Source organism: Sturnus vulgaris, chromosome 2, assembly GCF_052056855.1.
Source record: "Sturnus vulgaris isolate bStuVul1 chromosome 2, bStuVul1.hap1, whole genome shotgun sequence".
Lineage (NCBI taxonomy): Eukaryota > Metazoa > Chordata > Aves > Passeriformes > Sturnidae > Sturnus > Sturnus vulgaris.
In genome coordinates, this window is record NC_142244.1 from 63,355,254 (window position 1) to 63,499,432 (window position 144,179).

General features: G+C 36.2%; 1 long non-coding RNA gene across 2 annotated transcripts; it reads right to left on the reverse strand.

Moving 5' to 3' along the window:
- Window positions 1–26,602: 26,602 nt before the first annotated feature.
- Window positions 26,603–101,591, reverse strand: LOC148224826 (uncharacterized). Of its 2 annotated transcripts, none has more exons than XR_015801517.1 (8): window positions 101,411–101,591; window positions 98,186–98,250; window positions 93,712–93,786; window positions 55,594–60,263; window positions 54,094–54,212; window positions 45,182–45,381; window positions 40,967–41,134; window positions 26,603–30,184 (listed from the first exon to the last, which is right to left on the reverse strand). It is a non-coding gene; the product is annotated as an uncharacterized LOC148224826 (long non-coding RNA). The 2 variants fall into 2 exon arrangements; XR_015801516.1 differs by lacking the exon at window positions 26,603–30,184 and adding an exon at window positions 36,556–36,662.
- Between the last annotated feature and the right edge of the window lie 42,588 nt (window positions 101,592–144,179).

Here is a 144,179-nt window from a genome sequence, read left to right on the forward strand (position 1 = left end):
AAAGTCTTCAAAGGATGGAAATGTTGTAATCTTCTCTGTGGAGTACAAATGCTAAAGTAACTTCAAATCAACTCACAACTGAAGGTAATGCAGCACTGAATAAATGAGAGAAATGGTACAGCACCTGATCACTGAGCCTTCACCTAACAAGAATAACAGGAGACTGGTTTATCCCTGTCACAAGTCTCTGCAAAACAGAAAAGTATCTGACACATACTTATTAGATTTTTACAGCAAACCAGAGGAGAATTGGAAGTAAGGGCCCTAATCCAAGTGCCAAATGTAATCTTACATTACACTGTAACTCAAATCCCCATTCTACATCTATTGTACAAGACTGTCTGCTGGAAAAACAGCTTGTGTAGCAGGAGGAAAAGACAGTGACAGGATACTTAGACAATGTTATTTAGCATAATCTCACTGTTTGTCTAGCATTACTTAAGGTCCACAAAGAAGTGATTTTAAACTTAACCTATCTGTTTCTGCTAATTTAATTTTAACAGCAAAACTCAGGATCATTTTTAATTTATTTAGAAAAATATACTTTGACTGACACTTATGAAGAAAATGGAGTCTGAAGCACATATCCTTGGATCTCTTTTTCTTCACTTGAGAGCAAGAATATTGACAAAGTTTCTCCACAAAGCCAGGCAATTTTCAGACCTAGTATTTCAATGAGCACTTCTTTTTTTGTCATGCTGGACAAGCTTGCTTGACCATGTTGAGAATTTTTCCCTGTTATTGTGTATTTTTCACAGCACTTCAAAGGAATTCGTTAATTTTCTCTATTTTTTCTCATTTAGAGATGACTCTGGACAGCTAATTACAATATGTCACACTATGTCAATGATCCTCGGACTCCTAATTTAGAGTAGAATAAAAGATGACTGGTATATCACAAAGGACCTGTAGATAACACAATCAAGACCTCCTTTAAGAATTTTCTATTTCAACAGATTGTACTTCTCTGTCCTGAAGTAATGAAACAAAAAAGGGTTGTGAGGGGGAAGGTTGAAGTTTTCTGTTGGGGTTTGTTGTTGTTTTTTGGTTTGTTTTGTTTTTAATTTTATTATAAATGGCAAAGTCTGATCCACAAATGGATAAGAGTTAAACTAGCTGAACTTCTAGAAATGAGATATAATTCTTGGTTTTGGTGAGTCATAATTTTCAAGGGAATAGGGTGTTTGTAGCTGAAATGGACTAGCTCTTGAACTTATCCCATAGGCCATTTAAATTACGGCTTTCATCCCTTTTACAAACCTGAGGAAAAGTGATCTGACCTCTAAAAAGCACATTTTCAGAACATCCCCTAAGACAGCAGGAAGGAATGCAGATTATGAATGCAGTTCCAGCACCTTGCTCTTTAAAATGCTTTTAAAGCCTGTCTTATTCATTCATCTTTCAACAAAGATGAATGCACATGACAAGTTTTATCCTAGTTGGCCTAGTAAGGCAAAAATAATGTTAAGTGAATGCCAAAGTGATAAGTGATTAGACCAGGATCAAAGTTCTGATCAGCCCACAACGGATTACTCTGTCTTAAATATTACAAAGAAATTATTTTTAAAAAATTGTTAGAAAAAATATAAATATGTCCCTGAAGCAGCTAAGACATCTCACTGCTACCATTAACTAAATTTTACTCACCAATGAAATCATACTTGGAGAGAAAAAAGCTAAACATAAACTTAGTGGCGGGCATGATCACTGGGGATTTAGAATTAAAATAGAATTAGAGTTCTTGAATATAAAACAGTGCCCAAAGGGTTCGGACACCCATGAGAAAGACAATTAGGAGGGTGGAGGGAGGGGAGAGAAACAAGCAATCTAATGAATACGGTTAGTATTAATTGCCAACCTTTAAAGTCCCCTCGGTGTCTTACACTTGCTATAAAGTATTAGTGGAAATAACACAAAGATCTTCAGCAATTTCTTCAGGCTTTAAATCTCACCTTGATTTCAATTGTCTTTCAACATCTTACAGTAGCTGGGCAACCATGCCCAGTGGATATTTCATGTCCATTTGAGAAAAGAGACAAGTAAGATTTTCCGAGAAAATGTGTATTTTCCATTAACTTTGTCACTAATAGTTCATGCACAAGGATTCCTTCTTCCTGCCTTGTTTGAGGAAGTCAGTACACGAGACACAGATGGCTTTTTATGTATATGTAACCTCAACTGAATGCATAGGTTCTCTGTGAGCATGGAAATGCCTTCACATTTTTAAAATATTCTAAGTGCTTGTTAGTAATTTGTCACCTCCTCCAGTGAAGGAGTCACTCCCCAACAGAGAGCAGAGCTGGTCTTCATATCCCATATCCTGAAGCTAATGAAGCTACTGAAATGCATGGAGACAAGGGAGTTACCAGGTTGAAATTGCCCTTTGCATCAGCAGAACCGCCGTCCTCCAGTACTCAGAACGAGTGTGTTAGCATATACAAATATTTATATACTTGTGTAAGTGCAGATATATATCCTCTGACTGACCTCCTTTGTCACTCTATTCTCTCCTCCTGAGATCTTGAATTTCATGAATCATAGAACAGAATTGCTTAGGTTGGAAAAGATCTCTGACATCATTGAGTCCAACCTTAAAACTAACACTGTCAAGTCTATCACAAAGCCATGTCCCCTAAATCTACGTGTCTTTTAAATAAATATCTCCAGTGCTTGACAACTCTTCTGGGTAACAAATTTTTCCTTATAAAATCTAAATCTTCTCTGGAGCAACTTGTGGCCATTTCCTCTTGTCCTGTAGCTGTTACCTGGGAGAAGATACCAACTCCCCCCTCATACAGGTTTTCTTTTCCTTTTAGAACACCTTGCATGTGTTCTTCTTTCACTAATAAGCATAGAAGTTCCACTGCAACCAGCAATCTGTCCAAGACTAATTGGCAAAAGAAGGCCACATAGTTTGAAAAATTATAGACAGTGTTGTAGAACATCTCCTGGTAGTGGGGGACTATATTTTATCAATATTTTGTTTTGTTTGGTTTTGGTTTTGTTTGGTTTTTTTTGGGTTTTTTTGTTTTTTTTGTTTAATAAGAGCCTGGCAAAATTCTAGAGTGGCATTCTGCTATCACTCTACCAAATAAATCCTGAGTATGGATTGACATTTAACGTGTTCTGAGGACTGCTCCCAGCAGATATGCTGCATTCATTCTCCCTCCTATAAGTTAAGAATGGTGGTGCCATTTCTTACCAGCTGATCTCAGTGCCCAGGAAAGTTTCCCATTATGTTCAGCTTGTATTGATATGGCCAGTACATCCTAGAGCTGTTGCACATGCAGTGCTTGTTGCCGTTACATTAATTTTCAATGGTAGGAAAATCAACTGATTTTTCCAAACTGACTTGGGATATAATCAGAATATTGAAACACTTCCAGTCTACTTTGAAGTAAGACTTATGTGGGTTTTAAATGGTATTGTTTCAAAACTGTGTTAATCATTGGCAGAGTCAAAAAGAAAACTTAGATTCAGTTGCCCACTGTACCCACCAACTACAGGCCTTATTTTTGTACGTTATATCAACAGGAGAATAATGAATAATCATATTCCTTGCACCATTTACCTGAATAAGGCTTGTATAAATTCTGACACTGAAGGTCATTGTCAAGTATCAGAGATTCTCACATTTTTTAGATTTTTCAGTACAGATACTAAGGAATATTAAACACCCAAACCCTTCAACTGCAATTACCTTTATTAAATAAAATGCTTATCAGCTGTATTGTTATTGCAAAAGAAATTACAAACACCAAGACATATTCATTGCAGTACCTGATTTCTGCATAAGAGTATTAATCAAGAAGTTTTAACTTTATCAACTGCACAAATGAAAAAGCATTTTCCATTACATATTAAACAAAGCTCAGTGGGGTAAAGAATAACAAATCTTAAGCCTCCAGAGTTATGTTAATGTATTATTTCTCCAACTTCACAATACTTTTGAAATACCTTACATTTCAAATCAAAGAACATACATTTTAAAGGTGATTTACACAATAGAACTAACATCCCTCTGAATTTTTCATATCAATATGGTTTGTCTTAAAGTATAAATTGGTACACTTATGAAAGAAGTTCATTTTTAGGTGATGGTTATAGTGCTGTTGGAATCTATTAAATCAAATTATTTTTACAAGGAAAATGTGAGCACTTATTGTGGTAGGACCAATGACCAATATTTAATTAAAATTATGTAGAGTGCAGTTAACAATTTGATTAATTTTTATAAAAGCAGAAATTAACAGGAAAAGGATACACTTACATGTGAGAAGATTTCAGCCTTACAGGTGAAACAAAAAAAAATTAAGCCAAGTATCTGAGCTGATCTTAATTTCACATGATTTCTACCAGACTAAAGAACTTCATAAACATTAAATTTGTGACTCCTGCTTTCAGAGCATTTCTAAAGGCAAATTATAGCAATGAATGTTTTTCAACCAAAATTTAAAATAAGACTTCTAAAGCACACTACCATTCTGAAAGGTTTATGCCCGACTGTTGTCTTACCTATTATGAGTATTTTATTTTATTTGCATGACATGCACATAATATGGCAAAAGGCAAGTTATAAAATTACTTTCAATATCTCTGAATATTTAACAAAGTACCTTGACATTACTAGATGGTGATGCAGCAAAATCCATATTCCATGCCACATCTAGAGTAAAGGAGTGTAAATTAGTTCTCACTAGTGTGCATATCATACTTCTTCTTGGTATTTTGTAGTTCTACCCCATGTTTTGAACAAGCATTTTATTCTTGAAAATAGTTTTTGCATTTTATATTTAAACATAGAAGCAGGACAAAGAATACATGTGCTCAGAAATTTGAGGTTCCACCAATGATAAATGATTATTCACTAGTAAGGAAAAAAAATTCCCATTGCTCTTCTTATAATCTTCTAAAACTTCCCAATAGGTATGGATCTTCAGCAAAGTAAAAGAAAAAAACCTTTTGTAAAACATTACTACTCACAAATATTTTCTATAGCTTTAACACTGACATGTGTAAAGCTGCCTGGAGACAGACATCAGTGATGGAGCCCTGGCTAATCTTCTGTGATGCCTCTGGTTTCATGGCCAATTTGGAAAAGAGTAAATGTCCTTTAAAATTTCCGTCAGAAATTATGTTGGTATTTATCCCACTACCACAGGAGAGAAGAAGATAAAATTTTCCCACTATTCATTACATAGTAAGTAATCTCTTGTCTATCCAGAGAAGGAATTGGTAGCTGCAAAATCAGTGTGCTAAAATAAATTGGAAATTTATTTTAGTAGTGTAATGCAGGTTATTCCTGAAAAAGATACATTGCCAAAGGTGCTAACCTCAAGCCTCAGAAATGGGCAATTTTTGTGCCTCAGGCATTGGAGCCAAACCAATTGACAGCAGAGCATGGGTGGTTTTGAGTAAGCACAGCATTCCTAAACCCAGGAAAAAAGGTAAAGAAAATAAAGCCAGAAAGAGATTCCATTCATTCTGGAAAGGATCTCACTAAGCAGTACAAAAAAAAAAAAATATTTAATGTGTCTCATACAGCTAAGCTTTAAGAGTTTCTTATGATGACAAAGAACAGTAGAGAAAAAAATCCTTACATTACCTGGAGAAGTGGACAAAATGTCATGACAAGTGTGTCCATGGTAACTTCTCACAGGGACAAAAATAAACACTCACTTAAAAAAGTGAAATCATGGGATCTGTGACTTCTCCTAAGACAGTTTTAACCTTGATTTCATAAGTCACTGCAAAAATAATCATTTACCTCCAGTTTTACTAGCTCTTCTGGCTTGTTTTACATAGGTTAATAATGCTTTCCACATGGCACTGGGTTTCTGATAGCACAGATTTAATACGAATTACTATCCAAGAAAAGAAGTTACTTTAGGACTTTACTTAGAGGTGCTGTCTCTAAACCATGAAAGAATTCCAGAGTCCAAATACCCCTTTACAGTTTGATGCTAACCTACTTCCTTCATCTCCTGAGCCATCATTAGAAGAATGAGATTGAGTATAATGTCCTGTGCCATACTGCTTAGCTGGTGACTACAAAAATGTAGTCAGTCTTTTATTCCAGCCCTAGATGTTGCTTTCAGGTTGGGTAGAATGGAACTTGATGGTCTCCAAGGTCCCTTCCAACCCAAGCCATTTTATCATTCTGTGAATGAAGAGTAAGAAGTACAATTATTCATGGAAACTCATTGTAAGATTACTCCCACTTCAGCTCTGTCCATTCTGTTCTCTCTTCCTGATTCTTTTTTTGTGTGTTCTTCCATTTTCTTCTACCTGTTTTCCATCCAGACTTAGTTTTATCAATAACATCAACCCACCCTATTGTTTAATGTTTCTTTTTTCCCTACAGAATAATGAGTGTTTATTATGATTCCCAATAAGGCAGAAGAGAATCCATGATTTTGTCTCTGCTAGGAAGGATTTCTTCCCAAAGCTTCATCTGCTGGAAAATTAAATAGCTGTTTCCAGGGAAGAAGTGTTGAGCATTCAGATTTCTTTTTTTTTTTTTTTTTTCATATTCAGGAAGTAAAACAGTTGAAAAATATTACATGTACATCTTTATCTATATCTATATATATTTACTTTATATATTTATAATAATTTGTCCAAGGGATTGCTCTGCATTCATAATAAAACCATGAGTGTTTGGCCACAAGATGCTGTGATGATCTTGTGACATTCAAGTCACAGATCTAAGACACAGCAGATTGGGAAAAGCAGTCAGAAATAAGAACTTCTTATTTAAAAAAAAATAAACTCTCATTCAGTAAAAATTTTTGAGATTCTGAAATAAAGTCATAGCCAAAATGAGGACAAAACATTGAAATATCTTGGGAGTTAGTGGGTCAAATATATTTATTTATTTTAAACTTTCATTTCAATTCTATCCTTAATTCTCTTTAGGTAAAGTGAAGTCTCTACATTATGAAAAAATATAAGCTGACATCATTTTTTGCCCAACAATTGACCTTCAAAGTGACTCTTTTTATCCACGAGCTCTGCTGGAATTTCCAGTTATATTGCACTGTTTTGTTACCAACCCATAGCTGCTCACTTTTTTGATACTCTTCTCAGTTTTTCTGCTTCAGAAAATTCCATGCAAAAGCACTCACTGGCACTAGAGGTTGCTAACTCAGAAGAAGTGTTTATTTTTGGGGGTCTTTTCCCCAGTCATAATTCATAATGTTCTCAAGGTGGGATTTATTGATATATGACATAGCCAGAAAAAAAAATGAAATAAAAATAAAGTCAGTTTTAGAAAAATAATTATTTGTCTTTGAAATAGAATTCTTAATTTAATTAAAATTAAGAACTTTGACACCTTAATTAAATTCTTTCAAAAATCAGAATGTGTTCACATGAATTGTTGATTTTTTCAATTGAGTAATTCAAGAAACACACTGAATCAAGGCTTTTTTATTCTACCTTGGGCAAAGACGTCTGCAGGTAATCATAGAATCATAGAATGACTTGGGTTAGAAGGAATTTTAATGATCACCTATTTCCAACAGCCAGAGACACCCTCTACTAGACCAGGTTACTGAAAACCACATCCAGCCTGGCCTTGAACACAGGGATGGGGCATCCACAGCTTCTCTGGGCAACCTGTTCCAGTGCCTCATCACCCTCACTGTAAAATGTTTCTTCCTAATTTCTAATCTAAACCTTAAATCTCTTTCACTTTAAAGCCATTCCCCCTTGTCTTAGCAGTATGCCACCTTGTCAAAAGTCTGCTCACTTTGTAGCCTCTTTAGATACCGGAAGGTGCTGCAAAGTCTCCTCGGAGTCTTCTTCAGGCTGAATAACCCCAATTCTCTCAGCCTATCTTCATAGAAGAGATGCTCCAACCCTGTGATCACCAATAACAAAAATCCTGGACATTTTTGCTTGATAAAATTGAAAAATTAGAAAGAGAATTTATTGATTTCAAAGGTTAATTATAAACATCATCAGCTTGCACAGATACAACACTATTAAAAATATAAAAGGAAAAATATAAGAGTTTTGTAAAAAATTTTGTTTGCAAGATGAAATAGTTATATCATTTCCCTAGTATAACAATAGAACTTCTCCTGAGGTCTGGAGGAAGGCCTCCTTATGCACCTAGGAGTCTACAAAAGTCAAGAAAAGTTCCTTATCAAAGGAGCTTGAAAATGAAAGCATAAAGACATGTGTCAAGCTGCAGCTCCCCAAATTCTGCAGCTTCTATACTGTAGGACACACTGCACAGAAACACTGGCCTGCAGCCAGGGATCATTCATGGCCTGAGGTCTCCAAAGAAGCCATGAAGTTAAATCTTCCAATGGAAATGTGACTATTTTGGTGGTGAAAGGTAATATAAAAGAGTTTTAGTAAATATTCCAGATTTGGTGGACTGCCCAGTCCTAATAAAAAATCCATATAAAGGAAAGACTGCTGGCTAGCTCACCAAACTCTGTCAATTAACCACCTCAAGGTCAGAATCAGTCATGACTTGGCTTACTTAGAAATAGATGGAAATGAGCAAGCAGCACAGCTGAAGGCTTTTGTTAGACCTAGTGTACTAGTCACAGATTAATAATTTAATTTCCTTCTGGCTTTCTGTCTCCAAGGAGCTGATGAGCTTTGACATTACTCCTTTACCAGAACTGCAAAACTCCGAGCCTTAGGAGAAGGAAGAGTCAAGAGCTCCTTAAGTTCTCATTCACTTGAACAGTTTCTTACCCATAATGTATTTTTCAGCAGGAAGATATAAAGTTACTGTCATCTAATGCTATTAAGTCATTTACACGATTAAAAAGTAATTATGAACGAGTATTGTTGGATTAGATGAAAATACCCTGTATCACTTGTCATGCATAATACACAGTACGCTTGTTACATACGGAGTTTTGAAAGGTGAAATAAAATGCAATCATTTATGTAATTAAATGTAGACAGGAACACAAAACCAGAGTGGAGGTGCCTACCGTTTGTGATAGGCAGTTTGTATGTCAGCAGATAGAATGAATTTAAGTTGAGTTTAATTACCAATTTTTGGAAATTCTCAATTACTTTTCATAGAAATTATTAGTACATCATATCCTACTAAATCGTATTTATTAATGTAATTTAAAAAGCTACTGTATTAAATATAATTTAAACATCCATCGTAAAACTCAGCTATTAACTGACTACACACTGGGAACTAGGAAAAAAAAAGAATAGAAAAAGAAAGGTTTTCACATTAATTGCAGCACTTTGATTAAGAGTATTTAGAATTAAGGTAGTTGTTCTTGTTCAGTTTCCATGCACAGAAGCCTTTGAATTTAAAAAATCCTATAATGATTCGACTCCTTGCCTTCTCTGAAACAGCTAAAATGCCAAGATTGACAGCTCCAGCTGGAGTTTCCAGAGGAAACATCTAGAGCTAAAGAGCAGAAGGAAAGCACAAAGAATGCATGCAACCATGCATCAAGCCAATATTTTGGGTGGGAACACAGAGGGACAATGGGGTGGAAAAGCAATTTGGAAAATCACCTACTTGGAAGTTGATGCATCAAAACCTGCATGAAAGGGAATTTTTTTAAAACCAGGTAGTCAAAATTCTGCCTTGGAGTTCATGATGTATCACATTGCTCTTTTGGCTTGCATCAGGCAGCTCACACATGAGAGAGGCTGCTAATCTCAGAAGCATGTCCCTTTTCAGTTCTGGAATCTCACTTGTGTCCTCCCAGGTTGACCCAAGGTCAGGTTTCTGGGATCTGCAAGTTTTCAGCTGGGATGTGGATGGATTGCAGGAGCCTGTCAAACAGCATAATGGTTTACTGATGTGATCTGCAGAGTGTTTCTATGCTGCAGTGTGACCACTGTTCTAACAAAACTCATTTTAAACAACATAGACTACAGAAAATTCTGCAGGATGTGTAGCTCCAGCAAGGACAGTGCTGTGCCTAAAATAGGAAGTACAGTGAAGTAGACTGATTAGATCCATCAGTTCCATCAATTCTTCCTTCTTCACTAAGCCCTACAGGTACTAATGATACCAGCCGCTGCCCTCTAGTCACCCAGACTACTTCAGGAAGCCAACTAAGCCAAGCTAAGGCTGGTTTCATCCTATACTGAATGTCTACTGCATGAGGAGCCACAGACTCTCAAGGCAAAAATGATCTCATTCTCAAAAGAGCTAGCATTAACACTTAAATTAAAGAATTACTTATTCATTTATGTGAAATTTATTACATTGTATTTGAGATATAAGCACTAAATTTACTTAACTAATGTTTTATTAATTTTAAAAAATTACTTGAAAGAGTAACAAATTCTACTTGCTACTTAAATAATTTAATTCCTTAACTGAGTAATTGTTTTACTTTACATTTCAAAAAGTATAAGAAACTCAGTTGTTTCATGCTGTGAAATAGCTTTTAACTTTTTTTAAAACCACCCGTGTTCAGAAATGTTTAAATGTTAAATCTTAGCTGTCATGAAGTCCTCAAAGCAGAGTGATAATATATATATAAAAATACATATTACTCCATAAACCTCAAATTTTAATCATTTTTCAAGTATCAAATATTATTCTCTATAGTATCCTAAATTAAAATTTACAGATGGTAAAAACTAACACGGAGATGTCAAGTTATATCCTTACTTTGGAAAAACAGAGAGTGGAACTCTTAACTTTGTATGCAGTCCAACTCTTTATTTTGAGGTTTGAACTCAATGATCTCAGAGGTCTTTTCCAAGCTAATTGATTCTCTGATTCTGTGAAGTGAGAATAAGTGAGAACATCAGCCCTAAGAACACCCAGGACTGAAGGTTGTCTACTGGCAAGAAAAAGTAAAAAGCTAGAAACTTTATCTTCTTTCCATGGGAAACCTTGGTGCCTCGAAAGTCCTTTGGAGAGCATGCTGGCTCCAGCCCCCATTCAGCCACCCTCTCCATGAACACTGCCAAGCCCCCACTGCAAAGGCAGGGTCCTGGGAAACTTACAGGGAAAGGAAACAAGGGTGATAAATGTCATCCTCTTTCTTCCTGGGCCAAAATGAAGTAAATGGGTTTTTTCATCTTGGAAGACAGATTTATTGACAGGGATATAAATGTTAATGAGGGATACAATCATGGATGTCACTGAGGATGTGAATACTGAAGGGATGGGGAGAGCTGCAGGGATCTCTATGAGAAGCACAGTTTGGGCTGTCCCATGCTGGGCACAGCTGTTTCCAGCTGTCTCCAACTGACCCACATCAGGGTCCCACAGCCAAGGGCTGGAGCTTTGGGTTAAACATAAAATGGTGAATACTGCTGCACAGTGAGAGAGAGAAGTTAGAGAGTAAGTCCTATGAATAAGCTGAGGGAGCAGGAGGCTCAGGGACCTCAAAGGAGGTTGTAGCATGGTGAAAGTTGGTCTTCTTCCAGACAACAAGTAACAGGACAAATAGACACAGTCTTAAGTTATGCCAAGGGAGGTTTAGGTTGGACATTAAGAGGAATTCCTTCACAGCAAGTGTGATTAGACATTGGAATAGGTTACTCAGGGAGGTGATGGAGTCCCTGGAGGTGTTTAACATGGCAGATGGTACCGTGGTCTAGTTGATAGGGTAGTGTCATAGGCTGGGCTCAGTGACCTCAGAGGTCTTTGCCAACCTAAGTGATCCTGCCATTCTTGGAAGTGAGAATATGTGAGAGCTTCAGCCCTGCAGACACCCAGGCTGGTGGAAAAGAAGAAGGAGAAGGTGTTCCAGATGCCAGAGCAGAGATTCCTCTGCAGCCTGAGGTGCAGACCTTGGTGAGGCAGAGATCCCTCTGCAGCCCATGGAGGAGCACACACCACCACCTATGAGCTCTTTCATCCTATTTTTCTCCTCTGCCTTATTGAAGAAGGGGAAGAGAGAAGGCAACTGGGCAGGTGCCTGGCTGCTGGCCAAAGTGAAGCCACCAAACTCTCCTGAAGATTTTGACATGTTCTGACAGGTAGAACTCATTTGCTCAAGAAGTAAATTCTACACTGGTAAAAGAAAAAAATACAGCACTGAAGAGCGGGTCAAATAAAGCCAAATAATATAAAGTTTGATTGGTAGAGGTAGTTCAAGATGGCAATATCATGCATACTTTCCAATCTGTTCTTTGAACTTACGGTGCAGCTCCCCTTGAATGCAAGAAAGGACTTCAGTAAGGTCTAACTTACCAAGAAAGTACACATCATCTAAGGAACTATACTGCAGAGAATATGTGTTATCTAATTTCCAGGAAAAAGAAATTAACCCCAATATTGTATAAAATACAAAAACTAGATGGATTCTATCTTCCAGATATTACAAAGAAAATCTTTTCATTCTGTAACATGATAGGAAGTCAAAGGATTAATGCTAATACCATAACAACAGATAGGCATGAAAAATGTGTGCATTATCACTCTGCCCATTCCCTTCAATAAACTACTAAAACAACAGTCAGGAAAGCACCAGCTTGAAAAAACAAATGGCATATATACCGTGTTTCTGGTTGATAGCACACAATGTTCAGGTAGCGAGACAGTGACAAATTCCAGCACATGCTGCTGAGAAAGAATTATGCATGTTGAAGCCAATTAGGGTTTGAGTTCCAGCATTTTCTAGTAATCTTCAGATCTTGTGTATGCCAGTTTTAACTGTGGATGCCTTTTGCCAGGAGTTCAAACCAAATGAATATGTGATATCACTTAGCCCTCATCCCCTCAATAAATGTAACTCATCATGATTCCAAAATCAAACAGCATGTTGAATTTTAAGTCAATTATATTCAACTAAAATCCAATTGCCTTTTCCGTATACATTTTCTAGTATAGTTTGGTGAAGTATATAAAATTTAAAGAGCTCCAGGAAAAAAAATTAAGGAGCAGTGAAGAGAAGTGTGTTTTATGCTAAAGTGATTCCTATGAACACCTGTTAAACTGTTGAGTTTAATTGGGCTACATCTGCTCCTGATTTTGCAAGTTCTGACAGATTATCTGTCCTTATATTTTATTGAGTTGTCTCTTCCTTTTTCTTTTCTGTCTTTTGGGGTGCAGTTACATAGGATGATACACTTGAGAAATGAGTAATCTAAAAATTTGCAAGCTGTGTGGGATTTGGTAGTTCTCAAAGACAGACATTCAAAAAGCAGACAGATTAACAGGCTTAGTTATATGGCTTCAAAAAGACTCACTCTGGCAATGATGTGGCTTATACTGACCTCACAGAGACCAATAGATATGGAGAATCAACAGTAGAAATAGAAGGAGAAATTATAGTTTCCAGGTGGAATGTTTCTTCCACAGAGTGCAAAAACAAGACTGTAGCTGCTTTCTTCAGAGGAATTCCATGCACCATCACAAGAGACAGTACAAGGCCATATCATGTCCTGGAATGCACTTTATATCTGCTCATTTTATGCAACATGGGTTATACTGATTCATTGTGGCAAAATTCCTACTGACTTCCTGGATTAGACTCTTAGTGCATCTTTATGAGTCAGAGTAGCAGTAAATCACTATTATCTCAATGGATTTAGAAGCATAGGTAAAGAGGAAAGAGAATATCACAAGGTGGAACATAAGCAAGACTGTGGTAAATACAAGATTTCAGTTCAACATCCCTATTCTGCTACTGCAGAATGTTAAATTAAAAGTACTTCAGTTTGAATGAAAAGCTAACTGAACTCATGGTTTTGCTTCTGCTCATCTCAGAACTGCCCCTTTCTGCCCTTCAGTCCCATTAAAAATGTTTAATTCCTAATAGAGAACAAACCCAATCTAAATTCCCACAATACGCAAATATTTGGAGAAACAGCTCATGAAATACTGCCAATGTTATTTAAAGAGAAAGAACAAGTTGTATCTACATTTTCTTTTCGAGCCTAGTAGATGGAACACTGTAGTAGGTGGAAAATAAAAGTTCATTATCTTGATCAGCATTAGGCAATTCAAAGTAATGTAATTGGATGCAACCAGGATCTATACAGAGTGTTCTGATCAACAGGAGAAGAGCTATACTAGGTATTTTATCTTACATTCTTCTTGAAGCCATGTTACAGACAGACATATGAGAATTATGTTATTAATTTAAACTCTAATAATTGATCTCCCCAGAGCAAGAACAGAAGAATCTGTGGAACTTAGGAAAAATTAAAAATTATATAATAATAAAAAGCAGAGGTTCATATTTATAATGAAGTTTGTTAGAATCTCTGTCCAGTGAAATTGAAGAGAGTTTGACCACTGATATTTGATGCAGCACTGAATTGTTTTTAAAAATAATTTTAACTATCATATCTATTTATTTGAGGAACAGTGATAGCAAGCCGTCAGGAGATAAAAAAATACAGACTTTATACAAGATTTTAAAAGGCATGTAGGAAATAAGTGGCAAAAAAATTTTGTTCTTTTAAAATGACAGCAGACCTGCAGACTGGAGAGAGCTCAATTTTCTCCTGTCAGGAGTTTGAGATTTAAGTAAAAATTAGTGCTTAAATATAAAAATATTTTCTTATCCATTTTTTTGCCATACATGAATGGCTTAAGTTTATCTGGAATACAGGAAAGCAAAAGCAGTGTACTTTTTCTCTGGAAACATTATTGAAAATATTATTGTCCTTCAGAAAATTTCTGATCTGTCAACAAAAGCTATCTGTAGGTCTCTCTTCTTTATTTTTGAGAAAAATTTAATCAAAATTTGATCTTAGAAAAACTCTAGCTAACTATATGTGATCCATAGCTGTTAAGATCAGCAACAAAGCTTCGAGAAGAAATTTCCAGAGCAGGCAGGATAGAGGTAGAAATCTGTAATGAATCTGAGGAAGAAAAAGGGTTCTTTTACTTCATAACAACCCTTTTGTTTTAATAATTTTAAAATACTATTAGAGTATTCTGTTGTTTTTTAGTTCTAACTTCATTGATATGATTAAAAATCTGGGGGGAAAACCTTCATTATAGTCGAGAAAACAGTGGACTGAAACGATTTTTAAGAAATTCAAGCATGTAAAAATACCCATGGCTGCGATGAGGATTTTTTTTACTCTAGAAGTTATTCACCCATCTCTTCCAAATAATTCAGATGCCTTCATTATATCCTCCAGACCCCTTTCTGATTTTATATTTTATTCACCAAATTGAATCAAACTTCTTTTTCAATTTTTTCTTCTTGCTACAAACCTCAAAAGCTAACCTGCCAGAGTTCAGGACATTCACTTGAAAATCTAGCTATTTAAAACTTCATGGACCCTATAATGACTAGATATAGGTAATGCAATATCTCCTGTTTCTGTCTGTGGACAATGACATAAAAAATGTTTATCCCTCTTCTCTTCATTGTATGCTTTACATTAACATATTTGTCATAACAACAGATTTACCACAATACAGAGAAAAGAAAGCACAACTGCCCATAACTGGAAATTTTTCAAGTTAAATGTGATTTGTTCTCAAATTTTAAAATAGAATTTGGCATTTTATCATTAAGAATATAAAGATATTCAATTTAATAAAACATTAATATTTAGGGGGGGATACATTTTTAAAAGTCAGGAAGATTACCTTTTTTTTGAGTCATATACAGGCAAGATGCTGAAAACCCTAATTAGTCATAAATGCAGATCAATTTGCTGTCTTAATGCCTCAGAGGCAAAAGGCTGTTAAATGTTGTTATTATTTGTGTAATAGTAGAGATAAATACAAGTTTCCATTTCAGGCTCCCCTTGTGCTAGAAATTGCAGCTTATATAATAATTTAAAAATCTCACCCCAAATAATCTTATATTATAAAATTCGATTTCAATAAATCACATTAAGAAAGCAGTGAAAGGGACACTACTCAGAGCAAAGCTAAAGTGTTTTAGAGCATTTTTCCTGAAAACTGTTGTTCATGTAAACATTGAACCAACCTGTGTCTCCAGCCAGAACAGTGGTTAGGTTAGTTAGTCAAAGGTCCAGTGGCTTTCTTTTGTTCAAACATTTTCAATATTCCAGAAAGTCAAATCTTAAGCAAACATAAGCAGCATGCTGACTAATTGCAACCTGTCATAAAAAATGACTGGATCCACTCAAATTCAACAGCTCATGTAAAGGAAGCACTCCCAGCTGAATTGTGCAGATGAAAGAAAAGTCAGTTTTATTTATTTAGTATTCTGTTATTCAGCTGAGTCCCTTATTGCAGCCTAGGTTATCATCATAGAAGTCATACCTTCTGGGGATATATTTTTAGAGCTGCTAGTAAAGAATAACCCTTCTGCTTGAAAAGTTTCCAACAAATAAGGAATCCTGACAAATTTGACAATCTGCAGGAGACAAAGCTGTGTGGTGGAAAACAATACCAAACTGAAAGAAAAAGAAAAATAGCAAATGTGAGAAAAAGATTGTACCATTTTCCTACAGCTCTGCACAGTAAAGCTTTTGATGAAATAAGAATTTTATTCTTTACAACAAAAATACTAATTCGATGGTATTATGAACCTAAATAAATGGCTTTTAACTAGCACATAGACTGTTAAATAAAAGGAATTAAGAAAAGGAGTAGCATTTGAGATTGGAATGGGCCTTTGACTGATTCAGTATTATATATGCTACCTTCTAAAATTATTTTAGATAAGTGAGAATGTACAATCTACTAGAACTGTTTGGAGATTTTCTAAGAACAAAAAGGTGTAGTGAAATGTGCTGCCACCCTCCCAGTTAATAGGTTTTTCTTAAGGCTTTTTTTAAGTACACCTTTCCCTAAATAGCTTTTTCAAAATAAGCCTGAGCCACCTTCAAAGCATCTGGACACCAGTCTTCCTCACTCTCCCAAATGTATATGTACAGGAGAGTTAAACATGAACAAGGTGTGCTTCATTGCATTGTATTTTGAAGCATCAACCAAGCCATCAAAAGGAACCACAAGATTACATCCTGCCCAGCCTACCCACATGAATTATAATCCTGAAGCACCAATAGCCATTCAAATCATCAGCTCTACCCACCTGAGCAATTAAATATGTACATTCAATTTTTCCATTTTAACTTCTTTCTGTTTTAACTTTTCCTCTGGAAGTTATTAATCCATCTCTCCCAAAGTAGGATTTCAGAGAAAGAGGAGGAAGAGAACACATTGTCTCCATCAGGTTTTTTCTGTTCCTTTTTTCCCTTTTTGAAGTAAAAGCAATTTATGTCTACCTTCCATTTTCCAAAGTTACATCTCAAAAGCTCAGAAAGAAAGGGAAATCTTGACTACTCTTCCCATCAAGGTGTGGAAGCAACCAAGAAGTACTGGAGTTACCTAAAAATAGTGAATTCTGACAGTGAACTGCTCTTTGGAACTTTAGAATGACTTCTATACGGAGAATTTCCTCTAGCAATACAAGAAATGCCCTTCAAAATATCACCATAAAAACTTTCTGTCAAGTGAGGAATCAGATTTTAGAAGTCCCAGGTACAACGTTACACAGACAATGTAGTTAATCTTTGATTAACTAAACTATCTTCTCTGGCCTTTGTCTGGAGATCTTTGAGCAAGGCTTCCTCTGATGATTCCCACAATCATCAGCCTTGCTAAGTGCCAGGACCCCTTCACTTCCTTGCCACTTGAAAAACTTTGCCATATCTTTTGGGGTCTCCACCCCTGGCTTTCCAGCACTGAGTGACCAGCACTGTTGTTTCAGCTTTCACTCCTTTTCTTCTAATTAAGCTCTGAATGTTTCTGCTGCTCTCCTACCCCTAACTCCTTTCCTATCCTTAAGCTCCTACCACATATCATGAGAAGTGTGCTGTTTGCCCAGCTTTCACTCTCTCTATCTCTGCATCATCTATAGGTAAGTGCCTCTGCTCATATTTTCAGTTCTGCCCAGAAATCTTGCTGTATCCTTTGTCTTAGCAGGGATTTCCCTCCAGGCCTCACTGGGCTCCATGGGCAAACAGTTTATTCAGTGCAGTGAAGGTATTTCACAGCTAAAAAGGTAAAATAACAGAACTGGTGGTGGAAAAAGAAATTATAACCTCAGTAAAATAGCCTGGGTTTTAGTGTGGACCTGCATTGGGCTTCAGAAAATAAAATAATTTGATTATTATATCTTAACTGAAAAGCCAATTAGTTTAATAATAAATAATAGTTACAGCCAGGTATTCTGGTAAAAAGAATAAATTAGAGCAGAAGGTAATGGTCATCATAAAAGTTGAAGAGGAATTTTATTTTCAAGATGTAAGAAAAAAATGTGGTAAACATGTGTTTTGCATATATTTACTTCTGTTTTGTAGCATTTTCTGCTAACTCATGAATAATTAGATATTAAATATTGAAACATTGTTGCATGTCATCTATAGGATTATTATTGCCTCCTTTTATGTACATCATCTATGCTACTGTAGTAGTTTACTATGTCAAAATGTTGCCACATTTATCCTTAGAAATTATTTTTTGAATATTGAATAGAGGCTCAATGACTCAGTTAAAAGTGGAAATTGGCAAATCTTGTGTGAGCCCAGAAAGTGTGGAAATTAAGGCAGGCAAAATTATTTGCAGTTTTACTCAAATTTTTCTAATAATTTACACAAATCTACCATGATAAAAAGGTGATCTGGTATATCTTGCAAATACTTTTTGTCATTCTATTTTTGTAAGGTTGTGTTAAATCACTTTGGAATAGAAAAGAGTTGAACCTGATAATTACTGTTGGAGAAGTCACCTCTTTGCTGTGTCACCACAGGAAAAGTGCACTAGCTAGGGAAAAACCCAGGAATCCATACTGTTGTTTCTCCTTTCTGAATCTGGACCTTTTTTGTCTTAGTTTCCACAAAAAAGGAACCAAAAAAAAAATCTATAAGTTTACATGGGACATTTTCCATAGTCTGAAATAATTTTCTGGAGATAAGCCTTGAAGTAGGCTTCTCTTGCTATGATACTTGAATGACAGGAAAATCCTTCGTCTTCAATTCTGCTGAGACATTTATCATTATTTTCTGCCCCATAAACAATAAAATTTCCCTCTTTTGATTTTAAACTCCTCAGGATGGGAATTATACCTTCTTGTACACTAGAAAATCCATCACACAATAGAGTGGAAATATTCATGGGGTTCCTGGGAAACTACTGTTCTAAAAACAGTATTAGGGAATTTTCATAATATTTTTCAAGACATGGGAACCTACCACATGTGCTGGCTTGCATATTCCCGTTCTGAATTGTGGCTAGAACCACTATCTTAAAACTAGTAGCAAAAATAATATCGAAAAATTTCTTTTATGTACAAAACTACCATAAGCACAAATAAATGTTTATACCAAATATGCATATGAAATATGGTAGATATTTTGACGCAGAGAAATAGAATAGAGGACTGGAGCTCAGTTGTGGCAGTTGTTTTTACTACTCATTATTTTAAATTAAGAGGCATCTCATATAAAATAAAGAAAAATCCTAATAGAAACAATCATCCAAATACCTCCACAACAGGTAAATATTATTAATATTGCCAAATTTTATTTATAGACACATTACTTTCATCTGATCTGGCACACTAGCTAATAGTGACTAAAAATAATTATAGGTTGAGACGCTTGCAGATAGACAGTGACCTCATTAATTGCTGTGGTGGAAATGCTGGTAGCTCCCTGCAGTGAGCCATTATAGAAGTGCATCAAATAACAAACAATGACAGCTAGCTCCTAGTGAGTGAAGTCTGACAGATGGTCGATAAATTCAAAACTGACACATTTTTGTAACTAAAAGGTAGGTTTGAAGTCTTTTGGGGTTCTAACAGTGCTTCTCCTGAGCACCAAATCTGGGTTATAAAAGTTAATATCCAGTTCAAGCCCTTCAAATATAAAGGAAAGAAGAAAAACCCAAATCCTCTTGTGAGTAATCAAACTGCAGTAGGCTCAAGTTTCTAAATACCAGTGACATTCCTCGTTCACTACCACTAGGAATGCTGCATCATTTCTAGTCTGCCACTGCACCATGCTGTGCACCACCACAATGCATTTTATGCTAATGTGATGAGATGTCACGCAGCTTGATATGATGTGGAACAACACAGTGGTGAAAACTTATGGACCAACGTAATTACTTTCAGATAAGAATTATTAACTCAGCTGGCAGAACTCAGATCTAAATGTGCATGATCTGAGGATAAATAAATAGATTAGATAGATTTACTACGAACAATTTGCAAGAATGGATATTCTGTTCTGTCTGACTCTGCAAACAGTTCTATTTAAAGTGCTTCTCTCTATACAATAGGAGACACATGTATTCATCTCCCTTTTGCCCTTTTCAAGACTGGCATCTTTTATTAATATTTACTTGTTTTCTGAGTTTTTCGCTTTATAATTAATTAAAACAAACATTTTTTGGGGTGTTGGTTATTTTTTTAAATAGCTGAATTGGCTAACACTGTTTTAATGAAATAACTCTCTTTGGTAGGAGCATCATTAAAGGAGTAATCACAAAACTGGTAATTAAAAATAGATGCCTAGATCCTCAGCAGGAATAAAGCACTTTTCAACTTTGGAGCAGAGCCAGTTTCCTTCTCCACAGTACTGTCCCTGGAGTCCTCATGACCTGTTTATTGAGGGAGTTACACTGGACCAGGGACACACAGCAAAAGAAAACTTGCAAATCATGTTTGCAAATAACAGCACTTTGACAGTTGATTTTGCTTGTAGTTGCTGGGCTTGTTCTTGGAAGCACTGAAGAGGGTAAGATTTTATTCAAGACTTTAAAAAACCCAAAAATGTAGACAAGATTTGTGCAGGCACAATTCTGCATATGAAAATAGGAACTGTGCTTTCAAAAACTGAGGAAAGGGAAAGGGAAAAGAAAGGGAAAGGCTCCTATCTAAGAAAAGAAGGACTAAGTAAACATTGACCAGCAGTAGTAGAAGACACAACTCGTGGATTGAAGTGATTCCACCCCAAGATTTCAAGAGGGCCCAATATCCTGGAAGGCCCTAAGGACCAACAATGTGTCTGTAGTTGTGCTGATTGCCTGAACACAACTAAGTACAGGCTGAACAGCTGATTTTTGTTTATATTTAACTTGCAGTACTTAACAGGTCAGTGAGATATTCTCTAAAAGCCTAAAGAAGAGACCAGGAACTAATACATTTGATAAGAGACAAAGGCCACTGTACACATTTATGCTGCTAAGACTAGAGTAACTGGTGACAGCATGGCACTAAGTAAACAGCAGAATATTCAATCCATGCCCTCCTTCGGCTGCTATACAAAAGTCATTTACTGTTTATAAGAGAGAGAAATGACACAGGAGCTTCCTAAAGAGCATGGTTTGTCAGTTCAGCTGCAGAATAAAGCAGGTGAAGAAAACACACATATAGTTCAGCTTTTGTGTTAGAAATATTCTTGCTGTGAATTTGAATCTGACACGAGACAATTAATTATTATACAGCCACTGATAAATCTGTTTATGAATCTCATCAGATATTTTCTAAATATAAGATCAATAAAAAAGGATATCCTGTGTTGGGCTAAGGGAGTTCACCAAAATATTTCAAATATCCTAAAGTATCCTATGTCTTTATATTACCTTTATCTGTCATTCCCTATGCTCAAAAACCAGTCTACTCTAACCAGCCTCAGTAACAAGAATTAAAACTGTGGGTTCTGTTTTCAGGCACATTAGTGCAGAAAGCTTGTTGAATTCCAACAAGGACCAAAAATATTGTTATCTGACATAGGTAGCCATCCATACAACTGGGAGAAAATGACAAATAATTTGTAGTGAACTGTTTAGGAACAATTGATAAGCAGCAATTTGTCCAATAAAATTATTCATTCATGAGCATTAACTAATCAGTGAAAACTATGACTCAAACTAAGGTAATCCAAAATCAGATAAAAGAATAAATTCACTGAAACCATATTTGTATGTAGTGAACCAAAACCAGAACCAGGTCTCCTGACAACCACTTATCACATATTGTCACTAGCCACTGCTGACATTTGTAGCTATTGCTACAAAAAAGAGGAACCTTTCAAATGTGTCTGATTTTCAAAACCACTTCCTTCCTTTGCATTGCATATTTTTCTTTCTTTTTCCATTTGTTGCTTTTGTGAAAGGATTCAAGAAGAACTATTTGATTTTAAAGGAAGCAATATTTCAAAGCTAGACTAGATCAATGAACAGAGAAAAAATTATGTTGCTTATCTTTTTTTTGCTCATTAATGTTAGGTTTTTAGTCAGCTTCTTAAAAGAGTTATTAAAAAAATAAAACAGCAAAACTAATACAAAACTTGTTATTTCCCCTTCTTATTGCCTGTTCTAAGCTCAGTAATACTTTTATAGGCTGTATTGCAAAACAACTATAAATGATAGAGTGCTTAAGGATTTCTTCAAGCAGATTGTTATGAAAATGAGTTGACCTCATCCCCTTTTGTCAATAAAATAGGATATTACCAAAAGGCAGCTTTTGCAATTACATGTGAATTGGTTTTCAAGCTTCACAGAAAGGTCGATTCAAACAGTGACAAACATCACCTTGGTAGGCACCACTGCCTACCTCCAATTTGGGAAAGCTTTTATTAGCTTACATTCATGCTGAGGGTCAGCTTTTCAGTGTTCTTTTCTGAGAGACTGAGGCATGAAAGCTCTTGAAATCTCCATTTACTTAATGAAAATAATATTACTGAATGAATGATAATCAAGTGATGTTTTCATTATGCCAAGTAATTTTCTCCCAGTATTTTCAATTCCCCTTAGCAACATGTATCTATGAGGGTTGTAACCTATAGGCTCTTTACAGCAACCATCTCTCACTCCTGCAAAGGACGTCTTGACCACAGGAGGGTTAGCTATTTGAAGATATCAAAATAGCTGTCTAGAGCTCTTTTTGCTGCTCCACTCCTAAACAGAAATTTCTTTGTAATTTTCTTTATTGCTACTTATTTCTGCAAAGTATCTGTCTTTTGATGCAGACCTGTTAATTGATAGAGAGCAGCAATACAGAGGTAGGTTCTTGTAAAGTGGGACCCACTGTCAGGGAGACACAGGAGTGGGGCTGTGCTCTGCCACGGATGGAGGGCTGGGAGCCGGGAGCTGCAGCAAGGACGGCAGGGCAGGGACCCAGCTGGCAAAGGACACGGACCTTGACTGGGTGAGCAGAGCAGGTCCCATGATAGAAAACCAGCTTAGCCAGCATCTAGGAGCCAGGCAAGTCCATGGTGATGAGACGAATTCAGGGTGAGGGCAGGAGCTCAAGTCATCAGGTCAGGGCCAGGATCAGTGATGTGCATGGTAGGCACAAAAACTCTGCAAAGACTGAGGTTTAGCACCTTCCCAAGCAAAGGGAATCCAGGACTCAGCTCTTTTCCCAACAGTCTGGCTCAAGGTCAGAGCTGCACCATATCGTGACTGGCTAGGAGCCTTCCTTTTAAATATCTTTTGGAAAAATATCCATTATCTCTAACACTTAGGTGCAATGGATTAGGACCAAATGAAGGTTATAAGGGATCCTAAGGATGGAAACAGGTGTTCCTGCCAAAGTAAGTTTCAAGAGCATGCACAGAGCTAGGGAAAATAAAAGCAAAGCAGAGGAATTGTAATGTCCATGACAGCTCGCTGAAAAAAAATCACTGCAGACAAAACAAGACTTTTCATGGGTTTTCATTATTCTTCTGAGAAGAACTTGTGCATTTCATGTAGTGAAAACCTTTCTGAAGTTATGGGCTTAATTTTATTAATATTTTTAAAGTATTATTTATAAAGTAGATAGGTTGTAATCATACACATTTTATAAGAACATGCAATTGTGGAGATGTTTTTTATGAACTGAGATGTATCCAGGAAGAACTTTTTGTTTGTTTGTATTCGATTAATACTTTTACTCTTAAAAATGTAAGAAAACTTTTTTACAAAGAAAAATTATTAAATTCCATCACATTTTTCCTATTTTTTCTTATAATTATTCATCTAGAAATGTTGCTAAGTATATATTTTTAAATAAAAAGACAATTCTAAAAAAAATAAATTTGACTTAAGCCAGTAGAAATCCCCTGTTCAGAGTGACATATTTGTTTCAGACTTTCAATGTGACAAAGAACAGAGAGGATTGTCTCATGCTTTTGTCTGGACTTTTATGTTCAGCTAAAAATCAGTTATTCATAACGATCCAGTTAAGACATAAAGATATTTCATGAACACTATTAAATAAATTTCAACATCTATAAAATCTTAACATCATTCTGTCTCACAAAATGATTTGCAGTTCTAGTTTCAAGAAACAAAGGCTTATGAAGTGCTAGGTATAATAGCAGACTAAGATTCCCTTGTGAATTCAAGACTTAATACAAGCTTTCTGACTTTTCTAGCACGTTTCAGTTCTGGAAACACTTTGTGACTTATATTATTGTTAATCCACTGTGGGATAGCAATATATAATAGAACATGAATAGATCTAATTATGGTTTTCTGTGTACAATTCAATAATTCCAAAATGCAAGCCATTCTTTTTACAGACAGACATTCCTTACTCTCATAGATTCATTATGTTTATTATGAGCACAGATATGTGCTGTAACAGAGGTTGTCACCATCACTGATTGCACTATACTTTAATTATCTGCATATCAAAGAATTAATGTAAACTCTTTAATTTTCCAATAAATCAGGTTAGCCTATAAAGAAACTTTCAACTTTTGAGTATATAAGGTAATACAGTACGAACATAATACAGTATGAACATATTGACATACTGGGATTGTTTGGCTGGGCTGATAAATATTGTTAGATGACCTCAGGATTGGATTACACCTATTTAGACAAAGTTACAGCAATTTAGTTATGTCATGTCAAAAAAAGATTTAGTAAAGCCTATGAAATTATCAGAAAAGCTGTGGTGTGGCTCATTGTTTATTTTAGGTCGGAAGGTTAATAATCATAACAAACACACACATCATTTAGAGTGCTGCTCCAAGCTTAGCAGGTTTTCATGGTGCAGTCCACTCAATATTGTGAGACTCATGTTCAAAAAATTAAATATGCTACTTCTTCCAGAAATACTAGCAACAGGCCTAGGAGTCATAGGGTTAGAGTAACTAATATGACTGACACTCTTAATGGGAAACCTCAAATGAACTTTTTCAAGGATTTGGATTAATTAGTTAATGAATTAATTAGCTGATATTATACCCCAGGGAAGTATTATTAGCAGAAGCATGGGTGATGTGTTTCAGGGATATATAATAATTAATAATAAAGGTAAGCTAGATAAGTCTTTCAATAACTGTAGAAAATAAAAGCTGGCAGGGAAGGTAACTCACTGAAAATGCAGCATCACCAACCATATTGCACTGTGAGTGGCACCAGCCCTGTCAGCAAGGGCTCAGTGCTGGGAGCCAGCCAGACCATTCTGGCCGATCCTGACACATTGGAGTGCAGAGTAATTTGGGAACCACCATATGGCAATGAACATGGCTACACAGATACAGAGCAGCCCCTTCCTCACAATGTTATTAGGCACCAAGAACACTATGTGACAAAAAGAGAGCAGACTGTCTGGGGCTGCCTCGCTGCTGCCTACATATATTAAATATGTTGGCATAATGTTTTGCTTGCAACCTCAGAGAGATAAGTATCCTGTCTTAATATTTTTTCAGACAAAATATTCCATTACTGTAGTCAATTTTAGCACAGAAATCCTTCCACTTGTATGGTTAGAGAACCGATAGGAGTCCGAAGGATATTGCTGAAATGGTTACAGCCTACACAAAAGCTCAGAGTTTCTTGTGTGTTAAATTGGTCGCATTTCCTTCCACAGAAGAAATTGCTTACACTGTTCTCACTTGCAAATGTATTTGCGAACACTGAAGAACTTAGGTTCACACATTTAAAACAGAGGTATTTAAAGCTCGATAGAACCTGATGCATGTGTTATTTTTTCTTTTCGCTCTTTTATTCTTTTTTCTTTTCTGCCATGCACATCAGTCAGGAAGCTTCAGCGTGCACCAAATAACATAAACTGGCCTCTGTTTTCTCTTGTTTTTTAGTATTAAGTCTAAAGTGTAGCTACCTGCTGAGACAATAAACATGACTTCCCATGACTTTTCAGTAAATGGAGCTCACTTCTGAGGCCCTGGGGCATAGTCAATCTAAAATATAGATATGAGGGCTGGAATTAGAAATTTCATGATCAGTGAAGTGTACTTATAGCAGCTACATTTTGAAGGGGCATTCTTTCATCTATTAATTATATTCCACTTCCCACTCTCACCAATACTAGCGACTCATCATTTTACATATTTAATGGAACATGACTAAAAATACACCAGAAAATTAATCGGTATTCATACTCCACTGAAAATTTTCAGACTTTCCGTTTATTTCTTTCAGGCAGGCTGCTAAGTCTTCGAAAATCTAGAAACAAAAGGAAAGAACTTGCAAAAAAAATTATTATGACAAGATAGCTGCAGGATATAACAGAAAATCAGTGTTCACTGCTTAGCATAGTTCAATATAGAAAGTAATTTCCCAATCTTTTTCTGTATCTTTGACTGCCTACTTTCTTGCATGTCATATATCATCATACAGATTTTGCAAAGTAGATAGCATAGTGACACTACCAGCCTCCCTAGGCTTCATCTTTAAACTTGAAAAGGTATAGAAATAGAGATGGAGAAGTATGCTGATTTGTTTTAGCAATACTTTAATTTTGCTGATCCCTCAAAATAAAGGATACAAAAAATTATACCCAAGCAAAAAGAGTATGCTGTAAGGAAAACTCTTTATTTTACTGCAGTTTTCATGCTGGGTATATCAAAACTTAAGCATTTATTTTAAAATATGTATGTCTATCTCCTGTATCTGTTACAGGACATTCTTTTAAATTATTAAATTTTAAAATTTGAATGCTACTTAGCAGGACAAAACAAACAGAGGGTTTTTTAAAAGAAATTTGCTTATTTACTCATAAAGAGTTATCAATCCTTAAAGCATCACTCATCTGCTGTAAGGAAAGTAGGATTTACAACTGCCTGTACTAGGATTAAGATTGAGGAAAATGAGAGTTTTGGAATTTTCTGGTTTAGACTATATCATTAGATGCCTGGGTATATTCACCCTTGCTGAAAAGGCTCCCAGTATGCATACTTACAAATTAGAGGCTGTAGAAAATACTAGTTAGTGAACATGGAACACATACTGAAAATTTACTAAAAGTGAAAGATGCCTTTATGTTTCTCTGGAAAAAAAGCTTATTGGATGAGATAGGACAGGATGTGATGGGATGGAATAGAGAAAGAAGGAAGAGAATAGAAGCTGCTGGAAAAGAATACAAAAGTTGCATAATCTGCCTGACAGGTAGAAGGAAATAGACCATAAGATTCTGTGTGCCCAGGTGTGAGGGAAGAGGTCATATCTGATTTACTTTTAAAATCAATGCAGAGTTAAAGAAAGTGTGTAGAGAATGAAGATTTCTCTGGGTTACTAAAAGTACAGGATATCAAGATTTTCAGTCTGAAAGTTATAACCCCAATCCAGCCAACACTGATGATTGGCAAGAAAAGTTATGCATTGAAATGCAGGCAAAGTAATTTTTTTTTTTTTGCTAAATACATGTATTTTCTGAGATATAAAAGTAAAAACATCCATCAGATACCCTCTTTATAAAGCCAGTCATTTTTTATGTTTGCATGCTTAAGGTTCATATCTTAAATCCTGTCTTTTTTGTTCTTTTAATCTAGAGCAATAGATATTACACAAAGCCTAAAGCTTTTGGAAGTATATAATTTATTATGGAACCTGAAGATCAAAAATCTCCAAAAGACAACCACATGATGAGCTATTATTTGAAGGAGAAACTAGTTTCACCTGTCTAAGCACACTAATCCCACCTGTAATGCCATATATTGCTCCCCGTCGTTTACTCTAGCACTGTGAATCCTTAGTTCTGCTATGCATTGTGGAACAACTTTAAAAGCAGTTGCCAAAAAACACCCTCAAGAACTCAGAGATAAAAGTAAGCAAAAGAGATATCTTCAGACTCTCTTAGCCAGGGAAGGGCCAGAACTTGATTGACCTGCATTTAGAAGAGTGTCTTGGATACCTGTGGGGCTGTTGGATAAAAGAGAGAAGCAATCACTCTTTGTATAGCACTATTTGAAAAGAATGTCCAGGTGCATTTTCCAGAACAAGGCACTTCAGGCCAAAGTAAAAAAGTTATATCCACTAGAAATTCATAATTTTAAACACAGCCCTTTGTAAAAAATAATTTTTGGAGGAAAGTCCTCAGGAACAATGTCAGTTTTGCAAGACTCATTTCCTGAGAGCCCTTAAAAACTTTCATAAATTCTGCTGCTTCCAGATTTCTTCTTGCAGTACTTTACCTATTACAGAACACATGCAAAACCAAGCAAAATCCTGGACTGAGATGGTAAAATGAATGCAGGAGCTGATTAGTCTCTTGAAGTTTTTATGGTGTTTGGAAAAGGCCACTATGATCATGTTGCAAAACACAATCCATAGTAATAACCTTCAGATCAGATAGAAGCCCAGTGGGAACCGTAGAAAAATGTAGACCATTCTGCTTCTGGCAGCTAGGAGTGGCTTAATTTGAAAAAATGACAGAGCTTTAACCTTGTATTCTAAGTGCTCAGTGGAAACAAGGATGCAAATAATACTTTAGACTATTCTAATTCATATCCTTTCCAGGTATGAGCAAGTAAAATTGTTACTAAGATGATAATCATATAATTCATATTGTCATTATTATTATTATTATTATTATTATTATTATTATTATTATTATTATTATTACAGGCCCAAATGACGTAGGCTTTTTATGTTTATGATATAAATTGTCACCCAAAAAGAAAGGTTTTTCTTTGTGGGAACACTAGCACGTTTCATTTATTGCTAGACTTTACTACAATAATATATCACAAGCTTGCATTTTAATAGGGATAATTAAACAAAATGTCAATCTATTTACCTATTCCTAAATTGTTGGAGGATAATTGCTAGGAAAGTTCCATGTCTAAAGTAGGTTGCATTGGAGGATTTTACACACAAAACAAAGCAATACATTATGGAACATGATTGTTCAGTTAGTCCACTTAGCATGGAGCACAAACTCCACATTATCATCACAAAATTGTTGAATGCATAATAGCAAGATTTCTGCCCCAGAAGGTAAGTGTCATAATTCAATTTACTATTTTTTCTCCATTTACATGTAGTGGTTTGGTTTTTATTTCGCTTTTTAACACTCAACAGCAATATGCCTTCTCAATAATCTCTCATATCTCTACATGCACCTGAAAACATATGGAAACTAGAGACAAGAAAGCTGATGTAGTGTTTCCAGCCTGTCAAATATTTACATTTTCATTAATTTTGAATTAGTGCATGAAATTAATTCACCAGTTAATTCACCAGTAAATTTTATTGGAACAGATGCGAAGTTTGTGAAATTCTCAGGGATTTATATTCACTGTAGTATTTTTTATTCTTTTTACTTTTGTACATAAAATTTATGAGGGATTGTAGACAGGTTTTTAAAATTTCTTTAAAATTTTCCCAATATATTAATTCAAACTGCTGAGAAAACTCCCAAACTATAGGTGACTATAGTCAACTACTGACCCTAAAATAGGAATTCATCTATAGCTCCTCCAGGTTGATAAATAGGGTGTATGTTTCTTTCTAAAATTATTACTATTATTTTTGTCGTTGACATTTTTTCATTGGGCTTGATGTCACAGGCTGGCACGTTGCCTTCTCTGTATATTAAGAGAAAGAGCAAAATAAATAATTGCTTGTCACTTCTGTACACTTTACAAACTGTCTGTAATGTAAAGCCCACATCACTTAAGTGGATGAGACAGAGGTTAAGACTAAGATGTTTTAGTGAATTATATGGGAAGTTTGCACAGTGCTAACACTTGGCACTAGCTGAGATTTAACTGTGGCCTACTTGTATGAGTACTGGCATTTGCCAAACAATTTTACATGATCATACGTCAATGTTGCGAACTGCTTGTGTGAAAATAGATGATTAAAAAAAAAAAAGTGAAAGAGACAAATCAGAAAGAAAAGTGATAAATAAAGTGCTAGTTGAATATCCAGTTACAGGTCAAAGACAAGTAAGGTCCAATTAAAACAGCAAATTCTAATTTCCTGCAATATGAAGATCCAAACTGAATTGTGCAGAGCTGGAGATGTGAGAATCCTGTTGATCAAGGTAAGCCAGCCTTTAAGATGTCTGGGTCTCAGCAGCTGTAAAACAAAAGGATAGGATTTAGGTTTTAAGCAAAAGTCCAAAAAAATCTAACATGAAGCGACTGTTTCCTGAGAAATTTCAACAACTGCTGATATAAGTATAAATTATTAAACAAGAAGTAAAATAATATTTTGGCACTTCTTCCTACAAAGACAGGAAACATGGAAACTTGAATTGTAAGCTATGAAGTGCAATGTTGATGTTTTAAGTAAACACAATGAAAATTAGGTCTCACAGCTTCATGCCTGTTTTCATGGCACCGCCTAGAGTCGACATTTGAAATGCTGTGCTTGAAATACTTTATTTGAAATACCAAATAATTTAGTTGGTATACATCGATGAGCACTTGATTCATTACTTCCAGTCATAATTTAGCACCAATTGTGTAAATAAAAAATAGGAATGCTATTATAAACATTGCCTTTGGCTAATATTCTCAAGGTCTCTGCTATGACTGGAAGTCACAACCAATACTTGCTCCACAGTTATGTGTGTATGAATCAGTTGCTTTTCACTTCACATATTGCCATCCAAATGAGGCACACTTCTTTGTGCAAAGGGACGTTCATTATTAGAGTTTTATTATGGCTATTTCTGATAAAATTTAATTTTGAAAACTGCTTTTAAAACCATTTAAGTACCCATTAGCCCTCAGTTCAGTATATAAATTAGATAACTGCAAAAAACAGTTCAATGAAGGGTTTTCTATGGTCTTGGAAGGTGTGTGTTTCTAGTTAATCATCTAATGATATTGCATTGCCTAGTTTGTGTGACAGGTGAAGAAGAGAGAAAAATGAAGCCATAAAAAGACCTCATTGACACATCCATGTTAATTACCCTCCTCTTTGAGTATTTATTTGCATAGACACTTTGCAATTTTTCATAGGTCTTGCAAGTACTACGTTACTATATTTGATTAAGTCTTTGAAGCTTTTTATTGAAGATATTATCCTCCATAACCATTTTCCCAGTCTCAGAACAGAAATTCCTTGCAACTTCACTTTCATTATGTTGAAAAAATATTTAAAACACATTTTTATATCCTCTGTTGTCAAAATTAATAGCTTTTTGCAAATAATCTTATAGGAAATGAGTGTTAAATTGGCTTTAATTGTCAAAGTTGATCAAGATCATTTCTCTGAAGACTGATTGTATTCAAATAACTGGGAAAATGAGGGAAGTTTCCATGAACAAATGAAAAAGCACAACAAATAGGAGATGTTGTCAGCAAAATGGCACAGATAGTGAAGACCGAGAAAAAGTGCCATGTGTTTCATGGACAGTAAGGTGGGTTGCAGTGCTGCCTGTGCCATCAGCAGCTGGATATTTTCTGCCTTGTAATCTTCAGTTTTTAGAATAAGTCTCTCTGGGTTTTCAGGTTTAAATCCTTTAGGAGCAAGAGATTGTAAATACTCCTCATCCACTAGAGAATAACTATTCTGTAAGATATACATGCTTTGGTGTTCAGAAGGGGGCCCATAGCAATTTTCCATGCAACCTCCATACAACAAAAGAGAGTCACATTCACTGTTGTTATAGACAGTTGCAGAAACTCACATTTCCAGTTTCCAGTGCCAAGCTACTACATCCTCAGGGATGTAGAATTTTGAGAAAAGGAACATGTATTTCACGTCATCAGAAACAAAAGTTGTTTCTCCAAGAGCAGATGAAACACAAGATCTTGCCTTCCTGTAGCTATCACATTTTTGCCAAGATTATAGACAGAATTAATGGATAAAATGCATACTATATAATCAAAGGCATCCTCCCTACAGTTTTCTTGTGCCTGGAGGATGAATTGCTCCAGTAGATGTCCTCCCTGCCTTTCATGATGAGGTCAAGAACTTTGCTGTCACTACCACTATTGTGATTAATGATCTGACTGGTAGTGACAGTAATCAAACCATGGACTCTGTACAGGTAGTTCGTGCTATTCTCCCAATGGCTTGAGTCACTGCACTGGCAGGAGATCTATTTGCTTCTCCTACAGACATCTATCTCCTTGTGTCCTTCTTGAATAAACTTTTCATGAAAGTGTGGGGAAAACAAAAACAAGTCATGATAATTAAAAAATTAAAACATTATCTTTTAAAAAAATCAAGTGACAAAAACTTTGGAACATTTGTAAAAAGAGTGCATAATTAATAATTAAACTACTAATAATATAATCCTTTTATAAGCATAGAACCACTGCTTGAGAAGATTAGGTGTCTAACAGCTCTCAGTACAATGAAAGTGGTATAAGGGAAGAAGCTGAATTTCCTTCTCACTTTCTCCATTTTTTGTAACAGATTTTCAGTGCATTCACTATGATTATATTTTAATAAGTGTTCATTAGTTGAACATATAAAAATATCTGTATATAAGTATTAGTAGGCAAAAGGTTAGTATAGAAATATCGCATTGGCTAAATAATGGTAAGGGTTAAAGGGTTAAATTTTGAAACGGGTACAATGGCAAAGTCCACTGAAAACCTGAAGGCAAAGACAGAACACAGGAAAGGAGATGACAGCTGAAATGAAAGAGACTGATAAAAAGGTTATACAAAAATAACAATGGAAAAATCTATTAAACCCACTCTATTCTCAGAAATAAATTTCAACTTCCATCTGGTTAAATGCTATCTAAATTAATTCTTTGAATTACACAGGCGATAGAGTACTAGAAATAGAAAGTACTTATAATATTCTTGAATCTAGTTAACAAGTCAACTCCTATTCAGTTTCTCACTATCTGAAGTTCTCTCTCCAGGCCTATCCTATAGAAGGATATTTAGCACATCATACTGCAATGAGAGAAAAAGTGAACATTGGCATTGACGAGTCAAAAAGGAACACATGAAGAAAATGAGACTGTATTTGGGAAGAGAGCAAGTGAGATCACTGGATGCAGCCTAGTGGACTGTGGGCTTCCCAGCAGTAACTCACAGTTTGGTTTTGCATGGCAGCTCTGTTCTTTAACACACTGAGTAAGGCACAGATGCAATCCTTAGCAGGTGAAGTTCTCAGCTGCATCAAGACTGGGTGGTTTGTAGCAAGGAGTTGAGAGAGCCAGACTGGGCAGGACAATGAGTTTTAACTATGTGAAGGCAGCTATCTTGTCTTTTTCTAACATATTGGGAGAAATACTTCTATGAATGTGTGGTCTCTGTCTAAAGGAGGGCTCTGCATGGAGAAATCTGTAAGTTATGTAACTCCTGCTTCAGAAAGCTGTTATCCTGATCCCTTGAAAGAACAAATTAGCTGCCTATTGTATTTAGTATGCTTTATATATTTATCTATTACGAAAAATAAAACTAAAAAAACCCCAAAACAAACCAAATCAAAACACACCATTTTGACCACATTTTGGGTAGGGGAGAAAAGGACCAAAAGGTATGATATCCAGTTGTCTAGGTATAACATTTCCTCTAATGGTAATCAAGGCCCAATAACCAGCCTAGAAAAGAAAAATACAAACCTACAAGCAACAAAGGCTTTGAAAGCTTTTACTACCAGAAAGAAAAAAGCATGAGATAGATAGATAGATAGATAGATAGATAGATAGATAGATAGATGATAGATAGATTTCACTCTTATTTTAAGCTCTTTTGTTGTTGTTCAGAAAATAATTTTGTTCCTTCTCATAGCGTTTTACTTGAGCAATCATCTACAATCATCAGATAGACATTGACTACCCTGTCACAGAATGGAATAATATATGTTTCACTTTAAATTAATCTCATTAATAAAACATTCATGGAAAAGAGCTGGACTACATTTATTTGCTGCTAAACTCAGAGAGCTACATTTTAATCTCATTATAATATGACCTTCCAAAGTCTCTTCTGCTTAGCCTTTTTTGGGATGGAGGAGAAAATTGGTTGCTTTCTTTTGTTCTTAACTGTGTTTAAGGCATAAGAAGAAGATGCACTTTGCTTTTAGTCTGCCTAGGTAAAATTTGTATGGGGATGAGGAGGGGAGGGATGGCAGAGCAAGAATAAGCTTTAATAAGGATATTAAAATAGCCTTCATAAAACAAGGATAAACAGCATTGTGATCTAATTTACCCCCACATAAAATGCAAAATAGAACTCTGTGTGTAATAAAACATTAGTATCTTTATTGCCAGCTTAATCTTAACTAATCTTTTCTTACATTACTTCAATAGAGTAATTCATCTGCATGAAATTTAAATGAATAAGGTTAGCCTTGCAATTGAAACTATGCTGATTCTTACCCTTCTTCTATTCACAAAATCCTTCATTAGTATTTGCATATGTTCCTAAGTCAGTTCCAGGCAGGAATAGCCTCCTCAGAATGTCAGCAGCCCAGAACAGTTTTCCTCTGAACATCCCCTTCCTTTGTAATACATAAATACAATCTTCTGGGGCTCTGTAATTTTCCAAAATGAGCTTTAATGTTGCAAATTACTTCAGCACCCCTATGATTTATCTGTTGTAAACACACTTTATAATATTTATATTCCTATTAGAACCTCCACTAATAATGAGCTGACAGAACATAAATATTTACATGATGGTACATGGACAAACGTGTGATACCCTCATATTAGTTACATTTCTTATTCTCTCTATCATACTTGGAAAAAAAAAATAAACCTTTGCAATTTGCTGTCTTCACAAAAATATCTTTGAAAATGGCTCAGAACATTAAGAGTTTCACATTTGCCACACTTTTCTTTAAAAGAATGGCATTCCTTCATACTTATGCAGTCTGGGTTATTGCTTCTTTACATTATGCATCATTACTCTGAGTAGGTGTCTTATCAGCAGCTCCAGTTGTTGTGGAGACGATTGGAATTAAGCACTGGAAGCTTTTTATTTATCTTACTTGCTTTATTCCTACAAGATTTTCAGCATATAAGCTTCTTTGTTCAGCTCAGAATTGGATACATTGCCAGGCATTGTAAAATTTACATCTTCCTTTTTTTGTATTTGTTCTTAAATTGGATTGAAAACAAAGTGTGGCTTTAATTAAAGCTCTGCTTAACAATAGACAATTTTTCCATACAGTAGAATTTCTGAGCAGTTGTGAGGATTTTGCAAAGGCCTAATAGGTGACATTCACCACTAAGCCCCAAGTAGAACTGCAATATACTTACCTGTGCTAAGTGTCTGCCTGACAATACTCGCACAAAGAAAACTGTAATAATGCTGTCGAAATACTGACTTACCCAACAAAACCCTTGGAATTTAAAGTGAAGGTTACTTTAAACTGGGTATGATATGTAATAACGTACAAGTTCAAAGGATAAATGTTGATGTTTAGAGACGTAAAAGGAAAGCAAGGGAAGGCAGGAAGGCAGGCAGGGAGGAAGGGAGGGGGGAAGGGAGGAAGGAAGGGAGGAAGGAAGGAAGGAAGGAAGGAAGGAAGGAAGGAAGGAAGGAAGGAAGGAAGGAAGGAAGGAAGGAAGGAAGGAAGGAAGGAAGGAAGGAAGGAAGGAAGGAAGGAAGGAAGGAAGGAAGGAAGGAAGGAAGGAAGGAAGGAAGGAAGGAAGGAAGGAAGGAAGGAAGGAAGGAAGGAAGGAAGGAAGGAAGGAAGGAAGGAAGGAAGGAAGGAAGGAAGGAAGGAAGGAAGGAAGGAAGGAAGGAAGGAAGGAAGGAAGGAAGGAAGGAAGGAAGGAAGGAAGGAAGGAAGGAAGGAAGGAAGGAAGGAAGGAAGGAAATCTGACATCTATCATTCCTTAGCAAATCTACTTTACTTAACACAGACATTCACAAAATTTGAGAATAGTGAATTAAAATAAATTTCAGCCTTTCTATCAAGGCTAATTCTACACTAAATATGCTGTAGGTGACAGAAGGATGAAAAACAAGAACCCAACCAAACTTACTGGTCAGTGTGTTAAAAGCTGTTCGATAAACATTCCGATTCCAAAGACTGCCTGAGGCTTTTTTCTCTCCTTTCCTATTTCACAGAAGACATCTGCTGTTCAAACACAGATTTTCCATTGCCTGATGAAACTGAAGATAGTTGTTTTTTGAAATTATTGCCAAAAATATTGTACTTATTCTAAAGGTCATAATGTGTAAGAAATACATAGACACTCCCCAGTCCACACCGAATAAAGGACCAATAATTATAACTTTCTAGAGGGCTGTCAGAAACATCTAGAGCTCCTGTCCAGCATACTTGGCTTGTGACATGCTTGCATGTCAGTAACCTGGTGGAGCTGCTTTGAGGTGCTGAGATCATTAAAACGTGAGTATGCTGCTTTTGAAACTACCACTGCATCACGTCTGCAAGAATCTTAATTCATCTAAAAGACTGAGTGTTTGCCTCTTCTCTAAATCTCTTTCATCCATCTATTCTACTATAGTTAGCATAATTCCAAATACAGAAAAAATAGTTTACAAGAGACTTACAGGAAATGTACTGTAAGTTTCATGTTTTGTTCAGACAAATCACCTTGTCTTTCTAGCAAGTATCTTTTCAGGTTGGTGTTGCTGAAGTACCTAAGCAATCAAGTTCTCTGAAACACATAAAAAAATAAGAACTATAGTATTAGATTAAACTCAGAGTTCAGCTAGTCCTATATATTTTCTCCTGGCTTTCCCCAAAGCGAAAATTCACACAGAAGACAAATGTCATATAATCTATTCCTTCTATATCTCTTTGAATTTCAAATAGCTACAGATTTTTTTAAAGTCTGAAAAGTGTGAATATAGTGGTCACCAGGCTCACGTCGATACACAAAAACAAGCAAAAAAACTCTTTTTTTTTTTTTTCCTGATAGGGATTTTCATTGGTTAAATGCAGTGAGAAAACATATCAGATTACATTATAGATAAATCAAACGCCAAATATAATTCCTGAAAAGGAGAATATTTTTAGATTTTATGACAGGAAAAAAAATATGGCTTTAAAATGGGTAATCTTCTATTTCACTAAATGTGCTGCCTGACTGAGACCTTGTACGCCAAGCTTCAGCCTGAAGCAAATTGTTATAGTCAAGCTATTAACTTCTAAAAATAGGGGGATGTGATGGAAACATTAAGAAACCTACTACTGGGCACAACCACAATCCAGGGGAGGATGAAACAACGCTCCTTTATTTTTCCTTCTTTACCTCATCACATTAGTGCAGTTTGTGGCACTGAACTGTGTCTGTGCTAAATGCACTAAAGCCACTTTCCTTCTAAACAGCAGCTTATGATGGTGATATTTAATCTCTCTCCCTCTTTCTTGTTTTTGAAGAAACTTAATAGCAGCCAAATACTTCAGGTCAGGCACTTGCCATTTGTGACTTAGTACTTAAAAAAGGTGCTACTTCCTGGGGGAGAAAACAGATAGGCTGGAGGACTGCAAGAGTGATCTGAAATTAAAATGCTTTGCAACAGGAGGTTTTTGCATTTTCACTTGAAGCATTTTGAGAAACATAACAGTAGAGTTACATTTTGTACCAAATGTGCAGCAGTAATTTACTTTTCTGTCACGAACTGTGCATTCTCTGTGTTTTATTGTAGTGTACAAAATTTCTCATCATCTGCTATTTATTTTACATTCAGCACTGTAAAACCAAAGAAGCACTGACTCATGAGTCAGCAGGTGGGTGCCCCTCTCCAGAGGCATTCCATGCTTTTTTGCCAAACCATTTAGCACATCTGCAGCCTTCACTAAATCATTTTTTAAAGTAATATCGGTAATAAGAGTCAGAGAGCCTTGAAAGGTATGTGTGGTATGTGTTCTGCAAACAGGCTCTCAACAAAAATCCCCAGAGCTAGGAACAACAGTAAAAATCATCTCAAAGGAGCAGTAGAGAGTGGAGAAAATGGATCTTGGTATAGAGGACATGCTATTTATGGAGGTCAATCTGCATCAGCGACATAACATTTCAGGGCTATTCAGCTATAAACACATTCTCATGAGTTGTGCAGGGTTTTAAGGAAGAGATCAAAAGATGAGCACACACAATGAGCGTGTGAGTGCTTCTCACAGCACTAACAGACTGCTTTTCTACTTTGACCACAGAGGGGTGTGTTGCAATCAGGGTGAAGACAAACTGGAAAACAGGCTTTAACACTTCACAAGGAATAACTAAATCAATACACTCGAGTCCCAGAAAATGCATTGCATTGCAGGAATTTTTAGAAGTGTCAAGAAACTTAGAAGCCTGCTAGTGCCTTGCTCCTGAGTCACCTGGACAGCCTAAAAGTCACTCCCTGTACATTTCTGGACCAGCCCGAATTCTGCAAATGTTTCATTGCAGGTAGATACCAGTTTAGATATAGACAACCTGTTAAAATCAAATTAAAGTCTCCTGGAGTGTATATGGTGCGAGAGGTTTGCCCTTGTGCACGAACCTGCTCTTTAGAAATGCTTAGATCAATAGGCATCTTGTTAGAGCATTTTGCTTGCTTATGGGGACAAGATACTAGACTTTCAGAGCTTAAATGCCTAACTCTATTTGAATCCCACTTCTAAATCTATCTCAATCCCTTTGGTAACACTTTGGTTATTTGACAAGCAGGGTAATAAGTTGTCATGCCAGAATCTTCTATGTATTTTTCAGAAACCTTATTTACTTCTTAAATCACATTTTCTGGGTATTTTCTGGCTTCTGTGGCTGCTGTTCTTCAATTGCTACCATACCATGCTTCCAAACATCTGGTCATCTCAGCAAAACTGCCTCATTCACTTGCCCAAGAGCATATGACATTTTAAACCACCTTCTCTGAATTTCTGCCAGTGTGGTTTAGACAATACACAGAACAGTTCTGCCACAAAAAATTTCCATTTCTCTTCAATTTCAATAAGGTAAGTGTTTATCTGTCTCCACACCCTTTGTTGTTTTAGTCTTTGTTGGCACCTGGAAGCTCCAGGGAACCTGATAATAGAAAACTACTTCTTGCATGTGACATAGATTTTGCAATGTTTGTCAAAATATTTATTACTTATTATAAAAGTAATACTATCCAGATCTTGAAATATTGCAACAGTTGTTCTGGACACTGGATTTCAGTAAGTATGCAGTGCTCCGTGTTTCAAAAATATTGTATTCTCCAGATAAAGTCACCTGACTTCTTACAGTTTCAAATGGTGAAATCACTTTGGGTTTTTTTAGCATTTTATTGGCATTTCATGAATGCCCTGCTAGTTCTGTGAGGTTCAAAAAAACAAAACAGAAACAAGGAAGCAACTAAGTTTTTTTGGTGTGTTGAAATTTTATGCAGACCATAAAATAAAGCTGAAGATAAAATGTTGCCATAAAAAAGAATAAACATGAGGGAAAAAAACACCAGGAATCCTGGAGTAAAAAAGAATGAATCTAAGGCATTTTAATGTACAGGAAAGATTAAATTGATTTTTTTTTAAATAGCTTTTAACTTGAAAAATTTCATGTAAATTAAGAAGTATGCCCTAGATTCACCAGTGACACAATTCCACAAGGACAATTATAACAGATAAGTGTAAGTCATGTTCAGTTAATTGGAAGTAATGGATATAACGAAGGTAAATTGATAAGGTAAAATATAGATAGAAAATATGTTTTGATAGTAGCAGATAGTGATTGATAGGCATGTTCTCCTTAAGAGGGAGGGGTGGGTAGAAATCAAAAAAAAAGGCAAAGCAACAGATCACTTTGTGGATACACTTCTAGGCAGACCTGAACTGTCTACTGTGTACATGCTAGAAAGCAACTTTATGGGGGAGAGGCATTCACCTAAGATGTCATGCCAGCATACAGGTCCTGGTTAGTGCACACAGAATTCATGTCATGTCCTGTTCCTGCTTGCCTTCACTCCCGCAGCAGTGGCCAAAAAGGCACAGGAGAGAGCCAGTTGTGTGCTGCTGCTGTTCATGATTGTGACAAAAAAATAGTTCACTCCCTGGCAGCTGTTTCTGCTCTGCAAGCACAACAAAAAAATTTCTAAAAGGGAAGAAAGAAATGCTCTGAAAAGCATCCTGGAGTAACATAATAGTGAGACAAATAAAAGACCTTTGAGACAAGAATTTTCATTCTATAGGTTTGAAGAGGAAGCAGTATTTTTATAAATATTTTTCTTGGAACAGGGAGAAGATGAGAAATGCAGAAAATTTCAGCCTTACCGGCAGCTGGACAGCCAGTACTGACAGTGATTTTACTGTATAGGACAGTAATAACTGTGTCAGACCTTATCAGAACTATGTCATTATTTCAGGGCCTGAGATTGTCCCACAGAGCAGCTACCACTCCTCACTACATCCTGCCACTTTAATATTGGCTTTGGCTTTTAGACACAGTTTATGTCTCTATAAAACCTTGCAACTTGTACCAGCGTTTACATCCCAACAAGGAGCTGCATATGCTAAAAACACTCCCAGATTATCCGGACAAGACATACATTTTTCCTTCACTCTCAGAATATGGGAAAGATACCAAGCAAGTACCATCATCTCAGTGTCTTTGAGCATAACAGCTACCTTCAGTGAATCCTGAAGGGATATGCATCCCTTAAGTCTAAACCAATCATGCTGAAAAGCAGTAGCCCAAGTATGAAATGAGTGTGTTTCCCATTTGTAAGGTACACAAGCACTTTGGGAGCAACTGGGGCTACCTTTCCCTTTCCAGACAGTTGGCCAATTTGATCAGATGAAGTTTTCAAAAGCGATTTCAGAGCAGAGTTGAATTGAATACCAACTAAACCTGTTTCTTTTCAACCCAGACATATTTGAAACTCCTAACCCTTCCATATAAATTCATACAGAAATTTGAGTGTCTAATTATGACTCATTGTGTCTAATCTAAGTGTCTAGAGTTACTGAACAACAGATTCCACACTCAGATATACTCACGTGTTGGAAATGCTACAGGAACACCTATGTAGGCATCTATAAATTGTCATACGTATTTGACCAGACACAGATCTTGCTAAGTGGTTCAGAGCCCTTGGTGTCTCCTATGCTTAGGAAGACTTCTCATCAATTCCCTGGGGGAGTAGTGCATTGAATCCAATGAATCAGCTGGGAAAAAAAGAGAAAAAAAAGGATTGATTTTTCACTTGGTGGGTCAAGCTCTCATATGGGGTATGGGAAATCAGATTCATTTATGGGTTATGGGGTTTGGTGGTTTGGGGTGGTGTTTTTGTATATGCAATTATTTATTTTGGAGATAGAATAATGAAATTATTTGTTCCCTCAGACATCCCTTCTGGCATTTTGGTTTTTTAACCTATGCTGCAGGAAGCCTGGATTTATGTTTCTGTTCTAAGCTATGCCACTGGGACTGCAAGATAAGGCACAGCCTTGTCCCAGTGACTACTGTATTGACTACCCATAGATGTCAGGGAAGTCTTTGCCTGCCTCCCAGGAGAAAGAGCTGGCCGTAAGTACTTAATTCTAGAAAGATCGTAGCTGACAATCTGATATCAGAGGGATTTCCAATGGGAAATTGCTGCCTCCCTGTGTTCTGGAATATGATGTCTGACCATGTTCAACTCTTGGGGGTTAAGGCACCCTCTCTATTTTCACATTCTCAAAACAACCAGCCTGCTCAAGATTATCTCTTGTCATTGTAGGTAGAAAATGCTTGGGGAGTTGCAGGAATGGGGAGGATGCAGCATATTTTTCAAAAGAACCCATTGAAATTCTGGACCTAAAGCTCTGTACTTAACTATCATAAACACTTATTTCCCAAAATAAATTCAGATAATCTAAATAGCTCCCATTTTGTTCCTTCTGATTGACAATTTTTCCCTCAAAGCACAAGGCCATATTTCAGTGTTATCAGTGAAATGTACTTTAATACTTGGCAGGTCAGCAATCTGTTTCAGAAGAGGGATTGCCTCTCCCAAGAGCACAGCAGGAAGGCTGTGGCCAACTCTCTCACTTCGTGTTTAAAGAATAAGCAGAATACTTCAACCACAAGGATAAACTTAAAAGGATATCCAGTTAAGTGTACAACGCAGGCGTTTCATTTCCATGTAACAAAGACAGTATTTCAAGAGTGACATTTCCTTGCCCAAGGGTGGGTTTCCCTGCATAGCAAGCCCTTAATGTGTCTCTCCCATAACCAGTTTCACCAGAACAGCACTGCAGCCAGCAAATCATTTCCTAATATATTCAGATTCGTATTCAAGTCCAAATTTTTTCTTGTCTTTGATCAAAACAAAACAAACCAACCTAAGAAAAAACAACCAAACAAAAAACAAACTAACAAATAAACAAAACCAATTGCTGCTGTTGTTTCCATTAGGGTCAATAGTAGTATTTGGTACTCAAACTTTCATAGGTTAAAGAAAAAGAAATCATGTCACGCTAACCTACATCTAATTCAGTACAGAATTTGTCTCATTAGAACTGCATTTAAGGATTTAGTGAAGCTATTAGTGATTATTTTTCTGTTGCCCATAAAAATATCTTTTTCTGTGAAAAAATCAACTAAAGTTGTATAGTTTTAATTATCATCTCCTCTAGCATAAGAGCACCAAAGGGGGGAAATGTAACGCTAAATGTAATGAAAAAGCAACAGTGTTTGGATAATATTGCAGAAGAAATCGAATATTGTGAAGCATGGAATTACACATCAGAAATCTCATATAAATTTAAATGAAAAGTTCTAATGGGAGGCCTTTTAATCTAATGGAAACATATGAATTTGAAAGGGACAATGTCTCTCATTTAAACTATCAAATTTGATAAAATGATCCAGAAAGGTTTAGGTCTATTTATATTTTCAAAAAATAACTGTTGACAGAGAAATGTAATAATCTTCTTGAAGAGAACTAACAGAAAAAATTAATTACACCAGAATGCTACAGCAGGGAAAATGAGGCTGATATGCCTTGTTTACCAGTGTAGAAACACATTCAGCAAAGCAGCTATTGAAACATCAGACTTGTTTTATCAGTATTGTTCCATCAGTATATCAAATGTTCATGTGACTACTATTTGAAATATACTTTCTTCAAGACTCATTGAGTAACTATCTACAATTGATCCAACACATAACTATAAACCAATGAACACTAAAGGACTTCCCTCAAATACACTTCTTTCAATGATAAATAATCATAGTAGTTAATTAAATAATTTTGACATTTTGGCAAGTGATCTGGCATTATATCTCAGAGATAAATGAAACAGATTATGCTTGCATAGTTCTATGTATTTGGATTCTAGCATTATTTCCTTAGGCTTTCTGGTAAGATGAAAAACCTGTTTCAAAATTGTTGCTCTTTTTCGAGCATGCCTTCTTAATAAAATTAGTCCAATAGGTGATAATATCTGGTGATACTTAAATTTTTATTATTTGGTTTGTCTATAATCAATAAAAACTGGGAAAGTGGAGAGTTCTGTATTCATACTGTACTGATTGTGAGGATGTCTCCCTTTCAAAAAAAGTGAAATTATAGTTTTCCTTTAATAAAAAGAGTGCTCCCTTTTAAAATTATCATATACTATATGAGTTCAGATTTTAAAACATATTTTTTATGCTAACTCCCCTACTTCCTAATATGATCAAATATGTTGTCTACCACCAATCTGTTATTATTTTAAATGTGCTGGGAATGTTTGGGTGTTGACCAAATCTGAAAAGTACAGGCATTATCCACTGCTGTTCTCTAAATCATCTTAGAGCTAATTTTTGACTTCAAGCAAACTTATGATAAAAGTACCTATATAAGTTTTAAGTATCAAAGAATATGATAGACTTATTCTGTTTGAATTATACCCCAGGTCTTGAAGAAAGTTTTAAAGGGCTTAGCTCATTGGAAGTCATTATGCTTTTCAGGGGCAGTCAGAACAAATGTTATTAAAGTGAATATCTCAGTAAGATTCAATTATTTATCGCAGGTTTTCCTTATAATGATACCACTTTTCTTTTTTTAACATCCTGACAAAAAAATTGTATGAAATAATAGTTATTCACAAGCTAGTATTATTCGATCTAAGCAAAGAAAAAGACTTTACTTTGCCTCTCAGATTTTTTTTTTTGCTGTGTTTTTTAAAGAGTGATTCAGTTTTTGTGTTGAAAGGGATTTTTCAGAATCAGTTTTCCAGAGGAATGATTCCAGTGTGAGGAATTTGAAATTAACTCTTTCTTCCTATTATGTATGTCTGGAATTACTGAACTCAAGTCTACAAAATTAACATTAATTTCAGGACTACAGGAAGAGCAGAACACACAATTTCTGATGATACTGTAATAAAACAATGTGCAGAGCTCACTATATCTAATAGTACTATAAAGAAACCATGCACATGTGTAGGTTCTCAATGATATGTTGTCCAGGTCTAAAGTAACTAAAAATACTTTTTAAAATTTACTCTACAAGTTTTTTACTAACAACAATTAAACATAATTATTGGGTTTTATAAGCAATGTTCTTACTTTAGCTCTCAAAAAAGAAAAAAAGGATAATATAATGTCCGTTTTTAAGTATTAAAAATAGTACTTAAAGCACTCTGTGCTATAGACTTCTTTTGGACTTAATTACTCTTCATATTATTTTACTAAATGTCAGGGAGATTTCCTTGACAGTTCTGTTCATCAGATCATCAAAGTAGCCTGTTCTTAACAACAAACTGAACTTGAAAGTTCCAATCCTTACAGCCAGGTGGGATTTTAACAGCATCTGGAAAAAATTCAGAATTGTATGCAATTTTGTGACCAAAAGTTGGTGCGATCATTATATCTAGAGTTTGAATTCACAGAAAAAAACTGGGAAAAGTTTTATGCTCAGTCCATTCTTTATCATCCTTCTAATATTCCTTTCAGATGTGAATTTACACTCCTCACTGCTCTTCTCCTTTCCTTTCATCAAGTTTTATGTCCTTAAGTTATTAACACACCTGCCTATTGGCTGACATATGCACACACCCTTCAGTGTCTCCCCAGTTCTGGGGATGACCCTGTCTGCTCCAACTCAGCCCAGTCTGTCTAAACTTATTGCTTTATGTGACAAACAACATCATTTTATACCCCATGAAGCAACCCTAAAATAATATTTCAAAGCTTTTGCACACAAAAAAATTTATGTATCCTTGGGTGACAGTTTGTATGAATACCTGTTTTGTCTGCTCAACCTCTGTTTTATTTCCTGTTCTTCAAAAACAGCTGAGTGAAGCTGCCAGTTTATCTTTTCTTGGCTTCCATATTCTGCATCAACAGGACCAGTCTGAGAGGGACATAGTGCCCTTTCACAGAGGAGGTGGAGGGACAGCAGGACATCTTGCAAGCCACCAATAGGATTAAGGACCAGAATGACCTGGGAGTGGACGTGCAGCCAAAATTAGGGGTGATAGAAACAAAGTAATATTAGACATTCTGTACACTTTGCTGTATACCAGAAACTGGATTAAAAGTAAATCTTAAGGAAAGAATCTACCCTGCAAGGATAAGGGTCAGGAAGGAGATTTGTTTGCAAATTACATTTTAATTTCTCATTTCTAGCAGATCTGACTTTTGCTATTAGCTGCCTCTTACCTGTCTGTTTGTGTCATAATAAAACCTAGCTTTACAGAAACAAAGGTATAATAGTTTCATGAATGTTACAGGGGTAGGGCTGAGGCCATGGTATGTCTAAACTTCAGACAGCTTAATTTCCTTACACCAACCACAATGTCACCTGTCTTCTGTTGTGTATATCTCCAGGTTTTAATAGATATCCTTACATAATCTTTTTCCATGTAAGTCTTGTCTCAGCAAACTGACCAGTGGAGGGCACCGTAGAAACTTGGCAGTCTACATGTACCCTAAATTTCGTATTTAATGATCATATTATTAAATAAAAATTGTAAAAGACAATCACATACACAGAGAGGAGACTGACAGCCAGATGCTATGTAGGGTGGATGATGCTTCTAACACAACAGAGTTACTCTTAATAGCATGGATTTAATATATTCACATCTAGTCCCAGAGCTAAATTCAATTCCCTGGCAACCATGTATTTAGCAATGTAGAAATAATTATTAAACCTTAGAAATCCACCAGAGTCTTTTGAAGAATTGGACAACTACAGCTGAGCAGCATAAGCTTTTTTCTTATTAAAAGCCAAATGTGTTTAGCTTGGTTTCAAGAGAGATTTCTGTTGCAAAATTTTTGGAAATCTATTTTCAACACTGCATTCACAAAAATTGATAAAATATTTGGCATTTCTTGTGAAATATCAATTTATACATTAATTTGGAACCTTTCATATAGGGGAAAACTGCATTTCATTTCCTTTATTTCTATTCACTTATTTTTCATCTGAGCATTATTCTGTTATGTGTCAAGAAGGGCAATGAAATACCATCCACTACGGCATATTATATCTTTCATATTCTGTTTTTCAGTATTCAAATATTAGGACAATTTTGTCCTAGAATAAATTGAAACATACCAATTTCTAGATAAATGCCTTCTTTCCATTGCAAGAAATAGATGTATCCAAAGTCACAGAAATGGACAGAAGTCTTGCAGTTCCTGTTGAGATGACTTGAACCAATCATAGAAGAGCAGTGCTTCAAAACATGAAGTTTAGCACAGAAGAACTAATCTCCCAAGTCTCTACAGCTAATGGAGAGACAGAAGCATCTCTACAGGCAATTCAGAAGAGGATTCTATAAACCTCAGAAGAGGAATAATACTGAAGCAAATTTTAGATTTTGTCTTGCCCTCCAGAGGAACCTATTGAACACCTTGAACTTGGGGAGATTAGCAACCCAGGACATAGATAGTCTTCACATTTACACCGCTAAGGATGGACTGTTTCTTCATAACTCAGACGCAAGCAGATCTAAAGCATAAGCTCACATATATCTGTAGCAGTTGTCTTGACTTATTTCTACATATAATTTTTTATAACCTGAAATATCAAGTATTTCTATTGTTTCGACCCCAGCCATCAGTGAAAAAAACAATTAATAAATCATATTAACATATTAAGATGCAGTTTTATAGTAAAGTTGTATACCTACACATATGTAAACTTTGATTTTCAGGAGGAAGAAATCCTTTTTAACAATCTTTGTAAACTTGTCACTTAAAAGTGACTTTTAATTTCCAGAATCAAAGAGATTTAAAAAGAAATTTTGGATTCATCAAGGCAGGATTTGCTGGGTAGGTTCAATACAAGAAAAAATCCAAATAATTCAGCTTTTAGATGATTTCCACTTTTGATTATTTCATGCTCTACATGAGACTGGTACAATTAATGAATATTGACAGCACTGTAACAGTAACAACTGCACCTCAGCAATCTCCATGAAAGAGACCTTAGTGTTGGAAATACATTTATTACAAGGTGAAAACTCCATTTTCTTTCCACTCCAGAGATAAAAACTGAATGTTTGATTTAGGCTGTGTATAGCAGATAGTACCATGAACATTCTGTTCCAATTGCATTCCCACTGCTCTCTGCCAATGACAAAGCAAAAGGCAGCCAATACGACCATCCTTATGAATCATCCTAGATAGATGTGAAAAAGATCAAGAAATACTCTTTGTGTAAGTTGATCCAGCCTTGTTCCACAGAGTGCATTTTTGAGACTCCACCTCTTTGGCTGCATGGCCAACCATGCCCTGTGGTCATTTGGGGACATCTGGAACTGGCGGTGTCCAGTACAGGGCAGCCCTGGCCACTACCCACAGAGGCCACCCTGCAGGTGTGCCCACCCACTGCCACTGCCTGGGCACCTGCTCTGAATACAACCACATGCCTTACAAGGCTGTAAAAAAGATTTCCTCTCCTTGGTGTCACATCTTAACCCCACTATCACCCGTGATAAAACTTTGGTACTATTTTTATCCATAGCATTTGGTTTTGCTTAGTCAAAAATTTTTTTTCAGACATTTTAAAGTTCCCGTACAAAGGGGGGGACTTAGAAGCTTCCTTTCTTATAAACTTCCTTTCTTATAAACTTCCTGTCTGTTTTACCAATGCCCTCATTGTTTCTGCACTTATAACAGTGACTGAAAGAATGAAAATCCTTGAACTGTTCATCCCTGCTATCTCTTGTTTATAATTCCTTTTTCCTCAGCTTATAACAAATAATTTATACCAATCTGAGTTTAAGTAAGATTTAATGAAATTTAATTCTGATGCTTTGTTAAAGTCCAATAATGTCACAGCTAACTGTGCATCTTTTGAGCAGTTTTATGCAAAATATTTTTTTCTTGCTAAGTAAATCCTCTATATTTCAAGGATGCCCATTGCTCTAGATTTTGATTGGCTTTTTTGATTTTGACACTCCACAGTTTTAGCAGAAGTTCAAACTAAGAAACAGTGATTTTAGAGTAAGGGGGTATTTTCATGGCAGTAGTACTGGACACCTTAGAGCCCCAAACCAGTAAACCTTGAAGAAAGGGCTGATAAGCACAGACAAGTGCCAAGGGAATAAATAATAAAAATCACCAAGATCAAAAAGAAGAAGAAAAGAAAATTTTGAGCACTTCCTTTACCAAGCTAAAGAATAGGCTACCAGTGACTTCAGTCAATAGAATGGATGAAGGTGAAATTCTTTTGGAAAAGATTAATTAAAAAGTTGAAGGATAAGGCTAGATTAGTCATGTTTTGCACACAACGAATTTCACATGATAATGCAATTCCATCTGTAGCAGATAGAGCAATAAAATAGGAAATAAAATAGAGAATATACTTTTACATTATGAATATGCCTAAGGCCTGTTAAAGCAAAGATGACAGAAATCTGTGAGGCTGTACTGGATAATGTTTAATTACTTATATCAGAACTGGTTGTTGTACTGTCTTTTGCTTGAATAACTCTACAATGAATGTTTCTATGTGACTTAAAATAAACGAAAAATGGCTACCATGATGGAAAAATTGATTGAGAACAGAACAGCTAGTAGTCATTCTTTGGACCTCCCAGAGGACCTAACCTGGTAAAATGTATCCTGGGTGCTCAAGTAAGGATTTCAGAGACAGATTTAAGGACTGTAACACACAGGAGGCACTTTACCTTTAATGAACACACACTGCATTAACAACCTGCCATGGAACAGATGTTGAGCTCACAACTAATACTTAGAGACAATATTCTAAGGAGAACGAGTCACTATATTTTTTTGTCCTTATGATATACATTCATTTTATGTGACAGAGGCTCCATTATGTTTGTATTTGTTCCAGGAGGAGTGTTCAAACTTTTGTAGGCATCATTCTGTGCCTTTTAATGAATTTTATGTAAAAACCAGTATTTTTTACAAATGAAACAAAGATGTGAGTTAAAGGCAACATGCAGTTTATTTTAAGCAACTAAAATGTTTTTTGTGCACTGAATTTCCCAAATAACAAGGGCAACAGGAACAATCCTCACTTAAATTATTTAATTTCTTTTGTGTCTGTGCAGCACAGGTCACTTAGAATCCAGAATAATGCACTCATTGTGGGATGCACCAGCTTTCCTGTAATCTGTAGTCTGACATCACACCCAGGAAGGAACCTCAATTAGACACAATTAAATAGTTTGGGTAAATAAAGGGATTTTATACTGATCAAATTTAAGATCTAGAATGAAAGTCTTGTTAAAAAGACTGTATGACCAAATTTTATATATTCGTGCTATGTACCAAATTTAAAAATAATTTAGAATTAAATTTTATCAGGTTTACAAGGTTTTCTGCCTCCCTCATATATTCAGATATTGAGTCACATTTTCTTGTGTCTGAACTAGGTTATCAGTTCAATCAGACAGAACCTTCATGTCTAGTTGCTAATTATCATTTATTACATTTCATGTTACTTCTAATGTATATGAGCAGTTCTCAGGAGATATAATCCCTTCTACTACACTATCATTGTCGTTTTATATACCCAGTAGCCTTTTGTAATCACAGGAGAAGGAAAAAATATTTAAGTCATGAGAAATATCTCAAGAGTTTTCTTTTTAAAGAAAAGACAGCAGAAAATTTATTCCCAACCATAATGTAACTTAGAAGAAAACTTTTGTGTTATTAGATGTACAGCTCAGATGTGCTTACTCACCCTGAATTGAGTCTCTGGCATTTAAATACTACAGCTTAAGGACACAATTGGTTTAAATTAATGAAAATCTTTGAGCAGTAACAGTTTACAGGCTCTTTACACAAGGTAGAGCAATTTGATTTTCAAACACGTTGGCACTTTGTCTCATTACACTTCCATCACTCTAAAATTTAAAGCAGGTGACAAGAAAGTTGTCCCATATACAAAAAGCGTGAAATCTGTATAATGTACATAATGCTGATTAATAGAAATTGTAATAACCTAATATTCAAGCAGTTGCATGAGGACTTTACTATCTTCCTTACCAAAATCCACAACCCATCGCTTTGTACCCTAGTTAAATTATCCAGAGATTACATTCATCATACAGCCAATACTCAATAGCATTCAGTATGATCTGCTTTTCTAAGAGAAACACTTCTGACAAAGAGAGAAAAAATTTACAAATCAAAGAGAGAGCAATGACCAGTGTTGTCATGGCACCGTGACAAAGTGCATGAAATGTAACACAGTAGTTTCCCAGCTGCTCCACTTCTGGGGTCACAGTCTTCCTTCCATTAACAATCTAAATTCACAACTACTTAGCTCGTAGCAGAGGGATCTGTGCTATGATCTTCCAGGAACTATTTAAACACAGTAGATAAAACATATTTCACCCAAAACAGGTGTTGAACACTTGAACATAAACTGTCCTTATGTATGGATAAGCTATCTTTTAATGTCTTCTTTTTTTTTTTAATAAACCATCATAGATTAATTCTTAATCTTCCATTTGGTAAGATAAATAAACTTAATATCAGGAGTTTTTCACTTTGCAGTGGCCTTTAACTGTATTTATTCAGCTCAGTGGCACTTCCCTGACTCCCCTCTTGTTTATCTTCGAGGCTTTTTTGAGAGGACGTTTGACAATTGACTTACATAATAACAAGAAATTGCAGAAATATTTTATCAATGGTAGTCCTGGTTTCTAGTTTATGCCATGAAGAATGAACTACCCTAGACTACAGAGAACTTCAGATTTTTAATTTTTCCTGAATTTTATAAGTAGTTAAGGTACCAGCTATCCATTTTACTGTGTGATTTGATGATCTGGTGTTTGCACATTTCCTCTCTCTGCATAACTGCCAAGGAGTGGGTATTTGGAGATGCTATTCTTTCTCAAGTTTATTAATATAAACACTAGTTATCATACTTCCTTTTTTTTTGTTTTCCCTTCCCAAAGTTATTTCTAACTCAAGAAAAGATTGAACTCTCTTTTCGGTTTTTATTAGAAAAAGTGCCCTTCCCCTTACTATTTTGCCTAAATGATATTTCCTAAAAGATGCATAAATGCTAATTTTAAAATTCCAGTCATATGAACCATCCCCTCAGGTTTCTGTTATACCAACGAGGTTGTGTTTATGCTCATAAATAAGCAATTCCAATTATGCTTGTTTATTACCCAAGCTCCTATCATTGGTGTATAGGCAATTAAAGATTAAAGAATTTCTTCTCTCCTCGTCCTTTGGTGTCTTGATTAATTTTGTTCTCAGCATCACAATTCTGTACTGAAAGTTCGTGTGTTTCCTCTTTTCACCCTTCTCTTTTATTTGATGCCATCCTAACCACTGCAGTATACTCCTCCTGTAGCTGCCTCAGTGATGTTTCCTAAGGAACTTTAAAAGGTTTTTAGGACTTCCTAATGCCTATGTTGAAATTAATTCTCAGAACGGATTGACATTTTATTAGCAGAGAAATTTCTTAAAAGAAAGCCGTAGTTGACTGGCAGCCAGCTATTCCATGCCTCTGTCTTTACCTTTGAAGGAAGCAAATAATCTATTTAGTCATTGTTCTTATTATGCCACATTTCCCATCTTTTTCATCAGGATAATTCTAGTACTAAAAAACACTTACTAATATCAAGCAATCCAGTTGAAATTGTCTTAATATATTAACTTTTAACTAGAGTGTTACTGGACCATGCCAGGGCAGACTGAATCAAATGTCATTTCGTATAAGCAAAACGATGCTCAAACTCCTATCACATCATAGCAAAATAAATTTGTGTGTGGTAGTATGAATTCCTTTCACCAAGATGTCAGGCAAAAAAAGTTTAACAATTCGCTAAAACAATTATGTTCATTGGCAGTCATTCTTAAGTGTGCCATTTCTTAAGAAAGTTTTATGAATAATTAAAGTAGTGACTTTAATTAGTGTTTAAATGATCAAAAAGATAGTTCTGCTTAACTAAGGATGTGATTTTACTAGCTACTGTTTTACCACCATGAAAATTATTGAAATAGAAAACTTCCTAAGACAACTAATCAAACTTGAACAAATGCAGATGCAACTTTATTTTTCTGCAGGTAAATTTGATTGCTTTTGTCATGCAAGCAGAGTTTACAGCACATGTCTTTTGAGTACACAAGGATCTTAATATATCTTACACGGGTAACAGATATTCTTAAGACTGACATGTATGTCCTTCTTCAACTTCCTTAAAAGTCAGCAAAATATCTTGTATTGCTAATATTTGGAGAAGGAAAAGTTCCATATCAATGAGATTCTTGTGAACCTCTTACAAGATGTTGTGATTAATATTTTGCAGCTATCATATCCACAGGGTATAAATCCTGTTTCATGGAAATCACTGAAAGTTTTTGCTCCAGACTTCACACATTGTCTCAATCTTAAAAAGGTGTGGTTGCCTAACTGGAGTTAAACAATATTACTTTTGGCATGCTTTCATAATGCACCAGATCATCTGTCACTCCAGAAGAAAGGCACTGAACCCCACTGTGTCAGATTTGTCAGCCCCACATGAATGTATGAGATACAGAAAACCTGAAACAGCACCAAATGTGTGTGTTTAGGCCACTGGTACATAGAGCATTTCTTTACTTGGGAATTACATATAGGTGATGGAGAAAATGAAAAACAATTCAATTTATATATTTTTTTTTTTTAAAAAAACATGACTTAAGCCTTCTAAGATTCTGATAACTTGTCATTCAACCAGGCTTTCCTTTAAGTAGCAATGTCTCAGCTAAAATCTAGGAAATTGAAGACCTGAAGGGAGAAATACTATCAGGTCTCAATTTTAATTTTCATGGGAATTAATTTATAATACTTTTTCTAATTTTGATTAATAAAATATATATATATATCTATTTTGTTTCTACCTGCCTCTAAATCATCTTTCTATATTTTCCTGCCTTCTCAGACTTGAACATGGTGAGTGGAATTGCAGGTGGATGGGTTTAGGCAACTGAATTGGGCCCATAGCACCCCTCTGAGAACCTGGCAACGTTGCCAGATCTTTCTAGGCAGAGCAGAATAAAAACTAGTCTAGAATTTGGACAAACAAGATGCACAGGAGTTTGCATTGACATTTTTATAACAGTGAAATTCTGAAAACAATCAAATGTCTTCTAATGGACTTACTGATGTTTATATTTATAGGGAAGCAGGTTCCCAAAATAAAAAGGCATTTTCTTTCATCAGTAAAAATATATTCTTGTGAATTGTAAAGATTCTTGCAAAGATTCATTTGGAGAAAGAGGTGATTATCAATAACAGGATGGTAATCTCACCAAATGAGTGAACTCACAGGCATCTGAAAATATGTTATTCTCATGATGTACAAATGTTCAAAGCAAGGGCTGTTAGGAGGAAGCAGAGTGAGGAATCAAATAATAAATCAATAAATCAATAAATCAATAAATCAATAAACAGCTTCTTATATTTCAGATACATCCAACTCTTTTTCATCACCATGTCTTGTAATATTGCCACAATGGAGGTGAGCTGAACATGTGTGCAGTGCAGGGTTTTGAGGGATTAGTCTTGTTAGTCCAACTTATACTGCTGGAAAACTGTTTTCTATGTTACATTAAGAAGTAAGATTCATTCTTCATGGGGACCCTAAGCTTTTAGGGAAAAAACTAATATTTTTCATGGTTCTTTTAAAGGACAAATGAAGAGATGTACATAAAAATTTTGAGTTACCCATCTCACATTGTTGTTTCATGAGAAAGTCTTACAGAGAAAGAAGAAAGTCACTTTGCAGTCCCCCTGGGATATAGAAATCGTGTATGAATCCATAATGTCTTCTCATCCATGCATCACTGGGAAAGAAAAAAATCAAAGCTCTCTCTTCCAGCCCTGAAGTGTGCTTACTTTCTCCTTTTGCTGATTACATGCTCTCTTTACTGTTGAAATAATATTAAAAACACATAATAAAAACTTTAACTATTTACTTTAAACCATGGTGTTTGCTTTAAACAACATATACAGAAATGGTCATCTACCTCCAAAAATAAACTCCTGGCAAATAAACAAATTTAGCAACAGCCACTGTGAATTATAAGAGGGTTTTATATTTCCTTCAGCATAAAACAGGGAAAAATAAATCCCATCAGTAAGTAAATGAAGTGGATCTCAGCATTACCAATCTATGAGCTGAAAATTAGTTTAATTCCCAAGGTAGGAAGTTTAGGAGATTCATAGATTAGAGAGCCAGAAGGGACTGTTGTGATCAAATTTATAAACTTATGCAGAGATTTTCAAAGGCACAGAAGACATTTGGGCATGTAATTCCCACTGACTTACAAAAGACGTTGGATTTTAATTGTGACTTCATTACAGAGCTCCCCTTTCAAAGAATAGCAATTTGACCAATACTCTGAATCCTAAATCATGATGCAGAATAGTCAATGTCACCCATGACTCAATTGCAAGTGTTTCAACATAGGCAAAATGCAAATAAATTAGAGAACACTCAGTGTCCGGTATTTTTCTTCTGACATTGCCTACAAAGGAGCTAAAAGAAATTTGATTTCTAGGCCAGTCCACAGACCTGTGCAGCCACAGTGGTGGTAAAAGTACCTTTAGACTGAAATAGAAAACACAGACTATCTGAAGTAAGCAGAAGTACAGGCATAAGCCTACACCTTGAGTGAAAACACATTTCTTATTTAATTTACTTGACAAAATTTTTCCTTTTCTATGGAACATATCCTGATGACCTTAACAAATTATAATAAATTAAAGTTTTTTAAACTTATTAAAATAAAGATTCAACTTGAAAGGGATAAAATGCATTTTGGTCACCAAAAGGACTCTTCTTAAACAGAAAAAGGCATATTCATTAAAAAAAAAAAAAAAGGAAAAAAAAAAAAAAGGAAATTTGTTAATCTCTTACAAGACTGTTTCTCTGTGGTCTATACTTCCTGTATTTAAATAGAGTTTATCTTAGTTTTAAAAATAGCATTTAAAAAAAGGAACAGAGGAAGTGTTACACTGGATGAGACAGTGATCCATGTATTCCTAGCATCCAATCTCCAGGAGAGATTGTTAACACGAGTTCTTATTTTGTCAGATATATCTGTTTATATTTCTCTTCTACTAAGTGCCTTTCTTTTTTTTTTTAATGTTTGTTTACTCATTTACTATTTCACTATTACTGGCTATGTTTTCTCAAGTTCTGCCACAAACACAACTGCATACCTTTTTTATTCCAACTGTGCTGGCTCTGAAGAGTTTCTCCAGCAGTCACACTTTGTAAATTGCTGTTGGTCTCAAGCATTCTCTCTAGTTTCAGAGAAAAAGAGAAAATTTATGGCTGGGAATAGTAGTAGAACTAAAGTTTTCTTACCAGAAAAGAAGGTGATTTTCAGTGTATCTATCTGCTGTTGCTGCTTCCTTCCCAAGGTGGCTGACATGGAACCTCTGACTGACAATATGCTGACCTCCCAAGAACAAAAGAAAAGAAATCTCAGCAATGTGTTTGCTACAGAAACATCTGTGGTATTGGTACAATCTCAAAAGCTAAAAAGATCCTGGGAATTTTTTTATACATCAGTCAGTTCCATCTACAGTTTGGTTTCTTTACTTCTACATGTATTAATGGACTTATGCTCTGAAATTACAATTTTGACTAATTTTGGCCAACAACTACATTATGCACCAAATGGAAATAAAGAGAACCCCTGACTGATGGGTATTTTGTAAGGGAAAAAGTAGAGTCATCTTTTCAGAGACATCTTTTCCAGTCAAGTACCCTATTGAGAAAAGTAGACATCACTGACTTCAACAAATCATATTTATGCCTATTTTGTAAGTTCAGGCATATGTAAAATAGCAGCTTTGAAATGGTAATTAAAATACTGAAAAGAGATAGTGCACTTTTTCATTCATCTGCTCCCAAATCCAGCACTACCTTGTCTTTCTCTACTATCACTAGCTGTAATGAAGATTAACCAGCATACTGCAAAACAGAAAGAAACCTTTTTTCACAGACTTAGATCTATATTCTCTATAAAATATAGAATCTGTTTTCTATACAGCCACTCTTTAAATAATCATACTTACAATCGGATAAAAAATTAGTTTTGAATCTTGTGGAGAGGAATGATTAAGCAAAGAATTTACTTTCCTTTTATAGGGATCATATCACTAATACCTTATTGCATCATTTCATTTGAATGTCCCATTATTGATTATTAATACATGTGGTTTTTTGCACAGACCAGGTAATGTCCCCATGCTGAATTTTCACCAGATTGCTGTTATCTTTTTGGAAACTATTCTGTTGATTTAAAAAACATTAAGGCTTTCTTTTTTCTTTTTTTTTTTTCTTTCCATATTTTCTGTCATGTTTCTTCAACATATCTCTCTTTCCATTCTTCTTCATAAAAGTGGGATATAAGGACCTCTCTTATTGTTCCAACTCTCTTCACCCCATCCAGTGGTGACTTTCTGCAGATTCTCATATAGATTTAACATCTTTTTTTCTCAGAGGTCATCGCACCTGCAGCAATAGAGCCATATAGATCAGTTTGCTAGTATATGGAAGACAGAAGTCTAAAGAATATTTAAAAACCTTGCCCTGACTCCACCTTGGTATTGCTCTTGGTCCTTCAATGGTCCTGTTACTCAAAGTCCTCCAATTTACCTCTGTTGAAACAAATTCAGGCTAGCTCTGTTCTCTCTCTCAGCTCCAAAATGTTCGCAAACAGCATGGTTTGTCCAATGAAGCTACAATTTCACCAGGTTTAGACTGATCATAGAAAGATTCAACTTTAAGAAGCCACCCATTTTACCACAACAATAACACTTGCAGGTTTAAAGCAGCATGAAGCATTACACATCACATGGATGATCTGGAAGAAGTCAGTAACCTGCTAACAGCAGGGATCTCTCTCTCTCTCTTTCTCTGTCCTTTCCTCCCCCCCTTTCTCTCCTAATCTACTTTTTCTCTTCTATGCATCTGAAAACCATGATGGTTGTTGTTGGGCTGAAATACCTGCTTCTGTGCACACCTTGATTAAAACATTACTGTGCTTCCAGAATGTTGGTTTCATTAGTTTGTACTGATGCTGAAACTTGATTTGTTAGGCTTTGTTTAAGCTCACCATGTAAGTAGTTTTCTTCTGATCGTCTCACTGGTTTTCTTGAGAATCTTATTTTTTCTTGCTAGCTTCCTGTGGATGTAGAAGCTAATTTACCTCAAGGGTGACTGCTGTGCTTACTCAGCAAGATAATACTGCCTTTGGAATTAATTTCTAGAAAAGCCAAGGAAAATCACAGAACTTACAGATATGAAGTTCAGAGGCAAACCCCATTTTTTTAAACTTTTTTTTCTTTGGTTTTAAGGACATGAATTCAGCATTTGTGGAAAACAGACACATAAAGACTGGTATTTAGTATATTCTCTCCTGGCAAACTGGAAGAAGAATCCATACTGATAGCAAATGCTGTAGTAGACTTTTTTTTAAATCTTCAGAGGTGATAAAACATGACAGTAACAGCAATGGGCTAGAAAAATCTCTATAAAAGAAAAACAATTAGAGACATATACATTAAAATACATCATATTTCTCTTATTTTCATTTTATGAGGGCACAGAATGCACAAGCTACAATGGGAAAACAGCTGCAGCTCATTACAAACATGAAACATCAGGAATACTAATATATTCTTAACCTTTTACCAAGAGCTTAATGCATAATTAGTGTATCTGAAAAATATAATTCTTGAGATTAGTTCACCACAATAAAACCTTCTTCCATATATTTCCATTTTTCTTTATCCACCCATAATCCCTCTTTCTTGGTTTCAAAACAAGAAGAGGAGGAACACCAAACCACAAATTAGACAGCTTTTAGGAACTTTAGAAATACACAGCTTTTATGATGCAATTATATTATGACAAAAGTTTGTAGTTAGTAAAGTTTGAAGTGTTTAAAAGTATATATATGGTTTGAAAGAAAAGGCAATTTTAGTTATTTGAGTTGAAATTGTCTTGAAAAATATGATTTAGGAAAGTATTAAGTTAATTTCTAAAATGTCTTTGGTATCAGTATGTTCCTTTATAAATGAATAAACAAAACTAACTTAAATTTTTCATCTTATCTCTTTTAATCTGAGAATTGAAAGAAAAAATAACAATTTCACATGTGCAATGAATGATATTTCAGTGTTTTGCATGCCTCAGCAAACTAGTTTATCTGTTACTAGTCAGAAATTATGAAATCACTAGCCTCAGTCTCCAATATCACACGTTTTTTTGTTCCACAACTGGTCTTTTGAAAATTAAATTTGACAATTTTTTAATGCATTATCACATTGGTCACTACTTAACTACTGTGCATGAGGGAACTGCATCCAGCAGGCAAAACCTGTAGAAAAGCTTTTTAACTTTCTAACAACATTAATGAAGCAGATTTTGCAGAGCAGGATCAGAGTCGTGATAAGGAGAATTAGCCTGTGATTTGAATTAGAATCTCTTTTATCGTTTATTCACATGAAAGTAATGTTTACAGCTGTTTCCAAATTCTATTCTATAGTGTGTTGGTAGAATGCTTGATAGTGGTATAAGGGAGAACGTTAAAAAGGAAAATTGCTAAAAAGATAAAACCAGGGAAAGGAATATTGTGCCTGATTGTGGAGATGCAGCAAAAAGCTGTAGTTTTACCAATTAAGATGAAGTGGTTTGATCTTTTTAACTTTGAGATATAGCAGTCTCAGTTTTATTTAGGATCTCCTAGGTAAGAAGACTGAGAACCGCCTCTCCCTTTTATGAAAGTATAAAGATCTTTTTCTTTCACACAGAAAGAGTTCTTTTTCCCTCCCAGATGATTTATTAAGAGTACAAAAAATTCAGCCTCCTGTGAAGTCTCCTAAATTGTTCACCTTTAAGCATATACAAGGATGTGATAACCTAATATTTTTAATGCAAAAATATGCAGAAAATGCACTTTAAAATACCACAGGGACTCTTAATACAGCAAAAAGAAATTGGAAAGGCACATCTGCATTTTGTTTTTCTCATACTTAAGCCACCCTTGGAAATGGCGGGTTGGATATTACTCACATGTCATTCTGAGCATTTTATACCTTGTTAGTGAAACTTGCTCGCACATTTTACTCTGCATCCAGTCTGACAGTACACAAACCATCTTGAAAAAAAAATCCCTTAAATAATTTTTTCTTACAATGCTCTATGTTTTATTATTAATGGCTTTCAGAGCATGGGTTGTGAACACAACTCTCACTGCTTTTCTTGGACAGAACTACTACTCCTGGAGTTGTCAGCTCCAGCTGTGCCATGGAAGTCTAAAAATAAATGGATATGCTGCAGCCTGGTGAGACTGTTAAACTCCTGTGGTGCTCATTCTTGCTCCTCGGTGAGCTGCACTAGTTCAGCGGGTCTAGACCAAAGAAGATCTGCCCAGCTCCCGTGTAGTTGCAGAGAAAGGTTTTGAAGTAGTAGTCTGTTTCTTGGGACTGGGGAGGAAACTTGTCTGTTCTTGTTAATCATGCAATAAAAAACACTGAAGGTCCTTTCAAGTCTGCAGCAGTTCTGCCATTGCATGGTGCCAGCACAGGATATTCCTGCAAAGACCTAGCTTGTGAAGGAATATATAATCAATTCATCCCTACAAATCAGTGGAACAAAAGTAACTCAGTGAAAAACACTGGTTTTCCCCCAAAGCATACCCTCCTCTATTCCCTTTGTACCCATCAGTGTGCACCTTGTACGCATGAGGCATATCCAGTCTCTGAGTACAACTTCTGATGTGTCATTTACGTAGCTCTCCTTCTTCTGAGCATCCTTCTCTAGGCATTTTTGCCATTTTCTCCAAAAAAATGTGGCATCTCAGCGTGGGTTTTCCCTATCAGAGGAAAGCAGTAACAGCTTGAAATAAAATCAAAGCCACAGACTCAGAATAAATAAACTTATTTTCAGAAACGTAAAGAGAGTATATTAGATGTGTCATCCCAGTAGTTTCAAAAATTGAAAAGGGGAGAGGGTCTTAAATAATTTCAGCAAAAGCCAACACAGTTAAAAGTAAGCACTAACTCAGTTCTCTGGAAGAGAGAGACAGAGAAAGCAGATAGTACCAGTTACCTTTATAGAAATAAATGTGTTAAGTCACTTGAAATAACCATCAGTAGCCACAGTGTAAAAAAAAGTTACAACAAAAACTAACATCAGTGCTAAAATTCAAAAAGTTGCTTCAGGCTTTTAAAATTTGGTAATAGAAGGTAATATATATTATAAAATGTCAGCTCAGTGATTTGACTTCAGCTTTATCTACTGCAAAGCAAGAGGTCAGGGTTAAAGAACAGCCAGAAGCCTCCTGCCTTTGGGACCCGCAGAGATGAGAAGGATCTGTCCTTCTGGACTCAGGGGAGGGAGGAGGTGCAGATCACTTCTCTCTGGAGCACTCCCCAAGTAGATGTCTAGCTCCAGCAATGACAATAGTAATTATAATCTCGAAGATGGCAGAATAGCTGAAACAGCATGGGGCAGTATTAAAAAAAAGAAGAATCCTCAGGAGCTATTGAATATCCTTTGGAAGGCTGAGTGTGCTTGCTTTAGAAGTTTTCCTGAACAGTGAATAGAGGGATTTAAGACAGCAGGTATAAAAACATGCATTGTTGGAATATAAGACAGTGGAAAGCAAAAACCATGAATTATCATTAGACATTATAAGGAAATAAAGTTATATGTTCTGAATTCAGATGAAGCCCTTGACAGAGGCAGTGACAGCTACTGAAAAGATAGCGGAGCTCTCAAGTCTTCCTTATAATGATGGCACTACAATTGGATTTTACATGAAGCATAGTCTGCTTGCTCCTTAGTTGTCATTTCTGAATCAGCTAGGGGCTGACACATTGCTGCTCCAACAAATAACTTATCATTGAGCTTACAAAAGGTTAAAGTTCTTTTTATTTACAGATCACAAACCAGAGAAGCAGTGGGAGGCAGTATTCACATTCATTTCTTGAAACTGTGTCCCTAAAAATTGAACTGTGAAACAGGCATTTAGCCAAGGATGTTGTTAGTATGCACCCAAGGTGGCAGCTGTGCAAAGGTGTCCTGAACATGTTCTCAGCTGCCCTGCTCCATGGAGAGCAGAGAGAGGACTATCCCCTCCAGCTCAGAAACAATCCCGTATATCTACAAAAGCAGAAACAGACTTGCCTACAGGAGGCAAAAATGAAACAAACAAAACATCACCAACATAATAAAAACCAAACAAATTAAACAACAACAAAACACAGTACATAAAGAAAAAAATCAAAAAAGATTTAAAATATTCATGCAAAAACCAAAATAAAAAACCAAACGAAAAAAGCCTCAAACAAACAAACAAACAAAAAAACTCCCTCTTCAATAAAAATAAGATAACTATATGACAAATTTATTCTGAAGATGCTCTTTATAGAGATCTGGTCCAGGTCATCAGAAAACATTTTCATATTGTTCCTTGATAGGCTATGCACTGACCCTTACCTCAGGTTTCAGCATGTAAACGAGAATGAAGGAAATCAGCTCCAAAATTTCATCTATTGCCTAGTATAGCAATCACAAATCTTTTCAGGTTGGTAACACCGCTTCCCAACCCCACCCCCATCCCATCTGTCATCTTTTCCCCTCACTGATTTCTTCTCTTCCCCAACTTCTATCTTCATAGAGGAATGGACAAAGACTTTGTATCTTCCTTTGGAATCCAGCTAAGCTTCTGACCCTCTCAAGTCTCTCCAGGACCACAGCATCTTCTGTCTTTTTCCACAGGCAAATAAAATAGAACAAACAATAATGAAGTTTTTAACTCTTGCAAGACAGTAACAGGAACTTACATCTCTTGTCAAGAGACTTCAATGTGGAGGATGCAAATTGTGAAGTAATAATCACAGCATAAGACCAGAAGGAATCATTGGATTATTGTGTCTGACATTTCATGTATCATAAAACATTATAACTTAGACCATTACACTTTGTCTTGTTTATGCCTTTACAAAAGTCAGTAACTTATATTTGATTAAAGCAAATATTCTCAAAAGGTATCTGGAAGAAATATAGAAAAGTAAAATTTCTAATTTCTTTTGGTAGTTTGTTCCACCAGTTAATCACCCATTGAAATCATTACTAAACGCAAAGGTTTATTTCCAGGGTTGTTTTTGTTTTGTTTTTTTTTTCTAACTGCAGCATCTTGCTATTGGTTATTGTTACAACTACAGGGTTTTGATTTTTTTCTTTTTTTAAATGAAATTAAAAAGCCCTTAAGTATACAGGGTGTTCTTACAAAACAATATTTAAACATTGTAATCAAACTGCATGTACATCTTCCTTTTGACAGATAAAACTGTGAGAATATCCTAATGAAGTGCATCTTTCTACACTCCTTAATTTTTTTCCTGTGGCTTCTTTCTGCTCCACTCTAATTTTTTCATGTCTTCTTCAAAATACAATAAAGTGAATCCTTCTCCAGTATCAGCTGCCCTACTGCAATATTGAGGAATAGTATGAAGCCTATAGGATATTGAGGAAATATAGGTAATGGCTTCAAGAGCGTAAAGAAAGAGTCAATGTTATTTGGCTGTTAAAGTGCAATACAGGAATTCAAACATCTGGATTTAATTTCCATTGTATTGAAGACTGTTATGTAAATTTGCATAACTATTTTTTAGAATTTTCAGATTTTGTTAGACCAGATGTAATAACTGCAAGTAGCACCTTCTCTTGGATGTTGCAACTTTTAATTCTATGGTTTATGTTCTATGTTCTATGGCATCCCCATCTGAAAATCTTCAGTACAATTAACTTTCAGCTACATCACCACGGTTTTTTTTAACCTGGCATAAATACTAGATATTCTAGGAACCACTACTAAAATCTCTATAAAGTACTTCTTTTTAGCATAAAAGAATAATCAGTAAAGTTTAAGAGAGATAACAGTGGTTCTCTGATTGCATACCTGAAAAGTAAAGGCTTGGAAGTCAGAAAGAATTCTTAAGAGGAGATTCCATCTTCCACTTTAAAAACAAAGTCCAATTTATTTATGCATCTCCACCCATTCAGTATAATTCTTCTACATATACACAAACAGAAATACATATTTATGTGCAAGTTTTAATTCCAAGGTTGGGAGGCATAATGGAGCCTAATTTTATTATACTAGATAATTTTCCTAGAGGTGCATATTGATTTCACATTGTCAAACAAATTGCAAAATGCATTATAACAAAACAATTAAAATGGCTGATAATTATTACAATTAACTCACGGCTTCATACTAATGGAATGTTCAAGCATCCGAGAATTCCTGATTATCAGAAACTAATGGATGTTCAGAAAAGGATGTCATTTTCTGCAGCAATTTGTTCTTGGCCAATTTAATGTTCCCTCAGAACAGTTTTCCATTCCCAAATGTCTCATTTGTGGCTTTACAAAGGACAGGATCATGACAGTGTTGTTTCAATGCTTATTTTGTCTTCAGAAGTCTCAGGTCTGCTCACTTTGCTGTTATGCCAGGAGCATATAATCCAAAATAAAAGAATCATAGAATCATTTTATACATTCATTTGTTAAACAGATCTGGAGGATTCTCATTTAAAGAAGTGTTAAATGTGAACTAATTCTCCTGAAGTGTAAGAGTTTTGGCTGAAAGAAGAACACAGATTCACTTTATCTAGCTGTATTTCTCTGTCATGTGTGTGCTTTGGCTGTGTGCAACCTCCTTATTATACAGCTCTTGATCCCCATTGTGCTGCTGTAACACTTGTGATGCTGTTCCAGTGCCTGAACATGATGCTTTTCTATCAAGCACTCAAATGGAGTTTTGCTATTTAAATCTGACCAGTTACTGCAGTAGCCCTTTGATAGAAAGAGCAAGCTGGGAACAGCAAAGGACAATCCCTTAAAGCTTACTTCTGTCCACATGCATCTTTTGCACTCACAGTGCCAGATGCACATCAATTGAATGTTGCCCTGAAGTGGAAAATTTTCTGCAGGGACTCATACTGCTGGTTTGGCAACCACTTTATTGTGCCAATGTTAAAACTCATGATACAATAATTTGCTTTATGAAATACTTTTATGTGCTTTTCAATAGGGAGCACTGTGATCAAGGGTGGCATTAATTCTATAGGACACCTCTTTTACAGAAAATAACTTTTCCAGTGACTAATATCTTGGGAAAATACATATCTCAAGAGCTACATTTTCTGAAAAACCATGAGACAATTAGATTATTTTCTGAGATTTGTATTTCGTCTTGTTATTCAGAGAAATGTAGTAATTAACAGGGACAAGCAAGTATTATTAATTATTTCTTCAACATCATCCACATAGTTTTGTGTATGGAAATCACTGGAGAACATCTTGTGATGTAAAGGTCATGCTGTCTCTTTGAACAAAAAGTACAATAAAACAAATAAGCCATCACAGCCTTATGAAACACAGCCATAGAAAACGAAAAAAAGTGAGTGAGAAAAGTTTTGTATTCCTTCATTAGAAGCATTTAAGATATGATACATTCTGAGGAATAGCAGTCTCTCTTTGAATTTTAAATAAAATTTCCAATAAACTGGGGCAGAATTTCCAAGGATTACTTTAAGACCTTTAATCTTTTTTTAAAGTAGGAAATATATTAGTGTTTTGCTGATTTTTAAAGCAGGAAATACCCTAGTGCTTTGCTGAATCAGGGCCTAAAAGAGCAATCCAGTCACACTCTGGGACAAAAATATCACAGTGTGTAAAATATCCATAATGTGATTAAGAAGAAAAAGGTCATTTTGAAGCTTAAAAATATTTAAGTGTTGAAACTTTAAAGTGTTTCCACACCTGGGGTAAGAAATATATACCTTCACTAATACAGTCACCTAGTAACACAGCTTAGCTAATTACACAGCTTGAACAAACTGCTTTGTGTCACTGGGAAAAGAAGTAAGGAGCAACTAAGTCTGTTTTGGATTTTAATGGCTGAGCAATATTTCTTGCAAAACACCACAGCTAAGAGAGACTGAAGGCAGAAGCCTCATCATGCCAAATTTCTTTTACACGTACCTGGAGAAGAAACCAAGTATCTCAGTAGTTCTGTGCTGAGCATTGTTTGGCGAGACAGCACAGGGTGGGGAAAGATTTTCCTGCAACTGAGCAACTGCAACTGCTGTACCTGCCTGTTTTCAGTGAAAAACAAACTTTTTTTGTAAATAATAAGGTGGCAAAAAATAAATACCTGTCTACCAGGAACTTATCTTCCTAATGGGAACACTATATCATCCTGGATATGGGCGTTTTTTGTATGTTGGAATCACATAACAACATATTTGTGCCAAAAGGCATGAACACCTAATTATTGTCCCTACCTCTGCTATATTAGAGTTCAGTGCATCACATGAAATCACGACCTGGTTGTATATTTCTACTGAATTACCTAATAGAGCTATGATTTTGACTAGACTTTAGGTGTTGTCACAGTAACAAAAAAAAAAAAAAAAAAAAAAAAAAAAGCAAAACATATATTTTTCCTCTTTCATCTTAACTTTAAAATGGATAATTAAAATACCAGTTAAAATTTAGAAAAGGCATAATGCTTTTTAGGGACTTTGGAGTACTCTGGACTCGGAAACCAAAACCCTATTAGCTTCTTCTTCTCAGAACAAATGTGGGATCACATCTTTAGCAAATATCTGAGGACAGATGAATTGTACTACAGTTTCTAGTACAGTGTTCCTTTATGTTTTTTTTACTATGATGTCTTCCCACTCCACAGCCAGGCTGTCATAAAGAGTTCCTTAGAATGATTCACATTTTAATAGTACTATGGATATCTAAAACATGAATTAGACTTACTAAAAGAAATAGAATCAGAATGTAAAGCAGAGAAAATATATTTTCAATGAGCTATGAGGTTCACTGTAGCCTCTAAACACAGTTCAGCTCTTGGGCTTATTACTTCATAGAAATTGCACAAGGTACCAGACAGGGCAAATAGATGCCACACTAGCATTTTCTCTGCTGCATTCAATTAAACGTATGCTAGGTTCACGAGTTTGACTTGCTCAGACAACTTATTTGTCTCTGCAAAAGATTCATTTTTTAATTTTTACTTTTCCCTAAGAGATTTTCCTGTATATTGCCATGAATCAGATGCCAGATGTAAGGCATCACATCTTGGTTCTGACATTTCAGTACTCTTTTTAAACTTGAAGGCCATTATCACATTCAAGGATCTGAAATGTTCATAACACACATTTTAATTCTGGCTATATGACAGACCAAACTAGGAATGAAAAGATGAAGACGTGTCATCACAGATCTCAGGAAGAACAGCAGGAGACATTGAAGGTAAACACAGTAACAACATGTCCCAGCCCAAGATTTCAGCTGGAAAATGAGAAAATGAGCACAAAGATCAATTCAAGTCCCAGCTGAGCCATATGACACTATTAAGCACAGAGAAAACATTTATTTCCTATATCAAGACAGTCAAAAACAGCTTCAAGAGATGTGCTTTTAATTTTTCATTGTTTACGAAAAAATGCCCCTCCCCCCCCAAAAAATAGCAAAACCAAATAAAAAAATTCAGAGACTGTTGGCAGGCTAAGCAAAAAAGATTTCTAACTGTTGGTAAGCGGGAAAAAACTCTTTTAATTTGGGCATTTTATGAAGGGCACAATTAAGTAAAGTAAGATAGCTGAATGACTTTTTACCTCCTGTGATGAATTTTAAACATCTAGAAAAATAAAACCCTTGTCATCACCATAAGCAGTTTGTGGTCAGCCTTGTAGATGGGCTGAAGCATGTGCCGTGAGACTGAGGGATAAAGACAGAGAGTCAGACTCAAGTTTCTGGCTTCCCCACTGAAAGGAAGCTCAGATAGGTCAAGGATGGGAATCACACAGAACTTTTGATAAAGTGTTTGAAGCAGGGTGGTATTTTCCATTGTTCATGTCACTTCTGGAGGCACACAGAAAGATTATTGTGCCTCCAGCAGGAAAAGACTTGCCTTTTTACTACAGGAGTGTTCATCTGCTGGTTTTTTTCATGGCCAAATATTGATGACGCACTTCAGAACAAACGTGATGGTTACAAGAGTAATCAAGCAGTGAGTAAAGCTGATGAGTGCATTTCACATCTGAGGCTGTCCCAGGCTGAAGTAACTATGAATTATTTTAATTAATCTGCCATAGAATGCCATAGCCAAATGAGTTCAAAAGATTTCAATACAATCCATAGCACATCACAAACGCTACCTTGATCTAAAGTTATTTCTGTAGTCTTAAATCTGAGAGACATGTAGATAAGATGACAGGTGTAGCATAAAAGAATAAAATATAGTAGAAATCAATTACAGTCAAGTAATTTTACTTCCTCAAGCCAGATTTTTATAAAAGATAAATTACTGCAACAAAAGTGACCATAATTTCCTTAATGACTAAAAGATCTACATATTTTCCCTAAAAACTAAATTTTATTCTTTCACTGTAAATTAGAAATAAATTCTCTAGTTTCCCGTGATTGCTATAGTTCATCACATTGAAAACTGTGCCACCTGCACCGAGAGACACATTCAATAACTCATGTCCTAAACAATCAGATATAATTATTGTGATAGTCACAATTAATATAGTGTTTTCATATGTAAGATGAAACAGGCAGATGGGGACAAGAGTCTCATATGCATCTGCTATGACATAATAAGGCAAAAGATTTTTTTCTAGCCTTCTTATTTACATATTTGATTAAGTAGAATCGTAGAAGCATAGAATCATAGAATTATTAAGGTTGAAAAAGAATCCTAAGATCAAGTCCAACAGACCTAACACTGCCCAGTTTACCACTAAACCATGTCCCTAAGTGTCATATCTAAACATCTTTTAAATACCTCCAAGGGTAATTACTCAACCTCTTCTCTCAGCAGCCTTCTCCAATGCTTAACCACACTTTTACCCTTTTTCTTAATGTCCAACCTAAACATCTCCTGGAGCAACTTAACACCATTTCCTCTCGCTCTATTGCTTGTTATCTGGGAGGAGACTGACCCTCACTTTGCTATAACCTCCTTTCAGGTAGTTGTAGAGATCAATAAGGTCTCCTCAGAGCCTGTTTCTCTCCAAGCCAAACAACCCCAGCTCCCTCAGCCAGACCTCATCAGACTTGTGCTCCAGACCCTTCACCAGCTTTGCTGTCCTTCCCTGGGTGTGCTCCAGCACCTCAATGTCCTTCTTGCAGTGAGAGGCCCAACACTGAACACAGGACTTGAGGTGTTTGACTTCACCAGTGTAGGATACAGGGGGACAATCCCTGCTCTGCTCCTGCTGGCCACACTATTGCTGATCCAGGTCAGGATGCCATTGGCCTTCTTGACCACCTGGGCACACTGCTCTGGGTTCAACCAGCTGTTGACCTGCACCCCTGGGTTCTTTTCTGCTGGGCAGCTTCCCAGACAGTCTTCCCCCAGCCTGTAGCACTGCAGGGGACTGTTGTGACCCAAATGCAGGTTGGCCTTGTTGAACTTCATACTATTGGCTTTGGTCCATTAATCCAGCCTGTCCAGATCATGGTTGTCCTGTACATTGCACAGTGACACTCAACATGATCTACTCTATGACCTTTCCAGAACCAAGGTCAGTCTGACAGCCCTGTAGTTCCCTGGATCTTCCTTCTGACCCTTCTTGTAGATTTTCTAACTTCCAGTCACCTGGGACTACTAGAATATCAGTTCCCCCAGCAAAACTCTGTGGGACTGATATTTTCAAATTTTAAAACAGTGTCAGAAATACATTTATTGTCAATGTATCATTTATTAATTGAACTTCTACTACTATGAGGGATTCTTATTGCTAATGATGTCATCTATTGTACTGCTGAGAATAGCATTTTTACATGACTTGGAAAGACTGACTCCCTTTTTAAGATGGAAAGATAGTAGGCTATATGATTTTTATATTTTATACTGAAACAAAAAGATTAACTTTAGACTACTCCTCTCACTTCTATCTGAGATAAGTTTTCATACACATTTCAGTAAAAATTGAACGTCAAAGTAAGGTATTCAGCAGCCTGACTCTGTATCCTGCTGTTACATTTCCAAGTCCTTCTTACCTTGGAAAATTCAGCCAGTGGAGAAGGAAATATCTCTACGGTTTTAATAACAGGTCAATTTTTTGAGCTTTCATTATGTATGAAAGTTACATCTTGTAAATCTATCTCCTGCATATATTTCATGTCTCTCATGTTGAAGTTATTCTACTTTTTTAAGGAATAATTACCATTGGGTTAAACCAACACCCAGAACGACCCTTCACTTCTGGCAGTTTTTAAACAGAGGATCCAAGATACTAAGTAATTCACTCTCTGCTTTCATGGACATTTTCTTTGTTTTTATAATTGTGTTGTTTTCTTCTAAATATTACACTGGGCCATAATAAACTACATGCTGGTTTTTTGTGCCAGTCTGCCTGGACAACTGAGGTAATGTAGAAGAAGCAATCCACTCTCTTCTCTATTACATGTCTGTTTTCCTTCAGATACTGTATTCTCCAAAACTTAACACTCCTTATTTCCTCTGGGGGTTCATTTGGGTTTCTTTTGAGGTTTTCTTGGTTGCTATCTGTTTTTGCATTATGGGTAGAAATGCATCTTAGTCAAAGTCATTACTATATATAAAAGTACTGACTTACTATTTCAGATATATTCATGTGAATTTGTAAGAATTTTATTTCCTAATAAGAATTCTATGAGACTAGAGCCTTATACGAGGCACTGCTATTAAAAACTCTTTATCAAGTTGTTTTTAGTGGTGTAACACGGATCAAGTGGTTGTGAGTGACTCAGCTGAAATGGAGCCAAATAAAAGTAATTCCATAATGAAGGTTTTAAATTCAGAAGAGAAAATTTGCAGGAGTTGAATTGAATGTACCATAGATTTAGAATCTCCCTAAGCCATAAACATGGGAATTTTCTTCAATTTTCAATACAAAGTGGAGGACACTTGGGGAAAAGGGCATCAAATGTAAATGGATGAAAATAGTGTCTTCAAAAGTGAGAAAAACAGAAGACCTGCAAGAAAGGAAAAAAGGGTAAAAAAGTAGTAAAAGTTATGTGTTACAGGTCAATCTGTTTAGAGAAGAAGTGAGAACTGCAAAAGTCAAGATAAATTAGATCTTGCAAAGGATATTAAACAAATACTGAAAAGTTTCTTATCCACATAATTAAAAATAGATCAAGGAAAAAGATTAAATATAATCTAGATGTGGCCCCAAAACTTGAATTAATATTCTGCCGCAGTTTTAAGTGAAGTTAATGGCATTAAGCATATTAGAAGAAGCAAGCTGCCTTATAGAAAACAGGGTCTACAAATGTAAATTACTATAAGTAGGATACAAAAAAATCTGAGTAGATATTCAATGTACTCAGGTCTGAGAACATTATAATCCTTATCAGAAATATTATATAATCTCTTGGGTAATTCTGTCTCTCGGATGAGTGTAGATCCTGGGTTTAGTCCATATAGTACCACTGCAGATTTTAAAATAAAAGTATTATTTGAGCAGTTATTGTTACCTAATGATTAAAAAGTAATTTGAAGGAAAGAATTATTTAAAACTTAAAAGTAAACAGATAGTAATGTAAAAAACCCTACAAACCCATAAAAATTGTGTTGGCCAGGATAATAAACTGCCTAGATTTCTTCACATATGATTTTAAATTAATCAAAGGTAAATTAAATGAGGGTAAAGTGAACAATGAAGACCTCCCCGAAGAATTTGTTACTGTAAATCATACAAAATAAAAAATAATTGTAGAGAACAGAAGGTCTTGCAATTAGTGAATAGTAACAATACTTTTAGCTATCAACTAGGAGTCTATCATTTTGAAAGAACAAAAGGGAAAGAACTTAATTCAACAGCAGGACAACTATGGGCCATGGAAGTGAAATGGCTGCAAAGCAGGGATAGTAATAGGAAAATGCAGAAGTGAGGGGAAGACACCTTTTTTTAGCAGATTCATATGTGAATTCCTTCACTGGGACAAAGCTGCCTCTGTCAGTTGAAAGGTTTGCCTTTGGATTTTTAGGGCACATACACCTAACATATACTATTTTAAAGTAACATTTAATAAAACTATTTGTTATCAAATGAAAAACCAAAAGTAGAATAATAGATAACTTATGTTAAAAAGAAGAATAACAATACAGATTTTTCAAGTACATAGTTACTGTTCCAAATTTGCACTATAGATACTATAATAATGACACATATTAAAAATATATATATAATGGCATAAACTTATGCACAGAAATCGAAATAATATTTTGGCACTGTTTGAACATATATGTGTCTGGGATTGCTGTCAGTTTCTCTTCTGAGTAGATCTTATTCACTGTTTCCAATAAATTATTTATATAGAATATGAAACATGGCAACACACTTATAAATAGTAATTTGATTAGCCTTATCACTTCGGATTGGATTTCTGGGGGACAAAAAAAGCTGTTGTGAAGACACAACCTCTGCAGCAAAGTTTTCAACTCAAGATTAAATTACAAATTTACAGAAGTGTGTTGTGCAGAGAGATGGTGTCAAGACTGAACAGGCAAAGAAAACACATTGACTACTGTCACATCTGTTGGCCTTATGTTTCTTTCCTAAGACAAAATATGCCATACATATCTTATGTACTTCTACTTTCACATTCCATGTCTGATTCCATATTTCAAGACAATTGGGGAAGAAATTCATTTTCAGAGTTTACAGAATTCAAAACAAGGTTTAACAGCACTTGACTGACCAAAAACACAGGAATGTTGTGTGACCAAAAACACAGGAATGTTGTGTGAAGTTTTCTTGCAGGAAAATCAGGCCTTCTTACTTCTGTTTTGCCACCACACCTTACAATTCTTCCCTAAACACAACCTAGGATAACTGCTTTGTAAGATGAACAGTTGTTTTCCAACCACCAAGACACAGCTTCATATTTGCAACAATCTAATTCAAAACCTTTATATCCCCAAATATTTTAAGAAGAGACATGAATATGATATGACATGACATGATATGATATGATATGATATGATATGATATGATATGATAAATATAAGTCTGGTTTAGAATTTTACAGTATTTCAATGAAAAAATGACTGATATGTTTTCTGCTGTTCTGCACATTCCTTTATTCAAAACAATTTATTTATGTATTTGAATTAAAGAAGTAATTTATGTCTCTCAAGAAGAGTTCCTACCGCTTTTATAGTCTTCCATGGATTAATCACATGCTACTCTTTTTTTGCAGCAAAGTTTACTGAAAATTACACTGATCTACAGAGTCTCTCACAGTAGTAATTTGACAAACAAGGATATCAGGAGTACCCATATAAATGAAAAAAAGCATAATATCAACATTGTTTAGAGACAACATGCTATTTCTAAGTAAATTGAACAATGATATTATATGCCTTAATGGCATGAGAAATTAACATACCTTCAAATTCTTAAATTAAAAATTAACTGAGTAAATTAAATAATTCTCTTGTGTTATTTTCACTTATGTATTTTTTAATGAACTTTGCTGCTAAACAGTTATTTTGATGATTAAAATGGAATAAATTCCTGGAATAAAGTACTATTCTGACATGATGAACTATTCACAATACCTACATGCCTCCTGTTACAAGCTCCAAAACTGCTGCTTTAAGAGTGGCAAGAATTTTTTTGTTTTATTTGGCAGAAGAGAATTCCTTAAGAGTAGTATTTTTTCTGAGATGTTATTTTCTCTGCAAGTTCTCTGAGACTATTGACAGGATGCTCTAAAGTGAAAATCAATATGAGTTGCAACAGCTTAGAAAGAAAGGCCAAAAATATCCAAAAAATTTAAAACCAAGGTGCTTCTTTCCTACTAAAACATTGTAACTAGTTATCTCTGCTTTTCCTGTACCTAAGACTGGCCGTGAATTACTAAAACTACAGTTCATGCAAAACTAAGTGATGGACTGGGTCAGAGAACACTTAGGCAATCTTGACATCCTCAAGTCCATGGGCCTTGATGGGATGCATTCATGAGTGGCTAGAGAGCTGGCAGACACCATAACCAGGCCACTCACAATCATCTCTGAAAGGTCATGGTGATCAGTTCAGGTGCTTGAGGACTGGAAGAAAGCAAATATCACCCCAGCCTTTCGTAAAGGGCAAGAATGAGGACCCAGGGAACTACTAGCCAGACAGCCTCACTCCAATCTCCAGAAAAGTGGTGGAATGCCTCATTCTGGAGGTCATCTGTATTCTCATGGATGACAAGAAGGTGATCAGGAGTAGTCAGCATAGATTGACTAAAAGCAAATCATGCTTGACTAATCAAATAACTTTATATGATGAAAAAACTACCTGGATGGATGAGGGGAGAGAGCACTGAATATTGTCTCAGTTTCAGCAGGGCTTTCAACATTGTCTCTCATTACATCTTCATAGGCAAACTCAGGAAGGACGGTGAGTGCATTGAGAACTGGCTAAACAGCAGATCCCAGAGGGCTGTAATTAGTGGCACAGTGATGGATGTTGGATGCCTGCCAGTAGTGGTATCCCCAAAGGTCAATACTGGGCCCTGAATTGTTGAACTTATCCATCAATGGCTTGGATGAAGGGGCAGATGCCTCCTCAGCAATTTTGCTGGTGACAGAAAGCTGGGAAGAGTGGCTAATATCCCAAAGGGCTGTGCAGCCCTTCAGAAGGACTCAACAGGTGGGAGATATGGGCAGAGAAGAGCTGTCCAAAATTCAGCAAAGTGTAGAGTCCTGCCACTGGGTAAGAATAACCCACCAGTACGAGCTATGGGCTGATCTGCTGGAAAGCAGCTCTGTGGAGAAGGATCTGTGGGGGTCCTGGTGGACAACATGAGCCAGCAGTGCTCTCTGGCCAGGAAGGCCAATGGTAGCCTGGGCTTCATTAGGAAGAGCATAGCCAGCAGTACAAGTGAGGTCATGCTGCCCCTCTACTCATCCTAATCTGAAAAGACTCAGATGATCTACTGCATAACAACTAAAATTTCTTTATAAAGTAACCTCCTGTAATCATGGCCCCAGGAGAGGCAGTGGGAATTTTATCTTTGTTTTCAATTGTGTCAGGATCTCACCCTCAATAAATAGCGCTGGTAGAGGAGGTATAAGAAATTCTGCCAGGTGACTTAATAGAACTTTGCAGCCTATTTGCTGTAAAGAATCCTCCTCCAGGCAAGAAAACTCTAATTTTACAAGGCGACATGAGCACAGGTTATAGAGACTATGCATGTTTCTTTCACATATATAATACTGCTGACTTTTCCTTTATTGGACTAAAGGTCTGATTATCCCCAGAGATATCCCAATGTATTTCTTTAGACCAGACTTTAATCCCTCTGCTGATCCATCATTTCTTGGGTCTATTTCACTTGACAAGGCCTTGACCAAAGCCAGACTCCGAAATTCTTTAATCAGGAGCTTGTAATTTATTGCTCACAAACAACTCTAAGACCTGTGCTCCCACCTATGAACCATAGGTCATGGATCTTGGCATCATATTAGAGCTTGATTGCAGCCAAAAATTCTCAGATTACTTTTCAGATCAACACATAAGCAGATACACTACTTATACTGCATACTTATACATACTTATACTACACTACTTATACTGCATACTTACTTTTCACATGTTAAATAAATTCCATCTGACCTTGACTTGTGCTAGGTGAAGCGTACACACAGAACAAACATGGAAACCATGAATACAAACTCATTTCTTGCCTTCAGGATAATAGATTTATTTCAATGCTCTGGGTAGAATGTGTTCATCCAGGAAAGCAAAGGAGAAATCCCAAAAGGTAACCTTTTCTCTACTCTGCAGAGCTTCATTCCAAGTCCTCTCCCACTAAGCACTTCTGGTGCTCGTTTGGTCAAGTATGCTATTAGATGCAAGAATAAATCGAATAGCATAAGAATAAATCTTTAAAATAAATGCAATCTTTAAGATCACCTCTGGCTCCATGCTGAAAATCCATTGTAGAGTTTAATTTTCATTTTTCACTTCCAGTTTTTCCCACTCTTCTATGGAGCTTGCCAAATTTCCTCTTTTAAAGTCATCCATACCTATTGTAAAGTGGGTTTGAAAGACCCAATAGCAGGAAGAAGAAAAATTATTTAAACATAAATCTATCTGGTCTTGAGATGCATACTGTATTTGAGGCTTTTTTTTTAATCAGCATTTGGTATGATATGAAAAAAGTGTATGCTATTAATTCACATATGGTCATATAAAAAGATCTATTTTCAAATGTGAAACTGAGCATTCATTGTATTGTTAAGAATTTTTCTGTAGTAGCTGCATTTTAATTCTCTTTTATCTTAATATTTTCCCTGATAATATTTTTGTGAAATGACATGCTTGTCACTTAGTATATAGTGCACCTTCAACCCATACTGCTTGATAAATACAGAATTAAGTTATTTTAAAAATACACACAATGCATAACTCATTATTGTTAATCCAAACTGTGTTTATATTGCTTTATGTCTTCTGATGGCTAATCGTCCCTGCAACCACAGTATACACAATTTAGAGACTGAATTAAGTTTAATATTTAGGGTTTACTTTTCATTAAGTACTACTGCAACAAGGGTAAAACATTTACTGGAAGAATGTAAGATTTCTTCATTCTACAGTTCTGTCACAATTCATTTCCCTGACATCAAGTATAAAAGAAGGTCACTTTAAAACAAAACAAACTAACTAACTAAGCAAACAAAAAGAAAACGAAAGAAAAGAAAAAAAGCAACCAATGAAAAAAAGAAAACCTGGTTAAATGATAATAATCTCAGAGCATTTGAACTGATTTTACATTTCTACATGAATTAAGCTACTTTGATTTTCTCTCTTCATGTATCACAATTGCATTCCCTGTTTTAATGTCACTGTATCACTGCTTATTTCTACCCCTCTCCTTCATTGTTCTCACTTGCTAATGTCAACTTCCTTCTTTTGTCACATTCTGAGGAAGATGCCAAATGAAAGCATCATTAGCATATACATAAGTCTTCAATGACTGAGTTCTCATCGCTGGGAAAATCAAGGCACTGATATTTAAATACAAAATCCTTCATTTGACAAAACCAATCTGGCAGTTCTTTACCTTCCAGGAAAACTGAACTCCCAGACTAACACAAAAATGAGCCTTTTGGATTGCTGGGGGTTAAACCAAGCTGCTAGGAAAGCCAGAGAGAGGATCTGACTCCCAGTTGCCTCTGCTAGAGAAATTAATCCTGGAATTTAGCATCTGGATCCTTCAACTGCCAAGCTTGCCCCAGTTGTGTGTTTCATCGCTGGGCTAGATTAAAAAAGAATGATGAGCAGGAGCAGGTTCTGCTCCATCGGTGACAAAATAAAAGAAGAAAAAATATCACAAAAAAAACCCAAAAATATAGGAACAAAAAAAAATTAAATCAAGTATGTTGTGCCATTGCATGTGTATGCTAATCCACACTAAAACAATGCCCTGCTTTAAAGCTATGTCAAGAAAAGTCAGCCATGTCTGTCAGTTTGTTTTTGCAAACAGTGTGAAAGTTAGAGGTGGCAAATTTGTGCAGGTTCAAACTCCTATTAGGGTGTCAACTGTCAGGTTTCTCTTGAGCACTCAGGTTTATAAAATGCATTTTGTTTCAGGGTGAGGGCAACCCTCATCAAGCATTCTGCTCTCACACACACCCTGTATACTCATGGAAATGTGATTTCAAAATGCAGATGTGCTCCACCTGCCAAACTAAAATCCAGATATGGGCGTAGTTCCCCTTACAAAGTCCATACAAGATATTCTGGGGATTTGAGCTAGTCCCATCGTAGTTTGGAGTCCATCTGCAAAGCTGGAAATGTATTCAGATTCTAAAATCCCTACTTTGTTATTCATGTCAAGATCCTCATATTTTTATTTGCATAAATTTAGGATGCTCAGGAGCACATTTTGACATCTTGCCTATCCATATGTTTTAAATGCAACATTTCAGATTCTCGTCTTACCCAAAACTCAGTAAAATTGTCCTTTGCTATTCCTTTCCTCAAAACAAACTTTGAGAGCTTAAATCATACCATCAGAAGTCAAAAAATCTGGACAAAACATCACTGATCCACCATATTTATGGTAGGAATGGCATGAATCAGCCAGGCGTGGTAATAAAACTTCTTTTTAGAGAAGTGTCTCAAAGATAATAACCTCCCTGGTGAGGTTCTATCTGATTTAAAGGAAGGAAAAATTAACCCAGCTCCATAGTTTCTGTAAATAGTTTCCAGCTGTAGTTTTATGGTGCAGGATTATTGTGTGTATGTTACATCTAAGGGAGATGCTGTCTTGATGGCAGAAAATACATCTCCTTGAATGGCTACAATCTGCCATAGGCAATGATAATTTATTTATCTGCGTTATAGAGAGGCCAGGACACATAGAAGTTGGCGATAAGAAGAAATGAACACTGGGAGAAGTAACACGATGAGAAGCCTATAAAAGTTATTCAGCTCTTCTTGCTGATGCTGGAAGAGTCTGTAAATAAGTATAGATCAGAAACTGTGCTGCAATGCTCAGATTAGCAGATACCCTGCTTTCCCTAGATAGATCACAGAATAGAACACACTACTCAGTCATTTTCACTACAAACCTATAACACAGCCATTTTTCTTCAATATAAGGTGATAATGCCTACTGGCTTAGTATCAACATTGTGTCATGGCTGGGTGGCCAGACTATATCCAGAGCACTCTCTCAGTGTTACACTTGGGCTGGTATATTTGCAAATATAAGCACAGGGGGAAAAAAAGCAGAAAATTGCTTCTGTAACTAGTACAGACTAAAAAAAAATCTAGTTTTAAATTTGTCCCTTACTCCATGGTTTGGCCAACATGGCTAAAACTTTCAAAATTTCCAATTTCTGCTAAGTGACATTGTTCTTTAGACGATGCATTTTGAAGAAATGTCATTTCTGAGAACACTGGAGTCAAGCTGTTTTAAACGTTTAGTTTTCATTTCCTTAAGTAAGAAAGCAGAATATATCCAAATAGCTACTCATTTTAAAAATTCAAGTAGCTGGAGGCTGGGGGAGGAAGTTTTCCTTCATGCCTTGTAGTGCTGGAGATGAATCTCCGCTGTTCCATTGACTTCCATGAGCTCCAGAGGCACAGCCTGAATAACCATGGTCTTCACCATGGCCTGCAGGTGAATCTGTGCTCCAGCACATGGAGCACCTGCTCTCCCTCCTTCTCCACTGGCCTTGGTGTCTGCAGGCTTGCCCCTCTCACAGGTTCTCATGCCACTCTTCTCTGGCCACAGTTACATCCGTGTAATAACTTTATTTCACTTCCTAAATATGTTTTCACAGTGCTATTACCATCATTCCTGATTGGTTTGACCTTGGTGGGTCCATAGTAGACACAGTTGGCATTGGCTCTGCTGGACATAGGAGAAGCTTCTGGCAGCTTCTCACGGAAGATACACCCATAGCTCCCCCACAATCAACACCTCACCATGCAAGAGCAATACAACAGTGAAACAGACAGAGAAAAACAGAAAATTGGTGATTTTAAATATAAATAGATCCAAAGCACTTACAAGAAAAAAAAAAAAGGAATGAACTTACAGTGGAGATAAATAAGTAGGATCCAGACTGTTCAGAAACTGCTCAATTTAAATTTTGCTGGCTGAAAAGCAAGACTCTTTTATCTAGTGTGATTTCTTTTGGGGGGTTTTAGTTTGCTATATTTCTGACAAAACGCAGCTTTAAAAATTGAAAGATATAAGGATTGATTATGTTATGTTTAGTATCCTCTAAAGAAAGAATGGCCCGGTTGCACTCCATTGCATTGGTTGCCTGGGGTAGCACTATCGTTTCTGTAAGCTCTTTGTTCAGATACTTAAAGCAAGTACAAAAGAAATTTTGACGTAATCTAGACAATTTGATTCTAGACTAAAAAACTTTATTAAAAAATACAGAAATTAAGCACCAAAGAAAGAAAATTTGTACTGTCTCAATTGGATTTAAAGAGTAAGTCAATAATATGGGACAACTCAAAGATACAAAGTAAATTGAACAAACTGTAGCTGGTACTAATTCTAGAAATTTGATGGGGAGATCATAAATATGTATATGTCTTCTTGAATCATGCAATTTAATCATGAAATGAAATTTATTAGCTGATGAGAAATGTTGAAGAGGTGGCACAATATCTCTCAGAATAGAACCGGTGTCCTAATCAGATCAGAAACAGATATTCCATCAAGCAGATGAGCCAAACTGCAGTTCAGTAACTTCAAAAGCTATATATTATGAATTGCCCTTGCAAAACAAGAGGGCATTGTCCACCTTCACAAAACATTTTGAGGACAATATTTTCTATACTGCTTTTGTGTCGTAAGCCCTGCCATTGAGAAGCAGATGCAATAATAGTGCCTAACTAACCTAGATACACTGTAACATGTAAATTTAGGCCTGGTTCCCAGAATGAAATTTTAATCTTAGAACTAGGTAAGCACATATAGCTTATATGGGAGGAAAGAATATCATCTCAGAAGGATAATGAAAATAAACTCATATGATGAACAAGAAGCCAAAAATAAGACTCAAAGAAGTGGTGATCACTAAACTTGCCTGGAATTAAATGCTGTGTCTGTAACCTGAGCCTCAAAAATCTAGACACTCTTCTTCATTTTGGATTAATGTCTGAATCCATTCCTGGATCTAGACTGCAATTACTGCTTTTTTTTCAAAGAATGTGATATCCTGGACAGGGCTTAAGGCACATTTACACTTTGGAAGAAGGAATAGTGCTTGTTGTGAAAAAACCCGAAGTGTTAAACCCTTCTAACCTAAAGCATTCTCTTTACTTCATTCAAAATCTTTTGTATGTTTTCCCAATGACTATTACACTGTGCAGTTTTTGACCAGGATAGAATTGCTGAGCAGGGCTTATACAGAGCCAAGGCCTTTTCTGCCACCCTGGTGAGGAAGCTGGGGGTGCAAGGGAGTTTGTAAAGTGACAGCTGACCCCATCTGACCAGAGGGAAATTCCAGACCATATGACATCATGCTCAGTACATAAAGCTGAGGGAGGTAAAAGGAGGAAATAGAGGACATTTGGAGTGATGGTGTTTGTCTTCCCAAGTCACAGTTATGTGTGATGGGTCCCTGCTCTCCTGGAGAACATCTGCCTGCCCATGGAAAGAGGTGACTTATTTTCTTGTTTTACTTTGCTTATGTGTGCTGCTCTTGCTTTCCCTATTAAACTGTCTTTATCTCAACCCACAAGTCTTCTATCTTTTATTCTTCCAGTTCTCTCCCCCATCCCATTGGTGAAGGAGTTAGCAAGAGGCTGCATGGGGCTTGGCTGCTGGCTGGGCTTATATCACCTCCACACATAAACAAAAACTGTCAGAAAATAATATATTATGATCCCATAGTAGGGCACAACTTCAACAACTGTAGCATGGAGTTATTCTTCCTTAGAATGCTTTTCCTGATCCTGCACATCACCTACAGTTCTGCAGTGTATCAGTACAATATCAACAGGAGCATGGGTCTGTCTCCACACAACTCCACCTGACTCACTCTTTGTTGCACACTCTATAAATTGAGTTTTTAAGTGACACTCCTGTTAGGATGTCATGAATGCTAGGATGATGAATGCCAGGATTCATATCTTTTGTACTAAAAAATCAGGACTAAGATCTTCTATTTCTGTTAGTGATTGCCCTTCCTACCAGAGAAGAGAAAAGTGAGGAGGGAAGACAAAAAAAATTATTCCAGACAGATTAAAAAAAAAAAAAAGAAGAAGATTCAGCAGCATTTTATTACATGCTTAATTCTACTTCGTTCAGTTCCTTTGTCTTAGATCCCAAAAAGGTGTAGGTGGCTGATCTTAGCCTGAGCAGTTCTGGGTATGCACAAAAAGAAGAAATGATAACAATAAGGACTTTGAAGGCTGGACATGAAGATTGAATTTTAAACATTTTTACATATAGTGAACACTAAGCAACAATTTCTTTCATGGCTGCAGAGTATATTTGCACTCTTCAGCAGAGAGAGTGTTCTCAGGATGGAGAATACATGTTCCTTGGCAAGCACTCCATACAGTTTAAATCCATTACACTCTATATGACTTAAAATGAGTCCTAAAATTGATCAGTTCCGTATGTATCAGAGCCACATTCAGCATCTGGTATCCAGCTCTACAAAATAGCCCAACTTATCTGCTTCATATTCCATACAGCATCACCCCATGGACCTTTTGGAATATACATGTAAGACAGACTTGAAACTGACAAATTCAGGACCATGTCATTACCTTCTAGTGCGTTTTAAAATCACTCAAAAATGGCACCATGCTATTTGGAAAAGTGCCTTGACCTATGCTTAAAACTGTATACAATTTTTTTTTACACTCCTGAGTCTTTTTTCTGGTGACTAGTACCTCTTGAAATTAAATTTTGAGGACCAATTTTGAGAGGTTCTCACATGTAAAAAAATTCTGTAGCTAAACAGCCATTTAGAATCTCCAACTACATATAAGCCACAATAGATTCTTAAATTAATACACAAATGGCATTGGAACATTACTTGAAAATGATAAAATTAAAAGATAATTTTTCTTATATTTATGTGAAATCAGCAAAATTGATCTATTGATAACTGGATAAAAAAGGCTAAATTGTGAAATTACATGTAGCAACTTTACACAGAGCAATGGAAAGAACCAAAAGTATTTAAAATATAATTTAAATGCAACAAATGCAGTATAAGCAGGCCTGCGTTCTAAATGGTAGGAGCTATATATCATTCTGAAAAAATAAACATTACTGACATTACTAAAACAGGTAAAAATAAATTATCCTGAAGAAGTAAAGGAGATGTGGAGGCTGTTAAGTTAAATTCTGGAATTCCTATTATAAATAAAACATATATTTAAAATACCATTACAAAATAATCAGAAACATAGTGAAAGGGCATTTAATGAAACGTTGTTAATAGTCATCTAGAATCTGTTTGTGTATATGAAATCTATTAATATAGGAGACCTGTGTCTGCTGAATCCCATCTCTGGTGGTCACCTGCACTCTTCAGAAAAAATGTGTTCTGTTATTAGTTTATCCCTTTTCTGTATGCTTTTATTTGACTCATTTGTGTCAAACATAAGGAATTTGGTCTTGTACCTTCAGCAATAGGTTATAATCCTTTTTCATTCAAATGAATCTATTTGTTAGATTCAGGAACTGAATAATATAAAAATAAATCTTTTGACTACATCAGTACAATAACAAGGTTTCAATAACAACTAAAGCCCCATTTTGCTCTAAAGAAAATAATAGTTTTATAAGCTGTAAGGAGAAGCAAGAGGGATGATTCATTTTGGCATCCTTAAAAAGAAATGAAAAAATTATGTCTCACCAGACAAGGGAATTGTCCACCTCCATTTAGTTACTAGATAAAAAAAGGGAAGAGTAGGAAAAAGTATTTTGGACAGAGAAATACCCATGCAAAGAAAAATGATAGATCAGTGAGTCTTATGGAACACTTCTGAAGAACCTGCCAAACTATTATTTGGCAAAATAGAATCACAAATGGCATCATTTATAGAAATTAGGAAATAGGCTTTTACTTTAATTACATATATGTATGTCTATAGAGAGTCAAGATACATCAAAAAACGTCTCTGACTAGCTTATTCCTTAGTCAATTGAAGAAAAAAATCAAAATAGGTGAGTAAATCCAACTATGTTACATAAGCTATTACCTGTCTCATTTGTCAGGAGTCAAACAGAAATGGTCTTCAACAGCAGTAGCAGCAGCCAAACTGTGTGTTTAATGTTGAAGCAATCAGATGAGCAACCCACTGAATTAGCCCTGGGAGTCTCAAAACTCACAAGCAATGTTCCAGAAGGATTCATGCACTACTGCTTTATAAAATATGAGGTAAACATGGAATAGAAGGGACTATTCCTACATGTATAGGGATCAACAATCATTTTAGGAACCATTTTGAACTGCACTGTTTAGTCCCACCTGTGCTTTAAACTGGGGTAAATTTGTTAATTCGATTCACTTACTTCATCTACACTACAGGCATCAAAATGAAGAAAATAAGTAATGAGGTAGGAAACTATTTCCAAAATTCTTCATGGATGTCACATATCTATGTACTCCTCTTCCTGTTCCCTCTACTGTCACTGTCACTGTCACTGTCATTGTCATTGGCTCTACTTTTCTGCAATCAATGCTTCCACAGCTTTTGGGAAAGTCCTTGTTACCCTCTGGAGTTATATTGCTTCCATTGAGGAGAATGGAATGATTTCCATTCATTTTAATAGTCCAGTGCCATGGTCTAAGGTACTAATTCTTCATAGAATCACAGAATGGTTTGGTTTGGATGGACCTTAAAATTCTTCTTGCTGCAGCCCCTCACTATGAACAGGAACACTTTCCTTTAGAGCAGGTTGTTCAGATGCCCATCCAGCCTGGCCTTGAAAAATTCTAGAGATGTGACATCTACAACAGTTCCAGTGCCTCCCCATCCTCACAGTAAAGATTTTCTCACTAATACCTCATGTAAACCTACCATCTGTCAGTTTAAAGCCATTACACGTCATCTTTTTGCTATGTACCTTTGTAAAAAGTCCCTCTTTAGATTTCTTGCAAGATCCCTCTAGTTACCTGGAAGGCTGCTGTAAGGTGCCCCTGAACCCCAACTCTTTGAACCTGTCTATGTAGGAGAGGTGCTCCAGCTCTGTGATCAGCTTAGTAGCTCTCCTCTGGACTTACTCTAACAGGTCCATGTTAACTCATGCTGGCCTCCTGGTAGATTTTCCTAATTTCCTTATTGTTGGGATGCATCTCTCATGAGCTTTGACCTATCAATATTAACCAGATTTATTGTGCTTCTCTTTCCTCTAGGGCTTTATCCCATGGTAGATCAAGCAGATCACTGAAGAGGCCAAAGTCTGTTCTCCTCAAGTCCAGGGCAGTGAAATTGCTGCACACTCTTTTCACTGCCCAAATGATCGTAAACTCCACTACTTTGTGATCATTGCAGCCCAGGCTGTCCTCAAGCTCCACATTCCCCACCAGCCCCTACTTTTTGGAGAGAACAAGGTGCAGCATAACACCTCTCCTGCCTGGATTCTCTGTCACTTGGAGAAGGAAGTTATCATCAATGCATTCCACTAACCACATGGATTTCTTATGGCTGGCTGTGTTGTCCCTTCAACAGACGTCAGAAGTCCCCCATGAGGACCAGGAATGTGAATGCGAGGCTGGTACTATTTGTTCATTAAGATTCATCTACTCACTCTTCCTTATAGGGCTGGCTGTAGCAGATCCCCACTATAATGTCACCTGTCCCTGCCTTCCCTTTAATCCTGATCCATAAGGTCTCAGTCAGCTCCTCATCCATCCCCAGGTGGAGCTCCACGCACTCCAGCTGGTCCTTGATACAGAGGACAACACCCCTTCCTGTCCTGCCTGCCTTCCTTCCTAAAGAGACTGTATCTTTCCATTCCAGTCATAGGCGCCATCTCACCGTGCCCTGCAGGTGTGTGCACGTCCCTGACTCCTTTTGTTTATTCCTCATGCTCTGTGCACTTTTTTAGAGACTTTTAAATTGGATTCTGATGAAGACGACTCACTGGCTGGAGTGGCTGTAATTACTATTTGCTACCTTTCATGTGCTCTCCTGCTGACCTGTGATTCCTCTCCAGGCTCTGGGCATCTCTTGCTGGCCCTGGCATCAAACTGGCATGAATGGGATAAATTGACATTCCCATCCCACAGCAACTCTAGTTTAAAGTTGTCTTCATCAGCTTGACAAATTTATGACTGAAGATTCTGTTGGCTGACTAATGGAATCCATCTGTACTCAGTACACCAGATTTCTGAAACTGAGTCTCACCATCATCTTTGTCTGAATTCTTCTCTTTTTCTATTTTTTTTTGGTTTTTTACTTTTTGCAATAGCTTATAACTGTGTTCTATACCTCCATTAGAAAATCTCTCTATTGCTGCTGTATTTCACTTACACTCCATAACATTTATATTATTTAATTATGTGGAGAGTTCTGGGAAATATTATAATGAAAGGCATTATACAAAGCAAATGTACATTGTATTGTAATTTGGTTTGGTTACTTTAGTGTGTTTATATGCTTCAAGACTTTTTTCCCTAATAGTTAAATTCATTTATGTCACAGATGTTTGGTTATTGGTCTCCTGCCTCTTCTTAGAGGTACTGTAATTGAGCACCTGCGTGTAGGGACAGAGGGAATTGGGGGTTCTTGATTAATTTTCTCCAGTTATAAATTATTTATTGCCTTGTACCAATCTCTTGTCATCCTCTTTGGGACTCTTTTAAACTGTCAGAGATACCTATTTACTTTTAATTGATTGCTACCCTGTGCTCATTGAGTTTTCCTAGATGACAAACACAGAAGAAATATTAAAACTACCCATATCTAACTACAATAGGAAGAGGTGGCATACTACAAATTATTGCTAACAGTGTAGTCTAATCTTTTGAAGTACTGAACTGCAGATAGGAAGATCTAGTTAGCCTCAAAGAATGGCTAGTGAGTTTAAACTTCTTGGGCAAGCTGCTGCAGCTGGCCCAGATGGAGCACTGGGAGGGACCATTTGAACTCCAGAGGTCCCTTCCCACCTCAGAAGTTCTGTGATTGTGTGACAGAGCTAGTTAAGCCTCAAGCCATCTTTTTCATGGAAAGTTAGGACAGTGAATTGGGCTCCTTAAAATCTCAAAATAAGGCAGCTCTACTACTTTTCTACAGTCTGTTTCTCTGCACTAATTCCCTGAGCCTAATAGTACTTACTTACTTCAATGTGGCATTTGCATATGTGTTTAAAAATTAAATTCTTACTACATTTTATATGAATGTCATATCATAACTGTCTCTGTTATAACATATTCTGTCTTTGGAATCTGCCAAGCATTTATTCCACAAGATTAATGAGACATTGGAAAAAATACCAGCCCTTCAGATGTTAATTTTGTCATTCTGGCTCACAAAAAGCCCTTGAATAAGAGGAGAAAAAATTATCTTACCACAGGAAAATACTGTCCACACAGTCATGTGGAAAAACACTCTGCCTGAAAATATCCAGAGAACAGCAGTAACTGTTGCCCCATGAGAATAGAATCATTATAATATACCAAATCAATAGGAGGCCAAAGGTGTGGCACCAGAAAGGTCAGGAAAATAACAGCATTTGGAGGAGCCAGTGGAACTTTTAGCAACATAACATCTGTCTGAAGGCTTGATAGACTTATAAATGGATTACTGTGAGCCATCATTTGTGGAAAACATCAGGATACAGGCAACTCATACTCTAACTGGCTACTTTAGTGACTTCAAAAAATATTGCAGGGATGCATGGCAGAATTTATAACAACCTACAGTAATAGATGTATCAAGAGTGGTATTCTTTTAAAGCACTTGAATATAGCTAAAATTTACTACATTGAAATTATCAGAGGTAAGGAAAACATTTCAATTCACTATATAATCTCTACCATAAACCCTGGACCTTACTGAGTGAAAAAAATGTTCTGGTTGGAAAAAAAGGAAAATTTAAAATGAGAGCACTCATATCTGCCTTCAAAATATTTATTTATATAGCCCAGAAGGAAAACACACTCAAAATACACATTGTCATACAGCATGCGTACAAGGTCTTATCAGCAGAAATCAAAAGCTATACCATCCTGTTAGGTTTTAGCAGGAAGAAAAAATGATGATACATAGCATATTGCTATATCTAAAGCTCTTGTCACAGTGCTGCTGGCATGCTGTTGCTCAGTTTTTATCAAATTACTTTTTACCCATATTTTACACTTGTGATGAGAGATCCACAAGAAGATAATTGAACTCCCCTTCCCTGGACAGTCCAATAAATCCTTGCACTCCCTTTGCAGTTACTCCCTGAATACATTTCAAATGGTCTACTGCAGCCAAAAGCAGCCAGTGGAAAGTAAACTGTGTAGTCCCTTCTCTATATTAGTGCCATGTGCCATTAACACCTGTTTCTGAAACCGATAGGTAAAAAATATGTAATGGAACACAAAATTTGCAACAAAAATCTTAAATTACTTATTCTGATTTTTTTTAATAATCTATTCAGCTCTGGGTATTCTTAACTCCGTTCAAAAATAATTAATATACTTATTAGAATGTACTTTTACATGTTCTATATCATAGGCATTTGTATTTACACTTGAATTTTAAAAAGATATCTGCAGTGGTATTTGTTCACCCCAATCTATATTAATCCTTCTCTCAGGAAAAAACTCTTTCAGAGAGGGATGGCACTTAATCCAAGCCATATTTCTATATTCAAACACAGTTACACCAAAAATAAAACCATCATAGTAAAGTACCCATGTATACATTGCAATTCTTTAAAGGAAGAATAAGAGTCACTCCTTTAGATACAATGCATGAAGAACTGGGGTTTTCATTTCCTAACCAAGTATATTGATAGTATTTTAACTAAGCCATTATCTTTATTGCACCTCCAGAAAGACCTTATCATAAACCAGCGGTGCTTAAGGCATACTAAAATTGTAAGGATTTTCACTCTCAAAGAATTAGCACAATGTCCCTCTGGCACTCTTTAGAAATTCTTCATTTGCTCCACAAACATTAAAGAGCTGGAAGAGCAGAAGTGTAAAGATGGAACATCAAATAAGCACTATTTAACTGCATTCAAAAATCAGCCTAATTTGAAAAGAAATATTTCTTGAAGATTATTATCATGTAAAACAACTAATAATACCAAGGACGGGAAGTTTTCAAAATTCAAACCTAAGCGGCAAAATTTGTAAATATTAGTGCTTCTGCACCATAGGATTACTTTTCATTAGCAATTAAATCAGTCTTTTAAAGCAATTACTATTTCTGTGGATCAGCCCTGTCTTCTTTCTCTCTTTCATTTCTCTGTTAGTCTGTTGTAGGTAGACAAGTGGTCTTATACCAAGATAAAGTGTTGGAGTCAATGATAAAATACGTCACTTTTCTTCTTATTCATGTAAGTTTTAGTAATTTCACAATCCTCCTTAGAAAGTAGAAAACTTCTTCAGAAACTGGATCAAAGGGTGTTGAGCTCTTGTTCCAGCTGACTTCTGTCTAGTGAAGGTCATACATCGTTTCAACAGGGAGATAGAGATCCCAACAAAAGTACTGGATCTAGAGTGGACCACAAAGTGACAGCATTTTGTATAGATGGGGACAAGAAAATCTGGATCAACTATTCCAGCTAAAAGGAGACCTCGACCTGAGTGGAACTCCTTAGGATGGATGACGCTCTGCAGAACTGGGCCTATGATCTTCATAAAAATTTCCTCCCTGTGTCCAATCTAAATCTACCCTCTTCCCACTGGACCCACTCTAAGAAATCAATGTCTTTCACCTGGTTAGGACTCCAGAGCTGGATGCAGCACTCCAAGTAGAATTTCACAAAAGCAGTAACAGAGGGGAAGAGTCCCCTTCCTTGCTCTGATGGTCACACTGCTTTGGATGCAGCCCAGGATAGGGTTGGTTCTCTGGGCCGTAAGTGCAGATTGCCAGCTCATAACCAATTTTTCATCCACCAGTCATCCTCAGGATTGATCTCAATCCATTCATCCCCGGTTCATGCTGGTAATGGGGACTGGCCTGACCCAGATACAGAACCTTTCACTTGGCCTTGTTGAGCTCCATGAGATTCACCTGGGCCCAGTCCTCAATATTGTCAAAGTCCCTCTGGATGGCATTCCTCATGTATCAACTGCACCACTCATCTTACTGTCATCTGTAGAGTTGCTGAGGTTGCATTTGACTCTGCTACATATGTTGTTGATGAAGATATTAAATGAGTTTTGTCCCAGTACAAACCCTTGAGGGAAACCACTCATTTCTGGTTTTCACTTGGACATTGAATGTATGACTGCTACTCTTTGCATGTGACTGTCCAGCCAATTCCTTATGCATATGACGGTTCATCCATCAAACCCTTATTTTCAATTTAGTGGCAAGAATATTGTAGGAGACCATATCAAAGGTCTTACAAAAGTCCACATAGATAACATCTGTTAAAGACTTCCCTTACTTACAAAAGCAGTTACTTCATTGTACAAGACTCCTAGATTCATCAGACACAATTTGTCCTTGATAAAGCAATACTGACTGTTTCTAATCACCTCTTTGTTTTCCATATGTTTTGACATAACTTCCAGGAGGTTCTGTTCCATTATTTTACTACATATTGAGATGACACTGACAGGTCAGTAATTCCCAGCATCCTTCTTTTAATCTTTCTTAAAAATGGGTGCGATATTTCCTTTCTTCCAGTCACTGAGGCCTTGCTTCTGTAGGATGCATCTACAAATTCTGAGGAAACTGTTTGATGTCATTGTGATGCCAATCTGAATTGTGTTTGAAGGGTCGTGATGATCAGTGTAGGTTCCTTAGGGGCTGGAAGAAAGCAAAGGTCACCCCTGCCTTCAAGAAAGGTAAGTAGGGTCCAGAGAACTACAATTCAGTCAGCTGCACCTACGTCTTGGAAAATGCAATGGAGCAAATAGCCCTGGAAACCTTTTCCAAACGTGTTAAAAGTGACTGGGTTGGACAGCATGGATTTACAATGGAGAAGTCATGCCTGATCAACCTTCACAACAAAAGGACTAGCTCAACTCAGAGGGCAAAGGGGGAGCAGGGGCAGCGAGAGAAGTGGCTGCTGCTTATTCCAACTTTAGTAAGGCTTTCCAGAACTCTCTCCCAAATCACCTTAATTGACAAAATGAGGAAGTATGGATAAGTGGAAAGTAGTGTGCACTGAAGACTGGTGGAACCACTAGGCTCTGAGAGCTGTGGTCAGTGCCATAAAGTCCAGTTGTAAAACATTCTGCAGTGTGTCCCTAGCTCAATTAAATTTGCATGCATGAGACTGGCACATTTATGATAAAATAATTTCTTATCATAAATATTTTAAACACAAATGTCTCCAAGATTCCTTCAGACAGAAAAATACTCGTACCAAGCAAACATCCGTTTGAAACAATGTAGATCTTTATCTATGGTATTTCTCAGACATTCCTTTGAGCCCTTTTTTTTTCAGTTACAACTATCTTTCTAATAGTATGTGAAAATGAAACTTACCCTGAGAGAGACATCAGGCTCAAACTTTAGATTTCCTGTAATTTGAAAATTTGTTTGAAAATAAATATCATTAGAGAGTATGTGTACTTAGAAGTGAGCTTTAAAGTTATGGTTTTTTTGGTTTATCACAAATTGCATAATCCCAAAAGAGGTTTAATGCACATGATGCCACCTCCAGCAGTGTAAATACAGTGTAAATGGTTAATTACACTTACACATGGCTTTCATACATCCTTAAGACCTTCAAAGTAAAATAAAGTTTAATTTTGAAATACAGTGTCAAATATGTAGCTCTGAGTAACCCGGTGAATTGAAAAATTACCCTGTCCACAGCAGTGAGGTTGGAACTAGATGATCTTTAGGTGCCTTCCAACCCAGACCATTCTATGAATATGATTCTATGAAATAAAACAAACCAAAGGCAACTATCTGGGCAACATTCAAGAAAAGCAGAGTTCATGCTGATGCAAAGCAATTGTAAAACATGCTTCATTTAAGCATTTTCCCTTTTTAAGATACAATGAGTCCATAAAATGAGCCAAACACAGTGGTAAGGAAATGCAATGCAATGAACAAGAAGGGTAATACAGCTGAGATGCTAAGTTGATCAAATCATAAAGACTAGTGGAAAGGAGGAAGAAAGACAGAAAAAGAAAAGGGAAGATGATCTGCCTAGGGATTCCATGAACCAATTGTGTAGAACAGCAAATCTAGCAGCTCTGGGCCACTGTCTCTGAGCTCAGCTCTCATTCTTCATTAAGGGATTCTGAGATCCGAGTTTCTGCTGCAAGTAATTGCTATGTATTTCCAAAATTATAACAGCCAGTGCTAATTCTCTCTGTGGTGAAGGTAACTATTGCCCTTGGGCATGGAATGATCTGGGAAATGAGTTATCATTCAAATGCTCAGAAGAGGGGATATGACGCTGGTAGAGAAACACACACTGGCATGTGCAGCAGTCACGGGTAATGCTTCATTTACTTCAATAGCTCTCTTTTCCCCTCCCTCTCCTTCCAAACTTCTTCCCAGTTACTGATTATTGCTGCACTGAGGTGAATTAATGGTGCTTCAAAAAGAAGGGGAAAATGGCATAATAAAAGATCTAGAATGCAAAATATGAAAGAAACATACAGCATTGAAAAAAAATTGCCAAATTAATAAATAAAAAGCATTAACCTATAATATTACCACTTACTCTTCCACTACATCTGTGATTTAAGAGTACTAGCAGCACATAGTACAGTACTTCTTTCAAATGAAAAATATAATTAATTACTAATTTTAAAAAGTGTGTTAAAACACAAAGAGATGAAGATAGGGAAATTAAAAAAAATATATTTTGACATAAGCCCAGTTAAAGTTTACGTTTATAAAATGCTTCTATATCAGGGTGGTATCTCTGGCCTTAGCAGGGGGGTGGAAAATAGATCATGTTAAGCCCAAACCATTCTATGAGTCTATAAATGTTTTCATTTGTGTAATACCTCTTACATACTTAATATTTTATTTGGGGTAAAATAAACACATGGGGGAAATTGAATATATAATGTAAATCAGCCTTGGTGATCAATTTCTTCAAATGACACCTGACTGTCTTTTCATGTGTTCAAATTCATTGAAGTTGGAATTATAATTAGCCATACCTTGTGATATATGAAGAACAGATATATTTTTATGAATTAATTAAACAATTATACTATTGTCACTTGTTCTAGAGCAAAACATGCAATTCAGCTCAGAGTAGCTTCAGACACTGCAAAGTTTATTTTTTAATAGGAATCTAAATAAGACTGGTGACTTGATGTATACATTAGATGCACTCTCATGTCACCACCAACAAAAGGATGTGACACACTGACTGGTCCTTTTGACTGCTTTGAGCTATATACAGAGTAGAGAGGTTGAGTTAAGGAAATCATGCTAAACCCAGTGTAGAGCTAAAAGTCCAGACTTCATATGTGGCAGACATAAATGCCAACATGATCTGCTTTGATCTGCTGATCCTTGCCTACTGGATTGAATTATTTACTAATGTAAATTTAGTCCATAATTTCTGGTACTTTACATTCAAATTCCTGCCATTGATGAGTTTTATATAACAGCAACTCTTCCAACTAAAATTCTTACTATGCATAAATTACCCTTAATTTTTTGCCCCCAAATCAACTGTTTAACATCTCAGATCCATTCTAGAATTTATCTCTGAAGAAACACATTTCTTGATCTTTCTATGTCATCGGGAGCTGAACTCCTTGTCATCCTCTGGATGATACAATGTTCAACTCAGTGTTCTTCATTGGTCCAAACTGGCTTTGACCATCTCTCAGTATGTTCTAGGAGATGTATCCATTTTTCATACTAAATGAAAGCGAATTCATTCCTTAATTTTGACACAATATCCTTGACAGCAGACCCCATCACTGTGGGATGGAATCAGAGAACCTGTGCAGTGGGAGCCAGTACACAGCAGAGAAATACTGTCCCTAGTTTAGACAGATTTGTAAGACTAAACTTTGATTTCCTTGCTCTATTAAATCTTCTACAACTATCAAACTGGATTTGCTGTGTCTGTATACTTCTCTCTAATCTTCTTTGACATAATTCTCTTTCTCTTCATATCTATTCAGTGTTATTCCCCCATCCTTGCTCATGTTGTCACCAACAGGTGGACAAATCAAGTAAACCTCAGAAACATGTTCACTGTAGCAGAAAACAAAAGCATCCACATAAAAAAAAAACAGAAAAGAAAAAAAAGTACATTGAATCGCAGTTTCATTAATGCACCCAGCCTTTAGCTGAGATTTCGGTAGGTAAATGGCCCAAATCAGCCTACAAAGACATTTGAAAATGCATATATATCTTAAGGCTCTGTATGGTATTTGGCTTTAGAACAATTATTGGAGAATTCAATTAATTTTGCAGAGTACTTTATGCTGATCTGTACATGTCATAAAAGAGAACTCCAGGCTAAAATGATGCTGTCTTTTAGCATGAACATAGCAAAGCAAAGCAATGTCTCCTGGGACAATCTCTATTGCTAGCCTTTCTGTAGCAGCTCATGGGATTGGAGGGAAGGCAAAGGTGGGAGGAATTTTGCTGTTAGCACTGAATACCCTTCAACTCTCCAATTACCTTTAAGTAATGGCTCTTGAGTAGCCATTTTGGGGTGGGATCCTTCAGCATAAAGGCAGCTTGTATATGGTCAATCTGAAAAAACAAAGAACTGACATTGATTCATTGGTGCACTGACAAGTTAAAACCAACTGAATTGCTATCAACACTTTGCAATTCAATATTGTAACATTCTGAATTGGAAAAAGTGAAATAACTTTATATAAAATTCCTTTTTGCATTATCTCAGGCAAAGTTCTGAACAACACAGTGCTATTTAAATTATATGAAGAGAGACTTAACCTAAACGAACAAGATTGGTACTTCTAAATTACTAGTTTGGTCCAGTGAATGTAGTGAAGAGGCAGAAGATCTGAGATCTCAGAATAGAGATGTTCTTAAACCTCACTTGTGCCCACAGAGTAAAATATAGAGAAGTCCAAGAGCACCAGTAAATCTGCCTTAACAAATCTATTCTGCAGTTGGATGAAGCCATGTCATGGCAAACAATCAGAACCCAACAATGTCTCTCCCTAAATTAAATTAACAACTTGTTCTTCATTAAAAAAAAAAAAAAAAAAAAAGGAAAAAAGGAAAAAACACTAATGATCAAAAAGATCTGGCTCAATATTTTTGCCTCCTTCTACAAACCTTGTTCATTTCAGTGTGAAGACACAGGAGAAAGGAACATTTTGCTGCATAGTTATCAGCATCTTAATATATGCCTTCGTCCACTCAAGGAATCCATTTAAGTTTTTTGGAAGAATTCAGTTGCCTAAATTTTAGTGTCTAATATCTTCTGAGGTACTCCAAGGAAGTAAAGATGCATATGTAAGGACGACAGATACCACGCTGGACTTATGAGAGAATGGCACCTTTCAGTAACGTCAGCTAGGAGCCAGGAGGACAGCCTACAGCATCTCATGAGCAAAAGCTTATTAATACAGAACTCAAGTGCATAAAGCTATCAAGGTATTTATATCTAGCCTGACTCTGTCAGACACACAGAGCATAATGACATGTCTGATGAGTAGGTCTGAAGGACAGTAAGCATGAAATTGTCTCAAAGAAGGAATTTCCTTCCCATCCTTCTTTCTCCTTCTGAAATAGGCTGTTGGCACTGTTAAATTCTGTTGATATTTAATAAAAGCTAACATCTGTGCCTTGCCTGCCTCCAATTACAGAGCTTCATCCTAGGGCCACTTTGGAACTTCTTATGAGCACTGATGCTTGAAGCACAGCTATAACAAAAGAATGGACTGACAGTTTTTTCTGCCTCTAGCTACCTTTATTTGTTCTTTTTTTATTTTTATCTGCCTTTATTTTCCTTATATTTCAGTTGGCCATCCTAAATGTCCAGCCTGCAGCAATGGCACCCCTGTAGGAGACTGTTTGATCAATCCTCTTTTTATGCAAGGCCTCCCAGGAGCAGAAAATATCAGTGAAGGATGCTTCCATGCCCCAATTACATGCAAAAACACATCACCACAGCTACAAAACTGTCGGATCTGCTGAATTGGCTGGAGAGAATTACAGGGATTCTTTGTCCGTAAGCCATGGTGGATAATGTGAAAGTATGGCTTAGAATTGTTAACAATGAACTCATTATAAGAAAGTTATCTCAGAATTTCTCTATCAAGCTTCTTTAGGGTTAAAATTCACTTCAGATCATGTTCAACATCTGTCAGCAAGAAGCAGAAGCTGGAGAAAAAAGTCTTTCCAACTTTATCCATTCTTACCTCTCTAAGAGTCTTGTAGAACCGCTAGATGACTAAGAATAACTGATTTAGAACTTCACGTTTAGGAAGAAGACAATATGAAATAAGAAAATAGAGGAAGGAAGAGAAAATATAAAAGGAAAATAAAACAGCTCAACTGACATCTGAGTTATATTCAACCAGGCATGCTTTCTCTATCTAGCAAGTATTTCCTACTCACTTAAATTCAAATTTTTCTTGATTTTTCAGGCTCTAAATATTCCAGTTTTTCTGCTGTGCAAATGTTGGCCTTTCCTGAGTCATCACTGTTAGTGATGATCATTCGTATAGATCAGTATTAAATTAGATTTTATGTAAACAAAACACTGAGGCCTATTTTGCTACATAATCAACTATGGCTATAACATAGAATTTCTTAAAAGAGTTACACATTAAAGCAGTCAATATATGTATCTAATTCCATACCATTTATGTGAAATTTTTTTATATATTGTCTATATATTCACGTGTACTATGCTTTTTTTTGCAGACATTATGTAGGAACTAGTAAAGTTGGTGCAAACAAAAATGAACTTTGGTAGATAAGTTTCTGAAGTTATGTTGGACTCCATTAACCTAAACTAAAGAACTTGGTGTTTCTCAATTTTTTCCATAGTATCCATGACATGATGGTCACAATGCTGTGAAAATTCACATTTTAAAAATAAGGCCTTTCCAAGGTATCCAGGCAGAAAAAAATGGTAGTATATTTGGCAATTCTGTATATTTGGCAATTTTGAAATTTTTGGATTTGACTTCTATTCCATAAACTGGCATGTACAATATCAAGAAGCATTGTTGATCCAGCTAGAAATGTATATATAATTTTCTGTGCAAACATACAGATAACTGCAATTTTTTTCTGCTGTACTGCAAAATGTTACTCTGGGGAGATGTCTAATATTCCCATCACACTAGTCCAAGCCAGGCTTAATACAAGTTATTGCAACCAAGAGAAATAGGCTACTTGCACGCCAAGAATTCAAGTTAGATACAACACTCTGTGAAACACATCAGATTTTTCCCCTTTTCCCCTAAGGACCTCCAGGTTATTCAGCAAATGGAGCTGAACCACTCTACCATTTTTCAGTCAGTGTGAAATAGGCCTTAAATGGAAAAGCAGTTGGGCTGTGACACACTACTTCAGACACTGATTTGTCATCCAGCTCAATGAAATGCTTTACTGAAGAGCACTGAAAAAGTAAATTTCTTTTTATATTCATATCTGCAATTAATTACAGATTCAGTCTCACCACCAAAAAAAAGCCCAGAACAGACAATCACTACTGATGAGCACTGGGTCAAAGAAAAACTGAGCACACACTACATCTCTATTATTCTCTTTAATTGAACTTATTCTTAATAGCAACAAATAAAACCTCCTTTCTCTGCTCATAAAAAGCACTTATGTCTGCATCTTCAAACCCTAGTTTCACTCAGGACTCATAAGTAGGTCCATTTTCATAAATATGAAGTTGATTATAATATAATTTATATATATATTTGAGTAATTATTATCATTTTTATAACCTAGACACACTCTTATAAAAGTCAGAACCATAGAATAACTGTAAAGAACCAGTAGAGGTTTTTCTCATTATTATTTTTTCATTTAATACAACACCAAGTCATTAATTTTAACCCTTTTTAAATCACCAATTCTTCCTCATAAAATATGGCTTCCTAATATAAAGGATGAGCTGGACTCACAAAACCTTTTCTATATCTAAAATGTCAGAAGGTAGGTCCATTTTTTGAAAAGTTGTAAGGCTAGAAATTAGAGCTCTATGCCACTGGAAAGGATCAGTTTCCCAGTTTCTAACTTTGGAGTATCCCAAGATACTGGATGTTAATGTCATGACATTTTAGATACAGAGAAACTCTTTTAAGCTATATTTAGAGATTTCAAAGGCTCCCTCTGTAACCTTCACACAAGTGGATCCACAGTAAACAGGGAATCTAACTTTCCCTTAACAGTATGAGATAATCCATAAACATACTTTAATGCTTTGACACGTACCCAAAATAGTTCATTTCTAACATATGTGGCATGTACAGAAAGTATGACGATATGATTATACATTAAAGGCTTTTCCACTATAAATGTAGGTCAACAAAAAAAATAAAACTGATAGCAAAACCTATCAGAAAAGGTAGCTTAAAGTGAAAATTTTCAGTTCAGGCTTAGAGTACTCAAGAAGTCAGCTTTTTTAGTTATTTATTTATTTCCTTTATTTATTTACCACAGAGTTAATATTTCTCTTTAAAGTTGTAGATTATTCATTTCAGAGAAACTATACAGACTTTAATATGGCATTTGTCCCCACCCTCCCAGAAACTTTCATGGTCCTTACTTCGGCACCAGAGGTTCTGCACAAAAAAAAAAACCCATAACTATTGATGAGGAAACACAACAGTTTGTATAAAATTTTGTATTGTCTTCTGCTGTATAGCTGTGTATTTATTCAACAGAATATCTTAAACTGAATTGAGAAATACACATGATTTTAGAAAGTGGATAGACAGGACCCTTGGGCATTTCATTTCATGTATAAATTTATTTCTAAAGTCCACTAGTGTTGGATTTTATTTGATAGATATTCTTCATCATCTTCATGCAACTCATATAGTACCTCTCACCTAATTAACAAATAGGCTCCACCCACAAAGAATAAAATCTAGCAAAATAAGAAAAGCCTAATAGTTATTTTGGTTACCAGTATTTGTAAGGGTATTACATTTAAGTCAGATTCTCCTGTATTCTTCTCCTTGTTCCTGGATGATCATTTATTCATTTTTCAGGCTAGAAAGAAAAAAATGCAATCTTACATATTTCCCTTAGACTAATGTTATTTCTGTGTGACAAATTCCCACCACAAATCTCTTAAGATTTTTTGAACAGTTCTTTATGAATTAAAGAATAAACTATTGTCAAATACCCCACTCTGTTACCTGATATGCAAAGCCGTGGTGAATTTTCATTAGTTTGAAAGAACATATCAAGCATGTTTTATGTCTTCCTTTTCCTCGACAAGTATTATAGAGTCATCAATATAGAAGCCTATCATAAGATACATGTTACATTACAAATGTTATTACTCAGCAGAATGCTTAAAATCTAGGAAGCAGACCTCCCAGAAATTCAGCAATTTAGAGATAGTCTTAAAAAGCAAAAGTAGATGTTCACGCACAACCAGTTTTCCTATAAATGAGGTTAATTCGTGTTAGCAAACTGTCAAAGAACCTGTCATATTCCATTGTCTTTTGAAATATAAAAAAGTTTAAAAGATTACAAGTCTGAAATAATACCCCAAAGGAATCCTGGGCAATGAAGAAATTCAGCTGATTTTTATCTTCATATTTTTAAATTACATTTACATCTGATTTTAAGGAGTAATTTTTTTTCTTGATTGTACATATTGAAGAACCATGTTCTATATTTTTATTTTCATAATTTTCTCTTTAAAATTGCTGTAATAATAGCAGTAGTTCTGTGGAACTATTTCACCCTGTACAAATGCAAGATCAAATGTTTCACTCTAGTACAAACTTGAAGAGTAAGTTGGTGCTTTTTGTTCTGCGTAATTTTAATGGAAAAAAAAGGTAGAATTCCACACATCTGTGAAAACAAATACGTTGTGCAACTAGTAATAAGTGTTAGTTAAGTCTTTAGAAAACCAATATGTACTGGAGGTGTTCAAAAAAGAAGGTTGTAGCTACCACAGGGCTAATAAAATTGATACTTTTTTAAAAAAAAAGTTTAAAATATAAACTTCTAAAAAAATTAGGAGAAGTTGGTAATTAAAAATACATTAGGAGTAATTCCAGAGAAATAAGAGAAATAACATGGAAGAACAGTTATAAAAGAGCTTAAAAGTCCACATTCCCAATTTACTAGGAAATGCCATACTTGGTGTGATAACATGGAATTAAATGTATCTTAATATGAAATAAATTGTGGCTTCACATTGCTTTCCACACGGTTTTCAGAATAATTACTTTGATTTCCTAGAACTTGCGTGAGCACAGAGACAGACAGCAAATAGTGAAATATGTACCTGTTCTCTTAGTTTAACAAAAATATTCAGCAAACAGGTTAAATTTTATAACCATGTTGCCTTATGGCAGATAGATATATATTTACTACGCAAAGTATAAGAAATAGACAGTTTAGCCTATTTTTTCTTCCCCTTTTTTTTCAGCAAAAAATATGCTCTGTTAAATGCTTGATGTTATTATAACATGCTGTTTAAATACTTGCACACTTTTTCACTAAAAGACTTCACAATTGCTTCCTTGTAAGTAACCTCTGAATACACCAAATGCATGCTAAAATCATTTATATTTGTTTTTTTATCACTGAAAGCAAACAGATATCTTTACTGTGTAAAGTTAATGAATCCAAGTAATGAGTCTCCAGTACATGGGTGGAGATATAGGGGAAAATAACATCGAATTCAGATATTACCAAGTAGAATAAATTGTCTTAACATGCCTTTGGACTACCTTTTCTCTGACAGCTATATTAACCAATAGTTTAGTTTAGTTCTAGTTTTTCAAAGAGGCATTTGAAAAGCTTAATAAGTACAGTGTCCTTTCAAGGCTGAGTCTTCTCATGCATCAAGCACAAGAAAAGTCTCCAAAAATCACTGTCTACTGGTTAGCATTCATTAGTGACATTTACAATTTCACATGTCCAGGCCTGATTCTTATAATTTCCTACAAGGTTCAAGTAACTTGAACTCTTATTGATTAAAGACCATTCAACATTTTTCAGGAATCAGACAGGGACAAGGACATGCAAGCACATGAACCATGTATCTAGACAAAGAAATTGAACCAGTGAAAACTGTGAATTTAAAATATTGTAGTCATGTCTGCAGAGCTCTTACATGTAGGATTGTTTTTCTGAATTAAGTGTGTTTAAACATGTGCATACATACACACATACACATGCACATGAATAGCAATATCCAGATAGCTTGGAAGGGGATTAGGATCTGGAATAGGACACTTCACACAGGTCTTTGTATTGACTTGCTTCAGCTTACTCTGCCACTATTATTAGAGCAATATATCTAAAAATTCTTCAATGAACACAGGTCTTTATGATGCAGCAATGTTTCTGGAATATTGTGGAGATGTCACTAACATGAAAAAAAATGCTAAGTATTAATCCTTTGGTGTAGTTTCTATTGAAAAATATAGCCTCTGAAATAAAGTTTTAAGACGTTGAAGATGAAAAATATTTATTGGATGAATAAATTCACATTTATCTCTTATTGAGCTTATATTGGGACATATCCTTTCCTTTTTCCAAAGTATTTATATCTATTTACAAACTAAAAGTTGAAATGAGTGTATCCCTTTCTGTGTACATAAATGCATACTGTCCACAGATACAGACTTATCCCCTAGAAAATATTTTCTCTAAAGAAGTTTTGTTTCCATTCATTTTATTAAGAGTAAAAGCAGAAGTATTTAAATATCCATTTTTTGTTTTCCTTCATTATTGTTTTGCAAACTGCTAATTAGAAAAGATACTTCACACAAATGATTAGCTCTTATATCTGCTTTAACACTTGAAAGGTTACAGCAATAGGAAAAGGAAGAACTTTAATTAAAGAATGAATTATTCAATACTCCATTTTAATTGATGTAGCCTTCTGCTATTATTTTGTGTGTTTATAGATATTTTATGTGATTCAGTAATCAAGATCACACACAAAAAGGAGTCTTTAAATACTAAGGCTAAAGAATGAAGGGTGCTGATCACATTCAGCCATTTAAGTTCAAGAATCATGTGAAGTATGGTTTCCATGACAACAAGTCACTAATTGCTAACAGAAAATAAAATAAAAATCAACCTTGACGGAATTTGGCAGTGACATGGAAGATGAAAAACCTTCCAAATAATTATATGACAATTTTCATATATGATGAAGAAAAACAAGCAACCCCACCTTCTGAGACATGGTGAAACCACTCAGAGTTCCAGGGCTATTTCGGATTTGGGGGAGCTGGCTGAATGCAGTAGTCACTGTGCATTACACTTGGTAGTCAACACCTATCTTCAGTAACAGATAAGAAGAGATGTTTGTGATGAGGTGATGAAGGATTTTTGTGTCCTTGGGCTACACATCAACACAGGAAAATGCTGTGGAAAATGTATCAAGTAAAGAAATGACACAAAACCCAAAATTTTAGCATTAATTCACAGGGTAAAAAGAAAAACAAATTAAAGGAGAGCAGAGGGGGAAGAAAGGAGCTATAGTCATACATACCACCCATGCTAACTTATTAGTAAGTGTTTCAGACACCTCCAGCTTGCAGACAGAAAGAGTCTTTTGAGACTAGGAAAACTACTTGGGAAGTACAGTGATGCCATTCAAAACTTACTGACTTATGAACTGCTGCATATCATTTGTAAAAATTGCTTCAGTGTGAGTTACCTTTCACCAGCTCTGTAAGTCGACTCACTGGGTCACTAGGAGTGAACAAGAACATTTTGATAAATTCAGTTTCCATGACAATGAATTAGCCATAGAAATGGGGAGGTGTTGAAAGATCTGTGTTCTGTAGAATACTCTTCAAATGTTTGCCTGTTTTCATTTTTAGCCATTTAGTTCTCATGGCTCTGTTCCAGGACTCTAATTCACCAGTAGCTGGTTTTCCTCCACAGATTAGAGGAGCAATTCATCAGTGAATGTTTCACTCAGTGGCCCCATCTAATGTAAGAAAATATATAAATGAATTTTTCCAATTATGTTTTTTGTTTGTTTTGAAAGAATGCAGCAGTGTCTTGTTGTTCCACTCTAACCAAGCTACAGAATACTTAATCTTTCCTATTTATTGCCCACTGCTGTACTTCGGAGTACAATTGTAACTTGAAAGACATTGGGAGTTTGTTCTAAATGACCACGAGCCCCCAAAACAAAACAGAATAAAACAAAACAGTTTTGGACTTTGCTTTAAAAGAAACAAGCCAATAAAAGTATGTCCTATTCAAAGCCTGCTATAGCCTACATTAATGGGAATTGCTGAGAAACAGACCTCCGAAAACAAATGGTATTTATTTTTGATAGAAGTGCTTAAAGTTATTTTTCATTTGTCTGCCTTTTGAAAAGCCAAGCCAGTGGGACATTTGTTAGTGTCAGAACTAAAATCTACTCAAATCCAGGAATGTCGTTCAGCTGTTTCCAGTGGGTCCTGAGTGAGAGCCTTGTACTAATGAGATTGAGAGGGAAATTGTTTAACCATTCATGAAACATGCGTATATTTCAGAACACAAAGTAGCAGGGAATCAGAAGAGCTGTTTCCATGGCTATTGGGATAGGTGGGTTTCCATCCAGAGACAACTGAGAGAAATTTGACTCTTTCAGAAAGTAAACCTGTTCTTAGTACCTCCAGCAATATGCTCCCCATTGCCATAAATAAAAACTGAAAGGACTGTGAACGTTGTTTCTGCTGTCTCTGCTGAATGGTATTGTTTCATGTGCTCCACAAGAAATGGAAGGGTTTTTCAACAAGCTGTTAGCGTCTGTGACAGCCCAGCATGGGCAAAAATGTCTGAATGATTTTCAAAAGAAATAAAATGTTACTAGCAGAAAAATAAATAAAAGTAAAGGAAAACAACAACAGAAAACCCCAAACCAACCAACCAAACAAAAAAATAGGCAAAAGAAAAACACAACAAAGGAAGCTACTACACAGAAAAGATAAAAATCAAGGAAGAAGAAGGGGGAAAAAGAGGGAAGAAAAAGAGGAGGATGGCAGCAGACAAGTTCACAGGAAGAGGAAAAGAATAGTTAATTTAGACAGAGGAGAGGAGAGGCAAGGAGAGGAAGTGTCACTTTTGTATGTACATCTGCAAAGCTGTTTCATGTTTATGCCAGTAAGAGACCGATTCCTATTCACTGATGTACACATATAGATATATCTTATATAATATTTGCATATTTTCACTCACAGCCCTTAACTCATAGACTCAAAGAGGGAAAAGAAAGGTTAGTACTGAGTGACAAAGAAGATCCAAGGGTTGGAACACCTCCCCTATGAGAACAGGCTGAGAGGGCTGGGGCTGTTAAACCTGAGAAAGAGAAGACTTCAGAGAGATCTCACCACAGCCTTCCAGCCCCCTTAAGGGGCTCATGAAACGGAGGGAGAAGGATTTTTTCTACAGGCAAACAGTGAGAGGACAAGGATCAACGATTTTAAGCTGCCAAAGAGTGGGTTTCAATTAAATGTTAGGGAGAAATTCTTTACTCAGAGGGTGATGAGGCACTGGAACAGGTTGTCCCGAGAAGATATGAATGCCCTATCCATGGAAGTGTTCAAGGCCAGGTTGGATGGGACCCTGAGCAGCCGGGTGTCTTGTGTGACATGCCTGCCTATGGCAGCAGATTTGGGAGTAGGTGATCTTTAAGGTTCCTTTCAACACAAGACATTCTATGATTTTATGATTTAAAGATGTTTTAAGTGAGAGGAATCTATTCCATGCTAAAAAACTTCTAATTGAAATGATAATTTTCCAAAATGCAAATGCCATTGATACTAGCATATTATTAATATATTGCAGAGTGGAAATCAAAATAAATGTTTTACTCAATGAGATCTAGTTCTTCTGAAGCAGAAAAATAAGAGCAAGAAAAGATTAGTCCAGGCTGGTTGATACTCAGGAGCCCTGAGTCTCAGTCTTGATTTAAAACAGTGGGAGGGAGTTGCCATCAGGCACCAGAGTGCACATGGACAAGAATAAGCATAATGGCTTCTTTGGTTTACCTGCCACGTGGAATTGTTTCAGCATTCTTAATGCAAATGTGAGTGAGGTGTGTTAATAGCTGCACACTTCACTCCTGGAGCCGAGGAGGAACGCGTGCCGCTAGCAGGCGTTGAGGTCCCATTGATATTAATGGTGGGAAATGGCTCAGCCTGCTGCTCTCAGTGAAGCACAGTGCAAAGCCCACTGCGAGAGACAGATGTCAGGGGCTTCTTCACTCCATCCATGACCTTCAGTTGGCACAGACACTGTGGCACATCTCGTCTTGTTAACATTTTAACAGGTGAGAGATGGATAAACAACAGTTCTCTCAGACCTGTAGATTGCTAATAAGTGTCACAAAATACACACCAGAGCTCAGGTGCAGATCATTAAAAAGGAAGCAGGAATGTGAGAAATAATGACACGTCAATCTACCTCAAATCAAGTTTGACACCCCCGTGATACTAGTTAGCACCGTGCTCGGGGAGTTTTGCCTTCTGTTCTTTCAAACTTGAACCAGGAGCACAGCACTGGAACTTATTTCCAGATGCTTTTGGTTAAACTTTGAGCCCCTGCTCAAATTAAGGAAAAAAAGAAGAACATTCAAAATTTCTTTTTTTTTTCTAATAAAGGTTTAAGTGATCTAGTCAAGCACTGTGAACTTTAACTAATAGTTTCATGCTACAGTAATGGCACCTATTATTTGAATTCATTTCCCATACTGACAGCACAACTCAGGCATACTGCAGACTATGACATTTTAAGAGACTGGTGATTTTCAGTCGTGCTTTTTACAGTACAGTTGTATGAACTGCAGACTGGAATACATACACATCTCTGTGTAGAATACAGTTCATGCTACTTTTTCTTTTGCTGCTATATATATATGTATAAAAATATCTATTTTTAAAAATTAAGTATGCTCAGGATATGTGTGTTTCCCATGCTAAATTGGATCAAAAGGAGGAAATACTTGAGATATAGCACAAACCTTCAAAAGCTTTCATTGCCTCAGTCAAGCCCACGCTGTTCTAGTCTTTATCAGTATCACTGAATTTTATAATTCAACAATATAAAGCACAGAAAGTAGGAAATGCAATGTATGGAGCAGAAATTTAGTCAAACATATATTTTTAAAGGATCATCCATGTCTCATAGCTGACACATACTTACTCACTCAATTTGTATGTTTATATTTTATACATAAAAAATATTTTATACATAAAAAACAAGTCACCAACATTCCCCTCCAATGCAGTACAAACAGACATATAATCACAATTTGGAAAGCTGTACCTATGGATAGAAAGACACTTATTCTTTGCCTCTGCTTATTCAGTGCAACTTAAGGTGCAAAAAATCACAAATTGGTCATAGACAAGTAAGAGAAAATTGTGGCAGGAAACAATTCATGCTTCTTCACTCATTTAAACTCACAAGTTCTTAGCTGGAAACTTCATTTCAAACTAGGACAAGGTTAGGAAAAGAAGTCCAAAATTTTTCTGGGTTCCCCACATGGCTTAAGATTCCAGTACTGTGTAAGGCAAAACTTGGCTCCAGTATGTGTTATTCTGATGCTACATTATGCCCTGGCAAGACCACTTCACCATGATGTATTCACTTAGAGTTAATTTCACTTAAGGGATAAAACCTGCAAATGAAAAGTTGATGGCTTGTTTCTCCTGAACTTAAGATATGGAAGCATGTTAATACTCAAGTAGTACTACCAACTTGAAGCTGACCTAGAAACCAAACCACAGACATAATTTATAATCACAGAACAGAGACCAAAGTAGCTCTTTGGAATGACCAATCTATGTATTCTGCAATCAGTCTCTTTCCTTTTTAATGAGTTTTGGGGAAAATAAAACCCATACATTTTTAAAAACATAATATTTTCTTTTAAAATGCACATTTGCAGGCAGTGTGATATTAGTAATATCTCCATGTATCAGAAGGTGAATTGATATTTTTCATCTGTGCTATTTCCAGTCATGTTATGGAAATAAATTAGAAAATGTGAATATATTTTCCCCCTTTCTGTCATGTCTATTACAAACTCCTGTATATACTCTTCAACAGTTGTGGGTGAGCTGTTTTTTTTTTTTTAATTTGTGTGGTTGATTGGTTTTGTTGTTGTTGTTGTTGTTGTTGTTGTTGTTGTTGTTTTGAGAATTAGGGGAATTTCCTGAGAAATACAAATGAAACCATTACTAGATCTGTCTTTACAGAAATCTTGTCAGTGTTCAAAGTCAGTAAAACCTAACTCCAATAACTGGTATTAGGTTCTCAATAGTGCTGAGGTCAAAAGCTGCTCTTGTGCTATAGTTTAAGCACTGCCGCAGACCCATACTAGTCTTGAACATGGGATCAAAGAGATAAAAGCAGAGTAACAGCATCACTTTTACTTTATATTCCACCACTCTAAGGATCTTTACATAAATTCGATTCTCAGTGACATTTTGCCATTGATATCTTTTGCATCAGTGTTTTTTCAGGAACCTCCTCCAAGGAAGATGACATGAGAATTAGTTAAGAGAATGTGTGTCTACTGCATGAAAGACTGTGGGTTGTTTACCCACCACCTCTACTAAAGATTTGTAATCAATCTGCTGGAAGAAAGATCTCTATATCCTATTGACTGAATATTTCTGCGTAAACAAGTATAAAATGCAATTTTTTTTAAATTTAAATATAGTAAAACAGTACCAATCAAGGTACAGTCCTCAACTGGGAGAATTCAATGGCAAAACTAACATATTACAACAGACATTGATCTAACCAAACTGATTAAATGTCTACCACAACATATTACAAGCCATATTTTGAAGTGTGTGGGTGACTCATTGTAACTTTTTGTCCAGAGCTGCAAGATGTACATATTTTTTTTCCCAAAGCTCAGCATATTCGCTGCTGAACTCTTCAGAAATCTGGCTATTTTTTTGGTGAGATAAATAAAAGATGAGTTCTCTTTAAAAAGTATTTCTTACATACCATAATAAAAAAAAAGTATCAGAACTTGTGCTTTTCATTGCTTCCAATCTTGTGTAGATGGCTAGGAAACTAAATAACAGTACCGAAGTCAATATAAGCTGTTGACAAGCCTAAAAAATAACTTTTTATGAAAAACGCTGATGTTCAACTACTTACTTTTTGCTGTGCTTTAGAAAGGAACTGGAACTTAAAAAAAAAAAAGGTCATAAAATATACAGAAAATTGTCTGGAATGCTGCCCAGCAGAAAAGGACTTGGAGGTGCTGGTCAACATTCAATTGGACATGAGCCAGAGGTGTGCCCAGGTGGCCAAGAAGTCCAATGGCATCCTGGCCTGTATCAGCAATAGTGTGGCCAGCAGGAGCAGGGCAGTGATTGTCCACCTGTACTTGGCACTGCTGAGGCCACACCTCAAGTCCTGTGCTCAGTTCTGGACCCTCAATTCAGGAAGGACATTGAGGGGCTGGAGCAAGTCCAGAGAAGGAACATGAAGCTGGTAAAGGGTCTAGAGAGGGAGTCCTGTGGGGAGCAGCTGAGGGAGCTGGAGTTGTTTAACCTGGAGAAAATGAGGCTCAGTGGAGACCTTATCTTTCTCTACAATGCCTGAAAGGAGATTGTAGCCACACGGGGATCAGTCTCCTCTCCCAGGTAAAGAGGAGAGGCTATAGCCTCAGGCTGCACCAGGGGTGGTCTAGGCTGGATATTAGGAAGAATTTCTTCACAGAAAGAGTAATTAAGTATTAGAATGGGCTGCCCTGAGAGGTGGTAGAGTCACAGTCCCTGGAAGTGTTTAAGGAAAGACTGGATGTGGCACTTAGTGGCATGGTCTAGTTGACAAGGTGGTGTCAGGTCATAGGTTGCATTTGATAGCCTGAAAGATATTTTCCAACCTGACTGATTCTGTGATTCTGCAATATGAAATCTTCTGTTGCCAGGTTGAGCATTCATAAAAACATTCAACTTATTTTTATGTAAGCACCAATCCAACTTACCTATCTAGCTACTCAATAATGAGCAGCTGATTTCCAGAAAGAAATTTGAACTTTTAGAGAGCTGGATACTTGGTTGTGGATCTTTACATCAAAATAGAAAAATTATGAAAAAAAAAAAAAGGACAACTTAATAACCACTAAATCAGAAATCGGTGGTATAGATATTTTGGTTAAATGTCAAGAACAAATAAAACCTGCACCAGTCTGGTTCCCTGACCACTTCCTTATTCACACAAACAATATTTGCAGGAGAAGCCAATTCTGGCAACAGATTTAGTCTGCAGCTGACTCTTCCACAGTTCAAGTGAAAAAAGGCATAGAACTATAGACCATTCAGGAAATTCTCTCCCATGGCATAAATTTCCCCCATAATCTCTAAATTTTAAAAGTAAAATAATTTAAAATTATCTACTTTCACACAAGCTTTTATTTACAGCTAAACAAGTGAAATCACTTCAGATTGATGATACGCTGTTAAAAAAATCCTGACATTTCTTTTCTTCATTAGATATGCAGCAGTGCTAGATAATCAGACCTTGCTATAAAGCTATAGCAAGCAGCCCCATGATTGAAAAAAGGGGATAAAGCTGATATTCTCTAGGAGGAGTAAAGTCAATTAATTACCAAAACCGGGTACGTCAACTGCTGTGCATACTATGTGTTCCTATTGCAAGTTTGTCTGCACAGAATTCTCATTCAGCTCTGAAAATGTTCTTTTCTCATCACCTCTTTTTCTTTTATTATAGAATAAATGTATTTGTTGTAATCAATTCCAGGTAAGTCCTATTTCTTATGGAGAGATAATATATCAATATGTGTCTACAGAAAAATACAAGCTTTCTTTACCTCACAAGCCATTTTTTATTTATTAATTCAAATTTGTCCTATGCTCCTATTTGTACGATAGTGATATCTCACAATTTTCGGTATCAGTAGAAAGTTTCTTTGGCACCACAATCCATTATTTTCTTTCAGAAGACAAGTAGAAACATGAAGCAATATACTAATATTTTTTTTCAATAAGCAAAACATTGGCAATATAGTTACACTGCTATATGTGCAACTTGTTGTGTAAGCAGACAGCAGAAGTGGCTTCTGCAGATCCCACAAAATCATTTCATATGCCTTATTCACAATAAAATTATAAGCAACAGTATTTCAGCTTTGATGATTTCAGCGTGTAAGAGACACAAGGGTTGGGATTCATACATCTTAATATACAGAATGTAAACATTTAAGTTTTTAGCCAGGTTTCTTCCTAGTTAAAGGTAAAAAAGGTCTCCAGAAGTAATTCCTCTGACCTACGTTAAATGTCTACCAAATTCCCCTCTGGAGTTGTTTATTTTAAGAAATACAATTGAGAGTAATGCAGATATGGTAATCTAACCATAAAATCCTTATCAGAGAAGAAAGAATTCTTTAACAAGACTAACTGAAAGAAGCCATATATCTCATCTTTTCCAATGAAGTTGGAAAAAGCATGTCTAACCAGTAAGTGGACTTTGGGCCCTGAAGTCTACCTATGTTGTTTTTCACCCCATAAACTGGACTGAAAAGAGGTCCCCCTTTAATATATATTGGCTTTTACAGACCTTGATGTTATCTGACAGTATTTCAGTTTCAGAATACTTTCAGTTTCCACTGGTTTCCTGGGTTTCTCATCATGCTGGCCAGGTGACAGGGTTATGGCTTTGAATCCTGCACACTATGCAGATTATGGTCAATGTCAGAGTTTTCCTATTAAAGCCTCCTTTCTTTGCAGAAATTTGCTTCCTTTCAGATACAATGTTTTGCAATGAATAGGATTTCATGATTTTATATCTTATATTTGCATGTCTTTCCTACCCAAGGAGATAATTCCAGCACAACCTAGGCATATTTTACTGAAGGATTCAAGAGCATTTATACTGAATCAGTTCAGATTTAATATTCTTCAGTGACTTTTTTTCCTGACTCAACAGAACCAACAGCTTCATTGTACATTTACGCTAAATGTAAATAGGGGGGATGGGATGAGGGAACTGAAAATAATTTTCCAGTCCCTTGGGCACGTGTGGTTATTACTGCCCTGTGGCAGCCCCTGATGGAAAATGACACATGTCAAGCCACACTCTGCCTGCCAAACCTAATGCTTCCTCACTAGCTTGTGTTCCAGCACAGCCATCAATGACATCCAGGTACACGAAAAGCTGGAAACAGTTTTCTTGCCATCTGCAGAGTGGCAACTGCTCACTCTTATCACAATGAGGTTTGCATGCCAGAAGAATAAATAACATTTATGATCCTTTTCTGACATATTTGTAGCCTCAAACAATAACGAAAATGAAAAATATTAGTGTAAGAGAAGCAGAGCTGTACAGTGTTAAGATAAAGCACTTGGGAAAAGCTTTACTTAAAGTACGTGTCCTGACATAGTGTCCAAGGAACATTTTTCACTGAGTGAAAGCACGCTAAATTATGCTAGTACTGTCTTCTCTTCCGTGTGGTTGCTGACAGATGTTTGGAAAATAAAATCTTCCTTTCTGCTTGACCTTAAAATCTATTTATGATATATTTATAATGCAAAACAGTAAAACAGTACAACAAAAGGGAGTTCTTCTGAGATAGAAACAAGACACTTTTGCTTTGTTACTTAAATTACATAGAAAAATATTTAAACTGTTTTTCTTAATAATATTCATAGCAATGAAAACAACAACGACAATAATAATAATAATACTTATCACTTGCAATGAATAACTGGACTGAAAAAAATCCATTGATTGCCATGTCTTTTGCCATACATCTGCAATAGAAAGAGAATTCTGAGGCAGGCTGTGGTAAAAACATGTCTATTTTCTTTTATTTATCACATTTTTCCCAAATAGCTCTGTAAAATGCATACATTTCTAATAGGGGTAATATTCTCCCAGGGTTATGCTGAGTGACAAACAGTAGCGATAATTTACATGAAAGTGATTCATGTAATGGGGAAAGCTGGAGGAGTTGGGTGTGGGGAAGAGAAGGGATGGAACAATGGAAGACATGAAACATAGGGTAGGAAACAAACTGATTTAAAGACTTGGAATGACTGGTTATTTTTACACTAGGGTGACTGTCCTAAAGAGGAAGAGTGATTAAGTTTTAAACAGTGATCGACAAAAAAATATGAGCAGCCTCAGCAGGAAGAGTAGTACCCTGCAATGGAAGACAAGTGCCTCTGGGTTATGGCCACAGGGAGCTTCGTGTCTTGGAGCTGCTGAGAAGCAAACAGTTTCTGTAGTTTGTGAAGTTCAAACTTTTCCTATTGTTTGTCACGTTCCATTGGTCAATTGGACTTTTCTGCATTTTAGGAGAAAATCAGAGAGAGTTGACTTTTATAGCATTTCTCTAATGCATATTACACAGGCGACAAAAGCTTGGATGACAACTACACTGAGTAAGACAAACATAAATAACCAGTAGCAAGTTCAGGAAAAGTAGGACTACAGGGTCTGTGGAGTTTTTCAAAATACAAATAATTTCCACTGGAAAATATTTTCTTTTTCCTTTTTCTTTTTTTAATTTAAATTTCAAAGAACAAATATCTTCATTATTTTTCCAATATTCACACCTTTATTAGGAGGGAATAACTTCTCAGATTTAAGCAGGCTGGAAAGTACTTTTCTCTGAAGGGTCCTTAAATAATTTAATTGCATTACAACCAAACAGGGTAGAATAATTGCATCAAAGTATTTTTACTCCATTCATCTCGTAGCAAATATTTGATATGGAGGTCAGTAAGTATTACACTGAGAAGTTATATTGTTAACAAGGAGTGCACTCCTGATGTAAGCACTGACTAGTAAATTTTGGGAAATTTTGCCTCAGATATTAAGAAAAAATGAGAGGAAGAAACATTGATGGAAGAGGAATGAGAAGGCAGAGATCTCTGAAGCTGGGCAGTAAGTTTAAGCATGACAGATTTCATAATATCTAATGAAATTTTATGGCAAAAAATGTTGCAGTTACTGAAGAATTTTCTTTTATTATCTTTTCAAAGTCTAAATTTCAGTAAGAAATTAAAATTTGTATTTTTTCTTTCCTCTTAACTGAAATAGTCAATAGACTAGAATGGTTAATTAGCCTACATAAACAAAATCTGTCACCTTTAAAAGTCACCTTGAGTGTTTGATATATATCTGTCTTTTTAATGAAAGAACTTGGAATTTGTTGTGATGCTTTGAATAGAAACCAAAATACCAGGATAAAAATGTAACTCGCTTAAACATGTAATTGGAAGTTAGCATTGAAAAGTATCATCTGGGTGAAATAGGGAACTTTGCTTCATTCAGCCCTCATTTTAAAAAAAGTAGGCTACAAATGAGACAGTGTAAGTCCTCACTCCCTGTTCCTTCTCTCCAACTGCCAGCAGCTTACTGCATTGCTACCCAAGAAATATCACTGCCACAGAGCAGTGCTGGAAAAGTCACTAATGTATTACCATGACCAGCCAGAGGAGCTCTCTAGAACTTTTCACTGTTAATGAATTACCAACACTTGGAAATGCTTATATGTCACCAAAAAAAAAAAAAAAGGTTTCATTATACCGGAGTATTTATACTTTTAACAACCTTCTTGGCAACCATTATAAAAGCTATGTCTTTGAAAAAAAACATTTTAAATTTTGTAGCTTATAAGGCCTGCCTGCAAATGCAGAGTACTGCAAGCATTGCAACTGATTTAGTTGTTGGCCTAGAAACCGCTGTTAGGACAGCTAAACAAGTCCATAGTTTCAGTTGCTCAGTAAATTATGCAGAGCAGAAACAGACACAGCATCTCACATGGAATTTTCTCCCATTAAATCATGGACTGTGTTGCAGCTTTGAGAGACTCCAACACTATACAGTGATGTTGGGCCACAGTGTACACAGCAATACACTGCTTTCCATAGCCTTGGTCAGCACAGACAGCTAAAGGTTACTACTCTTTTTACTGAATCCGGTGATAAAGACATAAAGAATAAACTGAACTAGGAGCAAAGCTGCTGCAATGCCAGTGAAGGGGACCCAAGCCAGCACCCTGTTACAGGCCTTCTTTTCTTACATCATAAATCACTTAAAATGCTATCTAAATCAGCCTTGTGTGGTCCTTATCACCCAGATCTCTGCAAATGCTCTAGCTGCTCTTCCTTAGCACCAGATCCAGCTTTACAAATACACCACACTGTCTGCTCAGTTTCCAAAATACTAAAACACAAGGTAATTACTGGAGACATTGTGATGGCAAAGCAAACTTTAACTGAAGACAAAGGAAACATTACTTCTCTGTTTCCTCTATGATGTTAAAGGTCAGTATGCAATAACCAGAATATAATTACTACAGTTACACATTCTCTTTTGATGAGTGCCCAGCTAAATGAGCATCAGGTAGCAGCCTCGAACAAAAGAATGCTAATTCAACTGTAGTGTGATACAGACTGTTTTGGTTTATGGTTCTTAACAAACTGCTTTCTCCCTCTACTCTGAGTTGCAGTGCCTCGTGTTGAAGTGCAGTGTTATTAGAAACTGGTTGAGGCTGTGGCCTTTTGTGAACAATGGAGGCAAATATGTCACTCAAAGATGTTTTGGTTACATCAATTCAGCAGCTCTCTTGGAGTTTAGTTTTCTAATATCTAATTAGGATTTTTTTTTCATAATAGCTGATAAAGGACTCAAGATATTTACATTCAGCATTGGGCAGGCTGTCCTTTCATATTTAGGTTAATAACTGAAATATTAATCTTCCATATTTTGAGTAAATAAATGAAAATCTGGCTACATGCTGACAAATGTAAATCACTGTATACCAGCTGTCACCAGGGGGAACTATTAATTCATGCAGCAACTTTCAAGCCTGAACTATTATGGACTGGAACACCATAGAAATACACAAATGTTTACAAGACAGAACTGGCAGCTGTGTAATGACTAACCACAGGTTAAAAGACAGAGACATATGACACAATCTCAGCTACCATAGTAATTAAAACTGGGCAAAGATTTTATAGATATTGTATCTATAAAATAGACACTGAATGGTATATTTACAATATATTACCTTGATGTGTTTAAGAGATTACTTTTGTTGAAAGTAAATAAAATATGATTCAATAAAGACAAGTCTACTGTAGGATGATATCAGTTACCCTTGAGAGATTCCCACCAAAAATCCCCCAATCTAAAACAACGTTGTTTTGATGTTTCCTTCTTATTCCTACATTTCTTGGCAGAAAGGCTGCTACTGCTCATGAAGAAAAAAAGAGAAAGACATTTTTGTCAAAGCTTCTTACAGTCAAGGATATTGTTAAGAAAAATCAAGTAATTGTGAGCTCTTTAGCAGGGACATCTGAAAGAAAAACATTATAATGGGTTTAAAAGCAGGGATCACAACTCAGTAATATTCTAGTAAAACAGTAGTAATTCAACAAATTCCACAATAGTTCTCTTTTCCATCCGCTCTCATGTGCCTTCTGGTCCACTCGAATATGAATGGACCCTATCCACCTTAATTTACATGACTTATTCTGATTCAGATTAGTCAGAGACAGCAAGCAGTAATATCAATAGGGATAAGTGAAGTATATTTACTAAGTCAGTGGGTGTGGAAAATGATAGTATGTAAGCAAGAAAAATGCTACATGAAAAGTATTACCTTTGTTATAAATTAAAAACTAAATACAATTGCAATAGCACACATTGACGAAGACAAATATATTGAATTGTGATAATAGACATATCACATTGCAAAACAAGCAAGGTAATTATTTTATTTTTTATAGAGTTATAGATATATAGAATGGCTTTGATTGGGAGGAACATCCAAAATCATCTAGTTCCAACCCCCTCTGCCATGGGCAGGGACACTTCACTAGACCAGGCTGCTAATAGGACTATCTAGCCTCGCCTTGGACACTGCCAGGCATGAAGCATCCACAACTTCTCTGAGCAACCTGTTCCTGTGCCTTACCACCCTGATAATAAAGAATTTCTTCCTCATATCTAATCTAAACCTACTCTGTTTCATTTTGAAGCCATTTCCCATTGTCCTGTCACTACATGCTCTTGTAAATAGTCTGAATCTTTTTGGTAGGCTCCCTTGAGATACTGGAAGCCTGAAATTAGGTCACCCCAAAGCCTTCTCCAGGTTGGACAATATCAATTCTCTCAGTCTTTCCTCGTAAGAAAGGTGCTTCTTCCCTCTGATCAACTTGGTGGCCTTCCTCTGGACTCACTCCAACAGGTCCATGCCCTTCCTGTACTGGGGACCCCAGAGCTGGGTGCAGTGTTCCAGGAAGAGTCTCACCAGATGGGACCAGAGGGGAAGAATCCCCTCCCTTGCCCTGCTGCCCACGCTGCTTTGGATGCAGTCCAGGATAGGTTTGGCTTTCTGGGCTGGGAGTGCCCATGGCTGGGTCATGTCCAGCCTCTCATCCACCAGCACCCCCAAGTCCCTCTCTGCCTGTGTTGACACTGGAGGTTAAACCTCATGAGATTCCTTTTGGCCCTGTTCTTGGGCTTGTCCAGGTCCCTCTGGATGGAATCCTGTCCTCCAGGTGTGTCAACTGCACTGCTCAGCTTGGTGTCATCTGCTAATGTGCGGAGGGTGTACTCGATCCCTTATCTATGTCACTACTGAAGTTCATAAATAACACTGGTCCCTGAGAGACACCACTCATGCCCATTGGAACTCTGAGTTGCTGACTGTTACCACCTGGATGTAACCATAGCAGATGATGTGGCTCTGGTTAGCCACTCTGGGTAACAACTTTATCTATCTAACAGTCTACCCATAAAATCCATCTCTCTCCAATTTAGAGAGAAGGATATTCTCAGGGACTCTGTAAATAAACTTTAAAGAAGACCAGATAAATGACATCTGTAGCCCTTCCCTTGACCACAGATGCAGTCACCTCACCACAGAAGGCCAGTGGATTGGTCAGGCAGGACTTGGGTGAATCTGTGCTGGCTGTCCTGAGTCACCTCTCTGTCCTCCATGTGCCTCAGCAAAGCTTCTAGGAGGATCTGTCCCATGACCTTCACAGGGACAGCTGGGAGCTGGAAGGTCAGTAGTTCCCAGAGTCCTTATTTCAATCCTTTTTAAAGATAGGTACAATGTTTCCCTTTTTCCAGTCACCTGGGACTTCACCTGACTGCCATGATTTTTCAAATATCACAGAGTGCAGGTCGGCAGCTACATCAGACTCAGGACTCTGGAGTGGATTTCATCGGGGTCCATAGACTTATTCAGGTTCCCCAGGTGGCCATGAACGTAATCTTTACTTACAGTGGGAGGGACTGTGCTACCCCAGTTGAGTTGCTCAGCCTTCTGCTCATCTGTTATTACCTGTTCACCAACACTGTTTATCAGAGGCAGTACACCTTCTTTGACCTTCTCTTTCTGGCTCATATACTGGTGGAAGCCCTTCTTGTATTTCTTTGTTCCTTTGCCAGGTTCAGTTCCAGCTTCACCTTGGCCTTCCTCACCCCAAACCTATACAACCAGATTTCATCTCTATACTCTTCCTTGTTTCTAGGTTGCCTGTCCTTGTTTCCACTGCCTCTGCATTTGTTCTTTCCCTTTAGTTTGACCTGCAGTTCCCTACCCAGCCATGCCAGTCTCTTGCCTTCCTTACCTGATTTATTGCTCCTGGGGATTGCTGGGGATTGCAGTTTTCTTGACACTGATTAAGCCTCTGTTGGGTTACTGTGTTTAGTTTCGGGCACAACATTTCAAAAAGGCAGACAAATTGGAAAGAGTTCAGAGGAGAGCAACAAAAATGATAAAATAAGATCTGTGGGAAAAGGTTAAGGGAACTGGGCATGTTCAGACTAAAGAAAAGAACACTGAAGGGAGGCATGACATGTCTACAAATACAATGAGTTGCTATAAAGAGGATAGGGACAAATTATTCTCCTTAGTCAATGAGGACAGAACTAATGGGCTTATGCTACAGCAGAGAACATCTAGGTTAGGTGTAAAGGAAAAACTTTAACTAATAGAAATAGTTAGAAATACAACATGCTGCCAAAGCAGCCTGAAAAACTCCCTCTGAGGCCTAGGTTTTAGTTTGTTCTTGCTTTGTATCTGGTAGAGGGAGGATCACACTGGTAAAGGTTAGAGCCCTAGCCAGCTTCCTTCTGCACTGCAGATTTCTGATGTGACCTTGGGCAAGTTAGTTAGCAGCACATTTCAGCTCTCTAGCTGTAAAACAGTGAGAAAAGCAATTCCCTAGCTCTCAGAGATGCTGTAAGGATAAATAGTTAAGGATTCTCAGACTAGCTATGAGCCAGATAAGCAACTATACAAATTAAACATTGAAAGCTTCCACAGTGCAAAGACACCATCCCCTGATATACCTGTAAGTGCCTTCCCATCCAGAGGGCTTCTGTGAGTGCTGCAGTGGGCTTTAGCTAACACATCCAGTCTAGGATGTATTTGGATGATCCAATCTAAGCTGCATCCAAGAAAAGGAAAAGTACAGAGTAATAATAAATCAGTGGTTGATATGACAGGCACTAGCAGCTCAGCCTAACTAAGCTGAGCTAAAGTCAGTGGACTCGTCTTAGTAGAAGATTCATCAGGACACAGTACCAGTTAAGTATGAAAAGAGGCCAGTTATCAGGGTTCTGTCATAGCTGTCTGCACAAGTTCTACCACAGTGATGTTGCTGAGATCAACGCTGAAAAGCGGATTAAAACACGGTTAGAAAGGCAGACAACATTAAAAGTAAAAACATAGATGTGAATATAAGAGGAACGGACCTTTTTTGTTCTTATATATTTAGTCAAATTTTATTTTTATTTGCTGCTTAATTTCATAAGGGAAGTTTTGATGGCTAGAAAGGAGCTGCATTTCTTATCTAAAATTAATTATCAATAATAAATTCTTTGAAAAGCTCAAAATAAAGCAGCAGCAGCAACCTCCCACTAAAAGAATTGAGGTTTTGTGATACTAAAAGTAGAGAATGTGAAAGAAAATATTGTAAATAAAGGTAAACAGTTATTTTTACCCAGCATAGGCTTTGCAAAGTATTTAATTACATCCTTTATTATTGTTGTTGCTATTATTATTATTATTATTGTTATTATTATTATTGCTGTTGTTGTTGCTGTTGATGCTATTGTAATTATAATATTCCTGTATAAAACTAATGCAGTTTCATCTTACTTGTTTTGCTTTACAGATGGACAGAACACTCATTTCCCTGGCTCTCAGTACAGTGAGACTCACAATGACAAAATGCTGCATTTTCCAAGCTATTTTGGAATAACCTTTCTTGAGCCTATTTCACATTTCCCAGCCTACTCCCCATTAGCTCAGCTGACACATCAGACTGGGGTTACCTATAGGAAATGCAGATGCAAGAATTACTTTTCCAAACACAGCTCACAATCTAGGCTTTACTACTGTAGTAGAAACATTCACTTTGAAGAATTTGTACTTACAATATGCAGTGTAAAAAAAAAAAATAAAATGTCCTCTAACTCTCCATTGCATTAGAAATCCTGAATAAACATCTGAATAGAAGAAAGCTATGAGAAAGAACTGATTTGCTATTAGCATGTAGACCTTAAAAGGCAACAAAATAAATAATAAAACACTGCCACTTAAAACATTTACATAAAAATAAACAGTAACCATGTCATTTTTCTAATGCTGAAACATAAAATGGGACACATTTCAAGAAAAGAATAAATGTGTCTCCTCATGGGTACAAGTGGTTTCATTGACTAGCAGCTATGAAGAAAAAAAAAGAGTGATGTAAATGACAGAATAACTAGAATGTAAGTCATGAGCCCAGGTGGAGCAAATGAAAAGCATGACACAAGATCTCAGAGGACCTTGACAGCACGCAGGCACTAGCTACATTAACCCAGATGCTATAGGCATTTCATCTGGGAAGTTAAATGTTTACTGCATAAGTTATATGCTATATGCTTATTCATATGCATCTCTACACTCACTACAAAAGCCTTTCATGTAGAATTGTGTGAACTGTGGATTTTTATTTTTTTTTAATTCAGTTGAGAAACCAACAACAAAATTCAGCTTAATATTTGGCTTTATTTTCAAGTTATTTCAGCCATCTCCTAATCCTCTGGGGGGGAAATGTACAGCAAAACGTGAAATGAAAAAGTTTGTTTGAAATAAAGAGCTATAACATTTCATTTCGAAAAATAAAAAGTAGAAACAAGAAAAAGACTGGTAAGGAAGTAAAAATCTCCAAAGGGAAAATAGAGATGCAGTACTAACTTTGAACTTAGACACTTCCCACATTGTAATCAAGTGACTTGCCAGCCAACCAGACATGTATACCAGAGAAACAAGTGAAAATAGGACTGTGGGGAGTGTGGTAGCAGTTTTGCACTCACTGTACTTTCTTTCATCTCATAGTACATATATTTGTGCAGTTGATACATTTATTGATTGTATTTTTCTCATGTTGCAGACAACAGTTTGCCCAATAGCTTGTAGATAGTGCTTTGCAAGAAAAAAAAAAAAAAAAGATCGCTGAAGTAATTAAAGGTTTTAATAACATAGCACACACACTACACAGATGAGTGTTTCATATATGTACTCCTCAGTGACTCAGTTTTAGACAAATTATTTTCTGGGTTTAGATCAAAAAAGAAGTAATTAAAACCTTTATTCTTCTTTTAAAATGTTCTTGAAAGGTTATTTATCTTAGTTCCTATGGAAATAATACAGATATTCTGCTTCTGACTTCAAGGAGCACTGGATGTCATCGAAAAAAATAGATGTTGCCAAGTATTTCCTGGCATTATTTAGTACTGAATCATATTGCAATGCAATCACAGAATTATAGGTTGAAAAAGACCTTTAAGATCTTCAGTTTCAACCATAAACCTAATACTGCCAAGTCCACCACTAAATCATATCCCTAAGTGACACATCTACATGTCTTTTAAATATCTTCAGGGATTCTTGATGTAACCAACTTCCTGGGAAGCGTGTTCCAGTGCTTGACATCCCTTTCAGTGAAGAAATGTTTTTCTTAATATCCAATCTAAACCTCCTCTGGTGCAACTTGAGGGCATTTCCTTTTGTCCTCTCACTTTTTACCTGGGAGAAGAGTCCTATTCCCACCTTGCTACAACCTCTTTTCAGATATTTGTAAAGAGCAATAAGACCTCCCCTTTTTTCTGGGCTAAACACCCTCAGCTCACTCAGCTGCTCCTTGCAGCTTGTGTTCCAAGACGTGTTCCAGACCATTCCCCAGCTGCATTGCCCTTCTCTGGACTCACTCCAGCTCCTCGATGCCTTTCTTGCAGTGAGGAGCCAAAAACAGAACATGGGACTCGAGGTGTCTGAGTACAGGGGGATGGTCACTGCCCTGGTCCTGCTGGCCACACTATTTCTGATACAATCTAGGATGCCACTGGCATTCTTGGCCTTCTGGGCTCACTGATAGTTAGTATGTTTGGCTAAAGCCATAATTAAATATTTCAGTAAGTTTCATGTATTTATTTGCATTTCTTTTCCTTCAAGTTTTATGATTTGAATGATGCCAGTAATATAGGGGAAACATGTTTGTCTTTCTGAACTGTCACTGATGACACAGATAACTAAAACGGATGTAGGTGTTTCTGTTTTGTTTCTTACTAATGAGGCTTTTCAAGTGTTTCAATAATGAAGAGTTTGACATTCAAAATGTTTGCATCTATTTCCCTCATCAGGGGATATACCATGAGGAAGAGCACCCAAGTTTTGTGCTGATAAGAAGCACGGGGAGAATCTAAGAAAGAGAACAGCAGCTAGGGAAAACAAAAGAGCAAATGGAATCCCTCAGGTTTTGTGTGGTAGAAGACTTGTGGAGGATCACTTCGACCTACAAAAAATATATTGCCACCACTGCAACTAGTGAGTGGTTAGAGAGAGGAATGACAATAGAGCCCACAGGCCTCTCAAGTGCTAAAATGACAGAAGATGCAAAAAAATCAGTATTTGCTGAAAACTACTGTTTTCATCTGTGCAGTTAGGCCAATGCCAACAATTCTACTCCCCTGTGTACTATTAGATTATTTGACTTGATCAATTAATCTAATTTTACACTGCTTTGGGGAAGAGAAAATCAACCAGACGAACATATTGACGTTTCAAATAAGTTTGATTCAACCCTCTCTATGTACAACAAATTGCACATACTGGTTTTCTTGAGCTCAACTGGAATCAGACAAGGCATTTCCCTTGCTAAGTGCCTCCAGCTCTTGGTAGGTCTGTGAATCGACAAACACAGGTAACCAAAGGCAACCATCAAACCCCAGCTGAAAGGCAAAGAGTAGATTTATTTCATTACCTCTCTGAGAACTCCAGGCAGCAGAGACACACAGGGACACACAAGCTCAGTTAGACTCAGCTCATCCTGGAGGGCAGCAGAGGTGGATGAGGGGCACTCTGCACCTCACTGTAACAAAAGCTTCAGTCATGTCTGTGAGAGTGTGTTCTCTGTCCACAGGAATTCTACTTCTCAATTCCCTCCTCTTTGATAAAGCTTCCAGTTTTAAGCCTCTCCTCCCAAGAGCAGGTAACTTTCAGCTTCAAAAATAATCCATTCAGACTTTACTGTTTTGTTATCCAAGTACTGAAAACATGTCCTTTTCCTTCCTTGCTACCTATTTCTTTTCTCTCTTCTCTGACCTTTTGCTTCTCTGTCACAAACTCTCATACCCTTAAAAACACAACACCTGAGAAAATACCTCCACACTGGTATGTATTCCAAATGTCCTGCTGGTGACTGCTATTGTTTTGGTTATCTGGTTCCACTGGGGTATTTTCACAGGTCCTCCCCTTTATCCCAAATAATACCATGCTGTTTGCATTCCCAAATGAAAACGGAGAGCATAACAAACTTAGAATATTTCATGAACAATTTCTGTGTAGTAGGAATCCTGATGGAAAAAAACACAGCCACGAGCTAAGCTACAAGAAGAGGACTGGTGAGAGATAGAGTCTTAAATAATAAATCAGAAGATCACTTTTGCTAGGAATGGTAAAGAAATCTGGCATATGAAGACATGGAAAGATAATGTCAGGAATAACATTGCTTAGATTTCCAACCTTCTTACTGTAGCATTGCCTTAAAAAGGTAAGAAAATATGTTTAAATGTTAGCTTGTAACCCTTTTGATAAAAAAAATATACAAGCAGTATAAGGAGAACTGATTTAAAAATTAAAAGAAATCTAGCTCAGCTTTACTCTCCCTTATTGCGCCAAACTTATTTGTGTTTTAATACAAAAGTGGTTAGAATGTAAAAATTATTTCTTTCTAGGTGGAGAGCCAAAGCCAAAAAGAAACAATTCTCATCAAAATTTGTTTAGTTGAAATGAATCTGTTCTATCAGAAACTGGAAGAAAAATATGTAATGAGCTGTATTTGTTCTCTTCCTTCATCACTGGGCAATACTGATATTCCTTCCTGCATCCTGGCAAAATGGAGATGCAGCAGCTTCTCTAAAAAATCCAGTCTGGAAAGCAGACTGAGACTTGCAAGGAGCAGCCCTCCCTATGGCAGGGATTGAGCTTGCATGAGCAACTCATGGAAATTAATACTGTATAAGAGTGTAGGTTACAAAATGTGTTTCATATCACTTCCTTTTAGATGCATATATTACTTTTAGACTCCTGCTATTGTTCACGTCCCTTTCTGTTGTTCCCCCTTGTCACCTTTTGCAGTCACAGTGAGGAGCGGGCATTTTTAAGGTGTTTCTTCTGACCCATTTTACATGTTTGCATTAGGATGAGAAAAACTATACTTCAGTACTGTCTTTCTTTAGGGTGAGCCATAGGAGTTCAGACACGGACATCTACACTGCATATCCTCACTGGAGACATCTGCAATTTGTTTTAATCCCAGACAAAAACAATAAATCCCAGACAAAAAAAGAAAACAAGACCAAGAGAGAAAAGGAGGGGAAAAGACTAAAAGAACAAATAATGCCAGAGTCCCCAGTATGAGATGTAAGGTAAAATTCAAAAGCTAAGTAACAAATTTAAAACTTTTAAAAAGATAAAAAAGATACAAAAGTCAAACGTCATTCAAAAAGTACTCAAATACCTCAGTTCATCTACATGAAGTAGGTCAGAAGAAGCATCGTATCTTTTCCCCTTAATTTTAGACTGAAAGGTCACCTAACTCACCACCACTGCAAGCTTGTTCTGTGTGGTATGTCTGTTAGTTTCCTCATAAAAATAAATTTCCAAATATATGAACTTGAGGAATGTTCCTTTTTCCTAAAGGTAAAACTGAAATAATTTTTAAACACATCTTCAAAGGATTCTTTATTTTTGAAATTACTGTGAGCATTCTTTTTCCTAGTTTGGTTCCATTTACTTCTGACTTGTTCTAAATAATTCTATTTGTTTTCACATATGTTAGGGTACCCACGAGCATTAATTCTGAAGAAAAGAAAAGGGGTTAAAAGTTTATGCACTACTATTATAGCTGGATTCAAAGCCATCAACTCAGAAAAGGTTGAAGTGCAATTAAAAGATTTACAGATTAAATATCATGACAATGAATTACAATTACTTCAGAATTTTTTTTCAAATTTTCAAATTACCATGTCAAACAAACTCAACAATTTGAATTTTTTGTTTACCAGAATAACTTTTTTTCCTTGCAGTTAGGGAAAAGGCACATATAAAAACCTGTCTTTTTCAAATTTATTCATGTTACACTTTTTCTCATTTTCCAAACAAGAAGTGTGGAGTATTTAGGAAAAGACCACAGCTTGAAAGATCACAGTTTTTGAGCACTGTTTTTTAAAGTTTGCACAGTTTTTTAAAAGCAGCAAAGATTGATAGCAAGAATATTAATGTCAAGAACAGAATATGATGGGGACTTTTTCGCAGTCTTTTGTCTCTTTTCTCTTTTAGACTTGATATGTTTCGGTACTTCAACTGTTAGTAAATACTTTCTCTGAGAGTTTTAGTATTCAGTCATGCAATATTGCCTTTCAGGTAATCTTATTTGTAAATGAATCTGCAGGATCGATGTTAATAAGTAGTTTAATTTGTTAGGCACAATCTTGAAAAGTCATAAACTCACTTTGCATCCTTACATACTCATATATTAAAGAGGTATAATTTATAATAAACATCTGTTTTATAATAGTGATGTGACAGAAGACATTAGACAAGAAAAAAGGGCTTTAGGTGTGATATACGACGCACAAATATGCACATGTATAAGTAAACCTTCAAATTATAGCAGACCGATTTTCTTATGCCAGTCCAAGGATTATTAATACACATGTCAACGTCAAATTTAATAAAGCTGTTGCATTAATTGTAACTATAGTGTCTTGTACTAACACCTGTCAAGGTGTTTCTGGTGCAGAAAATCTTTGTCATGAATGAGCTAGATAACATAAATTATAACTGAACTAGCCTTTTACCTCGGGAGATCCAAACTCAAAAACTGATTTTAGTCTCAAATGAGTTGTTTATCACACCCCACTGAACCTCCAAATATGGCACAGTTTTGCATGACTGGAAATCTGGACTCAGGAGATATGAAGGATTGGAATATTAGGCTGTATCACTAATCAAGATTGTGGTGTATTGGCAGAGACAAGTAGGAAAGTGTATACATGTGTACAGCAAAAGCCAGCTCCTTCCCTCACAAGCCAGCACTATTCCTATCTTAAATTCCATAAGCAGGATGTTTGTTAGCAAATTTTGGACCCAAAAATAAGATGCTGATACTAATGACAGCTTTTCCAAATCAACCACATACAACTGTTGATGATATTATCCCATCGGAAGCAATGGTATCCATATGAACACCAGTCAGTGCTACTTATCTCTGAAAATGCTGAATATCATTTTTGAAGCCTGAATGCAAAGATCTATGAAGACAGCAACCCTATAAGTTTCAGCTTTCTATAGAACTGGTCTCATATAAAATAAAATTGTAGAGAAGCATCCCATTAGTGGGAAAAAAAAAAAAGGAAAAATTCCCAGTGGAAAGTCAATAAAAAGTATTTTTATGCCAACAATATATTATATTAATATATCTCTGAAGAAATTGTATCCATTTAAATTTAATTCATCCAATTTTCACTGGAGGTAAGACACCATACCAAAAGACTGTCACAGAGCTAGGTCTGTGCAGAATCACAACTCACATTTGTTTTACAAACATGCAAAGCTAGCTAAAGGAAGCTCCTGCCATGTTCTTGCATACAACATGCAGCACCCATGGGAGGATGGCACCATCTTTCATCACCGAGCAGAAGAGTGAAGAGGAGAGTGCTGGCAGCATCCACAGGAACTTTAGTAACACCTGTACTGAAGCCACATTCCAACTTGAAGGTTTCTTCATTGCACATTCTCTATTTTACACATCTAACTGGGCTTCACATCAATACATCATTAAGAATCTCTAGGCTGAAAGCGAAGGTGCAAGCCTTCAACTTAACAGTAGCATGTTTATATTATTAGAGCAAACCAAGGAAAACCCTTATTAGCATAGGGCCAGGATGTCACTTTTCAAAGCCCTAGGTTAACTTTCAGCATCCCAAACAAAGATCTGAAAGGAAAACAAGAAGGAAACAACATACCCTCTGCATACAAAAGGCAAGAGGTAGAGGGTGGATACAAGCCAGAGAGTGACTGTTCAAACGTACCACAATAAATCTCAAGTCCTCTATTAGCAAACATTAAATATATATCTCTGTAGCTTTATTAGAACTGTCTGCTGGAAGATAACAAACAGGAGGGGAGAACCATTTTACTGTTCCTGTCTTCCTAAGGGAAACTTCCCATCTGAACAGACTGATATCTCCAGAACTAAGAAAGATGAAAAAAGCCTACTCAGCAGGTGGATTTTTACTGTGAGGTTTTAATGCAGTAAAGCAACCCCATGGGAAAAGCAGGAAGGGTATAAATCTGAGTTTTGCAATATTCAGATACCAACAGAGAAGCCTAGATGGCAAATTTTTCTCTTTCTTCATCAATAAAAAACTGCCTCATTTTTCTCTTAAGTAGGTATTTCATGATATTAATGTACAGAAATTTCCAAATTGTTTTAGTGTAGAAATTTTCAAATTACAGTATTAAATGAAAAAGACTACTGATATTACAAAAACTTTTTAGAATTGCAGAATTGCATGTTAGTCAACAGCTATGTTATGAACCAGCAGTCCAGTAAGTAATATATATTTCATAAAAGATCTAATACATATTTAAACAAATAGACAATTAATGCTTCAGAAGGTAAATGTGTATTCAGCTATTTATTGAAACAGCAATCTAATTTCAATCTCCTTTACAAAAATAAAAATAATATCTTCACAAACTTATACAGAAATGAATATAAAAACCAATTCAAAGGCGACAACTCCTTAATAATAAGTAATAAATAAAAGTTCAAATGAAGACCAAATGCTATGCTTACTCATGTTTATTATGGAAAAAGATTGTATAGGAAAAATAAGTTGTCGTAATTCACATTCTGCTGTCTATGTTTTGTAGCTGGCACATTCTTCTGCAACAGCACAGACCAATAACCAATGTTTTGACACACTGATTTTGTAATGGAGTGAGAAACAGAGAGTGAATATGTAATGTGTAATGTGTAATCAGTAAATAAAAAGCACAGAGCTTTAGAGAGTACAGATGACTCCATTCAGACTAAGTTTTCTGATGTTTATTTATTAATGTTTATATTTACATTTATAAAATCAGCATTAAAGGCTAGAGATATGCACATATGTACATATATATTTATGTCTGCCTTCCACATAAACAAGAAGAGGTAACTATGGTTTCTATCTCAAAGAGAAATTGGTAATAGAGCCAGACCCTTCTTTGATCATCTTGTTTTTTATGAAAATGTTCAGAATCCTGCTTTTGATAACAAAGTAGGAAATTAGCAAGAAATAAAGAAATTAAAAATGTATTAAACATTGCTTTTGGACACAGTTGGTAGTGCTATTTTCAATCAGAACTTTTGTCAAAAGCTTTTAATCTTACCTTTTCTTCCAGCTGCACTCTCAGGATTTGTTCAAAATACATCTGATCCTTGATTACAGCCTTGCCTATCTGCTTCGCTGGAGTTGCATCTCTCTTACAGAGATGCACATCTTCAAAAACATTAACTAGCAAAGCTCCTTCATCCATATGGGCACATGCACATGCTCTCAGTGCTTTGGATAGTGACAGGTGGCTGAATTTGGGGTGGGGGGTGCTACTATTTCAACTGTCGGGTTCCATAAAAGGTCATAGCTATCTGTTATAATTATCTGAGATGAACTGAAAGAGGATTTTGGCTATTGAATAAAAGCAGATGTAAAAGTATACTTTGAAAAGATTCACGCAGAACTCTAACACTATGGCAATACTGAATTTATTAGAGGTATGAGAGACCAAAACAATTCTAGAAGGTTGACATTGTCTATCAAGGACCAAAGAAAAGCTCAAATTGAATAAAGGTGAATCAAGAATTAATCCAACTCATTGTTCTAAGATCATACAGTCACAAGAATGGCCACTAAGGTGATTATTGAAAAGGAGGCCACAAGTTTTTACTGAAATATAGGCAAAAAGAACTATGTGTCTTTTAGAAAAGCAAAAAGCAAACAATACTAAAGTATTTAGACAATCCAATAATTTTTTTTTATGTCTATCAAAAGATATCTGGTAGATGTTTTTAAATGAAAAGCCTACCTCAGTTAATTTTGATTCCAATGGCACAGAATGTTCCAAGAGTCAGAAAGCTTATGTTTTGATCTAGATGAAAAAAGGCAGAAGAATATCACCTATATCTCTGTAAAGCTTTGGAGAAAAACAGAGCAACAGATTTCAAATTAAACAATCAAGCATGCAGATTCCGGGGACTAATGAACGTGGAAAACATTGCAAGTTATAAAAGGTTATGAGTCTGTTTTTGACATGATTAAGACTGTGATCATCATGCCAGCCCAAAATGACAGGGAAGAAATACAAGGAGTCCTTGAAATGGTAATTTATGAAAGAATACTTGTAATGAGAATGGGAGTGCTTCTGTGGAAAGAAAGTAAAAGACAGATATTTGCAAATCTTCATAAAAACTTTCGAAGATATTAAGAAAACAGTCCCTAGTCCAAAGGTGCTTTGGCAGTGAAAAGGAAATTAATTTGTTTCCAGATTCACATCCAGTCTGGTAAGAGCAGGCTCGTCCCAATCATCCAGTGAGCCATAATTGTGAATGAAACCTGCATGTCAGTACGGTCAAGCACAGAAGGAGGCTCTGTGTAGCCTTAGTAACTGGATATGGTATGGCTCACATCTTTAATTGCAATACACCAATAGCATTTGAAAACAAATTGTTTGTTTAGACGTGTCTTGTTAAAGACACTTAGGCATGTGAAAGTCCAGCAGACAGGATCTCCCCCTGGAGGTGTTCACAAGAATCTACTACTTTTTAGTCACTTCAGGGAAGTGAAGCACACATTTTTAGAAAACTTGTTCACTAGCTGCTAAAATGCAGTTGCCAGTAATGTGACTAGGCTGTAACAAGTGGATCCCACTCCCTAAAAATAAAAAAAAAAATAAAAAATTCTTTTATTATGGCGATCAGATCTGCCAATCAAACACAAGTCTAAGAAAGATTTGACAGTTGTGGACTCTCCAGAACATTTGACAGGAGTGAGGTGATTAAAGTGTGAGATACTGGTACATCAAACTGAATTTTTAACAAGTACCCTAGAAAGTATGGAGATCGTGATCCTCAGAATAATTGCTTAGGAGGGGGAACTGCAGAAAGTGGTCCTAACTTTTAAGATTAGAATGGTTATCGCCTGTCACTAGTCTTATCTGAAGCCAGAGCTCTCAGATTTATGTGAAACTCTTTAAAGATACCACACATGGAAAAAATGTTGAAAAATATATGCTAAGACCATTTAGGCCTACCAAAACAAAAGACAGTGTTTGGAAACAACACCTCTAAGGTAAATATTAGTGTTTACCTCATGCAAAAAGAACAAAGCCCTGCTAGAAGAAGAGCTTATATTTGTGACAGGAGGAACTGCACGGGGAACACAAACCAGGCACAGATTTGTTTATGTTAACTGAAGGAATTCATTGCTCCTACGCTTATAGTCTCATTTCCCTGAGCCAGCTTTGCAAATGGATATTACAGATGACTCCATGGTTATGTGTATTGTACCCATTCCTGCCAAACGAACTATGCTTAACACAGTAACATCTAAATATGGACAGGAGGATTTTGGTTGCAGACAACAAAAAAAAACTTGCAGAGGAGTTAGATGCACCCATGCACATGAGGGTAAGCAATTTGCAACATCTAGATCTAAAGGTGCTACTTCCGATTTTTTAACTGTCTTTTTGAAAGCTTAGACAATAATTTTTTCAGTGGTAGTTGGAAAATATCTGAAAATATAGCTCAAATTCAAAAAGCTTGTGAAATCAGCCTCTGATCATCTTATAATTAAGTTGAAGGATATCATCAGTGAAGCATTACATCTTGACAATTTATTTTTTATGAGTATAATTATAAAAAAAAAACAACTGTCTTTCATGTAAGAAACTTAAAGTAAAAGAAAAAAAATTTGCATAAGGATGCAAGGGCAAATTCAAATAAAGAAGTGATAAGAATGGCAAGCTGCCAACAATTAATGTAAAAGTTAAATGAATCTAGCACATAACATCTCTTGCACCTAAATAGTTTTCCAATTAATTGTTGTTCATCAGACAGGATGATAGAATGGGTGAAACTTTCTCAACTTCTATGAGAAGAAGGAAATAAGGAATGTTGTCTGCCATCTTGTCTTAGAAGCTTTCAGCAAGGGAACAATTTCATCAGAATAAGTCAAATAAGAAATCATGCTATCTATATGAACAGGATAACTGAGTTTTGCCAATAGCACTTTCATATCTCCAGAGAAACTTGCAAGTACAAATTATGACTGAGCAAACCCTGTAAGGCAAAAAAATTAAGATGAAAAATTAAGTTATAAGCAAATTTAAACTACACAAGTATTGCTCAAGTGAATATGTTGAATTTAGAAAAACTAAGATACTTGAATGTATTTTTCCATTTTGAAATTAAAATTGCAATTAAAAATGTTAAGTTGAACTTGTAAAATGTAGATATATGGAAAAGGAAAATACCTTCATTTTCAGCATGTAATTTTTTTTTTCTGAAAATAAATTTGCATAACTTTTCCTTTTACTCAGACCAAAACTTAAACATTCTACTTAGAATGAAACAGAATGCAATTTTTGCAATGTTGTGATTTAGCCACAAGACTAAAAGAAAAAAAGTAGTGTGAAGTTTTCATACTCCCCTTTTTCGTATTTAAGTGGGAAATGCTTTTGTAGGCATTACACTTTTCAGGTGCTCACAACACATAATGAAAGGTACATTACTCACGATGGAGTAATACAGACATAATTTTTACTACGAGTGAAGAAAGTCTCTGCTGACCATCCTGTTTTAAGATGTACTTGTTTTAAGTATGTGCTTGATGAACATCTCAGCACTAACACTCAGCAGATAATGTTTCCAGGTATTCCAGTATTTCACAAAAAATATTAGCAGAATATTAACTGTTTCATCATGGAAGAAACATTTAGAAGCCATTGGTCAACAGTGTGAATATGAGTGAGCTAATGAAAGACTCTTTCTAAATTCCCTCCCAGTACTAAAATAAGGAGGCTGCTTTTCTGTGGAACCTTTCATCCTGAATTTCAGAGCTTTAAAAGCAAAGAGAAGAGATTGATAGATTGCACAGTGTTTGAGTGTGTGGACAGCAATATGCATTGGATAACTGCAGGATCATTGGTGGGACTATATGTGGCACAAAAGTTATGCCTCACCTACATGCTAAGATTTTACAAGAATTATCACTGAAGTTCTTTCAATAATATGTATCTTTCTTCACAGAATTTATCAACACAGAGGAATGCAATAGCATTTCTTTATACAGCCTACAGAATGTAGGATGACTTGTCCTCAGGAGCTGAGCCTAAAGGTATAAATCAATAGATCCCTGCTAGTATGATCAAGATCCCGCCTTTCAAAAATACCAGGAAAAAAAAGACCCCCATACACATTTGCAGCTCTCCATCAGTGTTGCAGACACTGCTCCCCAAGGCTCCGTCAGGTTTTAAACAAAAAGAAAGGCAGATCAATAACACAATGATAAAAAAAATTGAAAGGGTTCCTCTCTACAAAAATAAACCCCAACATATTATTGTTATTGTTGCTGCTATTTCAGCTATTATTAAAGATTGTGGATAATGCTTTTATAATGGATTCTGTAGGGTTAACACAGAAAGTTCTTACCTATTCTATCACCAAACAATGGGTACAGTGAGGTCTTAATGATAGCCTGTTGTCATTTACCCAACAAAATTTAATTTCCATTTTTGTCAAACCTTAAACTATGTATTAATGGATTTGGGGAAGGGTAACATTATTGTAATGAGCATTTGTTTGTGTACTTTCATGCCTGCAAGCCTATGCCTCACACCAGTTACACATGTCGTCAGAAGTGCACACATCTGTCTAAATAGGAACAATCTTTACCTATGTTTGTGTCCCTCTTAAAGAACCAGTTATCCTAACAAAGAGCATAAAAACCCCACAGGTGGTATTTTACCCTGAAGCATCAAACAACTTACTCTAGTCAGTATGAAAATACAGACCAGACTAATGAAGCAGTCAATAGAAAATCAGGACATTGAAGGCATGTCTCCAACAAGCCACAAGGAGTGTGGTGTGAAAATCCTGAAATAACCTCATCACTGAGGCTATCTCCTAATCAAGAAGGGATACAGAACTATCAACAAAGCACATTTTAAACCTATCTAGGTCTGCTGAGAAACTGGGATTGCTGGCTCAGTCACAGCTGTTACTTCCAGCAATGCTTTGGGTATCTGAGCTAGTTCCTTGGCACAACTCTGCTCTGCAGAATGACACACCAGCTACATGAGCTCTGTTCAGGGGGTATCTCCAAAGCCAACATGTGGAAATGTTTCCTGTTTTTATAATTGACCCTAGAGAAATCTTGAGTGTGCTCTCCCTGTCACTACCATGTGCTGCACCATGCAATAGTTTCCTTGTGCTTTATCCTCAAAAAAACCACACACATAACCCCAAACTACATTTCTTGCAGTGTACAGCTCTTGGCAGACTATATCTTTAACTGGTAGACTTTTCACACAAAGCACAATTGCTGATTTCTCTGAAAGCTATGATGCATATAAAACAGAGATAGAAATACATGCTTAGATTTTTTTTCTTGACTGCTTTATAGAGTTAGCTGTGAAAAACACAATATCTATATGCCTGGACTTTAGAAAGAGGAAGGCATTCAGAAACATCCCTTTCTTCCATGTTTCTTTATGGCTTGCCTCTAGACAGCATCTGTACACTATGCTATTTACTGTGAATACATTCTGCAGGTGTTTGTCTCTTCCCGCACATTGCACAGAGTGCAGATGCCTTAGAGAATCCTGGACTGCAGTCCAGGGTCTGAGGCATAAAAGTTAGGCATTGTAAAGCTCAACTTTATGTCTCTCCTTTTATTTTTTTTTTTTTTTGGATTGAGCTTTCTAGCCCCAGGCTTGTTCAGTCTGCATCGACATTGAACATTTAAGCCATTGCAGCATCTCACACAAGACCCTTAGAGCATTTCCCCTCCACAACTTTTATTTCTTGCCCACAGTATTCCTATTCTGTAACCACATCACATAACCCTATGCAGAGTATTGTCTGACCTCAGCCAGCAAGAATTCAACAGAACATTTGCACTACACTCTGCAACACCCTCTTGACTTATTTCTTACTCTTTTGAAAGATACAAGATAGCAGGTGATTAGTAGGAAACCTGCAAAAAAATAAAATCTGGGTGGCATTTTTTTACTCTGTCTAAGGTTTCATCAGGAATGAGACAAAATTTTACCTTGCACTTCTGAAATTGCTGTTGCTTGCACTAGAAGAATTATGTGTAGGTATGTCATTACCAAAGCTCTGCCTCACTGTTGTTTCCCAGGACTGTGAAATCAATACACACTTTCTGAAACAATAGTTTTGAAACTTAAAATGTGAATTTCTTAGTTTGTTTTTTCCCCAGGTTTCAGATATCCTTTTGCCTGTGCTTCCCCATTCTGTATGTTGTTAAACAGAAAAAAAGAAATCTTCAGATGGTTGAGAACAATAGACCATAATAATTCTAATCTGGTATTATTGAGGAGAAACGACAGAAGTTTTAGCTGCAGTGTATCAATATTATACAACAAAATACCTCCTTCAAAGCAGTTGCATTCTATCATCACAAAAATTCTAGAATCAGTATCATATACCATGCACAGGTAAGAAAATAACGCTTTTATAATGTAGTCACATTGTATGCAAGAGAGCTGCTTGATAGGTCTCAGTTTCCAATGCATTTACTTTTCCAATAAAAGTATTCCAACATTCATCATATGGTCTATTACAGGTAACACTTTGTCTTAACACAAAAATTTGAGGTGTAAAACTACATTAAAGGAAACCATTTACTTCACTACAGCCTCTGTACACATTTCAGATAAATGTATTAATCCTATTTACAAGCACTAATGAAAATTTTCAGCACTTCTGTAGGACAGTAAGATAAATTACTGTTAATGCACAGGCAGGGACTGTGAACTGCAAGACTAGTATATCTTAAATTTTTATTGTTTATTATTACTATTATTATTAGTGTTGTCATCATCATCATCACCATCATCACTAAATACAGATCCCAGTTGATCCAGATATTTATATTATTGCTACATCTGAATTCAGATCTTTTCTGAATCCAGGATTCATATTTCTTTTTGCCAAGATAAATAGTGTCCTAACAGAGTGGCCCTATACTGTGATCAGTAGGACCTTACAGCATTCTTGCTCCGGGAGGATATTGGTAGCACATAACAGCTGGAATAAAGGAAGAAATAAGATCTGGAGGAACTGCTGGCTTTCTGCTCTGCTCCTCCCCCCTCTTCACTTCACTCCAACCCCCTGTTTGTCTCTCTTCCCCCTTTGATCACTTTGTAAGAGAAATTAATTACAATAGAAATGTAAAATCAGAAACAAAAAGAATCAGGAAAAAAAGACAAGGAAAAAACTTTAGAAAGGAACTAGGAAAAGAAAAGGTCACAATTCAGGCCTATAAGAAAATAAGCACTAGAACATTCCCTAAGAAAGCAATCTTTAGCCCATACAGGAAAACACTGAAAGGTAATCCATTTTAAAAGGATGTAAACTAAGAATGTTTCAAGATTGGAGGCCAAGACTGTGCCTCCTTTGTCCTTTCCCTTGACTGCTCCAGCTGGAAGACAAAACTGAAGCACATCATGCTCCTCCTTCAAATTCAGATTTCTTTCACACAAGAATAAGGGCATGAAGAAGAAGCAGAGAAAATGTTATTCCGAAGTTGGAATGACAGTGCAGAGGACATATTCATCAGGGGCTGAGTGTGAGAAGCATTATTATACTCCTCACTGTAGAAAAGCCCAAAATGATGTTCCATAAGTTGCAATGCATGGTCCAAGCTTTAATGGTATTTATGCATCTCAGAGAAAATCCTAAATAATAAAACAAATCCTCTCAAAAGGTTTATGTATATACAAATATGTTGCATGAGTTTTCTCAATAATTTAAAATGAAGACCAATAAAATAAAAAATATATCGTTAAATTTCACAGGATGGCTGGCGTGTGATTCAGAAATTTAGGAATGCCTGGGTTTGGTCGGAATGCAGTTAATTTTCTTCACAGCAGCCCATACAGTTCTGTGTTTTTGATTTGTGACAAAAGCAGTGTTGATAGAGCAGCAATGTTTCATCTGTTGCTGAAAGGTTCTTGCCCAATGTCAAGATCTTCACTGCTTCTCACTCTGACCTATATAACAGGTGAGGTGAGGTGAGGTGAGGTGAGGTGAGGTGAGGTGTGGACAAGAACCTGGAAGGGCACAGAGCTGACCCAAACTGACCAAGAACACATCACAAACCCTACAAAGTCATGGTCAGCAATAAAACTGAGGGAGGGAGTTTTTCCAGTGCAGCCCTTGCTGAGACAGTAACTGGGCGTCAGATTCCTCCTGATGGGAGGCAGTGAGTGATTGCCTTTGCATCACCTCATGTTTCCCGTGGTGCTTTTCCCTTCACTTATTAAACTCTCTTTACCTTGACCCACAAGTTTTTCTCACATTTATCCTCTGTTTCTTGGCCCCATTCCACTGAGGATAGGGGTGAGTGAGGGGCTGGGTGGTTGCCAGCTGCGATCAGCTCAGCACAAGAAGATAACCTGTGATAAATCACTAATAGAGATGAAAGATAGAGCAGCTGGAATGTAAATGCTCAGCATCCCAAGGAAGCTTTACAGAATGCAACAGGTACATGTCATCCAAAAGGTTAAGCACAACAAAGTGCAGAGCGAAGGCTGCAAGGAAGACTTGAGAGCTCAGTGGTGAAAAAGCTTTGCATATGATGACATATAGAACTATTACAGTAAAGAGAAATCAGTCTGCTAAGTCAAAAAAGGCAAGTATTGATATAAAGGATTTTTTTTTTGCATATCTATATATCACAGTAATGCAGTGGAAATTAACAAAAATTAATTATTTACATAGTGTGGACTATCATCAACTGCAAAGACAAGATCATGGAAAATATGAACAATTTAAGGGCAGATAGAAAGGTTCACTGAATGAAGATTTCCATAGTATTTCATGAACAACAGAGCCTGCCGTCAGCCTAACCTATTTTAAAATCATATGATGATCATTTCAATAACAACTGCAAGCATAAAACTAAAGAAATTGGTTGGAATTTCAAGTGTCTTATTTAACACAGGAACAATGCTTTCAGATAAGTAGAGTTCAGGCTGAGAGCAGTGATTCAGTGTAATCAAAATTTAAAAACATAGAAACCTCAAACACAGAGAGCAGGCAGAGGTTAGCATGTTTTAGAAAACCTGTAATGGCTTCCTTCTGCATTACATATGAAGATAGCTGACGCTGTGTTGCTGGAAAAGCACCTTTCTTTCAAAATATGAAGTGCATTAGAAGAAAAAGTATAGAAAGAAGAGGGGCCAATAAGGATGGGATAGATAAAGACATCTTTGTGAAAGTCAGAGAATACATGTTGGCTATGTAGTGTGGTAGATACTGAAATGTCAGGTAAAAACCACATTTGAATAGACTCAAGCTATTTGAATAAAATACAAAATGTGCACAATGCCAAATGTCTAGAGTCATGAAATATTGCCTAGGCAAAAGTAAAAATTAAAAATTACAGGAAAAAGACCTGGTGCCAAATTCCAAAATTCAAAAGACAGATATTGGCAAGTATTCCCGAGCAGCAAAAGTGTCTACCTCACCACATTCTACTATGTTCCCTGGAATGAAAATTAATCCATCATAGCTTATGTTGGACAGACACACTATTGTAGAGGATATCTATAGTAGATATAGTAGATATAGTAGATATCCCCAATTTTAAGTTGCTTTGCATGATGCAGGAATCAGGGAAATCAGTCAAAAACTGCATAAGTACAAGATGACTTCATGGTGAGCCATACTCACTGCACTATAGGTCACATAGAACAGTCTTTTTTCTCCAACACCTCAAATCTAAAAAAGTAAATACAAAGTGAGAAATGTCTATACCGGAGATTCTAATTGCTCAAAGACTAATAGTAATTACAAAATGCATTTATGGGGAGTGGAAAACAACCTGTGTGTGCAAATCTTTGAAGCTACTGGTGAAAGAAGATGTCATATCACAAATAGTTCAATAAAACATACCCATTAAATGTATCAAGACAAGCATGTGAGCAAAGAAACTGTTGTCACTGTGATGCTAGTGAGATAGGACACAGGGCAGTACTCTTACAGAAGAGAGCTGTCAAGCCCAGGATTACTAGCATGACCCAAATCCAAAAAAGTCAAAATAGAAAAGGAATTTATTGTAGCAGTGTTTGCATGCAAAAAATTTAAACAATATAGTCAAAGATAGATAAAATATTCCAGTAGGAAGTGCCCATAAATCACTTGGGAGTGCTTTTTAAAAAACAGTCAGTCACAGAAAGCCTTTAGAGTATGCTACTGAAACTGCAAAGTGTAAGCATGAAAGAGACTGACAAATACATCACTGATTTCTTATCCAGAGCAGCCTTGCAGTGCACAACTACAGTAACTTAACAGGAATGTGAAATCGCTAGCCTGATATTAATGCAGAAAATGCAGAGAGACAGAAGCATCAGCTAAGTCTGCTATGTGTAGTTTCAAGGTAGGGGCTACAACATATCTAAGAACAAATGATACAAGACATAGATTTACGAGTGCTTGCATCTATCATTCTGTCACACTCTGTCAGGACAGCCAGACGCTGTGCGAGAAGCCTTGTTTGCTTCCCAAGAATACTGCAACTGCCCAGATGAGCTGAGAATCCAATATAGCATCATATATAAAGTCAACTGAATCATAAAATCAAGGTCAGGAAAAATAAATTCCCTCAGGTACACAGTGTAGTCCTACAGGAACAGCGTCCCACTCCTCCATAATGCAGTGACACTGCACATTCTGCAGCAGTGCTGCACTAAGCCAAGACATCTGAGATCTCAGAAAAGGCTTTGTCATGCTTATGATGAAACAGAAGCTAACCTACAGGACACCATGCTTGCTAAAGCTTTATATTCTAATGGTGATATTTGATGGAAGACAATGAAGTCACACAGGATCTCAGCAGGCTTTGGAACAGACCACAGCTATAACTATAATATGGCATTTTGTTTGCAAGTCAACATGGATTATTTCTTCATTGAAGCATGCTATTTGGACATGTGACGAAATTCAGATACTTTCAGTTCTATTGTTTGAAAAATGTAGGCAATTACATGTAGTGTAGAAGCACAAAATCTTATTGCAATCACTGGAAATATAACCAATGCAGCCATGGAAGTCCTTAAGACTGCTCATCTGAAGGAATAGATCTGCCTGTTTTACAGAGGGTAGCTGTTGTTCAGTCTCCAGACTGGTGTGTTGACAGGCCACTACCAACTACAATGGAAGTTTAGATACCTGGTGCACAAATAGGTGCATAGATACTTTACACATAATTAATTCAGGATTTTTAACCTCTAGCTGAAGCACACACTAGTGGCATATTCACATCACTTAATTTCAATTATCTAGAATTTGGTATACAGCCAAAGCATATTGGCAGCTTCTTTCCATAGTCAGCAGAAGCTTGAGAACTAAACCATTCTAGAGGCTGACTCATCAAACCTACTAAGACACCTCTCTTAAGATCTCATGTGCCTATTCAGAGACACTTATTTCTCCCCACTGACTTCAGTGGCAGTTTACTGAAAGATATGAGGAAGGACTAATGTGAAGTGAGACAAATCCCACCCCAAAACAATAATATAGTCATTCTCAATGCTGTAGTGATGTATTTCAGCAGGCATTGCATCTTGTATAATATCTAAATGCATCAGAGAAGGAGCAAAACAATTTTGGTTCGCTACCATCCTCTGTGCCCAAATGCTCTCAGGTGGGATATGAGGGCTTTCCTCCATGAATTACATCTTTCTAAGCAGCAGTAACAAGAGTACCCTTAAGAGGTTCCTAGGAAAGAAAAATTAAAGCACATGGAGAGGAGAGTGTGCTATTAAGTCTTGATGGTTCGAATTGTCAAGCTCACTAGGGAGACAGGTGCAGAGAAAAATGTTCGGGGAAACCACATCAAAGAGAATCTAACATTCCATGCTGGGAATCAAACACTTAGAATTCACTAATTGAAACATTCTTTCATTCATTAGAAATGGATAAATGGTTTGCAAAGGTTTATTAACTAAAATGGTTAGTCATTTTTTAAGGATTTGAACAGAATAGTAGGGAGCTTGTATCTATCAATAGGAACTTCTAATGAGCAGATTATTGCCATCTATACAGTATTTATTAATAGTTTACCAGTATATTATGGACATTAGTACCATCTGGTGCAGATAATTATAACCATGTTGATAGGTGTTTGAGCTGATTATAAGACACATATGATTCAGTTAGACTTCATTATAAATGACTAACCATTTTAAAGAATCCTTTTGTAAACTCATGAAACTATTTATAAATGAATCTTTAAATAAAGGATCACAAGCTTCAATTGTTTTTCAGGATCAGATGATATACATTTAAATGTATATTTTGCAGTTAAGAAAGGCTACCAGCTTAAGTGATTAGCATTTAAAAAATATGTTAGGATGACACAATTAATAAAAATTGCCACAAATACAAATAAAAAGACTGAATTATGGAATAACCTTTCATGATATGTACAATCTGGTGTGCCGCTCATTTAAGAGATTGCCATGACTAATTTATGTTCACATTTAGCTTTTTTTGGTATTCAGAAAAATATGCCATTAAAATTATACAAAATAAGGACATAAAAAGTGTCTAGGTTGAGACTATTTATGACAAGCTATGTTCTGAATTGAAAAAAAATAGAATCTTTAGATAAACTACATCATGAAATCAGTAAGAAAATTAAGGCTTTTGAAAAAAACACTGACAACAATGGCAGCATAAATGAGCAACACTAGAAAATCCCTGTCTTTGGAAGAAAACGTTCATGTACAGTACATGCCTGTTCTACAGACGGGCACGGCTTAGCTGAGACATTCTCAGTGCTTTAGCTGTTTACTTAGGCAGCAACAGAGTTCTAAGAAATAGTTGCTATGCCAACCCATCATAGGACTATATATATATATATATATATATATATATATATATATATATATATATATATACATTCGTGGCCAGGGCTTATTTTGAGAGCTCTGTTACCCTTTCTTCCAAAAGTTTAAATATGCTGCTGCTATATGGTTTCCATTAAGGCAAAACTCTGTTGTCTGTGTACTACAATGCACAGCCCTGATTTTTTCTAAGATAGGGCGTGGAGTAGCTACAGTAACATGAAGACATTTCAAATAAGAAGCAAGCCTTTGACGTCACATTTTGTACAATCACTGAACAGACTGTTCTATTTGCAAGCCTCTAAAGATTTGGTGTTCAAATGATAAAGGGCACTGCTTTTTATAATCTATTATTAACTGTCATGTGTGTGTTACTGCAGGAGTTCTCTGAAGAGAAAGCAAAGCATGGTTTGGTGGTACGATTAAGTGCTTTTTTGTACTATTTACTAGAACAATTTTCCAAATTAACTCCATCCAGTCAGTCTTCTTTTTGAAATACAGAAACGAGGCATAGCAACCTACCTCTGGAGCTTAAAAGTGATGTCTTCAGATAAATATGCATTCTAAAAGAATTAAAAATCATAGAGGGAGCTCTTTAATTACCTTACTCTGTTTATGTCACTTTAGGGGCTTTTTTTTCAAATGCATTTGAAAGTTCAGTCTATTTATTTCGTAATTATTGGATGACTACATGCAGCACTGCCATTTCAATTAGATTTTGATGGCTGATAAAACAATTGTTGACAGCAAGTACACAAACAAATGAAGGGAAACCAGATTAGCAATGTTTGTGTCATTGCATTTAAATAAAACTAAATGTTCTGGCAGAAATATGATCAAATACAAAGAGAGAAGAAAAACAATAAATGGCATGGTAAGGATGGGATCATGTCAGAGATAATAATCTTTCTTTAGACATCTGGATTTTCTGAAGGAGTTATTTCCTTTGCAGACCTAATTTTAATTCCTGGAGAGTATAGCCACTTCTTTTTCAGATTAGAAAGCCAAAAATATTTATATATTTCTTCTAACAAGAGTTTTGCAACAAGACAGACTTCTTGAAATGTGAGAAAAGCAAGAAGATAGGAAAGATTTCAATGCAGATACAGAGAGCTCAACCCACTAGAATTGATAAGGCAAGAAAAGCCATTGTGATAAATTCCAAAGGTTAAAACATTCTGTCTATTGTAAAGATCAATATAAAGGGGAAAGGAAAGGATGAGTGTGATAACACCATTTAATAAAGATGATATACTTGCTAGATGAGAATCTGCATCAGACGGTTGTTCTTTTAAAAAGAGAAAAGTATTCAAGCAGTCGTCTCTTGTGTCTCTCCGATTGAAATTAATGACATACTTCATATTCATTCAAATGTCCATAGAGAAAATACCTGAAATTAGTGGACAAGAAAGAAAATCATACATTAAATGCTCTGAAATAAATATGATACAGCAGTGCTGCCACAGGCTGAATGCTCAGTCTCAAAGCCTGACTCAGGTCAGTGTTTCTTTAGTTTGTACAGGATTGGGGGTTTTAGTATTTCACTAGCAAGGAACAGATTAAGCCAATTTTTCAGTGAAATAAGTTCATTTTAAGGATTTGCATGTCTTGGTTGTTGGAAAAAGCTTATATTTCTTGGTGGAAATCTATATCAAAATCTGAGAATTCTTAGAATTCATTTCCTTTGTTTATGTCTCACACAATTTCATTAATTCCTAGGCTTTTAGACGTTTTTTCTTCACACTTTTTCTGCACATCATTATCCTTTTTCTTCCTCTCCTTGCATGAGACAACATAGGCTTTACAATTCATATCCAGAAGGGATTTTACTCTTTGTCTTATCTAGGTCCATACTGCATTGTATGGATCAAGCCAAAAACAGTTCACAATTACAATCTGTAGAAGTGCTTCCTCACTCAGAAGCCACTGTAACACACCTTGGGGGAGCATTAAATAGAAAATATACTGACTTATGCCTCTCACTAACACAAAGTGTGAGCTTGCTTGCACAATAAAAGGACCAAGGCTCTTGAAATTGCTCCACCGCAAAATTCAGAGTCTTCATTTGAGAACCTTGGATGGAGTCTGCTAAAATGCGAGTAGGAAGGATGATTGAAGCTTTCCAGTTCAAAATCAACATGCCAGGTCTGTAGCAGTTGCAGAGGTTCCAACAGTAGCAATACAGAGACAGAAGAGTTAACTCAAGGAGCACATCACATCTCTTGTCTGGCCTGCTAGAGCAGGCTCAGACTGTGCCATAGTAACCAGACATCCTCTCAGCATGCTAAAAGCATGTACCTTTAGCTGTCAACAGCATCATGGTACTACAGCTCAGAGCAGAGCTGGCAGTGATAATTTCTATTGCAGAAGTATTGCATGTCTTTGAGGTAATGAACACACGGTGCAGATACTGAATTAGTGGAGAGGGACAAGGAGGTTTTGATCAGCTTTATCCTCGAGAATCTTAAAGTCTGTATGACTCCCAGGATAACTGCAGAGCAAGGGTAGAAAAGAAGGGGGACCAGTTCTGAAGGACATCTCAATCCACCTTACAAGATAACAATTGAATAGATGTCCACAATTTAGCCAATATCATCAGAATGTATATATCCATCCTTAGTTTCTCCTTGACTTTTGAAACTGCTATTAAAGGCAAAATTGTAAATCAGTCTGGAAATTTCAAATGTGATCTTAAACGAATTGTATCCTTTAGGTTTACCACTACTAATCTTTATTAGATTAAAAAGTAACAAAAAAATTTGTAATTTTTGTATTTTTTTAAATGCAAAGGAAAATCCTCCCTACAGTGCATTCCATCAAACGGTCAAATTCAAAACAGCAGGCAAGACTCATCCTAAAGCTAGAATACAGTAAATCAACAATGGAGCAGGATTACTGCAACAGCGGGACTGGGGGTTTTTTTTCCTCCTTTTTAAATTTAATATAACAGACTTTCCTAAATGATTTATGGGTCTGGGAGTCCTGCCTCTCTTATCTTTTCAAGAACAATCACAGTAGGCTGGAATGGTTTGAAAGGCTGAGCTAAGGGAGAATCTGCATCCTTATCCCTATAACACTCTGGTGCTCACTGAACTGTTTCCTCAGACTTCTATTTGCAACAAAACTGCTGATCTCAAAACAGCCACATTATTTCTGTTTTAGTGCTCAATCTGTAAAGAGAGAAAAACATGAGAGATTAATGAGATCTTTTTCTTCTCATGTTACTCCATTTATCTCATAAAATCTATTTTTCAAGGCTTTCTTTCCAGATCTGCCTGATATCTCTTTGTATCCTCCAGCAGCCTTCTTCAATTTCTCATTTTCTTTTCCAGTGCTTCATCACTAGCTTCTCAAATTACCATGTTATCAGAGAAAAGGTAATAATTAGTTTCACTTTTCTTGATAGATTCCTCACAGTCACAAATATCCAACTACAAACTAAAGATGAAGTAAAAAATAAAATTTTCTGTTGCAATAAGAAAATTTTTAAAATTAAGCATTCTATGCCAGTAAATTGAGGTTTTTAGTTACTTATGAAAACAGTGCAAGTCAATATAGTTAAATATGAAAGTCTTTTCCAAAACTCTTAGATCTATAAAGGACATCACAACATGAACCTAAAAATAAAATTTAAAAAAAATAATAATATATAGTCATTCTATTACCTTATTTTTTTTATTATTCTATTATACTGACAATTGACAGTATTGCTGGATTCTGCTAACCACTGTGATTATCCATTGTTCGTATATTTCTCTGAGGTAAATACCAATGAATCTTAGTGCATTATTGCACAATGAAACTCCTATGCTACTGTAAATAAAGAAACAGTACTTTAAAACAACACGCACACACAAAACAAACACAAAGCCAAAACAACCAGCAAGCAAAACAGCAACTCCAGTCTGGAACACAAGATGTTTGTATAAAGCAGTCTGTGGTTCCCTCTCAAAGCACAGAAGAAATTCCCAGATACTGTGATCATTACATGAATTTCAGCAGCTGCCATTTCAAATCCAGTAAGAGTACACTTGATCTTATTTTAAATCACAAATATCCATGGCATCTCAGGCATGAATTATACAAGTATATGCATCTTCCTAGGTCAAAAAACTTCAGATAATTTTCCTCTTGAAAGAAAGGAGTGAGAATAAGATGTGACAAATGCTAGTCACATCAATTAATGATCTTCTGGGATATACTCACATATTGCCTGGGTGAGTGC